Source organism: Ambystoma mexicanum, chromosome 5p (genome assembly GCF_040938575.1).
Source record: "Ambystoma mexicanum isolate Mex_15411 chromosome 5p, UKY_AmexF1_1, whole genome shotgun sequence".
NCBI classification, from domain to species: Eukaryota; Metazoa; Chordata; class Amphibia; order Caudata; family Ambystomatidae; genus Ambystoma; species Ambystoma mexicanum.
Genome location: NC_090930.1, coordinates 626,014,231 through 626,158,409, shown reverse-complemented (window position 1 = coordinate 626,158,409; position 144,179 = coordinate 626,014,231).

Below are 144,179 nucleotides of genomic sequence, written 5' to 3'. Positions count from 1 at the left end.
AGCAAGGGTTAAAGGTCGGTGTGGAGAAGTGCCAGTTTTATAGGATGAGTGTCATGCACATCGCACACATCATTTCCACAGAAGGCATCACTATGAATCCAGCAAAGATGAATGCTCTCCTCACCTAACAAGACCTCAGACCCTCAAGGAGACACAGAGCTTCTGTATCTACTACCAGATGCTCGTCACAGGAAAACCCAACTTTGCCTGACCACTTGTGGACCACCACAAAGCATACCCACCTACCCAAAGTGGCCGGAGGAATATCCTCAACTCAGCAGACAATGTATATCATCCACGGGAACCCTTTGTTGAGCAGTGGACTGACCAATGCCAGTAGACCATCGAGGAGCTCAAGTGCACCCTTACCACAACACCAGTCTTGGTATATGCAGATCCTCAGTTGCCTGAGATGAGGCTGGTTGCTTTGCCAGCCAAGGCCTGCATGCACCAGAGAAGAACCACCCATTCCATGAGTTGGAATTTGTAACATTTAAAGTGAGCCGTTACAGAAGAGTTTCAGGATTATCTCTCTGATACCACTTTCACACTGAGGACAGCCAACATCGATGCCAATGCTGTCTTTTGAAGACCTCATGGTCAGCTGGATGATGCAGCTGTGTCCACCTAGTGGAAGGAGTTGTCTTCAGTAGGCATCAGAGCTATCTGGCAGGTTGCAAGTTAGCTGGAGCCAAACAGAGCCATAGATGTGGATTGCTTGGGAGCCTCAGCTGAGGCAGTACTAACCATCTACTGTAATATCACCAGTCTGGAGGTATGTGATCAGCATATAAGAAACTAAATGAAATCTGCATGTCGCAGCTAGCAGATCCTTGCATCACTCTGTTCCTGAACGCCAAGATCACAGGAGCATATGTGTCCAGAGATGTCTCTCACGACCCTAAGAAATCTGCAATGCTGACGGAGTGGAAGGCAATTGCAGAAGGGTAGTATCCTGTACAAGGAAAGCAGAATTGGAGCCTGGCTACTGCATTCCCTGGTGTTGCCACAGAGATTCCGCATAGCTCTTTTGTATGCAGGCCATGGCCAGCATGAACATCTTGGCATCAAAAGAACCGTTCAGTTTGTCCATGCAGAGTATTATTGCCAACAATGTGCCAAGTAGGTCTCCAGGAAGACCACAGCTCATCCTGCATCCTATCATCATAACCTGCACAGTTCAAGGCCAAAGGAACACATCTGCAGTGATTTCCTAACGTTGGAGATGACCAGGTGAGGTGTGCAGAACATCTGAGGGTTGACATACCACTTCACTCAATATGCACAGGCATTCCTCACTAAAGATGAACATGCCACCAACACTGCTTGTGTATTGTGTGAACAACATGTTGTGCTGACCAGTTTGTATTACAATAATGGAATCGATTTTAAATCAAAGCTCATTAGGCAGATGCCTAAGTTTGTTGGCATCAAGAAGACATGAACAATTCCATACCTCCCTAAGGAGGAAGCCCAAGTGGAGAGGTCAATCACACCATCTTGGTGATGCTGGCCACCCAGAGGCTGGAGGAGAAGAGCAGATGTAGTCAGCATGTTGCCACTCTTGCCAATGTTTAAGACTGTACAAAGAACAATGTCACCGGGTTTACTCAGTGCTTTTGCATGTTCAGAAGGGATGTCCGGATGCCTGTAGACCTATGCTTTGGAGTTTCTGCAGATTGAGCAGGCAGCAGGTACTATGCCAGCTATGTGAAACAGCTCAGGCATCAACCAGAGTAAGCACATCGTTTTGCTCAGGCTGCCGCATAGAAGACAGCAAAGGAAACAAATGCTGCTATGATGCCAAGGTAATGTTTCATTGCACAACATGTCGAGAGAGAAGAAGCACACCTTAATCTTTGGGTTGTGTGTAGAAAAACACTCACTCTAGTATTTAGTTATTTAGAGCTGCTAAGGCTCATGAAATCTTATTAAATGTCAAGGGTGCGGGGGAGAAAAGAATTGACTCTGGTATCACAAGTCAGCATATTAATAGACAAAATAGAGTACCTATCGGTAATAGGAAATCCCGTCCCCTGCACACCATATAATAATGGAAACAATAATATTCTGAGAGAAGAAGAAAGTCAGTCTTCAACTGATTCTTGCACTACTCTAGTATATTTATAGTTTGTAGAAAGAAGCAGCCGGTTTTGGGTCTATTACCCTCAGACTGTAGAGGGAAGACTGTACAGAAAATCAATGAATTAGACCTACTGTTAACTTGCGCTTACTCACACTGTCACCGGCAATTGCACCATCCATTTGGATACAGACGGGTTCAGGCTGAGCAAAGATTAAAATTTGAATGTCAAAATACAAGTAATAATTGAATGAATTGAATTCAATAAAGGGAAATACTTGTTTGTGGAAAGCCAAGCATTACGACAAATGAACTCTAATGTTATTGAATGATTATAATTCAATGAAATCAATCACATAAATACACTGGATTGAGCTAAAATAAACCAGACAAATCATACTCTGAAGTGGAATTTCTTTATTGATAATACAATAATATTCCAATCAAAGGTAATATGTTTCTTAAATGATTAAGTAGTATTTTCAATATTGGAAATTCAAAAATGGATGTGAGATAAATACATTGAATATAATCGTATCCTCAAGATAACTCAATTTCAATAGTTCATTCACTTAGTGGATTTAAAATTCATTATATTTCAAAAGAAAAGAAAATCAATCAGCCTTCTTTACCAGTGAGTTAAATTTACTCAAAAAATAAAGACAAAAAGTAATAATACTGGTTTCAGTTCGGAAAACAAATCATATCATAGGGCCTCATTACGAGGCTGGTGCTGACGGAATGAAGGGGGCCGGTACGGGACCGGCCTTCTTCATTCCATCAGGGGCGATTACAAGCTTCCCATTGCGGGACCCGGATTGCACGCCTGGTAAAACCAGGTGTGCTTTCTGGGTCCCGCGAGGGGAAGAAGGAGGTAACAACGGGCCAGTTGTAATCTACCCGTTGTTACCTCCATCCCCATTCCCATTGAGCCCCATAGGGGCTCATATGGGATTGGGAATGGTTCCTGCAAGGAGGAATTACTGGGTCCTCCAATGTTGAAATGACCCGGTTATTCCTCATGGCAGGAATCTGGTAAATGAGCCCGGTTTGGTGGCAGCCATGGAGCTAATAGCTCCATGGCTACCGCCAAACTCGTAATGAGGGCCATAGTGTACAGAGCTCTACGTGTTTCCAAAGTTAGCGCCTCTCTTCTTCAGTAGCAGAATTAGTTCAAAGATAGTTACAAAATAATTTTTTCAAGTACAAAACAATTTTTTCTTGGTCTATGGTGCAATTTCGTTGTGAGATCATGGAAACGTCATCTATTGGCGTCAGTGTTCAATTTGTAGTGGTGATCTGAAAATTATATAATGTAAATATTAGTATTGGCTACTGTGGTATATGTAGTGATTAGTAAAAAGAACATGAGTGTAGTAAATACCTGTGCTCAGGTGCTGAGGTGGGTATTCTATATTTTTCAGTACTTGCAAGATCAATTTGTCACCCAAGAGCCCTTGTTTTATGAAACCTGTGTATGTGGGCCTCATTACATGGATGGCGGAGAACCATGGCGCTATTAGCGCCATGGTTCATGCCAGTAAAATACCAGCACCACCTTGGCGGAAAGGGGAATTACCGCCCCATTCCATGGTTGGCGGGGCGGTAATTCCCCCTTCCACCATTGCCTTCCCCATTCCTATTTTTGGCCCATAGGGCTCAATGGGAATGGGGAAGGTGCTAATTACGGTACCGCAAATTGCCCTGTGTCTCCTAAAACAATGAATATATACATTGTAGGTATCCATGTTTTAAGTTTTCAGTACATTACACTAACAAACATGGCGAGAACACTCATGTAATCAGAGGTCTGCAGTGTTCAGAACAAGTATGTTTACAGTCTCAGTGTCCGGCTCAGAGTCACATCTGTGGAGATTAGTCTAGCATTAAAGTAAATAAATGTAGTGTGGTGTCTGTAATGTGCAGTCATATTCGCTTGTACTTATATATAACGTAGAGCATGAGAAATCTGCCGTCTTCCTCGTGCTATTGTCGGGTAAACCTGTTGCTTAGCAATGGTTTCCAAATATAGTCACATGACCCCGCGTTCGCAGTCATGTGATCATTCAGAATTATGGGAACCGTAGTTCCAAGTCGTTCAATCACTATTTGCGTTCAATCTAGGTAAGCTACACTTTCATCATTGTAATTAGAATAAGTGCATATTAATCATGTCTCATGTCTCATTAGAGGTGGTAATATGTGATTGTGGAAATAGTCATTCCAATCAATACACCTTACTCGGCACTCGCGGTCATGTGATGATTCAGGATAATGGGAACCGTAGTCCCAAGTCAATGAATCATTGTGTCTAGTCGATGGAATTGAATTCCGAAAATGACTGTAAGTTCATCATTGTGCTACTGGTATAACAATTGATAATTTGGACCACGTGTCCAATTACAGATGGTAATCTAGACTTATGGAAGCCGTAGTTCCAATCTATTTCATCAGAGTTCAATTGTTCGGGTCATAAGAACAGAATTAGGTAATCAAAAGTAAAATAAAGATTTTTAATGACCTAATGTGTTCTTTTTTTATGTATTTTTTTTTAATTTGATTAAACTGTTTTTTCACAGTTTTTACAAAAGATGTGAGACCTGTTCATGTGTTTGTCCGTTTCATTGTTATTGATTTGATTAATTTTTCTAAGTTAATTTCAGATTGTTTCTTCTCTCGTCAAGTTTATGTTCTGAAAGAACTGTGTTCTGTAACATCTCTATAGGTATTAAATGTGTCATTCTGTGCATAAGCACAGAAGTCAAGATGCTGGTATGGACAGCGTACTTTTGATAGTGATAGATTTCATCAACAGGACGGCCTGGAATCGAATACACTGTTATCGAATTGCCAATATAGTAGTGATTTTACATTATGTTATTGATAATTCAGATGGTCATTCCATTATGTCATAACGTCATTTGGAGATGTTAAAATATTCTCAAGATAATGAGAATCTCACCTTGGTCATTGTCCCTTAGTATTGTTCTCAGACTAATTAGATAGTAGCAACTAGATTATGGGACAAACAATAGTGCTGCCTTATCCTTACGTATTACAATCTATATTTGTGTTCAGATCTTATTGACCGAAATATTGTATATTCAATCCACATATTCATCAATGCATATTGGAAAATAGTAGATACATATGTTCTGATGTAATTCACAGTAAATATTGTTCTTTGATCATTACACATATTCATTAGTCCATATTGGACCGTTGTTAATACAGCAACATTTTTTCGAACAGCACAAAATTAGAATGTGTATATACTATTCTTGTCATCATTGCTTTGTAACCTGTGCAATGGTTTTAATGTACACTTCAACAGTGTTCGTTACCACATTAACATTAGATGTATGTTAAAAACCCCCTTTTTTTGGCAAACTTATAAAAATACATTCAATGAAAACTCCTTATTCATCCCTCTGGGTTCCTGAGATTCTAGATTGTGAATTCAGAACATCTCACTTCGTGATAGTACCTGCTGTAAATTTCCTCTTCTTGCTGGTGTCCAATATTGAAAATACTCCTTAATCATTTAAGAAACATATTACCTTTGATTAGAAAATTATTGTTTCCCTTATTATATGGTGTGCAGGGGACGTAAGGTAACATTTCATGCCATTCAAGTTAACAATCGTGTGTTGTTCCGTAGCCTGGGAAAAAGAGGACAGAACAAGCTAAGCATCAAGTGGAAGTTTCAGCTGTTCCTCATCAAGCAGCAGCTAGCTGAGCTCCCTGTCTACTGACCGCAGGAAGAGGGATGGCCAAGGAACATCTGACCCTGCACTAGATCCACCTGCACCCAGTCAGGGATGGAGTTGAGCTGACACCAGAAGTGATTAAGGGACGGAAAACAAGACAGCAGCAACTCTGTGCTGAAATTCCGAAAGGAGACCCTTTAAAGGGTCAATCCCTTGTAGCTTGTCAAGCTACCGAGTCGATGAGACCAGCAGAAGGCCAACAGGAATCCAGTGATGATGCTGACGGTCAATCAGCTTGGTGTCTATGAGACAATGTGTTTCATCAGACACTAGTGTGGGTCCCTCTACTTATAGATCCAGATTTCACTCTTAGGGTGCTTTAACCCGAAACCTAGAGTTTTCTTTCCAATCGCCCCTGTTACACTCCATGTGGCAGAGGAAACTTTACCCATTTCTCCACTCGAAGATAGGGACCCTGGCCCGGTACAGTACACAATACTGGGTCAGAAGGAAACCCTAGATAAGGCCCTAGCTACTCTCCATCATTTCAACAGGAAGACCAGGCTGGTGATGAACTTACAATTCACTGTGGGTCCAGTGTGAGGTTCCTTGGCTTCTCTGGTCCAGGCAGCATCCCTAGATCACTCTGCTTTTGTGGAAAAAAATGGTCTGGGATGGAGATGGGTTCCCCTGCTGGACTCAACCACACAGCCCCCCTTCTGCTCTCCCAACTGCTGTTTTCTGTGCTCTCTCAATTGGTCTCCTTGTATTCACCTGTGTTGTATCAACGGGCTGGAGGTGTGTGGTCAGGGCTGGGGTTGGCTGACCTCCAATATTCCAGTTAACAAGAAATGTCTGTCCTTCAGTCCTGAGTAAGTGTGTTCTCAAGGGTGCAGTGGACTTTTTATTCCTTGCTCTTTCTTTCCAATAATATGAAGGGGTGAGTCAAGTAAAGTCAGGTATTCACAGGTGTATTCAAGTGCCTGACCTTGCCTGATTCTATTAATGGTTCAGCCTAATGGTGCTATGTAGTAGGCCTCTTTTTGCATCTCCATTTGGCTCCTATGGGTTATCTTCATTGCTCTCATCCAAGTATGTGTTGGAAATGGGGAGGGGAGAATTTGATAGGACTGGTAAAATCCCATAAAGGCTGAAGAAGAGTATGATGATGTCTAACTGGAAAGGGGTATACTGTGTCTCTCTATCAGTAGATCTTTTAACAGACAAACAAAGTTCTTCTGGTCAGGATGTACCTTTCTTTTCTTACACAATTCTTCTTAGGCCTCTCAGGGTTCCCTTCCCGAAGCTCAGGCCCCTTCCATATTTTAACAAAGTTCTCCTAGTCACGATGTACCTTTCACTGTACAGTACTTACATGGGGCAGTATCAGACACGTTCAAGAACTCTGGGCTCTTTGCTCCTCCCAAGTGCAACCGCTCTGACCTGTAACCCCTCTCTTTCCTCCCTGCACCTTTCTTCTGGTACCTTTTCTCTTCTGTGCCTTGTCTTTCTGTTCTTTTCCACTTCACAGTGTTTCCTGCCCGCCATCTTTTTTATTGTGCACTTGCACCCTCTTTGTATCTTGTCATGCATCTTTCACAGGTCTCTTTCCCTTATCTCATGCCCCTGGCACCCTCTGTTCCTGTGGTTGGTACTCTGCACCTTCTTGTCACTTTCTCATGCTGCTCACACTTTCTTGTGTTCACCTTCGGGGCACTCGTATCCTACTTTCACTTCCTCTCACTTTTATTTTCCCTTTTAAATCTGTCTGGTCACTCACACCTTTTTTTCTGCTTTGGGTCACTTGCACCCTTTTGCTCTTATATTTCTTACCGTACCGTTGCATCTTTTTTCAGCACCCCTTACACTTTTCCCTTCACGCTTTCTGTCTGACTTTCTGCCTGTTTTCTCTCTGTCTCTTGCTCCCAAATTAATTTCTTTCATGCAGCTTTACATTCTTTCTGCTTTCTAGTGTTATGCCTTTTCACAATATGTTACTTGCTTTTCGTGCCATTCTGATTTACCTTGGTGCCTACTTCTCGCACTGTTGCAGTTACACGCAAGCTCCAACGTTTCTAGCTCATTGACTTTCAGGAAACTCACTGCGCAGTGTTGCATCGACAGGCAGTCCCTCTAGGATATGCAGGGTTAAGGTCAAGGTCTCACCACCTGCCCCTCAGACACTCTGGGGGCTGGCACAGGTCCCAAGGGAAGGAGAAATCCACTGTACGTTGCCAACAAGATGCAGGCAGCGCCACGTCGGCTACTTTGAGACAAGGCTCCCTCATCACGCTGCAGCCCCTCATAGACACCGGGCGAGCATATCAGCATGCCATTCTCCTCCAGCCTTCAGCTCTAGCCCCTCTCTGCTCCTTGGCTACTCAGGTCCAGATGGCATCCCCATCTCCCTCTGCTTTTCTGGCAAAAATTGGTTTGCGACTGAGACGGGATCCCCTACTGGACTCGGCTCTCTCAGCAGTCTACTTGTTGTCACCTTTGTTGTATAAATGGGCTGCAGGTATGTGGTCAGGGCTGGTTTTGCCTGACCTCCATTATTCCAATTAACAGGACATACCTCTCCTTCTGTCCTGAGTGAGTTTTTAAAGGTGCAGTGTACCTTTTCCTTCCATGCTCTTTCGTTCTGATAACCTGTCGGAGAGAGTCAAGGAGAGTCAGGTGTGCACAGTTGTATTCAAATGCCTGACCTTGCCTGACTCTATTAATGGGACAGCCGAAAGGTGGTATGTAGTAGGCTTTTTTATGCATATCCATGTTGTTCCTATGAGTAATCTTCATTGCTCTTGGTCACCTCTTTCTCTTCCCAGAATGTGTTGGAAATGGGAGGGACGGGATAGGACTCGTAAAATCCCATAAAGGCTGTGGGAGAGTGTGATGATGTACAACTGAAAAGGGGGGATACTGTGTCTCTATACCAGTAGATGTTACATGTGGGAAAATGAAGGAAGATGTTTTACCGCAACCTAAAGAGGTCATGGGATGGGTATGGGCAGATTTACCGTCCGTCAGAAAAGGGGGATACTGCATCCCACCCATGGGCACCCCACTACTAATCCCTGACGACCCTCCATTGAGGTGTTCCTTCCTTTCCTGTCCACCCCCATGTTCATTATCTAACAGCAATGACTGTCCCCTTGTCACCTGAGCAGAGGATCCAGGGAGAGAAGTATTGAGAATACCCTCAGATTTCTCACACATTGTAACTTATTTTTTAGCTATAAATAACTCTTACTAATAGTGCCATTGCATTTAGAAAAATACCACCACAATAATAGTAGTAAATATAGCAGGACAGAAAATATTGTGTCTGATAATCTCATCGGGTGATTTAGGGCATTTGTCCCATTGGAATCAATAGGCTTTTGTCAGATATGCTACGAACTAATTATGAAACATGAATAATAAATAGCATTGTGCATTTTACTACGCCATTTTTTTTTTTAAATAAACAGTGATGAAAGTTAAATATGTAATTGAAGTTATTAGAAGTAATTACATACTTTAGTGTAGCTTAGGTTAAATCCACATGTGTTTATTTGTGTTCCATGCAAAAGAAAAAAAAAGACACCAACATGATATGAATGACAACACTTACTATATACACTTACTGTGTTAAAATGTACTTCTTAAATGTACTTTAAAGTCAATTATATCTTCAATTGTTTAAAAACATTTAAACATTTTTGAAAAGATGAAGAAGTGATTCAAGTATCTAGAAGGATTAAGCACAAGCGACCTGAGGATTTCAAATACAATCCTGGACATTTTAAAAGAAATGAAAGACAACTTAATCTTCAAAATGAAATGGAAACACTGAACACGGAAAATCTTGAAACGAAAAATAGATAGTAAAAATGCAGGCAATTGGGCTGAAGAAAATCTATCATCTGTAAATGCTAAATGAAAAATAAATCGCATACACACTTACCCCAAAGACATATTTTTCCAAAAATCTTTAGGTGCAACTTCTTTAACTTTTAAAACATTGTTACTGTTATATATGTTGTTGACAAAGAGAAGGTCATTAAAGTGTTACCGTAACTTTGCACAAATACCACACTCAATATACCTCAAAATAGAGCTTGTCAGGACTACCTACCAAACAAATATATACAAATGTTTTTTTCCCAACATTTTTTTCTTAACCAGAGCTATGAGATACTCTATGGAATAGTCTCTCAGGACCCACAGACATTCATTGTTGCCGTGGCTACTGTCGTTACTGTCATAATACCCGCGGCTACAATAAGGGATGCCTGCACCCATAATAATAACATACAAAATGTGTTTTTTAAAAAGAACAAATTAGGGATTATTGATCGATTTATGCATGGTGTGTTTTTATTGTTTATTTGTAGACTTAAAGTGTGGCTTTTAAAAGGGCCTTTATTGGGGTATGGAAAGAGGAGGGAAGAACTGGCAAGGAAAGAACATTAAGGATGGAGCATAATTAAAAATGGTACTAAAAAATGTTTTACGCTGACAATGTGTCTACTTCGGTAATCTCCTTACTAACTGCTTTAGAAGTATTCAAATGAACTTCCAATATATCTGTGATATACCTTCAGATGTCCTATTCATTTTCTTTTACCAAACATAAAATAACTCAAACTCCCAACCAAAAATATCTGTCCACAACTCTTACAGCTTCTCTTTGAAAAACTCCTTCCAGTGTTCTGTGGTGATACTAGAAAAAATGTACTTAGCCAATGCCCCTCCCATGCATTCCCAATTTCCTCAACATCACTGTTTGTCCAATTTCACAATATATTATTTCCTCTTAATTATATGAAAAAGGAGATTCATCACCTAACAAATCAGGATATGAATTGTCAGATATTGACTCGCAACTTCGCTTGCTTTCTTTACTTTCTCCCAAAAAATGATATACAGCAAATATCCTCCAATAACAGTATGTATTAACTATTCAAACCTTACAACTGCTAATGTCACAGTTCTTTTGCAGTAGAATGCAAAATAAATACCACCACCCAATACCATAACAACTTTCAACATGTAGCTTGGAACAACCAATGAAATATTCACTTCACACTACTATTGTTAATGGAGCAACACTTCTAACGTACCTGTATAGCCGCGGCTGTACCTGCGGCTGCCATGACAGTTATAGCCTTCCCACCAAAATACACAATGTCGCATTCGCTTGCCTGTAGCCGAGAGTATTAGGCTAGCACATGTATAGCCACAGCCACCACAAAGAAACATGCCCACGGCTACAAGCACAGGGAATAGGCGCATTGCTACTTTGTCACAGAAAAACAGACTTTGCTTGAGAAGGAAGGGTAGTGAACATCATGTGGAGGGGGCAGCTTATTTTGGGGAGTGTAGTGCTAGTGGAAGGGTAAAGAGTATATTCAATGTTTATGTAATAAGAAAAGACCAATGTATTTACTTTCTGCTGATAACTACACCGCAGGGTGCTCATCATAACCACGACTATGAAAGAAAATATTTTAGAAAGGCTTTTCTGAGACATACTGCATAAAAGGTATCATATAAGGGTTATTGATCCATTCATAGCCTGTGGTCTTTATTGTCTATTTTTATAACTGAAAAGTTGGCCCTTAAAAGGGCCGCTTTGTGGGGAGAGGGAAGGAGGAGGGTGGAACTGGGAGGGGATGAATATTAGCTTTCACACATTTAACAATGAGTTAAAAAAAATGTAACATTTATTATTGTTTGTTTTTGTTTTTTGAGTCTTTTTTGCATTTTTTTAAAGCAGGTAAAAAAATGTGGCACTTAAAAAAATAGATATTTCTAGTGGCATCAGTTGGACTAGTGTTCTAAAATGGCCCATGCCTAACCATATAGGGTGGCATCTCCCACCCCAATCCAGTGGTGGCATGTGCACTCCTTTAGCTTTGGTGTAGGCATAATGGGATCAGGTTGGGTGGTGGCGGATGGAGCAAAGGCAGTTGCACAGAGGTGCTTTTGGCCCACAGATATCAGCTTGCATATTGTTGTCCATGGGCTTACACCTTATGATAAAAATTAGCCTTCTGTAGGCTTCTTCCACATGTCCCAATGGACATGGATGAGGTGCTGAATCAAAGTGGAGGTGCCCACGCTTTTCAATGGTTTATGGAAGGTCCTATGTCCAACAGAAAATACATTGAATTTCCTGAACCTCCTTCTTATTTTGATGCTCCTTTACATGAAAATACTGGAAGCCGTCAGTGGCAGTTTTCTGGGCATACTGCTTATTCTGCAGAGGTGAGGAAGTACACACCCACAACACCTCTTCATCACTGCTGGTCCAAGACATACTTTAATGTGGGGCTGGGGAGGAAAAAAAACAAAACTGTAAAAATACACAACACAAAAAGTTAAAAAAAAGAAAAAAATAACAAGCTAAAATAAAAATTAAACTACAAATGACAGAACAAAGGACAAAGGTATGGTCAGAAAGGAATGGAAAAATGTGAATACTGCTCTTTAAAAGTTCCTGGAGGCTCACAAGCAGGTTCACACATCGAAAGACAAACAGCAATGAGAACAACAAGAGAGGTGTCTTTAAGAGCGATGATGTATTCACGCATACAACAATGGCCAATCAGTTTGTGTGCAGTGCTTATATGCCTATTCATGACATATAGCCTTAGCAACATGATACCCAATCAGGTGGCATGGTACGTTAACAAGGCTACATACTTTCAAACCCTCCAATTGGCCAATCGGATTGTGTGCAGTGGTGATGCGAACACACATGAATTGTATATGCATCAACAGGAATATCCAACAGGGTGATTCTCAGTGTTAATGCAGCTACACTCAGGTCCTCGCAGCCGCATCAACAATAACAGCCAATCGGGAGGTACAATGCGTTAATGCAGCTATGCCCAGGGGAAATGATCTATATCTGGGCAGACCGCACTGACCAATCGGACTGTGCAGTCCATTGGCGAGGAAACACATGACTCATACCCACGTATAGCCATGCCAACAACACAAAACAATCAGATTGTGCAGTGCGTTAAAGTGCGGTTATGTATTCACGCGTACGCCATTACCCAATCAGATTGCATGCTGCAGTAACACAGAGACACATAACGTATAGCCCCGTCTACACATCCTGATTTCTATTGGCCTATGTCATCAGCGTGGTTACAGGTGGCATACTTTCACATTGACCTAAATACAAATTGCACCGCCTGATTGTTTGGTGGGCGTAGCTGCGGTTATTCACCACATTATTGCTTTTTATTCTGACTACTGAGCACTGAGTAGTTTTTCAGTAAAGTAGAACTTTGAGCAACCTTCCCATTTTTCCCAACCTTTTGTTGCCCTTATGTTGCCCTTCTCTGTCCATTTACGTCCTGTCATTTGTTCTTTTTTTAGTTTCATTATTTTAGTTAGTTATTTTCTCTTTTTTTATATGTTTATTTTTAGTGGCATAGTCCTTTTTGTCATGTCTTTTATAATTTTATTACATTTTCCTCCCAGCTCAGACATTGTCTGACCACAGCAACAGCAGCAACAATGTCCTGTTGGTCCCGACACCACCCTCCCTCCCATGAAATTGTGTGGGATGTTGAAAACCATGGCCAACTGGAGGTACTTCATGGTGGAGAAGAACCATTCACAAAAAGAAATTGAACAAGGGCAGTGAACTATTTGCATGAAGGTATTACGTTGTGGACTTTCTAACATGCCATTGCAGAGCTTGGCGACATCTGTCCTCATTGAACACTTAGAGTCCAATTCATGGAATAATCTGCGTGGAAAAAAACACGACTTGCATACAAAATTGCACGCAAGTCCCCGTTCATCGGTTTATGGAACACAATGCACAGGGCTTACCAGGGACTTTTCAAGGAATCTGCGATGGTCCACCATGTCACTGCAAGCCGACCACTGTCTTGTGCAAGACTCCAAGAGAAGGGCCGGCCAGGCCTGTGTAGCCAGCTAAAAAAGGGGCAGAAACGTGGAATGAGGAAGAACAAGTGGAAATATGGGCATTACGAGGGACGTTCCAACATCAAACCACCGCACCACCTGTATGCGAGCAAAACAAATGTATTCATGGACTTGAACAGGGAACGCTGGTGCATGAAAAACCACGCACAAATCCTGGAACACCTACGCCACGCGATAGCAGGCATACAATACATGTCAATGCGCACATTAACAAATGCATAAAAAAGCATTAAAAGCATGCACGATCAACACACACACGGATACCTCCATGATGAAAGCACCATTTGTTGCAGCAGTCATCTTGGGACACCACGGGATGAGAAGGATGGCCAGGGCCCATATATTCCACCCATTGACCAGCCTTTTTGGGATGCATGATGCCCAGGTCTATGGCAGGTATAGGTTCCCCCCATATCATCCTCGACCTGGTATGGAGTGAAAAGATGTCCTCACATCACCCACCTTATGCTCCCAGGCACTGAGCCCCTTACAAAAGGTGCTCACTGCATGCATTTTTTGTCCACTGGCTCATTCTAGCATACTACCGCCATAGTATGTGGCATCTCTCAGGCCACGCAGTCACGCTGTTTACACAAGGTGTTGGCAATCATAACTGCACATCCTTCTGCGTGCCGGCATCTCTATATGCTCAAAAGGCCTGAAGAAATGCAGGATTTGTATGGGTTGGCACACTTCCAAAAAGTGCTAGGTGCCATTGATTGCCATTGATTGCACACATGTTGCTCTACATCCACCTAGAGCACCATAGCACATCTACCGCAACCGGAAACATTGGTACTCCATCAATGTGCAAGTTGTGGATGATACCAAGGGCATCATTACTGAAGTGTATGCCAACTATCCTGGCAGCACACATGATAGTTACATCTTCAGGATGTCCGCGCTAAACAGGACCCTGGAAGCTGGGAAACATGGCAACACATGGCTCATTGGTGAGTATGAATGGCCATGCACATGCATGCATGTTGTGCACAGACCAACAGACATTGTCAAGAAATGACAACAACAACCATTCTCACCTCTACAGGGGACAGTGTCTACCCTCTGAGCATGTACATGATGATGCCCATATGCAACCCAAACACACCTGCTGGGGTAATCTACAACACTGCCTATATTGCATCTCGGGGCACAGTGGAGCGCACATTCAGAGTGTTCAAGTCACTTTTTCGCTCCCTTGACCACTCTGGTGGTGTGTTGCTATGTGCATCACCAGTAGTCTGCAGGATCATTGTGGCAGCATATGTCCTGCACAATGTTGCAACACAGCGTGGCATCCTGGTGGACATGGTGGTGTCACCCCATCCACACCCACAGGCACACTGCTGTGTATGGCTGGGCAAATGGCACGTGGAGAGGTTGCACATACTTAACATGTGCAATCATATTTAACCTAAAATCTCTGCCCCCTGGCAACATGACCACAATAAAACCCAACCCCAAACCAACTATTAACAAGAGCAAATAGACAATTTTGACAAAGAGGGCAACCCACCAGAATTAACACATCCGGGTATGCAGCAACTAAAGTAGCCATTCCATAACGATCAAGATAAATGCACATCTTACCTGTCCCCTTGGCATGCAGTTGACAGTCAAATTTCATCCCATGAAATAACCATCATTCCCTGACGGAAGGATCTTCAAACAATGAACAAAATGAAAAAAGGTGCAGCTAACACATCCATCCACCCAAAAACTCAAGACACAAGACAGGACAACCATAAAAATGTGTCCCAGCACACATCCAACAACACCTGCACACTGCATGCAAATCAAACACACAAAACACACAGGGCCTCATTACAACTGAGGCGGAACGGGTTAACAGGGTCTGCTAAAGGAGGCGGACCTGTTAAACCCATTCCGCCTCATTACAAGCTCCCCTTGCGGGGCCCTGTAAGGAACGCCTGGTCAAACCAAGCGTCCTTACCGGGTCCCGCGAGGGGAAGAGGGAGCAAAAAACAGGCCACTCGTAATTGGCCAGTTGTTTGCTCCCTCTACCATTCCCATTGAGCCCTATGGGGGCTCAAATGGGAATGGGGAAGGTCCGGGTTCCTGGAGGGAGGAATTACCGGGCCCTCCGAACTCGGAATGGCCCGCTAATTCCCCATTCAGGGAAACTAGACCCGGACCCGATTTTGGCGGCAGCCAATAGCGGCATGGCTACCACCAAAGTCGTAATGAGGCCCACACATTGACAAACAACAACATGCCCCACACTGCCTGTCCCCCTTAATGAAATGCAACAAATATCATGTCACACATCCTATTCAGTGGACGACGTCACATACACAATGCAGGCATCAGTAAACATGCTGCATGAAAATGAGAAGACATCACATATGTCGATAATTGAGTCCACAGAAAAGCCAGGACACCACTAGAAGACTACCAATGACATGACAAGGCATGCCATGGCCTGCATAATATTGGCCCAGTGCACTGAACACAGTCATGAGAACACATGTATTTATTAATTTATTTATTGGCCACTTGTTAGGTGCTTATACAATTAGCAAAACCGTTTCAAAGCACACACAGGGCTTCAAGGTGGGGACAGGGGAAGGTATCCTATGAATTACTACAGAGATAAATAATTGAATTAATAGTACTAACAAATCATTAGAATAACTGGGAGGGGAGAGAAACCTACTATTACTTGTGAGTGTTCAGAGCGTGCAAGTGCAGAGGGGAGGGGGTAAGGGAAAAGGTGTTGATGTGTCCATGGAGTAGTGCTTGGGGTGAAGTGCTAAGGAAATAAAAGAAAAACCTAAGTGCAACCTCCTGTGGTGAGGCTGAGCCTGAGCAAGTGAAATATATAGACAGCGGCTTGGATGAGAGATGTGGGGGGGTCAGGTCCCTGAGGACACATAATGGCCCTGCACATCGGTCATGCTACTGTATGATTAGCAGGGAAGAGAGGAGGAGAAGGAAGAGGTGAAGAGAAAGGTCTTGAGGCTTTTTTAGAACATAAGGAGGTCCTGCCCAAGGTGCAGAGGAAGAGGGAGGCTATTACACAGAAGGCAGCTCGCAGATGAAGCTGATGGACCACCAGCCCTCTGTTTACAAAACTGCTTCACATGCAGAGAGTTGGTTCCAGAGGAACACAGGAGTCTAGAAGGGGAGTAATTGGCCAGGAAGCATTGAACACAGAGATGCTCCCTGGCCCCAGATAGCCTTGTGGATGATACAGACGGATTTGAATGTACTCTGTGCAGAGACCATGAGTCAGTGAAGGCTTCGTAGGGCAGGAGAGAAGCAGTCCCTGGGCTTGAGCCAAGGATATGTCTTGCTGCCCTATTCTGGGTAACCTGGAGGGGTCACAGGGTAGATGAAGGAAGATTAAGGCAGAGGTTGTTGCAGTGGTCTAGCCTGGAGAGAACCAGAGCACAGGTAACATTGAGTCTCTGGGGGAAGGTGAGGAAGGGTCCAGTTACATTGAAAGGGAGAGCTGAAAGTGAGACTTCTTGACAATGTCCTAAATATGAGGGATGAAGGAAAGGGAGGAGGCAAAGTTGACTCCAAGATTCATGGGTCCAAAGCAGGGGGAAAGGGAGAATCCCATGGAGGGAGGCCAGAGTGAAGGGAAGAATTATGGTGCAGGGGAATCAAACGGGAGACTCACTGTTTTGCTGTTGTCAAGGTAGAGGTCATTAGCAGTGCACCAAGCATTGATGGCAGAGGGGCAGTCGGGAATGAAGGAAGGTGCAAGGGTGTCAGATGAATGTTTGAAGAAGAGTTGCGCTCCACTGTGCCCCGAGATGCAATATAGGCAGTGTTGTAGATTACCCCAGCAGGTGTGTTTGGGTTGCATATGGGCATCATCATGTACATGTCATAAGCATAGCACTGGAAGTTGGGTGAGAAGGAGGAAATGATAGATTCCAGCAGGAAAAGTTATATGTAAAATAGGCAGGGTGAAAAAATATAGCCCTGGGGGATGTCACAGGCGGAGGAGGAAGTAGGAGAGGAGAAAGGGCCCAGAATGGTTTTGAGAACTGGTTGGTTAGGAATGAGCTAAGCCAGTCTAGTGTTCACTTCATGATACCAATGGTATCATGGAGGCTTTTTATTAGGATGGAATGGTTCACTGTGTCAAATATAGATCAAGGAGGATGGGGACAGCAGGGGATTTGGAAGTGAGGGATGCAAGCAGTTCTTCATGGGTGTTCAGGAGAGCAATGTCCATGGCTCAGGAAGCTTGGAATCCAGACTGATGGTCATGTAGACCGACAACAAGTTTGGTATGGGCGTTGAGTTGAGGGAGGGTCAACTTCCCGAGCAGTTTTCATAGGAAGGGGATGATGGAAATGGGGCTGTATTTGGCTGGGCAGGAAGTGTCTGAAGATGGTATTGTAAGGATGGGGCACACAAGGCAGTGCCTGAGGGAGGATGGAAAAGAACCAGTAGTAAACGAGTGGTTGCAGAGTTCAGCAAGAGCAGGTGTGAGATAAGAGTTGTTGTCCTTGATGGTACTGGAGGAGCAGGGGGCCCACATGTTTGGAAGAGACCTTCATGGAGTTGGCAACTCTGCTGACGTCTTCAGGGGAGACAGGAACAAAGGAGGAGAAGGAGGAAGGAGGAGGATGAGTGGTATGGTCCTGTCCAGTGTACACAAGAGCGGATACAACCCATGTGTTGTACATCAGTTGAACATGGCCTTGTGACAGTACTCAACCCCCACAAGCATACCACCACAACATCTGCATCATGATACCACAAAATGCACTCATGTTAGCTGCATCGTTGATGTCAGTGAATAAGCCCTGCTAGACATGTGCTTGTGTCTGAAATATGAGTTACACTTCATGTCTGCTGGGTAAAGAATCTCTTTTCTTACATATTTACGTAGGTGCTTCCATGCTGCATAGAACATACTAGATGTCAACCGACATGCCTTTCCGCACGCCATGAATGAGTGTGCATATGTCTGGACTGGGCTCATCCCTGCTGCCCCTATGGCAGTGAACCTGGGACAAATCATTGTGAGGCCTGATCCCTGTTACCTTCCCACTCTCAGCCCACACATCATGGGTCCATGCTCTTCTCCCTCTTATGGGTCACTGTACCTTGTTCCTATCTACAACTCCATTTACTTACTCTCTCCACTTCACAGACCTTGGCTAGGTGGTACTCCTACAGCTATACATCAACTGGGACTGTTTCCTTTTTCACACACTTACACATGTTCTCATTGTGTACAGTGCCTGGGGTGGCATGGGATTGATGCAGACTCGGATGTGGATATGTGTGTCTTCCCATTGCCATGTGATGTAATTGCATGTCACTGAGCCACATGGCCATGCCCATTTCACTGGTATTAGTCAATAGTTAGCTGTGCCCTCGGCCATAATGTGCCTTTAACAACCCTGTTTGTTGGCAATGTGTCCACTGGCAGCATGACCCTGTTTTAGGGGGAATTCTCATAAATGTGCTAATTCCCTTCACCTTAGAGACCCTCATCAACTTTGCTGGATATCGAGGACTTGATTTTTTTTTTACCTAGAAAGAGTGTGAGCCTTTTTTGCCCAATCTTTCATGTATTTTGATATGTGTTTTACTCTTGTGTTCTTTGATTATGGAGTTTTGGACAACTCCATAGGCATCATCTTTTCATGTGTATCACACAGCACCCCACGGTTTAGATACCTTCTCTGGGATAAACTACTGTTTCCCAGAGAAAGTAAAGTAACAACATTGACTTTACTAGTATTTCTAAATTCCTACTCCCAGCACATACTATCTTACAATAGAGTGCTGGAGGGGTTACCTAGTAGCTCCTATGGCTAGAAACTCAGGTAGCAGTCAAATGCTACCCTTTCCTCTTCAAATTGCTGGTGGCAGTGGTTTTACAACAAACTACCATGATTTTTCCCAACCGCGAACACCGCTAGCGTTAAATCGCGGGATCCATATTTTTCAAGATGGTGTCTGAGCCTCCTTTGTTTAAACCGGTCCCGGTCTTCTTTTTTCGCCATTTCTTTTTTGAAACGTCCTTCTAGTGTTTGTCTCTGCGCACCAAACTAGGTTTGGTCCCTTGGTTCTTATGCCTTTGGCGGGCTTCAGGACTGAAGACCGCCTCTGGTGCCCGAGTGTCTGGGGTGGGCATGAAGTGAGGAAAGTTCCAGAAACTCCCTGTGCTTAGCCTCCTAGTAGACCCAAATGCACTCTGGCATGATTGGCTGGCTGACTGTCCGGCAAGGACAGCCACCCTGCTATGTGAGTGACAGCTAGGCTGGAATGAATAGGAGAGAACTGTTTAAAGGGCAAAACTATTGGCTTGGAAGGCCGAGTCAACCACCGTAACAAATGAACCAAAGACGAGCTCGAAGCGGACAGCTGCTGCAACTCCTGGACCGTTGGTTTGCCCGGTGAAGCACTGCTGCAGGTCTGAATTGCCAAGTTCATCTCGACAGAGAAGCCCTTCAAGGATGAATCCTCCCTTTGAGTTGGTGGGACCAATCAACTCGTAATCCACCTGAATACCATTCTCGAAGTTGTATTTTCCTCAGCATGCTGCAGGAAACTGGATAGCCAGGGAGAAGGACACCAGTTTGTGTGCTTGACAACAGCTACTGGAATCGAAGATGTGCCAGTTTGCGCCTGATATCCTCCTTCTTGTCCCCATGACTGAAGCTCAGGAACAGCGAGATCTACAGGAACTGCCAGGAACAGAAGTCCTCAGCTGCATCTTTTTCTTCAATATAAGGTACTGTGAAAACCAGACCGAGAGAACTTACCTCGCACTGCGAAAGTGTGTGAAACTTTGGAAACTTGCAGGCCTAGTCAGCTTGTGACCTGGCATATAACGTTTTCTTCTATGAACTACTTCTGAGAACCATGGCAAACTATAAGAACCGTTTTTACTGATACAAGACTCTAGCCCATTGACTTTGGCCTACCTATTGCATTGGATCAACCCCTCTGGTGAACTCAAACTATTTGCACTGTTTAAGAATAACTCTACTATTTGTTTTATTAACTTATACCTTTTTACTCCTACTTTAAATGCTCTGAATGCCATTTTGCTCCTCCTTCAAAGTAGTTTAAAGGTCTCAGAACCGGATAGTGTCAAGTACTGTAAAATATTTTTGTGTGATATTGATTGCCTCCTTTTAGTGAATGTTTTCTAACTGACTGTGTAATAAATTAATACGTTTTTTACCAAGAAACCTTGAGTATAAGAGTCTATTTGGATATGTGTGATTGTAGACCTCTGTATAACATCATTACAGCTCACATTCCCTCTTGAGATAAGCCTGGCTGCTCAGCTCGTGACCAAAAACTATGTGGTACAGATTTATACCAAAGGTTGGTTTTGATTACACCTGTAGGCATAGTTGTGTGTAGTGGTCTCAGAGGGTACTGCATGCACACTTTGCCTAACAGCCTGAGCAGGGAATGTTGTTGCCTGCTCAGATAGCTTTTTGTACATAGTTTGTGGATGCTGTATTTATTATGGTGACATGCCCTGCATTTAGTTGCATGACAGCATTTTGATACACATGTTTACTGTAGACACGTTGCACATGACTCCACATGTCTTTTCCTGCCCATGTGTAGGTAATGGGGTACCAGATGCAGAGGAGGAGGAAGAGGAGGAAGAAGAGTCTGTGGCACTTCAGACCACCAGTGGTAGGCCGTGTGAATCCTTTGGTGTTACAGACCATCCTGAGCCGTGCTGCAGACAATTCTGACTCTTTGGCCTCAAGTTACCCCAGGTTATACCCGAGGGTATGTGACAAATGTTTGAGCTTCTTGTTGTAAACTTGGTTCCTAGCTCCCCTCCAAATCACACATTCCACTTGGTGTACTCATGCCTCCCCGCCCACTTCCAGAATGTTGGCATCTGCATATTTTTTCACCTGGAAATGACTATGTTCTTCATTTTTTTCCCATAACCTGGGCTGTAACCTGAGTTATAACCGCAGCTATCGATTGCACCATAAATCAAATACATTGGCAGCAGTTTCATTTATAAACACCCTGTTTCTTGCAATTTTTCCCCTAGACATAGCTATCTATTTTGGAAACAAAGCACCCCCTTTTCTGCCAAATATTTAAAGAAGTACTAGATGGAATAACCCAAAACCACAAAAGAAATGCTTCGTGCCCACGTTTTTTCAAACCTGGTCCAAATCTGTCCAGGGTTTTGGCTTTGTAATTTTTTGTCTATGGGAAATAGAATGGGGGGTAGACCGAAACTATGTTCTTTTGTTTTCTTAACAACTTTATTTTTTATTTTTCAAAGAATCTTTCTAAAACATTTCAGTCAGGGGGTAAGGAGGGGGTTTGGGGGTGTAACAAACATTTGCTTTGCATACTTTCAGCCAAATCTCTCGCACAGGTCAAAAGTTATTAGAAAATAATGTTTGTGATTTCCTATGTAACTCTTTTACCCACCCTATAGTTAAGGCGAGTCGGAGTACCATAGGAACATTGAAAAATTCTATTATCAATCACTTGTGAATTCTGTGACATATTTGGCTGACATTCTTAAGTGAATTAGCTATGCATAGGCCCCTCCAGACTACAAATGTTTGTAAAGATTAGTTAAAAAAAGTTATAAAGAAGAGTAAGAAAGAAAATCAAAGTGGTGGCCTACTTCCTATTCATTTTGCCATGGACAAAAAAGGTACATTTTTTGCCGACCGCACAGCCCAAATTACTGAATGGATTTGGATCAGGTCCAAAACAGCTTGGGCACAAAGCGTTTACTGGAAGTCTTTTGTGGCTTGTGGTATTCCGTGCAGTTGTTTTGAGTACGGGGTGACCCCTTCCCCAAAATAAATAGCTATATCTCAGTTAAATTGCCAAATCCGCTGGGTTTTAGAATTGAAATGGCTGCCATCTTTTTTTTTCATGCGAGAGATAGCCAGAGCTTTAGCCGAGGATATCAGAAAATGAAAAGCAGGAAAATAGCCGTTTGTATGTCAACATACTTGTACATGTCATTAGTCTAGAGGTGGGGGGCCTGGCTAGAGGACACTGAGTGATATGTGGGAGTTGGAGGGGATCTAGGGAGTGAGTTTGAAACACAAAGCATTCTGTAGCCATGGCAGTTTCCATGAATATCCAACATTTGAAATGAAGTTGCATCATGGAAAAAGCGTGTGTTGTTGGGGTAATGGGATAAGGTAGGGTAGGTGAGGAGACGATCAAAGATGTGTGGGGAGCCAGCTGTGAGTGTGGGGGGACACTTGCAGTGTGCTTGGGGGGCACGGAGGGATTTTGTTAGCACAACATGCCGGCATGAAAATCCATGTTGGCACAGATGCTGCAGTATTTGTATCGGGTAGCGGAAGGAGGTGGTAGAGACGCAAGTTGCATTCGGCCTATCCTCTCCACCTTACAGATTATTGAAAATGACTTGTGGCATGAATGGAAGATGTGAAAGCCTTACTCAAGGCTTTTACGCCATCCATTTATTTTACAGTTTTATGGAACATGAGCCCCAATGTGTTCACATGCAGCATCTCTTCATTCCAAGAATCACAGCCATTGAAGGGAGCATTTCCCAGGCTACACAATCTCATTGCATGCGTCAGGTTTTGCAATGCATTATTGAAGGGCTGCATAACCATAGACATGCCCCACAACCTGCTGGCAAAGCAAAAATGGCCAAGGAATTATATGCCTCAGAGTCATTGACTGCATGTATGTATCAATGTGACCTCCCAGATCCATGGAACACATATGGTTGAAAAGAAATAATTTACATTCCTTTAATGTGCAGGTGATTTGTGATGCAACTGGCAACATAGTGGTGTGAAACCATTTTTACCAGATGAAATAATGACAGCTACACCCTGCACCATTTACGTATCCATCAAGCTCAGGCACCTGGAAAATAGGCAACATTTGGCTCCTTGGTGAGTGTGACACACATCGAAGCACACACAATGGGACAGAATATAAATGTTATGACAGTAAACACATGGAGATCAGAAATAGGAGTAAGAAGTCACAAGATGAACAGTGAGGTGAGGTCATTTGTTTCTAAGCATAGATAAAAGAAAGTTGAAGAGAGGAGGCAGAACAATTGTAAAGAGGAAGAGAGTCCCAATCTTTTGGAGCCAGCAGGGAGAAGCAAAGGATTCAAGAAGAACCATGAGGATGTGATTGGGAGCGAAGAGGATGATAAGTGGAGTAGAAGATGACCAAAGAAGACAGTTAGGTAGGGACAAGACCATGTAAGACAGCGGACAGGAATCAAACGTAAGTAAAGAAGCCAAGATAAGGGATGGGGTGATGGATGAGCAAGGATGGAGACAATAGAGATAGCAGCGTTATAGACAGAGTGAAGAGGGATAAAATGAGAAGAAGGGAGACCAAATAAGAGAGCAGAGCAACAGTTGAAGCCAGAGATGTTGAGGAGTTTCCTAGACAATGAAGGAGAGGAACATATAAAAACACACACAGGAAACCCATAACAGATGCCGCACAACATCGCTACCCAGAAACAATATGTGGACCACATGCAGTGCCATCATCACATAATGCAAAATCTCCAGCAATACCACCACCTTTCAGAAACCTGAGAAACCCACACACATTATGATATGGCACACTGCAACCAGCACTTAAATGACTCACCCACTGAAATCCCAAAGCACAGCCTGTGAACATTAAAAATAACCATCACAAAATATCACACTAGCTCTCACAATCATTAATAAAGATTAATGATTGTGAGAGCCCATATCTCATACTTATTTAGCAGAATGACACCATCAATACCTCTATGAGATACAAAGCAGTGCACTCTCTATGACAGAATGTCAACACTAACACCTGCAGGTGAAAGACCACAGCAACGCCTATGCAATGGAACATCACTTGTACTAAGAGTAACATAACTGCATAACAAAATAATGTGGCCACTACAACATCAGACCACATCACATATAGACTTCTTAAAAAAGAACTCCATTGTCAACAAAACACATTACATTATCAGATAGCCCAAACTCCACTTTCAATGTCAACATAACAACAGGGCAGGCCCAAAGAAATAGCATTCATACCGCATGTATGCCAATTTAGGGCATGCACAGTGTCCACAATTTCTGGGACACACCATCCTCTGCTGCATGCTGAACTGTGAGACTGCTCAAACCATGAGGTGCGAAAGTATGATCCTCTGTTGCCACAGAAATTCCTGAGAGAGAGGCATGCAGCAACCCACAGTTGCCAGCCATGTCTTGGTACATGCTTTCCCTCAATGCTACCAAGTCCGGGAGCATGTGTTCCCTAATGTCACCATGTTCTGGTGCATGTCCCCCCTGAATACATAACACCCGTGTAGAAGATCCACAATGCCAGCTAGCGCTGCATTGTCCATCTGAGTCAAATTGTGAGACAACCCCTGTAAGGCTTGCCCCTGTCTACTGCTCACATTAAGAAACTTCTCCTCTCACTCAAATTGGTTGGCAGCAAAGTGGCCACCATTTGTCCATGGCTAGGGAAGGCATGATGAACATGGTCTACCCTGTCATAATGACCCAACAATCTGTGGAAGATGTCCTGATCCAGATCGACCAGGCCACCCAGCACTGCAGACTTCAAGGTTTTTTTGGCAATGGTGCAGACCCAGATGAAGGCCCTGAAGCTATAGACACACCAGAGAAAGCTGCGTTTTAATCTTGTCCTACAGGTGGCCCAGTGTCTCGAGCACTACTAGGCGATGTGGGTTGCTGTGCCGTGGTCACACTGATGAGAGAGAGATGGCCTTGGTTTGTCCCTCTGACCCAGCCTTTGACACTAACAGGAGAAGCTCTTCCTCATTCTGAGCTTGGGCCCATGCATGCTTTCATCAAATGTATCATCCACATCAGAAGCCACATTCTCTGAGGAGGAACAGTCATCATAACTTCTCACTATTGCCTGCACGTACTAAGGATGTTTACCAGAGACGGCTAGCCTGCTAGCTGTCCTGTACTGGTAGATAGTGCAGCATAATCTTCCTCTAGGGAATCCTCACCTGGAAAGGAACAGACAACTACTATCATACATCTCAATATCGATGCACATAGGCTACCATTTTCATAAAATGTCCCACATTAATCCAGCATCACATGCATTGTAACAGACTCCTGGCCCCATACACCAATCCCATATGACCTCCACACAGATGACATCACATGCTGGGAAAGGAACTAAACATTCAACATGCATTGTTTCCCCAATGACAATGTCATGTACACTATCACATCTGTTTTTCCCCATTGTTATATGCATGCAATGCACATTGCTCTTTTATCACACCAAACACATGTGATGCATTTGAACATTTAAAACGTCCTCTCACTGTGTACATCATTGAAAGCCCTTGTCATGGATCCAAACTAGCAACAATCATTGGACATGTGGTGTGTGCAGGAAGTTCCTGCAATGACACATCTAAAGCACACACTCCAAGGACACTGGCCACCATACCACTTAGAAACCATGTATGGAACCTCATTTTCACTTTCTCACGTGACACACATTTCCCTATGTTGCAGTCCAGTAAGTTCCCCCTTCCACATGCCTCACTGTGCCAATCACCCACAATCAGAGATTTGAAGAGTCACTGACCATATTATGCAGCATCACGTCAGCTCCCTGTATGTCTCTTTGGAAACTAGTATCATGTGGATTAGTAAATGTTGATCACCCTGCAAAGCCCTGTATCTCTAATTCACACCTGTGTGCACATGTGCTCAACACACCCATGCTGCATTCAAACCTACTCAGTGTCTATTTTGGACTGTGGTTCCCTGTACCCTGTCCATTGTGTGTGCCAATAGCAGAAAGAACACATGCTAAACTGAGTATAGGTGAACAGTAACAATTGGTTGACCTTTTCCAATATGATTGGGGTGACATCTACAATGGCAGGCACGTTGGTGGGGCTGTGGTTTCATGTACTGGCCATCATGTAATATACTCCCAAATGAGTGCAACAACTGTTCTACACAACCGCACATTGAACAGTGCACAGGACAGCTTCATGTGCACACGGTAGGTGGCCTGAATACAAGCGCATAAAGGATGTGACTTTCACCATATCTACATAAATGTCTATGTCAGTGTGGCTAATGGCCCTGGCAAAATCACATTAGACATTTGTGCCATATGTACAAATTACACCTCTCAATATACTATCCCTTTGAGTCATCCAACATGCCTTACAACCAAAATATTAATGATATAACTTACATCCTCATGACCACCTACTGATGTCCACGCCCATGTCCTGCTCAAACGCTATGTGTCTGTCAATAGTCACATTTCGACATGGCCACAATGGCTACCGCTTGGCAGTCCATGAATGCCACTCATTATCAGGCAGGGGAATGATTACTGACATTCCATCACTGCCATATGAGACCTGAAGGTTACCACCGGACACAAGATGGCATGTGAAACATTTAGTGTACCCACTACTCGCTCAGTGGCTCCTATGGGCGCTCAAAACATGACTCCTAAATGGACAGCAGTAAAGTGTAACCAAGGCACATGCAACTGTAGTGGGGCCACATGTCCATCCTTTGACCTGACTCTGAGATTGTTCACTGTAACCTGCGTGTTGCTTTGAAAGAGCACATTACCAGGTTGTTTTCTTATCTTGTGTCATATGAGACATGGGTGCAAGTACAGCTATGTCACACATTCCCTGAGACTATGTTTTATTGAGTGTGCAACACCCATAATTTAGGACAGGGCGAGTTCACCTGACATGAAGAATGAAGGGTTAAAGAGAAGGACGCTGACTAATGTCACTGGTAGAAATGGTCACATTTAATGCATGCCCAATAACAAATACATAGCACACATGTCGCTCACCAGATGGTGCCATATATATGTCCATGTTCCCAATGCCACAACTTTCTCATTTAATATGGGGCCACTGACCACCTCTTCAATTTTAGTCTGCTCCTCTATATAGGGCATGGTCCACCTGTTGCTGAGCTGAGCTGACTTTCCTCCAAAACGTTTACTTTGTTCTCCTTGTCAGATCTCCCGGGTACTTGTATACCTCCTTGGCAGTGCAATGTTCCACATCACAGGCATTCATTTTATTTGTCACATCTTGCCACAGGTGCACACATTCCGGAAAATGAGTATAAAGGCCCCCTGATGCTGAGCCACTGTCTCTGAGGATAACCACCTCCTTATCTGTGAACCTGTGTTTCCTTGGTGGCTCATTCTCTTTTGTTGGCCCATTTGTTTTCTTGGCCCCTTCTTTTTAGTTGGGGCCCTTCTTTTTATGTATGTGGCTGTTCCTTCTGACTCGTAGTGCTGCAAAGGGAACTAGTAGCACATGTGATGAAGTCACAGAGACATAATTTGTTTATACGCCCTCTGCTTTGGTGCACTGGAATCCAAGCAAATTCATGATAGAAATGCAATCCATGTATCCAACCAATGTAACTGTGTGATGAAATCACAACCTGCGCACTCACCCTCTTTCCATCTCTGAATGTGATTCCACTGTGCATGAGCAACATGTATAGAATCCCTTGTAAAGACCCTCAGTGTGTAAGTTGCACATCACTTTGTAGATGTGGGTGCCAAACGTTCCTCAGCACAAAGGCAGAGAAACAACAGATGTGCCTCACTTCTAGTCTCATCACCACAAACGTAGATGTATCACAGGTGTGAGAAACCGTATTCAATCAGACAACAGTTGAGACCATACTCAATCGATGACTTTGGACGATATGGAAATTACATCGATGGAGCAAGTCGATTGACTGCAAAGCCATAAATGAATGGCGTCATCAACGACATCACGACGTAGCTGCATTGCACATGAAGTACATGTTCATCCATTCATGAAGTTACACGAGCAAGCACTAGTTTATTGCATATAGGCACAACACACATGCTTATGACCGATGTAGATAAGAGGACAGATATATGTACATATTATGTACAGATCTTTCGCTAAAGCTGAAACCGCAAGATGCCAAGAGTTCATATATTTAGCTTGCACATGCTGGACCGCTATTAACATGGAGAAGCCATAGGGAATGACATAGAAGCTATTGGTGTCTGAAATAGATGGCAAAGGAGAGACAGGCTTCGAGCACATATAAAGGCTGACATGATACTGCAACCAGAGGTGAACAGAAAAAAGGTACTCAGGCAAGGACAAGTGGAGAATGAAAAGTTCCAGTTACTAAGACAATAAGCCACCCGCAGGAAGTCAGGTTAAAATCCTCATAATTACAAGTGAGAGGGCTTAATTGTGTGGGTCTCAGCACACGTGGCCCCACTGAGCAGGACAATGCCCATTCAAACAAGGTAGAAAGGTAGAAGAGGAGAGCCATTGCCATTGAATCAAGGGAGAAGAAGCTAAAAGTGTTGCATCTGGATGTTCGACTGAATGCACTCTGACAGGCTTAGGTGATCAGAGAATGACAACATTAGGCAACACTTCGCAAATGCATTAACTTTCCCATTGCCTTGAAAAGGTACACTCAGCCTGGTAACTGTCCAGGGTCCCAGGGATGGGAGGACACACTCTGACCAATGCCGATTCGCCTTTCACAAGGCCGAATGGTCTCTCTGCGACCCTGCAGCATTGTAGATTGATACAAGTAGAGGCGGTTTTAGGAGGGGCTCTTCAGAAATGAACATCCAATTGTAGCACTAATCAATATATTCTCTATATGTAACCTGCTGAAACTGACCAATGTAATCGGCTGATAGGTTTTTTGGGTCAGAACCTTAATTTGTGATGTCCAACTGGGATACAACTGGGTGAAATATGCTTAGAAAATGAGAGCTTTGGAGACTAGTTGTTTTTTTTCTGGTCTGATCCCTGTCATTTCTGTTTTGCTAATACAAGACAGTAAAATGTTGCCCCATGGCTGAGTCTCCTATTCTTGTGGCTGGGAGTTGTTAATGGGCCTGAGTGCTCTCTGTTAATAATTGGGGTGACTGCTAGTGGGTCCCTGGCACACTATACACCTTGTCTCTGCCTGATGTCTTGTAGTACACCTGATGCCACCTGTACCTTGACTTTCCCCCTGCCTTACCTGATCTGCTTTCTATTACTACCTTGTCTGCCCTCTCTGCATGCCAACTGGTGTCTGGTAGTCTTCCATTAGTGGCTGACCACTTGCACTGTCCTAGAGTGACTCTTTGAACATCACAGCCTGTCACGTCCGTATGGGGCACTGTGCACCATTACACCATCTACTCCCCCTGGCTACCCCATATGCCTCATCTTGACACCAAGAGCCGTTTTGTACCATTGCAGTTCCTCTGTTCAGGTACTCTCAGGACCTACTGTCAATCCAACTGGTGTCACCTCTGCAATGGCTGCTCCATCTGACACCACCAAGGTGGTGAGGCTCGAGGCTGTCATTCTTGAACAATGAAGTTGACATTGCAGATGACCAACTCCTGAGCCATTACCAGTCCCTCTTGAGTGCTGACAAGCAGGTTATCAATCTGCCTGTCAACAGAGCTGGGATGCACTGCAGAGAACATAATGAAGTGCTGGATGGATATGAAGATCCATACCCAGGAAAGGGTAGACATTGAGGCAGGGCAGTGCTAAGGTACATTCTCATGGGTGCAATCATGCAACACTGCTACAATTCCAGATACTGTAGAGATGATCCCAGTGCTTCATGTCCAGGACCGTCACATGCAGGGTGTGATCCAAGTTGCTGGTAGGTTCTGTGACGAATCCTGCAGATTCAACATGGGACCCCTGCCTAAGATCTCTTCCCATGTGGCATGGGGAAGGCAGCCGCTACCTGATCCTAAACCTGGGGGTGGTATTACGAGGATGGATCTCATGGATGGGGATTGCTGTCAAGGGGAAGTGGTGACTCATTTGGCAGGGATGTGGTATTCATCCTCTTATGAGGGGGAGGATCCTATATTTCCCAAATAACTAATGGCATGCTGTCCCTGCACCAAACTTCCATGTAACAACCGAAATAACATTCTATGAAAAGTTATCCAGACAGAATGAGGTTTGTGTCCATGAGAATGCAGTTCATGAATTGAATGTGTCATCCTATAATTATCATGATTCTGTCTTGGGTAGAAGTGCTAACCTGAATGTTGAATCACAAACCATGTATACAACATCACCAAACTATGATGACTCAGTTCACAAAACAATAAGAACTAAATTAATGTGAAAGGATAAAGACCACTATGGACTTCAGGATCCATAATTCCTGTGGCACTGGGACAAGGAAGTGGGGCCAAAAGTTAATAAAGATCAAAGGTGCTAATTGAAGCAATGTGTGTTCTAGTCGTTGCAAGACACCTACGTGGGTCATTTAAATGCCAGAATGAGCCACAGATGGAGGAAGGAGTAGCAGAGGGAGCAGGAGTTAGGTGAGAGGCAGTGGAAGTATAAGGAAGAACACCAGCAGAAGCCAATACCGGAAGAGAAGGTGTGCAGTTTGTCACAGTAGGTGCAGCAGGAAGCAGAGTCGTGGAAGGCAACAGGGAGAGTAGCCCAGCCATGTGGGAGACATGCTCCTGCCCCGATGTGAGCTGTGCAGGTGTGCAGAAGGATTCATAGACCCAACAGAGCTGGTGGAGCTCCAGAGAAGAGCAGTGCAGACAGCTGAATCTACGCAGGATCTGTCAGCTGTACAGTCTGACAGCAGAAGGTCCGCCACAGCAGCCAGAAGTGAACTTCTGTAGGAGACTGGTGAGTTGGCCTGATGGAAAAGGTAACCCCAGGGTGCTCCAAGCAGAACATTTTGCAGTAGCAGTTACATTTGAATACTGTAAAAGTAGAGTAACAATGCAAATTGGGCACAATGCGCCTTTTATGAGATATCAACTTGGAGAAACCTGTAATGCACATTGCCAACAGTCAAGAGACAGACAGCCATTGTCCAACTATCCTCACATGGGATACTAGTGTGGAGGACCCTTAAACAAACAGTGCCACTAAAAGAATAGAACAATTGCAGTTGTAGGAGTTGTGTTCCTGGCAGGTGAGTAAACCAGGAAAGGGATCAGTTGTAGTTAGTCCTAACAGGCGAGTATACCAGGAAAGAAACTGTTGTTTTGCAGAAGTGTGCTTGTAGCAAAAAGGTGTTGTGGAAAAGAAACTGTCAACTTTATCATCCTGACAACCTGTTGCATAACAAAATACATTTTGCTGTGCTATCCTGACAAAGGTATTCCATTGGAAGAATATTGTGGTAATGTTAGTGAAAGAGACATTTTTTTTGCCAAGTGGAAGGACATACTGAATGGAAAATACATTTTGTGTTGAATTGAATAGGTCTTGTTTGAATCTAACTCTTTGCAAAAGACTCCCCGACTTGATCCAGGGGAAGGGAACCAAACCCTGGTCACAAGCAGTACTTTGGTGGAATTATAAGCTTGAAATTGTGCACTGTATTGTTAAACTAAAATTATATATATTTACCTTGTACACTTTGGTTATATTGCTTATTGTGAGGGTCAGATACATTTGGACACTAGGTCACCTTTCTTATTTTTTGTAACAACTTTATTTATATACGGTTGCACATGAAGAGGATAAAGGTGACACAAACAACACATGCATACACAGAGAGCTCTTTGGATTTTCATGATATTCTTGCCCTTCCCCCATCCCTGATTCATTCTCCCCCACCCTGCTTGGCCCCCTTCTATCCAGTCATTACTACTTTTCCCGGATCGGCTTGTAGAAACCATGACACCTGGATGGTTTTTTGCGTTTGTATGGGGAAGTCTGGCCTGTATTCCAAGACGGATGACCAGTCGCTGGTAAATCAGTGTCGCAACTTGTCCTTGGCTGCCATGAACTTTTCCACCACCAGGATGTCCCATATTTTCGCCCACAATTAGGGACGTGGGGACCCTCCTGTGTATGCGAGAACTGGGCTAGGCTAATCTTCGCTGCCAATAGGATTTGGGTGATTAGCTTGGATTTACTCTCGATTGTGGGTATGAACGTGGGATGGGTAACCCCAGTAGAATCACTTCTGGCTCTAGGGGACGCCATACCTGCATTATCACTTCCATCAAACCCACCACCCTTCCCTAGAAGGCTTGTGCATGTGGGGACTTTCACCAGATGTGGAAGAATGTCACCCTTGCCCAGCACTCCCGCCAACATGCTGGATCTACCGTGCTCTGAATCTTGTTCAGTTTAGCTGGGGGCTAATACCACTGGTATGGTAGCTTGAAAGCCCCCCACTCCTTATTGGTTACACGCTTCGAGGAGGAATTATTGTGCAACAAAATATCCACTCATGTCTGGTCGTCTACAGAGCTGCACAAGTCCCTTTCCCATTGTATCATGTACCAAGATCATAACGTCCACGTATCTGGTTGCAAGAGCTTATAGATTCTCAATATATTCCCTCCACTGTTCCCTCCATCAGGGTCTGCTCAATAGCCCCCAGTTCTCGGTTTGCCCCCTGTCTGATCAAAGGATGGACTACCCAATGTCAAAGCTGAGTGTTTCTGAACCTCTCGCCTTCCATCAATGCAAACTTTCTCTAGCAGTCAATAAAGGTCAGAAGTGTTCCCCATTCAAAGAGCTATGAGATGTGTTGCAGGCCCCCTTTCGTCCAGTTTTTAAGACTCTGGATTGTGGCAGATTGGCTTAAATGGGCCCACCCCTCCCGGATGCCTGATTGTTTTAACACCCAATCCCACATTGTTATGGTGGTTGTTGTGGACAACATGAGCTCCGGCCAGTGGGTCAGCGCTGCTACCGATTTGTAGAGTAGGGAGCCCAGGGGAAGGGCGAGTCTGGCCTGTTCTAGCTCTGCCCATTTAGGGGGACCATCTGACTCTGCCCAAGCAGATACGTGTGATAATTGTGCTGCAGCCTGGTAGCTCCATAATATGGGGACTCCTAACCCACCCAGCCGAGTGTTGCCCACCATTACCTGTTTGGGGATTTTAGGCTTCTTCCTGACTCAAATACAGTGGAAGACCTTTTGTTGCAGCTTCATATGGATTTTTCCTGTGGGAGCTCCACCAGGAGCACTGCACAGTGATAAAGGAATGCATGAGGCAGGTTAATTTTGCGTGCTGTGATGTGCCCCATCAGGGAGCTTTCCTGTGTTTTTCATCTTTCTAGGTCGACTTCTAGGTCTTTAAAAAGTTGTGTAACGTTTGTCTGATACATTTTCTTTGACTGAGGGGGGATCCGGATGCCTAGGTATTTTATCACCTTCTTATCCCATTTAATTGGACAGCAAGGGCAACCAGAGGTTATGTCCTCCTCCAATTGACCCAGCCCTAGCACACCTGACTTGTGGCAATTGATTGCGAAGCATACTGTATGTTTAAAGACTTCCAATTCCCTGCAGAGAGTGTCTAAGGGATGTCAGAACTTCCATCATTGGTGTAACGTCACCTTGTATTTCTTCCGCCCCACTTTTACACCTTTGATTGCCAGATTGTCCCTGACCTGCTTAGCGAAGATTTCCATTATTAGAGTGAAGATTACCTGGGACAAAGTACAGCCCTGCCTTAAGCCACAGGTGAGGCAGATGGGGATCGATTGTCACTTATTCACTCTAAGTGGGGTTCTAGGGGAGGTGTAATTAGCCAGCACTATGGTTCGGAAGGCTGACCCAAAGTGGAACACATCTAGTGTGAGCTTCATGAATGACTAGTCAACTTTGTCATAGGCCTAAGTGGCATCCAAGGCTAGGAGCGCCATCTTGCTTTGGTCCATCGTCACTATGTCCACCAGGTCTATGGCCCAGCATACATTGTCCCCTGTGGTTCTGACCCAAATGAATCCGTTCTGATCTGCACCAGTCACCCCGGGCAGCACCCCCACCAATCTCTTGGACAACACTTTCAAATAGATATTTGCTTCAATGTTCAACAAGGAGAATGGTCAGTGAGAGATACAATCTCTATGATTTTTACCCAGCTTTAGCAATCAGATGGTCAAAGAGTTTTGCATGGATTCTATCATCTTGCCGGTCTACCCGGAAGGAATTGAATAGGGAAGTCGTGGGTTCCACCAATTGTGCCCTAAAAATCTTATATAATTGTGGCGTGAAGCCATCAAGGCCCAGTGCCCACGCCTTAAGGGACCCAATCACTGCTGACTGATTGGGAGATCTAAAGACTCTCGATCCTCATCCATCAGGCGAGGGAGGGCACCCCGGTCCATATATGATTCTTGTTCCAGTAAGCTGCCATCATGTGACAAACATTTTTCACTGCCAGCTGTTGTTTAATGTTTTTACTGCATATTTTGTATTCCCATGAGAATCCCTCAGTCAAATGATCATGATATGATATGAGATGATATGATATGATATGATATGATATGATAAGGCATTTGTAACGCGCCTATACACAAGTGTTTCAAGGCGCGACGAGGCAGGGGGGGGAACAAGGGGAGACAGACAACGATCTTACTAGGCCAGGTGTCATTCAGATCGCGCAAGTGCAAGGGTAGAGGGGAAGGGAAAAGTGCATGGGGGAAAGGGAGAGGGGAAATGCAAGTACAGGGTTATTAGCATACAGCATACAGGATAAATAACAAGGGCCAGCTGGTGGCAAGTGCGAGGTAAGTGCAGAAAAGTGCTGGGAAGGGGGGCTGTATGGATACAGACACAGTCCCGTAGTACAGGGGTTGCCGTGGAGGCAGTGCAGGGGAGAGTGGCTGGGCCGAGAACGGTGAATGGCCCAGTTGCAGATTCAGTGCAGTTTCAGTAGTATTAGCAGGGAAGAGGGGGAGAGAAAGCAGAGGCAAAGAGGAAGGTTTTGAGGGAGTTGGAAGTGGATGAGCGAAGAGCTCGAGAAGGAAGATATTTAGGAGGAGAGAGTTAAAGGTATTTTTGCCCAAGGCCCCAGACAGCCTTGTGGACAATGCAGAGGGTTTTGAACTTGATCCTCGCAGTCACTGGGAGCCAGTGTAGTGATTTCAGTCCTGGAGAGATACGGTCCCTGGGCTTGAGGCCAAGGACAAGTCTTGCAGTCCTGTTCTGGATGAGTTGCAAAGGGCAGAGAGTAGAGGCGGGCAGATTTAGATAGAGGCTGTTACAGTAGTCCAGCTTAGAGAGAACCAGGGCTCTAGAGACAGTGAGCTTCTGGGGGGAGGAGAGGAAAGGAAGGGTACCTCTGAGGAGGTGTAGCTGGTAGTGTGACTTCTTAGATACGTCGGATATGTGAGGAGAGAAGGAGAGTGTGGAGTCGAAGATGACCCCAAGGTTTTTTGCCTTGCAGGTAGGAGCAGGAAGAGGGCCCAGAGAGGCCGGCCAGAGAGCAGCAGGGAAGGAGGGAGTGGGAGTGCTGATGAGTAGAATCTCAGTCTTACCGGCATTAAGGCAGAGGTCGTTGGCGGCACACCATTCCTGGATAGCAGAAAGACAGTCAGAGATGAGGGAAGGAGAAGAGGAGGCCGAGGGTAGCCTGAAAATGAGCTGGGTATCATCCGCATAGCACTGAAAGTAGGGCCAGAGAGCGGCGATGTGGTGGGTGAGAAGTGCCAGATACTGGTTGTACATCCAGGGAGAGAGGTTAGATCCCTGGGGGACACCACAGGTAGAGAAGAAGATGTCAGAGAGGAAAGACCCCAGTTGGACCTGGGAGGGTCGATTTGAGAGGAAAGAGATCACCCACGCCAGAGCCTGACCAGTGATACCGAGGTTATCACGGAGACGATTGAGCAGGATGGTATGGTTGACAGTATCAAAGGCAGAAGAGAGATCAAGCAAAATGAGAACACATGGAATGTTAGAGTCAAGGTTCGAGAGCAGGTCCTCACGGATGTTCAGGAGAGCAGTTTCTGTGCTTCTGGCAGCTCTGAAGCCAGACTGATGGTCATGAAGACTACCAACACATTCAGCATGGAGATTAAGCTGGGAGATGGCCAGTTTCTCCAGGAGCTTTCCCAGGAAGGGAGTGATAGAGATTGGGCGATAGTTAGCTTGGAAGGAAGGGTCGGAAGAGGGTTTCTTAAGAAGGGGGTGGACAAGGGAGTGCTTGAGAGGGGATGGGAAGACTCCAGAGGCGAAGGAGTGATTGCAGAAGTCAGCAACGGCAGGAGCCAAGGAGTCAATGTGGTCCTTGATAGTTTTGGAGGAACAGGGGTGGACCTGTTTTGACGAGACGTTCATAGATCAGACTTGTCTTGAAACCTCATCAGCAGAAAAAAGGGGAAAGGAAGAGAAGGAGAGAGGAGGGGTGGCTGCAGAAGAGCCAGAGGAAGGGCAGGGAATAGAGGGGGGGAGGTTATAGGAGGAGAGTGAGGACAGGATGTCCTGAGTTTTTTAAATGAAGTGAGAGGCCAGTGCCGTGCAGAGGGCCTGGGAGGGGACAGAAGAGGTAGAGACTGCAGCAGGGTTGGCCAGCTCCTTGCAGATTTTAAAGAGTTTGGCTGAATTGTTAGATGCCGCAGAGATGCGGGCTTGGATAAGGGCTCTCTTCTTGGTGAGAACGGAGAGCCGGTATTGCCTTTGGAGCAGGCGACAGGCCACTTTGTCAGAGGATGAACATGAAGCACGCCATTTCCTCTCTGCCACCCTGCACTTGCGTTTAAGGGTGACGAGATCTGAGTCATACCAGGAGTTACATTTGGCTTTGGGCTTCAGGCGGATTCTCATGACAGGGGCAAGGATATCAAGAGTATCAGATATAGCAGAGTGGAGAGTGCAGAGGGCTGTGTCAGGGTGGGAGTCAGCCGAAGGGCGAGGAAGGGGCAAGAAGGTGGCAGCGAAAGCCTCAACTGACACGCGCTTCATGGGTCGGATGACCGAGAAGGAAGGTGGCAGTGATGGGGGTGGCTTTGCCTGTTGGGTAGGGAGGGTGAGGTGGGAGAAGAGGAGAAAGTGATCACTCCAGGAGAGAGGAGTGGAGAGAGGGACAGAGAGGGGAAGGTCAGAGGAGATCAGGGCATCAAGAGTGTGCCCTGCAGAATGAGTCGGCCCAGACGGGAGAATAGAGAGTGAGAGAGAGTCGCAGAGGTTGCGAAAGAGTCCAGAGGGGGGACAGGAGGCATACAGGTCGATGTTGAAGTCTCCAAGAAAGAGGAGTTGAGTGGTTGAGGACAGGAGTGAGGAGGAGAGGTCCGCCCATTCGGAGAGGAAGGAGGAAATTTGACCAGGTGGCCGATAGATAGTAGCCACGGTAAGGGAATGGCTAGGAGAGAGAGAGAGAGTCGGCAGACAAGACATGCAAAAGAGGAGTAGATCTGACATCATGTTACATTTTGTCATTTTTGCCAACTTCCTAACCAGGAATTTATTTGTCCTGTTACCCTTGGCATAGTAAACCTTTTCATTTGTGATGAGGGCCTGGGCCATCTCCTCTGCTAAGTGTGTCTCCAGCTAATTGCGGGGCAGTTGTAGCTTACTGTGAGTTGGGGGGAGTACTATTTTCTATTCGCCCGCTCTGCCTCTATGACCTTACCTTCCAATTAGCCTTTTTCCACAGCCAATCACCTATGATAAGCCTCTCTGTGGGCTATCAATTCCCCTCTAATAACCAGCTTCATTGCATCTCTCAAAGTTGTTAATGGTACAGCCCCCCTGGCCCCTCATTTTTCTGGAAATAATTTGTAAGGCCTGAGCTATAGTATCACGCAGGGCCATATCATGCAAGATCGTGGACATATAGCTTCTAGGGGGGAACATTGGAGAGGGGATGGGTCATGCACTCGCAAAGTTAGCAGAAAGGACACATGGGGCCTCATTACGAGCATGAAGGTAATGAAAAAAAGGAAGGCGGAATGGTATTACCGGCATAGTTAATGGGCCCGGGCCATTGCAAGCCGACAACCCGGCATTTCCGCCACCTCCCGTACCGTGCCCCTTCTTACCGGCATGCGCACATACACGCGCTCTTTTGCGGTGGAAATACCGGGATGTCGCTAACAGGAGGACATCACATGTTACGCAGGCATGCGCTTACCGGCATCCTGAAGGCGGTAATTAGGGCCTGCACAATGGCGGCAATACAGGCATCGCGGACCACCCATAAATAGCAACCTGCAGTGTAGGCAACTGCCACAGGTACACACATTCACCAGAGGTGGAGTCAATGGAGTCTGTCCCAGTATAAAAGGAGCACACCCACAGACCACACCCCTTCCTACACCAAAATTATCCCACTATCTGTTGAAATCCTGGGGCAGGAGGACATTCCTGTACATCTACACCAGCAACAACAAATACAAATACAACAACAACAACAGGCAGCACAGAGGAGATGCAGGAGGAGAAGGAGGGTGGGACAGGCCCAGCAAGTCCCACCAGTGCAGCCAGTGGTACCACATAGGCAACCACCAATCCCTTGCATCAGACCCAGTCCATTCAAACTAACCTGTGAGCAGATCCACACCCAGTACCAGTTGGACCGGGACACCATCACCACCATAGTGGACATGAAACATGACGACATCGTCAGCCTGATAGAAATCCGCACTGCCATCCCCCCTCCACTAAAGGTGCTGTCTGTGCTGCACTTCCTGGCCACAAGCACCTACCAGCACACAGTGGTCCAGCTGCATGGCAAATTACACCACTCTTTTCTTGCATGCTGACCCAAGTGCTTGATGCCCTCCTGAAGCATGCAAGCATCCATATTTCCCTACCACAGATTGGCCAGGAGCTCGCTGACACTAAAGTAGGCTTCCATGCACTGGAAGGCATGCCCAATTGCATTGGTGCCCCCGACTGCACCCATGTAGAATTGGTGGCCCCTCATGCCAATGAGGCAGAGTACCGCAATCGCAAGCAATTCAACTCCATCAATGTGCAGATGGTATATGACTCCAGCAAGATCATCACACATTGTTGTGCCCGATATCCCTGATCTACACATGATGCCATGGTGCTGCGTAACTCCACGCTACCCCACTACATGGAGTGACATGCTGTCGATGTTCCTGGCTGTTTGGGAAGTTGCCTGACTGGCCCATGGCAAGTGCAGTGGGGTTGTGAGGTGGGGGTATGCATACTCTACCTGGGTGGGATTGGGGGTAATGCATACTCCACCTGGGTGGGATTGTGTGGTGAGTGGACAATGCACTTACAGCTAAACATTGTTGCCCTGAACATCCCAACCTGAACATGACAAATCAATGGCATACATAAGACGAATGCTGCACATCAATGACAACATGCCAGATGCACAAGCAGGCCACCATCGGTATGTCAAGCAATGAATGACTAAACATGATTACACCTGTGGCAATGTCGCTAGTGTGAATAGGTACAGAGTACCACACACCACAATTATGGGTCGCAAGACATTGTTCGAAATCCACAGTACATCCGCATCAGCATGCACGTGAACACCCTGCACATCTGTACAACACAATCCACACCAGCAGACCATAGTACAGTACAATGCATCAAATGAACCTGTGTGCATACAAACAGGGACATGTGCATGTCAACACCAAATAGCTGCAGCCATGGACGTGAATCCTAAAGGTGTCAGGTTACATATTGACCCACACATACCTATGTGTGCTCCCATGAAGGTGATGGTTGCTATCCCTTGAAGCCATGGCTACTTAACCCTGTACGGAACCCGCATAACAGGCACGAAGAGGAGTACAATCGGGTTCATACCTGTAGCCGTGTTGTGATTGAGCAGACCTTTGGCCTGTTGAAGGCATGGTTCTGCTTCTTAAGCAGGTCTGGTGGGGCATTCCTTTATGGGCCTGAGAAGGTGGCAAAGATCACCATGGTCTGTGTCATGCTGCACAACATGTGCATCCGGAGAAACGTACCACTGCCACCTGACATTGACATGCATGCACTGGGTGAGGATAATGAGGACGAAGATGGAGGAGAAGCAGCATCCCTGGCAGTTTGTGATGCACAAGATGGCCGTGCTGTACGCCAATCACTGATTGACGATTACTTCTGAACCACATGAACGTTGATGGTTATGTGTTAGTACTACACTCAGCACTGGGAACATGTGGAAATGGACACAGGGTGTGTGGGGAGTTGGGCACTGTGCGCTGTCATGAATGGAATAAACACACACAAAATGTACAATGTCCAGTCATGAAATGATTTTGAACACAACGGTTGCATTATGAAAAATAACAATATAGTGCTTCCTCCCTCCACCACTCACACGCCCTCGACCCTCCCCCAAAACACCCAAACACCCCATACCCACCCCCAAACACCCCATACCCAACCCCAAACACCCTATTCCCACCCAAACACCCCATACCCCCAATGAACACCCCAAACCCCCCCAACACCACCAACACCACCCCCCCCTCACCCATTGTCATCCCACACACAATGTGTTTGGACTGGCAATTTCCAGCCCCTTTTTGGGTCGGGGGCAGCATTTCCGTGTGCCTTGCACTGCACCTCATCATCCGCACAGGGCTTGAGGGAGTCGAGCTTGCAGGTGTGGTTGATTGGGTGGAGGTGGATGGATTTGGCACAGACGGTGCAGGTTGTTGCTGCTGCATGTGTTCCAGCATCCTGCTAAGGACCTTAAACTGTCACAAATGAGTATGGCACTTGAATTGATCGCTGTAACAGTTGCGGCACTCGCCTCCTGTATTTCACGGCTTGTCTGTTCACCCTCGGCCACATACTGGTGCACCAATTCTATCATTGAGTCCTGGTGGGCCTCTACCCTCGACGGGCATACCTCCATGTCAGTGGGGGCTCTGGAGGTGGACGGTGCTGTGGCTGGGTGAACCATTGCAGGTCTGTCCTCTGACATGCTGAACCGATGTGGAATCCCCAGTAGAACCGCTGGAACCTGCATGGGGCTTGCTGGTGTGCCCTGTGTGGAATGGTGGGGGGTGGACTGGGGGCTTGGGGTATGGGGACATTCAACATGGATGGTGTCGTCAATGTCCTGGTATTCCTCCGCGTGCACATCCACATCGCTGAGGGGGGCGGACTGCATACCATCAGCATCTCCCTTTGCAATTGTTGACAACTCTGTATCGTCGGCTGCTGTATTCTGTACTGGTGCCCTGGGTTGCACTCTGGCCCGCAATGCTGCCCCGGAGGTGGAAGGCCCAGTGCCTTCTGGTCTGGCCCTGGATGACTTGGAGTGTTTTGATGCCCTTGGGGCAGGGTCCTGCCCTTCACTTTCTGCATCAGAGCCTGTGGGAGAACAAGAGATGCAGGGCATCAGTGATGGTGTTACATGCAAGATGCATGAGTTGGTGCTGTACAGTATTTCATTTTGCATGCATTGCATTCTTCTAGGTGTGTCACACATGGTACTTTCAAGGGGGGTGGCATAGTGGCATAAGCTGCGGCCTCTCCACTCTGTACTGATGTGTACCAGGTGGCATACCGTTGTATTGCGGTTTGCGTGATGTGTGACATGTGAATGATCCCTTTGTGTTGGGTGTCTGTTGGTAATGGGATTGGCACGCAGCATGCATTTCATTGTGCCAGGGTGTGGGCCTCCATTTCGGCATTGATCTGTATATGTGTGTATGATGGGCCATGCATTGGCTTGGTTCACTTTCACATCTGTTGTACTAGGTCATGTTTTGGTCTACTGGGGTTTGCGGGGTCACTCACCTCCATCTCCCGATGTCGCCACACCCGTCTCCATTTCACCAAAGCCCTCAATCGACTCCATAAATTTATATTTATAGTGCTGCAGGTCTCTTCCCATCGCATCAATTTTACGGGTGATTGGGCACCACTGCCTGAAGCCATGGCCTCCCTGCGATTTGATGCTACGATGTTACACACCCGGAGACGTAGGTCATCCCATCTCTTCTTACAGTCGTTGACTGTGTGGGGGGTGGTGCCAACTGCTGTCACCTTACGCGCAACCTCCTCCCATATTTCTTTTTTTCTGAGTTGCACTTCCCTTTTGAGGTTGTTGGCGAACACCTCATCTGCATGTGCTGTAGCATATCAGCAAGCATGTTGAACTCCTCGTCGGAGAAGCGGTTCTTGCGCAAGCGCGGGGTGGTCTTGCGGGTTGCCTTAGACATGATGGATGGTATGGCCCTGCTCTCATCTCCGTAGCACTGATGGATTGAGAGGATTGCAATGCATTGTGTTTTTAAAGATGGCCGCCAGCGCATTTCCCATTCCGATGCAATGACTTTACTTCTGGGCCCGGTATTTGCATGATGGTATTACCGGGTTGTTATTAAGGGGTTGCTCCTTGGCGGAGGCAGTATTGCGGGTCCCGTGATGATGCTGTCGGGCGGTTGGAGGGCCTTTAGCGTCATGGCGGTGCAGCCATTACCGGCATGGGGGGTCGCGCGTGCTGGCGCATACGTAATTAGCCGCTATTAGCAGCGTCAAGGGTGCACGGACGCGCTATTACCACCATGCCGGTAATGACTCCGTTTTTACTTACATCATCATAATGAGACCCATGGTCTGAGAGGACTCTTGGACCAATATCTATGCTATCCACATATGACAACAATAGCTGGGGAGAAGAGAGCAGCAGGTCTATGTGAGAGGAGGTGTGATGCACACACTTGAAGTACGAGTAATCCCGCTGCCGGGATGCAATACCCTCCAAACATCTACCACCCCCAGCATTTTGAATAAGGTAAGTATCCCCATTGCCACGTTAAAGTCCCTTACCATGGGTGGATGAGATCTGTCTACATTGGGATCCAGAATACTGTTAAAGTCCCCTCCGATCACCACCTAGACCTCCACAAGGGCACCAATTACACTTACAGCTCTTGTAAGAAGGACTCCTTCCTGTTATTCAGGGATTAACTGATACAAATGTGTAGAGCTTTCCAAATAGTGGCCCCTTCAGCCCCACATACATGCCCCCCAGGCCCTGTTGGGTCTCTAGTTTAACAAATGGGACGCCCTTTCAAAAAGTTTGGATGTGCCCTCTTTTTTTGAGTCATCTGGTGTGAGGACCTGTAGGGGGAACTGTCTGCTCTGTAGTCATGCATAGTCCCGGGAATCTGGTGAGTATTCTAAAAGAAGGCGATGAAGCAGATGAGGTCCTCGAGGCATTTCAGGATGGATTTGCACTTGGCTGCAGAGTTCAGGTCTTTCACTTTAAAAATCAAGAATCATTGCTTTTGGTGGGGGGTTGTCACTGGAACGTCTGAGTCTTTTCTCAGGGTGGGGGAGGGGTTGCAGGTCTCATAGAAAACCCAAGTAACATTATGGTTGCTGTGCAATATTTAAAAACCAAAGAAATTTGCCAGTTATGGTAAACTATGCAACCATGTCATCTTTGATGTCCTGGACGTTAGTCTCAGCAGTGCATGGCCGGGGCGCTTGTTATGGTTGCATAGTTTAGCATGACTGGTCAATTTCTTTAGTTTTTAGATTTTACCCTGCAACCATAGCGTCCCTTTGACAATGTTTTTCATTGAATTAAAAAGGTTTTTATTAGAGAAACTTCACCACAGCGTCCCATTGACAATGTTTTTTCATTGAATTTGAAAGGTTTTTATTGGAGCAAATTAATCATAAAGTCTCTTTAGAAAAGTTTATTCATTACATTTCAATGGTTTTTCTAACTGAAAATGTGTTTTGATGTTCCAGAACTGTATACTAATAATTCTTTTTTTAATGTATATGAAAGAACTATTATGCTCCTTGAACAAATATATTTTTTGCAGTACATACTTATTTTTGTCATTTTCAGCTGTGTATGCTGAAGATGCAAGTCATGGTTGAATCGCCAGGGCATGAGCCTCGACCATGACCCCCAGACCAACGAAACAGCCCTAATTGGCAACTGCATCTAGCTTGCATCTTGTTTCAGTGCCCTCTATTCAGCCATAATGTTACAAATGACTAGTATTCATGGCTTGCAGCCATGCCCAGTGTCCACAATCGATGGGGAATGGGCTTCGGCTATGTTGAAGGCCCCACTAAGCAAATCTGAGTAGAAATTGGTCGTGACTGGAGCCAGGCCCACTCCCCAGTTATATCACTATTTTGTGTGCCCATGTTTTGACACTTTTTAAAAAATAGAGCTCAGGCCAGATTTGCAACAGCATGCTTTTGAATCAGGCTGTACCTCAGTCACCAAAGTAATGTCACTATTTTTTGTGCCTGTCTTTGCCGGGGGCCAGGCCCACTTCATATAGCAGGCCTGTGGTGGCAATGCCCACTTTAACCCCATAGCCAGTTAGTGGTGGCCGTGGCCAGTGACCAGATTGTCTGGGGTGCTTTCAGCCATGCTCCAGTCAATCTGGACACTGGCCATGGCCACAGGCTATGTCTCAGGTACTAAAGTTAAATAATTATTTTTTTTTCCTACATTGTGACACTTTATAACAAATAAAACACAGGACAGAGTTCCAAAAGCATGCTTTTGGGTACTTGCCGATGCTCCTAGCACACGTTTGAATTAAATCCATCCAGCACGGGCGTTAGCCGTGAGCAGAATCCTTTTCAAACCTATACTGATTTTAAAAATGTTGGGACCCCCATACAATTTTGCCCACTCGACAAAATTCCCACAAACTTCATAAAAACATTCAAAGTTGGGTTTAAAATCCTTTTGCAAACATTTGTGTTGATTTGTCAACTGGCGCCAACATGATAAGCCACACAATATTTTAGGATCCTTCCTCCAATTTTGGCCCCTCTTAGTCAGAACCATTCAAAGTCTGATCTATATTTGGACTGAAAAATATCTTTACATTTTCTTCAACTGGGCCAAAGTTAGAAGCCATCCAAAAACTGCTCTTCGCCTGCCGTGCATGGATTCCCTTTATCATTTGTCATGTTTATCAAAATCACTGCAATGAGTAGAAAATCAGTCAATTTGGGGATTTTTCTAGACGTATCCCATCCCATCGTCATCAGCGCCCACCTACCCAGAGACTATTTCATTTATTTGACAATTGTAATTTGTTTTTGAATAAGTTTTTACCGTGCTTTTCAGACTAAGGGGCCTGTTTGCGAACCCAGCATGGCATCTGTTTCAAAAAATGCTGACGCATCTCACATTTCCCAAATGATCAATGATGTCTGCGCATGATACAAAGCTCCCTGATTGGCTCCGATATCACTAATTTTTGTGCCTGCTTTTTGGGAATTTTAAATCTACTGGATGGATTACCAGCAAATTTGCAAAAGCATTGTTTCCGGACCAGGTCGCTGATCCTTGTACAAATTTGTTGATTATCAGTCCATCATTTCAGGCTGAAGCCATGAGCAGATTTTTTGTTCCCATTCAAACATTTTGGGACTCTGCACACTTTTGCCCCCTCTTGACAAAATCCCACCAAACTTTGCCACCACATTCAAAGTTGGGTGTACAATCCTTTTGTAAACTTGCAGATTCGTCAAACCCCACCAACGTTATCAACTGTCCAAAAATGTTGGGACCTGTCCTTTCCAATTTTGCTGCCGCTTGGCGAAACAGCACCTTGTATTGCAGAAACATTAAAAGTTGGATCTATACTTATGTTGCAAATTTCATGCAGTTTCATTGTACAGTGCCAAACTCTAGACCGTCCAAAAACTGCTCTTCACCATCTCTGTAATGTACACATATGCATGAATTTCCTCAAACATTTGTTAAGTTTGCGAACATCACAGAGATATGTGTGGACATTGGAGAAGAAAAAACACATGATTTTTGGCTTTTTCTAGACATGTCCCAGCCCATACTCATCATCATCCTTCACTTCCTCATGGATTGTTTCATGTGTTGTACTCGTGCAATGTGTTTTTGAATTTGTTTTTACCATGATGTTCACGGACTATAGCCCAGTTTGTGAATCCAACCTGGCATCTGTTTCAAAGGTTTGCACCTCACTTTTCTCAATTGACCAAAAAGAGGCCGCATATGATGTCCATGAACACTACACGACTCTGATTGTTTTGAGTGGCTTGCACTGTCACAGCGGACCTGAGGGTAATATCACAAATTTGCTTTACATACTTTTTGGCAATTTTTAAGAAATCTACTGGACAGATTAAAACCACATTTGCAAAAGCCCATATTCGGGACCAGGCCACCGCTCCTTGCGTAGGTTTGGTGCAAATCCGGCCAGCGGTTTGCACTGCAGCCACAGGCAATTTATTTTTCATTTATGTCTATCTGGATTTTGAAGGTTTTGGGAGCCCCCTCTATAAGCACCCCCCCTTCACGAAACCACACAAAACATTAGAAAATAATTCAGAGTTGGCTCTATACTTTTTGGGAAAGTGTTGTGAGGACTTGTCTAACGGCGGCAAAGTTACAAGCCACCCCAGAACTGCTCTTCACTTAACCATAGCTACAGGGTCGCTATTGCTGACCATGAAATGTATGTATATATCATTTGGATGCAGCTTGAATGTGCCTTGTTTAATGTCCTGTTTTGTATATTCAGATAATAAGGATTCTGTAAAGTTGCTGGTACACGTGCTTCACTCAGCAAAATGTTCTTTAAGAGTGTGTTTCTGTAATCAGGGCTATCTGATGCATTGCTAAAATATGACATCAGACAATGTTCCTGTCTGTCGAGGACCATGAGGCAAACATTATTTCGATTCTTCTTATGTTATTTATACGGTCGCCTGCAAGACCGTATGTGGGAACTGGAGGAAGATGCTAGACTAATTTAAAACGATGAGCAAAATCTTCAAAAGATTCTGAAATAAATTGTTGTCTTTGTTAAAATGAATTGCATAGCTTTGAAATCATTCGCCCACTTAGGCAGCAATTGTTATGAAGCAATAAAACAGCAGAATAAACAATATCCTTTCCACAAAGGCATATTAAAAAGCACTCTACTTGACATTATGAAAAACTTGTAGAAACAGTTTAGTTCGCCCTTTATAGAGAGAGGTTGTATTCATGTATTCTCCCCACCCTGCTTCGTTCAACTCAATACACTATGTACTTTATGCATTTAAACATGAAAAACCGCTGGCTACGAATGACTGATCTCTGGATGAATAAAAGGCCATTGGCCATTTATGTATGGGCAATACCAATTCTCTTACGAACCCAAAATGAGGAAAATCACGTTTTAGCATTAGAATGTGACAAGTATGCACAACAAGGCATACACTTTCTTTTTACATTCTAACAATATTTTACTGAAGTATTGTTTGAACCATTTAAATATTAAAGAGATAAAAGCTCGGGTGCAGTGCGATACTTATGCACCAATTTTCTATATTTTTCTGAAGTTCCCTCTAGATACCGAATTATAAGTGACACTTCAATGGCTAGTGATTTCGAAAAGCCCCAGGGATCCAAAACAAGAGATCAAATATCTGTAAAATAATAGGAGACAATAGACATATTTATTTTATACAATGAGCGGCACAAACTAAAATAATCAGTTATATTTGCTGCTATATATCTAGATGCCTCTGAAGTGATCTACTGGTGTGGGATTATATTTAAATATGTTGTGAAGCACAGCTATTTCATTACTGTGTGACAGTGCCTTGCAGGATTGTTAACACAATACAGATATTATATATATTACATGGCCTGCGGTAGCGGCCATGTAGCTATGGTTAAGTTGCTAGACCCCTAGGAAGAGCACTTTTGGGCAGCTTATAACTTTGCTCCCACTGGACGAATCCTCACCAAAGTTTGCAAATAAAGTATATGGCCCACTCTGAACTTTTTTTTGCAAAGTTTGGTGAGGTTTGCTAAAGGTGGGAGCAAAGTTATAGGGGGGGCTCCCAAACTTAATTTTTTCCCCATAGACATAATCAGAAAATATTTCTGTTGTGCCTACAGCGCAAACTGCTGGACGGATTTTCACCAAATCTGTGGCAGGAGCTGGGTTTGGTCCCGAAAATGTGTTTTTGTTAATTTGGTGTAAATCCGTTCAGTAGTTTTTATTTAAACTACCAAAACATAAGGCAAAAAAATTAGTGACATCTAAGTCGCTCCACGGACAGGACACCGATTGGATAATCAGCTTATGTCGTGTCCGCGGACACTCAACGTTTTCTCTAATTGGCTGGGATGAGGCGTGAGGTGCGTCAAATTGTTTCAGTCCGCTCGCCATATTGGATGCACGGACATGCGCTGGAAGTGAGCATAAAACCAATTTTGGGAAGTATGTTGGTGTGTATGAGTGCTTGGAGAGTGTGCGGGAGTAAGAGATGGGTAAAATGCTGTATTTGTTTAGGTGAGAGAAGGCCGTGATGTGTTTGCGGTGTCCGCAGACATAATGAACACTGGGCGGACTACTGGCTATTTTAGTTTACTATGATGTTGGTTTTGGGTCGTTAGACGAGCACTGGATGAAGAGGGTATGCATTGAAGAGTTTCTAAGTTGGTTGTAATTATTTTTTAGGATGTTAAGTGAAGTGGGTAGGTGTTGAGGTGGATGTATTATGTTTTTGGGTTGTGGTCATTTGGTAGGTGTTTGTTTCTATGGGTGTATTATGCAGCGGTGGTTGGGCAGGGCCTAGAGTCTTGGGTGCATGGCTTAAGTGCCGTAGGCCTTCGGCCATGCACCCAAGACTCTTGGCCCTTGCGACAACCACCGTAGCATAACACATCCATGTTACCAAAGATTTTGACTGTGGTATGTGGGCTGCTTAGGGGATATGTTTTTAAAAATGTGTGTACTGATTGGTACTAGTGTAATACTGTTTATAGGGCAGTGAGATGATGTATCTTAGTTTGTTTGTTGCATTGTGTTCAGAATGTTGGTATTGAAGACTCTGCATTTTGGGTTTTATTTCTTGGTGAAGTGTTTGTTTGCATGGCTATGTTATGTTGTTGTGGTGGTGAGTTTAATTATTATATACTCAGTGTTTCTTTTGGTGAGGGTGTATGAAGAGTTTTGGCTAGGCCATGCAGTCAGGATTGTAGTGTTTGGCAACAAGTGCTGCAGCATAGGTTTACTATGATGTTGGTTTTGTGTCATTAGATGAGCATTGGGTGGAGAGGGTATGTAATGAAGAGTTTCTATGATGGTTGTAATTATTTTTTAGAATGTTAATTGAAGTGGGTAGGTTTTGAGGTGGATGTATTATGTTTTTGGTTTGTGGTCATTTGGTAAGTGTTTGTTTCTATGGGTGTGTGAAGATGTGGTGGTTGTGGCCAGGGCCTAGAGTCTTGTTACGCTCACCTGGATTCCACATGGGCGTTGAACGAAGCTGGACTGCTCCGGTCTCCACCAGTGTGACTCGTAGCGAAGTGATGATCGACTGCACTTGCCCACTCAGTTTCGTCTGCCTGGCCCGCAAGAATATTTTCCTAAAAGCAGTAAAGAGGATTAGCCACCCGTGGTAGAGAGGTTACACTTACACTATTTTCCCTGAAAACTTCCAGTTGTAAGTATCTTGCGGTAAGTAAAAGAATGTCTTTGGCGGAACCCCGCTCACCTTTTGTTTGTTCTTGTCTTTTCAGATGCTGATGTTTTGGGCGGCGATTCAACGGGTGCTGTGCGGGTCGTGCAGATGCTCCGAAGACAGGTGAGTATGGCGCGACACTGCAGCTGGCAATGCGGCGTGGTTTATTTTAATGTCTTTTTCCTTTATCCATAGGTGTGGCTGCTCCAGGAAAAGATGAGGACCAAATGGAAATCTTCTTGTTCTAACCTTCTCTTCCTCTTTCCTTTTCATTAGGATTGGCTCCAGACAAAAAGACGGGTGTGGCTGTAGACTGGATGCTGGACTGCAGACACGGTGAGCGTTATGCTGCTAAGATGCAGAATAACGCAAAGTGTGTGCTGCTCTTCGGGCATGGTTTAAATAGCATCAAAAAAGTAGTTCCCAGGTCAAAGTTCCAGTACCACACCCAAGCAGCAGAATAGTTCCTAAAGGAAAGTGGTCCCGTCATGGCCTCATGATGGCCTGTACATGAGTTCTTTACAGGATGACCTGCATAGTTTAAAGTTGGCAATATGAGCCTGGTGTCTACGGCGCCAGGACTGAACCCATATAGCCCCTAGGCGGGGTTTTGGGAATTCCTGTGTCTTCTTGGGTGCCTGTTCTCTGGACAGATGGAACTGTTCCGGATGTCTGGGGTCAGGCATTGTGACAGCACTCCCCCCCAAGGCCTCTCCCAAGGCTGTTCTCCTCACTGGACCCGATTTGTCTGGGAAATTCTGGTGGAACCTTTTCACCACTTGAGGTGCATGAATATTGTCACTTGGTTCCCATGATCTTTCTTGTGGACCATAACCTTTCCAGTTAACCAGATAAAATGTCTTGATTTGAGTATTTTTGAGTCCAAAATATTATTTACTTCAAATTCTGGTTCTCCGTCTATTAGGATGGGGTTAGGTGGTTTAGTTAGCCTTGTCCCTGGTTGTACTGGATTTAGAAGTGAAACATGAAAGACTGGGTGAATTCGCATATTTGACGGTAACTCCAATTTGACGGCCACGGGATTAATAATGGCTTTAATAGTGTAAGGTCCCAAATACTTGGGGTTAAAGGTTCGAGTTCCCTTTAAAGGTATGTGTCTTAAAGCCAGCCAAACTTGGTCTCCTATCTGATATTTGGGAGCTTTGCGCCTATGTTGATCTGCGGTTTTCTTGTATCTCTCCTTAGCCTGTTTCAAATGTTCAGTTGCCTTTTTAAAAGCTTGTGTAATAGTGGCGTGTAGATTGTTCACGGCGGGCATCTCTAAGTGTAGGGGCAAATCGAGTTCAGAGGTTCGAGGATGTCGCCCATATATAGTATAAAATGGGCTTTGTCCTGTTCCTGAGTGCAATGGGCCTCATTCCGAGTACGGCGCTAACCAATGGCGCTATTAACGCCTTGGTTGACGCCGTACCCGGACCGGCAGCGCCTTGGTGGTTTGCGGAATTACCGCCCCATTCCAAGGTTGGCGGGGCGGTAATTCCCCAATCCCCATTTACCCTTCCCCATTCCCATTCTTGCCCCATAGGGCATAATGGGAGTGGGGAAGGCGTCAATTACGCCACCGTAAATTACGGTGGCGTAATTAACATCAAGGTCCCTTAGCGCCATGGTATTTAACGCCTGCTAAAAGCAGGTGTTAAAAGCACCATGGCGCTAAGGGAACTCGGAGTATGGCGGTAAGGGATTACCGCCACCGCTCTCGTTAGCGGTGGCCGCTATCCCTTACCGCCATACTCGGAATGAGGCCCAATGAGTTGTTGTATCCATATTCGGATATCCAAAAAATGTATTTCCAATTGCCTTCGGTTTGGTGTAACATCCACTGTAGATATTGCTCTAGTGTCTGATTGGTCCTCTCAGTTTGACCATCGGTTTGAGGATGGTGGCTGGTTGATAACCTAACGTCGATTTGGGCCAATTGACAGCATTTCCTCCAAAACTGAGAAATGAACTGACTTCCCTGGTTGGAAACCAATACGGAGGGGAATCCATGTATTCAGACGATATGTTCTAGAAATTCCTTGGCCAAGGTCGAGGCTGAAAGTAGACCCTTTAATGGAATGAAATGAGCCATTTTGGAAAAAAGATCCACTATAACTAGGATGCTGTTATACCCATTACATGGGGGAAGGTCAGTAATAAAGTCAAGGGATAAGGTATGCCAAGGCGTAGGCGGAATGTCCAAAGGTTGTAATAGGCCTGCGGTTTTCCTTTTCTGGTTCTTATTTTGGCCGCAAATACCGCAAGACAGTACAAATGACCTAATGTCTTTCCGCCAAGTAGGCCACCAGAATTGTCTTTTAATCTTGGCCTCGGTTTTAGCGATCCCAGGATGCCCTTCTATCAAAGACTCATGGTTATTGGAGATAACATGTTCTTGTAATTCTTTATTTGGTAGGTAAAGACGTCGTTAATAGTATGGTAGGTGATTGGTGACTGAATAATCTTTGCCTTTATTCAACCAGCTTTGTAAGGTTGCAGGATCGAAAAGCTGTTGAATCTTTTTATGGATGTCGTCCACAGTCTGTAGAGTGGTTATACCAAGAATTCTTCTCTCTGAAATTATTGGTACTGGTTCTGGATTTGAATATGCTTCTCCCATTTCAATACGAGATAAGGCATCTGTTTTGCCATTTCAACAACCTGGTCGGTAAGTAATCACAAAATCATATTCCGCAAAGAATAAGGCCCATCTAAGATGCCGTGATGATTGAGCCTTGGCTGTCTTTAAATATTGTAAGTTCCTGTGATCCGTGATTACGGTGATGGTGTGTCGAGCTCCGAGAATATAATGCCGCCAGGCTTTGAATGCCGACTTGATGGCCAGTAGTTCCTTGTCGGTAACTGCATAGTTTAACTCTGTGCTGAAAATTTCCGTTACCAGAACACCACCGGGTGAAGTTGACCAGTTTCAGGATCCTTTTGGGAAAGGACAGCTCCCATGGCTAAGCTGGATGCATCAGTTTCAACCACCTACGGAAGTTATGGACGTGGGTCTTTAAAACAGGAGCTGAAGTAAATTTCTGTTTTAGGTCTTGGAAGGCCTTTTCAGCTTCTTCTGTCCACTGGAAGCGTTTAATTTTCCACAAAAGAGCCGTAATGGGGTGTACAAGATGTGAAAAATCAGGAATTAATCTGTGGTAAAAGTTTGCAAATCCAAGCATACTCTGTACCCCTTTAATCGAGGTAGGTAAGGGCCACTTGAAGATTGCATCCACCTTTCGTGAATCCATTCGAACTCCATTTGGGGTCAGGATAAATCCAAGGAATTCAACTTCCTAAGTATGAAAAACACACTTTTCCAATTTCGCATATAATTTATGCTGGCGTAGTTTTTTTTAGTACAGCACGGATGTGGTTCACATGGTCTGATTCAGATGAAGAGTATACTAAGATGTCATCTATGCATACAACAACACAGATGTCTATGAGTTCGCAAAGGACATTGTTCATAAAATACTGGAAGGCTGTCAGTGCGTTGCAAAGCCCGAAAAGCATCACCTGGTATTCGAACAATCCATATTTGGTACCGAAGGCAATCTTCCATTCGTCGCCTTTTTTCACTTGTACTAGATGATACGCCCCTCGGAGGTCCAATTTAGTGTAGATACGAGCATCCTTTACTTGGTTTAGTAGTTCTGGGATCAGGGGCAATGGGTATCGTTTTTTTACCGTTATTTGGTTTAATGCGCAAAAGTCAATACAAGTCCGAAGGTCACCTTCCTTTTTTGGGACGAAGAATAAAGACAATGCTGCTGGAGACTTGGACAGACGAATGAATCCATTAGCGAGGTATTGATCCAAATATTGCCATAAATGAAGATTTTCGGGTTCAGTGAGGGCGTAGATTCTGCTGCATGGAATTTGAGCACCGGGTAGGAGGTCGATCTGGCAATCATATGATCTGTGGGGTGGTAATGTGTTTGCTTGGTCTTTCTGGAAAACATCCTGAAATTCCTGGTATTCCTGCGGTTACTGAGTTATCGGATTCGTGACCGTAGCCAGTCTTTTCATAAAAGTTCTTTCAGGGTAACAAGTGTGTGCACAATCCGAGAAGGTCACTCTCTTTTCTCGCCAGTCAATACAAGGATTATGAGTTTCCAACCATGGCATTCCCAGAATTATTTGGAACTGTGGGGCCTTGATTAAGTCAAACACAATGCTTTCTCGATGCCCATCTTGACCCAACAGTGTTATCTACATAGTTGAATGAGTTACTGGACCGGAAGCTATTTCGGTCCCATCGACGGTGATGATTAAATCAGTTGTGGGTTTTTTGCAAAGAGGCAGGTTCATCCTTGTAGCCAATCCATGTAGTTTCCTATGGCTCCGCTATCTATGTATGCTCTCACTGCGTGCATACGAGATGGTTGCCTTTGATCTATGAGGACCATTGGTATAATTAGGTGCGAGGTCTGAGTGTCCTTCTTCATGCTCGGCAAGCGAACGTCTGCGCTTGTCGGGCGTGGTCGTTTCCCGGCTCTGATTCCATATTGACTTTGTCGGCGACTCCTACCACCTTCTTAGGTGGTTTCACTGGGCAATCCCGTAAAAAATGCCCCGAGGTTCCACAATACAAACACAATTGTAACTGCCGCCTCTTGTCCCTTTCTTTTTGAGTCAAAGGTCCTTTAACCCCCCCCAATTTGCATGGGTTCAGATACATCAGTTCCTTTGGGGGTGACGTTGTCCTTAGGTCTTACCAATACTCGATTCTCAAATCTAGCCCGAACAGCCTTCCGATTCTGAAGTCTGTGATCCAACTGGACAACCAGGTCTATGTATTCAGCACAATCTTGAGGTGTGTTCACTACTTGTGCCAAAACATCTTTTAGTTCACCTCATAGCCCACGATGAAATAGCATAATCCGTTTGACCTCTGGCCATCCGGTTTCTACCACTAACCTATTGAAGGTTGCGATATAGGTCAGCAGATCCTGGTTACCCTGACGCAAGGACAAAAGTTCGTTATCCAAAGCTTGGCCTTGGGAATGTCGGGCAAATATTCTTTCCATGCTTAGTTGAAAACCCTGAAAATCCCGAAAAAGAGGGTCATCCTGGTTGACTAGTGGAATAGACCATGCACTGCCGCTGAGATACGATAGTACAAAGGCTAACTTTGCTTGATCATTCGGAAAGGCTCCTGGTCTACATAAAAAATGCAGGCGGCACTGGTTCATAAACACGGCAAACCTTTTGGGGTCCCCCGCAAAGCATTCTGGCGGTGCTAAAGGAACTGTCCCTCGTAAAATTACTTGCACTGGATTACTTGATTGAGCTTGGGCAGAAGTTCCCCCGAGTCCAGGTAAAGGTGTGTGCCCAGTTTAACCTTGAAGTAATTGCCTGGCGAGATCATCCATACGTTCTTTTGCCACAATCAGTTCTCTCCTGAGAGCATTAGTCTCTTGATGGGTGGAATGCACTTCAGCACTTAGTTCTCCCAGTAGTTGGGCTTTGTAGTAAGGCTTTGCATTCTGTTACGCTCACCTGGATTCCACAGGGGCATTGAATGAAGCTGGACTGCTGCGGTCTCCACCAGTGTGACTCGTAGCGAAGTGATGATCAACTGCACTTGCCCACTCAGTTTTGTCTGCCTGGCCCACAAGAATATTTTCCTAAAAGCAGTAAAGGGGATTAGCCACCCGTGATAGAGAGGTTACACTAACACTATTTTCCCTGAAAACTTCCAGTATTCCCCTTCATAAAGTCTCACCTTATTGTTTGGAAGGATGAACTCTCCATCCTGTGTGCAGTGCAGGGGCACGTAGAAGTTCAGTTACTTCACTGATCCGAAGGTATTTGGCAGAGTTCCAGACAACAATGACTCCGAGGTAAGTAGTGTGTAAACCGAATGTATAGTTCTTTTAGAGTTCAAATGTCTGTTAATTCACTCTTTTCATACCTTTTCCCTTGCAGCGTGATCCAAGGAGTGAGTTTGCCTCTATGGATGAAGGTAGCGCTTAGGTAAGAGTCATTTTGTACCAAGCACTGTCTAGCAAGTAATATTGTTCCAAATGTAATTAACCAATAGTTCTCTATCTTCTTTGCAGGTGCGGCGCCTTGCCGAAAATGTCTAACGTAGGATGGTGACCAGCGCTGCCTCGAGCGGTAGAATTCCAGTTGTAAGTATCTTGCGGTAAGTAAAAGAATGTCTTTGGCGGAACCCCGCTCACCTTTTGTTTGTTCTTGTCTTTTCAGATGCTGATGTTTCCGGCGGCGATTCAATGGGTGCAGCGCCGGGTCGTGGAGATGCTCCGAAGACAGGTGAGTATGGCGCGGCGCTGCAGCTGGCAATGCGACGTGGTTTATTTTAATATCTTTTTTCCTTAATCCACAGGTGCGGCTGCTCCAGGAAAGGAAATCTCCTTGTTCTAACCTACTCTTCTTCTTTCCTTTTCTCTAGGATTGGCTCTGGACACAAGACGGGTGTGGTTGTAGACTGGATGCTGGACTGCAGACATGGTGAGCGTTACGCTGCTAAAATACAGAATAACGCAAAGCGTGTGCTGCTCTTCGGGCGTGGTTTAAATAGCATCAAAAAAGTAGTTCCCAGGTATGAAGTTCCAGTACCACACCCAAGCAGCAAAATAGTTCCTAAAAGAAAGTAGTCCCTTCATGGATGATGGCCTGTACATGAGTTCTTTACAGGATGACCTGCATAGTTTAAACTTGGCAATATGAGCCTGGCGCCTATGGCGCCAGGACTGAACCCATATAGCCCCTAGGCGAGGTTTTGGGAATTCCTGTGTCTTCTTGGGTGCCTGTTCCCCGGACAGATGGACGTGTTCCGGATGTCTGGGGCAGGCATCGTGACAGTCTTGAGTAGGCCTTTGGCCATGCAGCCAAGACTCTAGGCCCTGGCTACAACCACCGCAGTATAACACATCCATGTTGCCAAAGATATTGACTGTGGTATGTGGGCTGCTAAGGGGATATGCTTATAAAAATGTGTGTACTGATTGGTAGTAGTGTAATACTGTTTATAGGACAGTGAGATGATGTGTCTTTGTTTGTTGCATTGTGTTCTGAATGTTGGTATTGAAGACTCTTGGCATTGTGGGTTGTATTTATTGGTGAGGTGTTTGTTTGCATGGCTGTGTTATGTTGTGCTGGTGGTGAGTTTAATTATTATATACTTAGTGTTTCTTTTGGTGAGGCTGTATGAAGAGTTTTGGGCAGGCCATGCAGTCAAGATCATAGTGTTTGTTGTAACATGCACCGTAGATCAGCATAAGATACCCATGGAAGCAAACATTTTGGATTGCGTTGTATGGTCAGGTGTTTTCTTGAATGGGTGTGTTATGTTGTGGTGTTTGTGAGTCAATTTTCCTCTGAAGAAGAGTACCAATAGCAATCCCAGGACATCCCTTGTTGTTTGCATACTTAAGTAACTTTGGGTCTCAGCGTAAGTTACTAGGGCAATCCAGACATTGACCCCTTGGTCACTATTATTATAGAGGCACAACTCCACCCTACTGATGAGGTGCAACCAGACTGAAACACTTGTGTGGGGTTGCTGTGGTACTCTTGTTCAGAGTACAATTGCCTAGCTTTACGGTGTTGGACTGCCCCTGGGTAGGGCAAAGAGTGATATGATTGGGATATTTCTCCTCTGTGAAAGAGAGTGAGCTAAAGAATCTGGGTAAGGCTCTCGCACCCAGGACTACTGTCTGGCAGAGAGACTCCCAGGATCCCCATTGTTTTTTGCATATTTACGTAACTTTGGGTCCTACCCTAAGTTACTAAGGGAATGCAGACATTACTATTACGTATTTACTATGTGTCTCTCTTTGTTAGGTGGCAAGACCCCCCATCGTTCACCTTGCTAGTGACACAATATGGGATAGCACAAACACATGTGTGCACATTATAGGACATTGTTGTACAAGCACATTTTGTAGGGGCTCCGGATTTTCTGCTTGCGAAAAAGGTTGATGTGATTTGGCGTGTGAAGAGCAGATGGGCTGAGGTGACAGGTGGTCTGGCTTGCCTTTGGGAGTCTCTGGGAGAGTACGAAGTTCTCCATAGGTATAAAGTAAATCAGTAGAAATGTGGGGCACATTGGTGAATGGTAGTAAAAAAAATCATATCTTGTTAAAAAATATTTTGAATGCACTACGTTGCAAAGGGATATTTGCTGCCATTGTGAGTGAAGGTCAGCAGCATTGAATTTTTCTTTTTGAGCTGAGGAAACCTGCGGATCGTACACAGTATAAGATTCAATTGTTTTTTTACCTTGAACCAAAGCTAACATTCGAAAAGTGATGCATGAAGGGATGTATGTAACACTGTCAAGTATGACAAGGTTCACCATTCCAAAACTAGACAAAGGAACATGTATTTTCACTTTATAAAAATGTGTTGCCATGAACGGAGTGTCAGCTTACGTCGATAGAATGGAAATGCCAAATATTATATAAGTGTTACTTTCGACGATTTTGTAGGCCAACAAGTCAATTTATCATTCGCTGACCATTATTGCTGCCTTACATTTTACTTGGTTGTTGTTTGTGTCACATTTTAATGAAATGCAAATACAGTGTGTGTGTGTGTGTGTAGTGGCCTTTGTCTCGCCCACATGGGCAGTTCAGTATTGAGATGCGTGTAGTCCAATAGTTTTTCCCCCCACATTCCACAAATGCGTAATTTAATGCTAATATTTAATTAAAATTCCGTCTGTGTTCTTCTTGCACTTAGCTTGCTCCCTGATTGTTGGCGTTAGCCTTCTCATCCCATTTCGCGCTACACATATTTCATAGCACTAACCTCTGAAGCAAATTGTTTCACGTGTGTGTTCATCCTTGGTTATAACACGGGCCGAATTAATGGGTAAATGATAAATTGTAATAAAAATTGGCTACTGAGACACATTTCTGTTATGTTTTCCAAATAGCTACAGCCTGCCTTTCTGCGATTGTCATCGATTTCAGATACCAACTGATGGGTTCTTTAATCAGCAGCTGAAGATACACGTGAATGGCTGCATCACAATGACAATCTTTTGGGACGATCGCCATGGGCCGATATGCCCTTACGCGGTACCAGTGATAAGGAGCAACCTGACATCGTTTACTGTGGCCTAGCTCCAAGCGGATGCCCAAGCCTTGCGATTCACGGTGTGCCCAATGCGCTTCTTATACTCAAAAGGAACACTGCGTGACTCACGATAAACATTTTTGGTTCGTGAACAAAGAAAAAAATTACCCATTTGCTTGAATATGGAAATCGGCGGATGTTCTTGGATCATTTGTTGTGAAATAAAAGTACTTTAGAAATTGTACAGTTTTGCTAATTCTTTTAAAAGTATAGTTTTATATTCATAACAGGGGCGCACTGCGTTGTGAGATGATGTGTGTTGATATTCCGGGTTCTGCGTCAACTAACTGTAACACGTAGGTGATGACTGGGCGTGTTTGGCTACGCTGCAGAGTAACGCCCTAGCGAATATCACTAGGTTTGGTGATGTCAGCCTCAGGGGCGGGGCATATGAAGTAGTGCCGCCAGGGCAGTCAACCTTCGGGATGCGGAAATAGATACAATTATCACAAGACGCCGCACCCTGCTGCCTGATTTTGCATGTGTAGAAAAGAGGAAAAGTATGGTAAGGTGCATAGGAAATATTTGTACGATCGATCAACGTATGCTTAAAAACTCATGCCCAAACTGTTGGGACAATAATATTTCTGAGCGTACTATTCTTTTAATAGATCTATTTTTGCTCCATTCGTTGAAGATGATTTTCTAAGGTCTTTGTTTCTGTATTATTTTTAATGTATGTGTGGTCTGTTAAAAAATAGGTGTTAAGTATACATAAAGTAATCGTTATTAATTGGTTTATATAGAGAAGTGTATTGTCTACCATTAGTATTACTGTTTTCACTCCTTTCATCCCGAGGAACATTTTCTTCCACTTATTCCAAATTACTAGACATTTCTGTGTAAAAAAAACATTAATTTTAGTGTATCTAATACAGAAAGTTTATAAATATATAAAATAAATGTAGTGTACTCAGTAGTTTATTGTTAAGTTTTTCTGTTACTTCTGCATAGGTGTGCTGTTATGGTTAAGTTGCGCTACTAAAAACGTATGAAATTCAGTGAAAAAAATGCTGTTAAGGGGACGTTATGGTTAGGGTGCGCTACTAAAAACCTATGAAATTCAGTGAATAAAACTTTGTTACAGGGAAGTTATGGTTCCAAGTAAAACCGAAAAAAACCCTTGAGTTCATTATGTCATTAGATATGGTGGAAGGTGCTTTTGCAAATAGGTCCAGAAATGCAGGCTAATGAATGTCCTTGTAGTCCTGTCTAGTCGCGCACTGGACAGGAGTCTATATTTTGTAGTTATTTAATTTTGTATTTGTCTTTGCCTTTCACATACTGATTGAGGAACTGGCGTAAAGATTTGAAAGATTTTTTGGCAATGTTACCCATTGATGTGCACATCTTTTTGTAGACTGGACATATTGGTTCAGTGGAATGGACAGTGGTTGTGAGTTTTCTGGGATATTTGTGTGAGCAGCGTTTCTTGTTCCATAATGGTATTATTACGTTTTTCATACTCTCGTCCACTGCTATGTATGGCAATTGTGTTTATTTGCTATGTTTGTATGCTTCTTCATTCAAATATGGTTCTGTGCTCGTGGTGTGACTCCATTCACCTCCACAGATGTTTGTGAAGTTGTCTTTGTTGAAAGTCCGTTTATTGAGAAGTCTTTTTTGTAGTTTAGTGCTTAGTTTTGTTAGTGGTTTAATTCTGTTTAAAACTACAATAAATAATTTCCGTTTGAGAAGGATTGCAAGGATCAGACCTTCTAGGATTCATTTTCTACGATATGTTTTAAGGGTTGTGTGTGATTTCTCTCCTGTTTTTATAAGGTTCTGAAGGACTCTGTGGCAGAACATTTTTTGTAAAAGAATTTTTGTTGGTATGTAAAACTTACTTGCCGCTACATCAAGATTTATAGGTGCCGTGTTAGCAATAGTGGTAGCTGCAGTCTTGTTAATCACTTTCTGTTTTCTTTTACATTTTGAAAGAGGAGCAAAAGTTTATATACTGGAAGCTTTTTTTGATTCGCTTCATGACTCTATTAGCTGTTTCTTTTGAACTTTTTGTACAAATTCTTCTAGAGGTGGTTGCTTATTTTGGAGAGATTTAGTTTCATTTCATTTACTTTTGCGTTGCTTTCTACAGAGTTGCTTTTTGGTAGGCATTCTTTGGGGTCTGTTGGAGAAAAAAAGAAAGTGTGGGTTAGGATTTCGTGTAGTGTATGTGTGCTTTGTGCATGAGTGTCAGAGTATGATGGTAAGGATGTATGTAGATGTGTGTGATTGTGCAATGGGCTGTTACATCAGGTTGGGAAGGCTATTCTTGTACTTATTTGTTACTTTACTGGTGTTCAGATTGCAATATAACATATTGAGCTGGTGAGGAGAAGCACTTACTGAATCTAATGTTGAATCTAATGTTGTTTGTTCTAGACTACTAGAATTCTACAGTGTTTGAGTAACAGTTAGAACATTATGAAAGTATACACTTACTTTTTTGGATGGAAAGAGTAGGTTTCTTCTGAGTTCTTGTTCGTACTTCAGACGCTGCTACTTTTCAGGAAAGTGGTCTTCACTGCAATTGTGAACGACAGAAGTTAGTAAATATGTGTGTTAATAGCACTGTTGTTAATGTAGACATGGATTTCTTTGTTTTTTGCAGTAATAGTGCTTTCTGATAACTGTGCATAGCATGTACATGCACTTTTCTTTGCCTATGTGCATTCTGTTCAGTGAAATAACTTTGCTACAGGAATGTTATGGTTAAGTTGTGCTACTAAAAACCTATGAAATTTAGTAAAAAAAACTTTGTTAAAGGGACGTTATGCCTATGTTTCTACATGAGTAGCTTCGTATACTGGAAATAAATGTTTAGTTCCTGACTGTTACTGAAGAAAACCATGTGCCTAGATATGTCAGTAAAGGAAAAAAGAGGGAGCCAGACATGTGATGTCATCAGTGATGTCATCAATGACATTTGTGATGTCATCTTTGAAGTCCTGGGTGTTAGCCTTAGCAGTGCACGGTGGTGGCACAAGTTATGGTTCCTTAGCTAACCATAACTTGCGAATTTCAGAGGTTTTTCGGTTTTGCTTCGAACCATAACGTCCCTTTAACAAAGTTTTTTTTTACTGATTTTCATAGGATTTTATTGGCACAACTTAACCATAACGTGCCTTTAATAAAGTTCTTTTTCACTTAATTTCATAGGTTTTTAGTAGCACAACTTAACCATAAAGTCCCTTTAACAATTTTTTTTTTCACTGAATATAAATATAGATAATGGAAATGTGACAAATGTGTACTAAGACTCCCTTACCTTACATTTATATAACACAGAAAATACTAAACCCCCTGCCCCGCTAGTGATTTTGATGTCCGCGGACTGTGCGCATGTCTGCAGGCGCACACGGTCACCATCAGCACTATCCAAAACCTTTGAGGGTATCTTCCATTATTGTTTCATACAATAAAAACACACAAACATATTAAAAAAACACCACATAAATACATTACATTTAATAATAAATAAGAAGTGGAAATTGTATATGTAAGACACCAACCATACACTGAAGTCGCATTTCCAATATAATGGAATATACCAAAACAAAATAAATATGCCTCCAACTGAATTACCTCACATAAACTGCACAGTAAGAAGCAAGAGCATACTTAAACATCAGTAACAGCACACGTTTGTAAAAAAGTAGTAAGTACACTACATTTATTTCATATACTTATACATTTTCTGTATTATGTACACTAAAAGTAATATATATTTTTTTTTTAACACAGAAATGTGCAGTACTTTGGAATGGCTCGAAGAGAATTTCCCTCAAGATGAAATGAGTGAAGAGAGTGATAATAATGATAGACACAACATTTCTCTATATAAACCAATTAATAACCATAATGTATGTAGTTAACACACTTTTTCTTTAACAGACCAGACAAACAATAAAACTAATATACCAAAAGAGGTAATAGACGATCCTCTCAAATAAATGTAACTGAAAATGGATGTATTACTACAACACTTCAGTCAACTAAAATAGTGTATTGTGGACCACATTAAAGAAAACATTAAATACCACTGTCCCACATGTACCTGTTCCCCCCTCCGAGTCCCAGCCAACTATCCCCAAACACTCCCCACCACCTGTATTTGTTTCAGTTTCTGCTTCCCCCTCTCTTTCCTAATTTTTCTACTATTAAACAATAACAATATTTTAAATGTGTTCTTAGTATATGCCTGTGTCTTATTTTTTTTAAAAGGCAGTCAAGGTGTCTGCGGACAGCGTGGCTGTCTGGGGTTTTCTTAATTAACCAACATAGGGGTGTCCTAAGAACATAGTACCTGTTCATACTGTTTGTAATTAAAATGGAGGTGTGCTTAGAACACACAAGATGTCCGCAATTAACCAAAATGGGGGTTTCCTATGGACAATATACCTGTTCATAAAGTTTCTTTTTGAAATGCAGATGTCCTCAGAACACACAAGGTGTCCGCTTGTCCACAATTAACCCAAATGAGGGTGTCCTAAGGACAACATACCTGTCCGTACAGTTCTTAATTAAAATGGAAATGTCCTTAGAACACAAAAGATGTCTGCCTGTCTGCAATCACCCAAAATAGGGGTGTCCTAATAACACCCCTGCTGTTTGTAATGTCTGCAAAGAGAATGATTATATCTGCAGAACACATATCCCGTCTGCCTGTTCGCAAAGTTTTGACATACATTTATTTTATTCGGGGAGTTCAACATTGTTTGTAGAACACCCACGCACATGCGCATCACACACTTGGGTCCTACAAACATCACACCTCTCTGCAACTGTCCGCCGCATGTGTGTCACACTTTCAATTAGTTTGCGGTCCCAAACACTGTCCGTAGAACACCCATGCGCATGCGCACAACTGTACTGTGCATTTGGTGTCCTGCGGACAGCCGTCCCATTTGAGAACGTGTCCGCAATGTCATCATGTGACCGCACCCACGCTGAGCGTGCGTCCTTATATGCGGACACTCTCCGGGCCCCCGAACATTTAAAAACTGCCTTTTTGTGCAATCCAAGGTATTTTACAGTAAAACTTCACCATTGCACATGTCCCAGACAATGTCCCTGCCGATCTACATACCTTTTGGAACTTTTTGAGCCCGTTCTTGGGGTTCGAAGTGTCCGCGAAGCACGCCCCAGCACCCCTATAAAAGGCCACACCCCAGAGCTGATCCTCATTCTGATTTTGGATTTCCAAGATTTACAACAGGAAAATTGTGCAGGTTGCTGTTCTTGGTTCCTCGTTCCTAGTTCCTGGTTATTAACCTTCCAGATAGCATCCCAAATTGCTTCTGCTGCTACTGCCTCGGCATCAGCACCCCCTCCGCCACCACCACGTCCCCAAGGAACTGCAGAGAGGAACAGGTGTGAGTATGCAGAGGAGACGGATGAAGAGGATGAAGAGGATGAGGTAGTGGAAGTCTCTACTACTAGCACTCATCGTGAGTCTTGGGTGTGGCGGTTATTTACCACCGTTGATGGAAAGTCAAAAGCTCAAGTGAACAAGGTGATCTGCACTCAGTGCCACATGGTGCTGAGTCGTGGCAAGGCTGGTTCGTATAGCTTTGGAACTACATCAATGAAGCCACACCTAAAGTCATTCCACAATGGGGCTATTCGTAAGATTGTACATTGCAATACATGCAGTAGGTTGAGTTCCTCTGCAGCATACTCTGTTTCCACTCCTGTTACCACAAAAGACACTCATGTGGGACAGTGCATCCCTCCAGCTGCCTCACAGGCCATTCATGATGCTGTTGACCCTTACCTTGCGAGGGTCACAATATTGTGCATGTACTGCGACGCAGTGCTCTGCAGGGGCGAGAACCTTCGGACTGCCTTCGAGACTACGGTCAAGGAGCATCAGAAGGTCTGTGACCTACCTGAATAAGGCCCACTGTACATATTTCTCTCTCCACCTGCCCTTTCTTATCCCCGTGGTTGGTGTCACTTCTTTACCTTCCTTGCCCCTCCTTTCCTTGTGTGTCATGTTTAAAAAAAACAAAAAATATAAAACAACAAAAAAACAAAGGCTCTTTTCAGAGCCTCCCTTCACAGTTTAAAAACAGAAGTGACAAATAAATAGTGCAGGGCCATGTGAATTTTTTAGAAGTCTGCGCACAACTAAATACTTTGGAGTGCTGCCCTGTCACAACCATTTCACTTTTCTCTGGGAGGAAGTGGTGGCTCTGAAAAGAGCCTTTTTATGGTGTTTTTGTTGTGTTTCGGAAACTTCAAATGGTCAACACCTACTGCAAAATGTATTGCTCTAATTCCAAAAAAGGTTGAAATGCATTTTGTATATTTCACAGAAAAATCTGATTGCCAGCATAAGTAAAATGTACTCCATCTGTGTGAAAAATGTGTGTACTACAAAACATAATGTTTTCATTCTAAAAAGTGGACATACCAACATCTCTCAAAAAGGTACAACCACCCTTGATAACATTGCACCTTGCTTTTTCCATTTGTTGACCAAAAGGAAAAGAACACAGACACATTTGTCTCTGCGCAATACGGGAAAAAATTAGTCTGGAGTTTGGATATATGTCCATGACTTTCCCAAGTCCTTCTTTCATTGCAAATTGCAAAGAGATTCCAGACACATGTCCTAAACTGTTCCCTCCACAATGAATGATAATAATGTCTGGATGACGCTGTGTCAACAAAGAAACACAGACAGGTACCAAATCCACCCACTTCATTCAGCGCACTCAATGCCAGTGCACTTCCACATGAGAGAATCCAAGATGTGCAGCTACTCCACAGAGATCTGCATGCACCTCCAACCAATGTATCCACAAATCTCCCAAAATTCAAACAATCTGCTTTCTGAAACACACAGCCATAGTTATCTGCTCTTCTATCAGGAAAAAGACTTACTGACAAACTCTCTCCTTAAACAACACATCCAGTAAACCTTATTGACCAATCCCTTGCTCTGCTCATTTTCATTTGCATGCCACTCAACCCAAAAATCCACATATGTAATACGCACTGTCCACGGACAACCGTGATGTCCGGGGACAAATCAAAAAATCTGAGAGTGGGGGATGAAAAATTAAATAGTGTGCCCCATTCCCACTTTGAAGTTGGCTCTGAAAGGGCCTTTTTTGGGGGTTTTTTTGCATATGCTTCAGAAACTCCTTTTATTTTTCTATTTTTATGGGTATTTATTTCTTATTTTCCTCCAAAAAAATTCACATTAGCTTCTCCAAAGCAACCCTTACATTCCAAAACAGCATGGCATTTCCCATAAAAGAAATGCCATCTTCCTTAAAGTAATCAACATTACCGGAGTCAATGTTGTCATAGTTGCAAAACAACATGCCCGATCTAGTTATACAACCAAACATGCCTCGGTTGACTAAGCACCTAGCAACATTTTGCTGAGGACAAAAAACAGAACTATTGTCCCATATTGCCCTAGGTGTCAACCTAGAAAAAATAACCTTAGCATTCGGAAGGATTTTCATGATTGCCTGAACCAAATTTTACAGATCTTGCAACAATGTAGGGCCACTAACATGGCCCAAATGCACAGCACCACAATGTAGGACAACTACATGTGGACTCTGAAACCTAGGCACTTCCTGACACACTACTAGAATTGCCTGCAAATTCAAATCAGGCACAGTGCTCCACATCACATCCACTCCTTTTGTGTCAAAATGGTTAGCACATTCCTAGATTTTGCATACTGCTCCAAGCCATTCACAAACATATCTCCAACCACCAACACCCTGACTTTCGGCACCTCCACCATCTTCACTACACACAGCCTCTCTTAATACAAAGCTTAACCTCAACACCTGATTAGCTAATCCTGAAAATACACTCCCACTTCATCCTCGGAAACCCCAGTTGTAGCATGTCCTGTCTGTGAACAGCCGCGCTGTCCACAGAGCGTGTAAGTAACACTGAGGGCAGCCCTTCTACCCTTTCCACTGCACTCTCTGCACCATTTCCTCATTGGCTATTGTTGAGCAGGGTTGAACAACAAGAGGCTGCCCTTGAGCGGGAAGGACTGGAGGGCTGGAGAAGCTGTAACAAGGGGGTTGTTCTCCCCTCTATAAATCTAGGAGGTGTACAGGGAAAATTCAGTGTACACTGGTTATTTAGACCCTAATGGGAACACACATCATTCTGGACAACCATTAAGAAAAACAACATACTTGCTGATGATAAAAACAGACCGAATATAAGGTCAGACTTTAGCCGGGCACAGGAGACATAGATTCAACCGTCTCCCCATCTTACATTCTCACAGTGTGTTCTCCATTCTCAATGACATAGGACATTTTGATGTTCAAGTTGTTGGTCAGATGCAAAAATGATGAACCTATTTCTCATGTCACTGAGTACAGTTTCCTTTATATAGTGAATTTTTAACTATGTATGTTTTTTCATGAATGGACATCATGGATTGTTTTGAAATGAAACAACTGGAATTTTTTGCAATATAACGTTTATTTAAAAAAAGCTCATAATAGAAAGTTAAATGATAAATTAAAATTCATTTTACATATATTTTTGAGTCATGTGTTTAGCATCAGCAAGTATGTTGTTTTTCTTAATGGTTGCCCAGAATGATATGTGTTCCCATTAGGGTCTAAATAACCAGTGTACACTGAATTTTCCCTGTACACCTCCTAGATTTATAGAGGGGAGGACAACCCCCTTGCTATAGCTACGGTTAAGCAGGCACACAATCATCCATGAATGATATCCTAGAACTGTACATCTAACTCTGTCATAACAAATCAGTACTTTAGATGTACTATTGATCACTCTCAGTACAATTCAGCTGTCACTGCAAAGGACCTACAGCAACAACTACTATAAAACTTCCCAAGATTTCCACTTGCAGATTCAAGCACATCCACATGCATGAACACAGACTACAGGTATAAATATTTTCTACACAGTACATGTACACCTCTTCTAGAAATACAATACATCCCAGGAGCATAGCTCAGCAGCAACGTGCACACCTTGAAAGCAAGACACGAAGCAACACAGATTCGATCCCCAGGTCCCCGCTTCAAAATCTCTGGGTGTTTAAGCGTGTTATAAATACAAAACTAAGAAAAAATAATTACGCAACTAAAAAACAGACAGTTCCTCTATCAGCGCCTCGATGCCCGTGGGCTCTGTAAGCACTTTAAAAATGTAAAACAAAATAAATAAAAATATGAACAGAGTAAATGCCACTGACTCTGTATAAACTGAAAAATGAACTTACTGTCATTTGTCCCATCTGCTATGATGAAGTGTTGCTTGCAAAGCTTTCTGCTCTCCATATTTTTGTTTACACACACACCTATCTAAAAAATATTGGTTCATACTATAAGATGTGAAAAATAACAGCATAATTATGAAAAGACTGTCCAGAGTGTTTTAAATTTACACACAGCCAGGATGAGTACATACATCTTTATTCAATCATACAAACAGACAGTATCATTAGAAAGTGTCCCAGATCAATCACATACATTTAATGCTTGTATGTAAAATCTCTGTCATTTACCCTGTAAAAATAGCACAACATTCATATGATTATTTCTTCTATCTCTTAACATCCATTAACATAACATCAAAAAGTGTGTTCTATACATTTACTATTATACTCATTCGAAAAACATATTCAACTAACAGATTCTAAATAAAATATACAGGATGCACATAGGCAAAGAAAAGTGCAAAACAATGTCTACATTAACAAAAGTGATATAAACACACCAATGCACTAGCTTCTTTCTTTTACACTTTCAGTGAACACCACTCTCCTGAAAAGCAGCAGCGTCTAAAGTGCGAACAAGACTTAGAAGAAACCTACTCTTTCCATACAAAAAAGTAAGTACAAAACTAACATAATGTTCTAACTGTTACTCAAAAACACTAGCATTTTAGTGTTGTCGAAGAAACAAATATATTAACCGTTTAGCATTAGATGTAATATTAGTGCTTCCCCTTGCCAGCTACCTACTTTATATTGTCATCTGAAGCCCAGTGTAGTAACACACACATACAAGCATAACCTTCCCAACTTGATGTACCTGCCGATTGCACAATCACACACCTCCACAATCATACTTACCATCATACTCAGACACCCATGCACAAAGCACGCATACACTGAACAACAGCCCAACCCACACTTTCTTTTTTTTCTCCAACAGACGCCAAAGAATGCCTATCAAAAAGCAACTCTGTAGAAAGCAACGCAGAAGTAGAGCAAATCAAAATAAAAGTGTCCAAAATAAGCATCCATCTCTAGCAGATTTTTAACAAAAAGTTCAAACAAAACAGCTAATACAGTCATTAAGCAAAACAAAACAAGCTTTCACTACAGAATCTTTCCCTCCTCTATCAAAATATAAAACCAAACATAAAGTGATTAACAAGACTTCAACTACCACTACTGCTAACACTGGGCCTATAAATCTTGATGTAGTGGCAAGTAAGCATACCAAACATTTTTTTTTACAAAAAATGTTCTGCCACAGAGTCCTTCAGAACTTTTTAAAAACAGAAGAGAAATCATGCACAACCTTTAAAACCTACCATAGAAAATGAATCCTAGAAGCTCCCGTAAACAGTGCAATCCTTCACAAAAGGAAGTTATTTAGTATAGTTTTAAACAGGATGAAACCACTAACAAAACTAACTACTAAACTACAAAAAAGACTTATCAATAAACAGAATATCACCAAAAATAGCTTCTTAAACACCTGTGGAGGTGAATGGAGTCACACCACGACCACAGACCATATTTTAATGAAGAAGCATATAAACAAAAGCAAACAAACCCAACTGTCATACATAGCAGTGGATGAGGGTATGAACAACGTAATAACACCATTATGGAACAAGAAACTCTGCTCACAAAAATATCCCCAGAAAACGCAGTATCACCTCCCCAATCTACTGAACCAAAACGTCCAGTCTGCAAATGGCCATGCACATCAATGTGTAAAATTGCCAAAATAACTTTCAAATCTTTACGCCAATTCCTCAAACAGTTTGTAAAAAGCAAAGACAAATTCAAAATGAAACTACTACAAAATATGGATGCCTGTCCAGTGCACAAATACACAGGACTACAAGGACATTCATTAGCCTGCATTTCAGGACTTATTTGAAAAAGCACCTTCCATCAGATCAAAATGATATCAACACATCATTCAACTATCAGAAATCTAGTCCAAAAACGTTACTATGCTAAAAGTCCTGCTTTAGCACCAGCCAACTTAAATAAAAATCTTCTACATGGTACAGTCAAACAACTACTCGAAGAAATAGACCATATTCATAGAACATATTTTGGAATTGAAAGCCACTTAAAAAATGAAATAGATGTACAACAAACTCGCAACTACTTTACAAATAGCAACCTTTTATTAGACATATACAAAAAAGAAATACTAAAGTTTAAAAGTTCCTCTGCTGAAGTACCAAACCATGTGTGCGTGTGTTGCCGCTGGACTTCTTATAAAAGTACCACAAAAACTATAGAGATAACATACAAAATAGAAAACAATGAAGATTTGAAATTGTTCCAATTAGCTCTCTACCTTAGAGCAGAGAACAAATATGACCTTACTGACCCCTTAATACTTTGCAATTACTGCACCGCAAAACTTGACAACAACCAAACGCCTTCACGTGCTATCGCAAATAACTTGGAATTATTCCCACTACCAAAACCCCTGCAACACCTACATCTATATGAGAGCATCATAATTCAAACAGTGCACCCATGCCAAGCAATAATACGCCTCCAACCAAAAACAGCTAAATTACCTCCCTCTGAATTAGTCAAAAGCATTTGTGGAAAAGTAGTTTATTTACCATTAGATCTCACAGAAAATGTACACGCTCTAGGAGTGCAACGGCCAATAGGTCAATCTTTAATTGTCTTAGTAAATGGCGTACCTACAAAAGACTAAAAAACATTTGGCAACATCTCGTGGACTTACAAAAAAGTTAGACAAGCCTTGCAATATCTAAAAAACAACAATGAATACTACAAAGAAATTAATATTGAAGAAAACCTGAGAGAAACCATTGAAATATTTCAAGAGTCACCAGAAACTGGTCAATTTGAACTTCTAAATCATACTACAGAATCCAATATTTTAGACCATTATACAATTCATCCTTTACACTCTAAAGACACTGTAAATGATGTACTTGAAACGTACCAAATGCGACAAGCTAAAGGATCTCCAATCAGCATATGGGAAAAAAAGTATAGAAGCACGGGTCTTCCCGCTACTCTTTCCTACTGGAAAAGGAGGAAGGTATGATGATAGACCCACACAGGTAACAGCATTAGAATATCACTTTATACAAATGTATTCTGAAGACCCCAGATTCAGACAAAACGTGGAATACATATTCCACCTTCTCTTTAAACGTGAACTAGCAACCATATGCTACAGAGTTGCACACACATTAAAATCAGGTACCCATTTTCAAAATATGTCAGCCACGCAATTATTACAAAAAGTGCAAGAAAAAGATGAGGTTTTACAGTCAAGTATTACAAATCTTTTAGCAAACATGTGTGGTAAAAAAGAATACAGGTTCTGACGTCACAGAGATGTACGCTGTATGATAAGAAACCAGCCCATCTACTTGATTTGTAACATTAAGTTGTGCAGAATATGCATGTGAATATTTACACAATTTCATACGCATAGCAAACAAAAATAAATCAAACATAGATATAAAAACACCAGGAGAACTCTGCTCTCTAGATCCTGTAAATGTATCAAGATATCTCCATCATTGTTTCGTTGCTTTTCTACACTTTATTTTTAATAAGACTGTTCCTCCCCTCGGAGAAGTTTAACACATCTTTTGGAGAAAAGATTACAAGCCAGAGGAGCACCACAGATCCACATGCTATTATGAATTAAAGATGCTCCTAAATTTGGTCGGGACAGTGATGCCAATCGCTTAACAAGCAACACACAGTGACCTTCATGCACAAATTTTACATTTTCTAAGACACAAATGTGGGACATTTTGTCATCACAAATATTATAAAACAGGGAACTACTACACCAAATGCTACTTTGGTTTCCCTAGACCAGTTTTAACAACAGATCAAGTAAACAACTTCATGTCTTCAGTCAGACATAGTGTCAAAGGTAACTCACCTAAGCACACATATTAAATAAAAAGAACAGAAGAATCAAAATACATCAATGATTACAATGCAATCATTGCCCTCCTATGGAATGCAAACATAGATGTGCAGTACTTTGCAGAAAATTCCACTGAAGTTGCACAAAATGTCACAGCCTACTTAACCAACGCAGAGAAAACAGAGCTTCAGGACCTCGGAATTACATATCATCTGACAAAACACTATCACAGAAAATGTACAGCTTAGCCATAAAAATGCTCTCTCATAGAGAATGTGGCTGCTATGAAGCTGCAGACCGTTTAACCTGTTCTGCCTTGTGTGGACAATTTGACAATATAGTATGGCTAAGTCTTGGTCCTGCTAAATCTAGAAAAAGAGTTCTCAAATCATATGAGGACATAGAAACAATAGCCAAAAATGATCCCAATAGCCAAGACATTTTCAAAAACAATTTACTAGACACATACTACCCAAACAGGAGTACCACTTTGGAAACCACGAGTCTCTACCACGTAGCCCAAAACTTCACATACAAAAATCATGTTAAACAGATGAAAAGAAAGGTAGATACAGAGTGGTAAATTGTGAAGGCAGCTTAGTGAAACTTATCAAATGCAGCTTAATTAATCATATCAAACTGTCATTAAAATTCCTCAAGATAAAGAACTGTATTACATGTCCCTGCTACAACTTTTCAAACCATGGAGAGAAGAAAAAGAGTTACTGGATACATATGACTCCTATGAAGATGCTTTCAACGCAAATCAAAACACTATAACAGATATAAACTTTACACAGTACCAAACAATGTTGCACAATGAATAGCAACACGAAGAAGAACTCTAGGCTCAACTACAAGTAGACACTCCCGACAGCAGTCAACATTCAGTAACAGGAAGCCAAGAACACTTGGATAGCCACTAATAGCAAATGAGGCAGAATTAGCATTGCCAGAAGTAAAACACACCACGTGTCAGTATGAGCAAGCTACAGAAGACTTTGCTGTACTAAAATCACAACTGAATAATGAGCAGTGTAGCCTTTTTTCTAGAAATAACAAAACAAATTGAACATGGTGTGCAACATGAAAATAAAAACTGTACCTGCCAAGACTACAAACCTATACTGCTATATGTGAGTGGTGAAGCTGGTTCAGGCAAAACATTCTTAATCAAAATCATCAGCAAGTTCTTTCAACAATTGACAAACAACAAACTGTCAGCTGCTGTAACTGCCTCGACAGGCTTAGCTGCCTACAACATAGGTGGTGTCACCTTACACCGATAACTACTCCTTCCAGTACAAAACCAAAGCAAATTGGACTATTACAAACTTTCCACAGAAGCTGCAATGGAACTATGCAGAGTTTTCAAACAAATGAAAATGCTGCAAATAGATGAGGTGAGCATGTTCTCCAACTGAATCTTGGCTTTGATTCACCTCAGATTACAAGAGGTTCTCAAAACCGACTAAAACAAGCTCTTTGGAGGAAAACACGTTATTGTTTTTGTAGATCTTCTTCAGTTGACACCTTTGAATGCTGAACCTATTTTTAAAACCTTAGGGCACAAACTGTGCCATAAAACTGTTGGCAGCATAGGAAATGTCAACCTTTGGCAACATTTCCAATACAGAGAATGAACTGAAAACATGCGCCAGTTTGCAGACCTCACATATGCCAACATTTTTAAAAGTATTAGAGTTAGTGTACTATCTCAAGAAGCACAATCAATATTTAAAACCAGGCCCATTCATACACTGTATAGCCATAACTCATGTGCTACTGATGTCATGCAACAAATAGCACACACAAATGTCAATTGTATGTCCTTGATGACAACTCTTGCAAGCTGTTCCAAATTCAATGAAACAATGTTGAAAAAAGAAATGCAACCAGTAATTGAAATTTGCTCCACAGATAAACTGGTCGTACATGGTTTGACACTACCAGTGTGTCAACAAGCCACAGCAAGACTAAATACCCTAGAAAACTCTATCTCCAACAAAGATGGTTTGGAGAAAATATTAAAATTTTCTTTAAACTGTAGAGTAATCCTTAAACGTAAACTTGACGTGGAGCAAGGAGTAGTTAATGGAGCACTTAGTACAGTTGTTGGCTTTCAAACATACCCACGTGACAAACAACATTCAATTTGTCAATATTCTCTTTGACAAACTATCAGAAGTTAAAAGGATAGGGTGCTCAACAGCCCGCTTCCTTCGTTTCAAAGACATGTATGTACGCATAGAACAATTTTCACTAACTGTAGCATACGCAGTGACCATTCACAAACTTGACAGGCTATTTCTAATCAACTTTGATGCAAGTAAAGTAAATGCTGATATTCCTTGCATTCTAGAATACAATAGGCTGCGTTCACTCCACACCCTCATCTGAAAACCTATCCTGTTCCACAACAAGCAAAACATTGTAAAAGAAATCTACTTCAAACTGAAACAATATTGGATAACACTAAAATTCCTCCAAAGGGAAAACAAATAAACAAATACTTCATCAAGTACCACAATCAAACAAGAATCTAGTGGTCTAATTAACTCAACTACTTCTTCAAAGAAGCAACACACACTCAAAACAAATGACTTCCACACAGAACTATCAGGTCCATTCAAATTTTCAAATATAACTGCTGTAAATTGCTACGCAAATGCAGCAATAAATATTCTATCCCAATTGCTACCAATTATTGAGAACATTTACTTACACAGTACAGACCAATTGTGTTTGCAAATTTTAGACCTTCATAGAAATGCAACCAACAATCCTGACAACACTTACAGTGTTCATGGAATAAGACAAGAATTGGACTACTGTGCTGGAATTGTCAAATTCACTATAAACTCACAAGAAGAATTTCTAATGTCCTTACTACAAGTACTGGAAATCAAAATCATACCTATAAATACAATCTTTCAGATGTCATACATATGGAAACATACATGCACTCTCTGAAACCATGTGGCACAGGAAGATGTCCCTAATGAACGCTTTGTGTATGTATCCATACCTAACTGTGAATCTGTTCCATTTCAGCAACTTGTACAAAATGCAAACCAAGGCAGATTATGTACTAGCTGCAAGTCAGATAATCGCTCTACCTTACAAATACAGACACATAGTAAATATGTAATAGTAATGCTTTTCTGTTACAATGCAGATGGTACCAAAAACAACTGTAAGCTAACTGGATTCACACATGGCCATGGATCACTTGGTAAGAAAACCTTCACGACAATAGGTATAACCTACCACAAAGGAGCCACAACCAATGCAGGTCACTACACTGCATATATAAAAAATAAAATTGTGGATGGTTCGAATGTAATGATAATACCGTTACTCTAAAGCAGAGATTCCCAGCAAATATTGTAAACCCTTACTTAATATTCTTAAAACCATACTTTTATACGTAATCTGGGTATGAACATAAGCAAAACTTCAACTTCAGAACTGTGCCCAATTAGAGTACACCAACATGTATCTAACTGCCCCAAGATTTTGCAACAAGCAAACAGATAAATAAATACCACTAAAATGTAACAAGAAATACACAGTTATAATATGCCAACAGGTATCTGAATGCCCCAAGATTCTGCAACAAGCAAACACATAAATGAATAACACTAAAATCAAACAAGTAATATACAGTTAGAATATGCCAACAGGTATCTAACTGCCCTACAAATCTGCAACAAACAAACAGATAAACAAATACTACTAAAACCAAACAAGAAATATACAGTTAGAATGCACCAACAGGTACCTAAGTGCCCCAAAAAATCTGCAACAACCCAACAGATAGATGAATAGCATAAAATTAAAAAATAAACAATTAGAATACGCCAACAGGTATCTGACTGCCCCACAAATCTACAACAATCCAACAGATAGAAGATTAGCAAGAAACAAGAAATAAACAGTAAAACAATGAAAGAAATGTATTGTACCACACCTTAGAAGGTTTTTTTTTTAAAATATAGGATGGATTTCTTTTCACACAGACCCAATGATTTAGAAAACAAACACAGAAACTGAGCAAATTGCGCAGTATACTGGTTTGAACTATAGTACTTGTAAAGTACTAAGTATGAGGGTAAAAAAAATACAGAAATGTCTATTATGCAATGCAATAACTCATTATGAACTACCTGCTCTAACATATGATCTTTTATTTTATCACAGAGATTGAAAAAGTATGTGTAGTCCAGTTACCCATGTCATCAAAAAACTACATACAACCACAAAAAACTCAACCAGTATGTATCCAATAAATAAACTCAGAAACACTACACTCCTTGTTACAAACTCTACAATCTTAACTGCATTACCTAGCCAGAACTTCACATACAAACTCTACAAATGAAACATGTGTGGATATTTGATGGATGTTTGATTCTATGGGCCTCATTACGACCCTGGCGTTAACCATGTGCTATTAGCGCCATGGTTGACACCAGTATTTTACCAACTCCGCCATGGTGAATGGTGGAATTACCGCCCCATTCCAAGGTTGGTGGGGCGGTAATTCCCCATTCACCATTGGCCCTTCCCCATTCCCATTTTTGCCCCCAAGGGGCTCAATGGGAATGGGGAAGGCGGTAATTACGGTACCGCAAATTGCAGTGTCTGACTGACACATTTCTTTCATAGTCCCTGTGGGTCAGGAGTATTTGTGATTCTGTGCTTGGCATACAGCATGGCCATCCCATGCACCATGTACTAGCAGGGGGGCTACTTCACCTCCGTCTCCATCCTCATCATCCTCACCCGGGGCATGCATGTCAATGTCAGGTGGCAGTGGTACATTTCTCTGGACGCACACGTTGTGCAGCATGACACAGGCCATGGTGATCTTCGCCACCGTCTCAGGCCTATATAGGAGTGCCCACCAGACCTGCTTAGGCAGCGGAACTGCGCCTTCAACAGGCCAAAGTTCTGCTCAATCACAACACATGTACGGGTGTGCACACGATTGTACTCCTCTTCATCGCTGTTCTGCGGGTTCCGCAGAGGGGTAAGTAGCCACGGTCTCAAGGGATATCCTCCATCACCTGCAAGCAGATACAAATAGGTGTGTGTTACTCTGAACTGCCACCTTCAGGGAGCACAGTCATGGTGGCAGCTAATTGGTGTGGGCATGCACATGACCCTGTACGCATGCAAATGTGTCACCTAGATGCAATCTATACTGTCATGAGGTGTGGTAGTCTGGATGGCGTTCAATAGATGATGCAGGGTGTAATCATGCATGCTGAGGCAGATGTGCTGTGGCAGTGCAACAATGTTTAGCCTCCAATTAATGCTGTTCATTCTTCACTGTGCATGGTCACACTGACCACATTGCCACAGTTGCCATCCTGTTCATTCATGCATTGCTTTCCATCAGCATGGTGGCCTGGTTGTGCCTCTTACTTGTTGTCATTGATATGCATAATTTGTGAAATGTGGCCCAGTGATGTGTCATGTTCCATTTGGCCAGTCCAGGTCAGGAATGTTTAGCTCTGCAAGCATTCTCCAATCACCAGCAATTGCCACCCAGGTGATGTGTGCCCCCCTTTCCCACCTAGGTGGAGTATGCCCCCCCCTTATTCATCCCTACACATCAGTACCCCAAAGCACTGCCATGGGACAGTTGTGCAACTTACCAAGCAGCCAGGCACGTGGTCCAGCATGTCGCTCCATGTGACGGGGTAGCGTGGAGTTGCGCAGAACCATGGCATCATGTGTTGATCCGGGAAGTCGGGCGCAGCAATGTGTGATGATCTTGCTGGAGTCACATACCATTTGCACATTGATGGAGTGGCATTGCTTGCGATTGCGGTACACAGCCTCTATGGCATGGGGGACTACCAATTCCACAGGGGTGCAGTCGAGGGCACCAACACAATTGGGCATGCCTGCCAGTGCATGGAAGCCTACTTTGGTGTCGGCTATCTCCTGGGCAGTCCGTGTTAGGCATATGTGGGTGCTTGTGTGCTTCAGGAGGGCATCCAGCACTTGGTTCAATATGCATGAAAATAGTGGCTGTGAAATGCCATGTAGCTGCCCCACTGTGTTTTGGTAGGTGCCTGTGGCCAGGAAGTGGAGAACAGATACCACCTTTAGTAGCGGGGGGATGGCAGTGCATATTTCAATGAGGCTGGCAATGTCGTTCTGTATCATGTCCACTATGGTGGTGATGGTGTCACGGTCCAACCGGTACAGGGTGTGTATCTGCTCAGGGGTTAGGTTAAAAGGGCTGGGTCTGGAGCGAGGGATTGGTGGTTGCCTAAGAGGCACTGCTGCCTGCTCTGGGGTAATTGCTGGGCCTGTCTCACCCTCCTTCTCCTCCTGCGTCTCTTCTGTGCTGCCTGTTGTTGCTGCTGTAGTTGTTGTTGCTGCTGTAATTGATGTTGTTGCTGCTGTAGTTGTTGTTTTTGTTGCTGTTGTTGCTGTAGTTGTAGCAGTATGGGCATGTCCTCCAGCGCCATGATTGCAACAGCTAGTGGAAGCATTTTGGTGTTGGAAGGGGTGTGGTGTGTGGGTGTGCTCATTTTATACTGGGCCAGCCTCCATTGACTCCACCCGTGGGGATTGTGTGTACCTGTGGCAGTTGCCTTGTATCCTGATTACTGTTTGCGGGTGGTCTGCGATGCCTGTATTGCCGGCATCGCGGAGCCCGTGATTACCGGCTTTGCGATGCCGGTATTTGCATGTCCACGTGGGTTGGGATGTCCTCCTATTACCGGCATGCCGGTATTTGCTCCCCGAAGGGGCGCGTGTATGCGCCTATGCCGCTATTAGAGGCACCGTTATTTAGGGTGGCGCTAATACCAGGTTTGTGGGTCGGTATACACCGGAGCGGGAAACGATGCTGGGAATTTCCATACCGGCATCTTTTTTGCCTTACCGTCAACCTTGTAATGAGGCCCAGGGTATCATATAGATGGCTTATGTGTGTGGGTGGTGTCTAGTGTACAAATCTTTGGGTGCATGGCTGTGTTATGATGTTCTGAATGTGATGAGCTACTATGGTCTTGGGTGCATGGCTGGAGGTGATGCAGTCAACAGTCCAGGTGTTTGCCCACTGGGTGATGTATTTGAATACTATGTGTATAGAAGTGGACAGGGTCTCAAGTGGGTGGTTTATGTGTTTGGCTTGTGCCTACTGAGCAGATTCTTGGGTAGCTTACTGTATCATGATGTATTGTTTCTGGCCAGTTAATAGAGTGTTGGTTGTAGAGGCCATACATCCAAGAGTTTGTCCATTGCTTGGAAGCACTATAATAGTAAGTGCGCTGTAGTGGGTAGGGCCTCAGGTGGCTGTGTTATGTTTGTGGGTTGTGGTAAGTAGGCAGATGTTTGCATGCATGGCTGTATTATGTTGCAGTGGTTGTGGCCATGGCCTAGACTCTTGGGTGCCTGGCCGGAAGCCACAACCACCGCAATATAATACAGCAATGCATTCAACATTGTGATATTGGCATATGGATTGCAATGTGCAGATTACAAAGAAGTATGACACCAGTAATGGTATACTTCCTGGTTGTATTGGTGAGGGTATATGCAGTTTTGATGTAGTATATCTAGAAATGAGTACATGGCCTTAGGTGGCTGGCTTATTGGATTGAAGAGTGTGCTGACTGGTTGTACATACTTAAATACTATGTTGCAGAAGTAGACAGGGCCTCAGGTTGTTGGCTTATGTGTGTGGGCTATGGCAGTGTATAGATTGTTGGTTGCATGGGTGTATTATGCTGTGGTGATTGTGACCAGCTTCTAGACTCTTGGGTGTATGGCTCGAGTACATGTACCCAAGGGTTTGTGCATTGCTCTAAGTAGTGTAATAGTATGTGTACAAGAGTGGACAGTGTGTGAGTCAGGTGGTTTGTCAGACTACCTCGAGATTTCTGGGTGTACAATAATGTATGCAGTGGGATATAATTGTGGCCAGCTACTATAGTTTTGGGTGCATGGCCTGAGGCAATGCACTCAAGAGTCTAAGGGCCTCATTCCGAGTTGGGGGGTAAGGGATACTGGGCACTGGTAAGGAGACCGGTGCCGGTAATCCCTTACTGCCCAATTCCGAGGTCCCTTTGTGGTAACAGGCAAAGGATGTGTGGTCGGACCACACGTTCTTTACGGGTCCCGCTAAGGGACCAGGGCACTAATTACGGGCCTGTATTACCGCCTTCCCTATAGGGGCTCAATGGGAATGGGGAATGGCTGTTTGAATGGGGACTTACCGGGTCCTCCAGGGTCGGAATGACCCAGTAAGTCCCCATCCAACCAAACCGGACCCGGACCCGGTATTGGAGGCAGCCATGGCGCTAATAGCGCCATGGCTACATCCAATCTTGGAATGAGGCCCTAAGACTGTGGCCACTGGTTGAAGTACTGTAATGTTACGTGACTCTTGGGTGTATGGCTGGGGGCCATGTACCCAAGAGTGTGTGCACTGGCCGGAAGTAGTGTACTACTATGTGTACAAAGGTGGACAGGGTGTGTGTCAGGTGGCTTATTGTATTGTCTTGAGATTCTTGGGTTTATGATACTGTATGCAGTGGGAGGTAATTGTGGCTAGCTATTATAGGTTTGGGTGTATGGCTGGAGGCAATGCACATAATAGTTCAAGAGTGTGTCTACTGGTTGAAGTACTGTAATGGTATGTGTAGAAAAGTGGAAAGAGTCTCAGGTGGCTGGCTTATTTGTGTGGGTTGTGGCGAGTGTAGCGATTGTTGGGTGCATGGCTATGTTATGCTGTGGTGATTGTGACCAGGTACTAGAGTGTTGGGTGAATGGCCGGAGGTAATGTATTGAAGAGTCCACAAGTGTGCACACTGGTTTAAGTGTTGTAATGGTATGTGAAGAAAATTGGACAGGGCCTCAGCCGGCTGGCTTATTGGTCTCAAGAGTGTGATGACTGGTTTAAAGTACTGCAATACTATGTGTACAGAAATGGACAGGCTCTGAAGTGGATGCCTTCTTTGTATGGGTTGTGGACAGTTAGTACAGTCTTGGGTGCAGATGTGATGCATCAAATAGTTTGTCCATTGGCTGGAAGTACTGCAATACTATGTGAACTGAAGTGGATGGGGGGCTCTGGTGGTTGTGTTATGTTTGTGGGTTGTGGTAAGTGGGCAGATGTCTGCATGCATGGCTGTATTATGCTGTAGTGGTTGTGGCCAGGGTCTAGAGTATTGGGTGCATGGCTGGAGGCTGTAGACTGTAGGCTATGCACTCAAGAATCTAGGCCCTGGGTATAAGCACTACAGTATAATATAGCTATGCATTCAACATTGTGAAACTGGTATATGGATTGCACAAATATGTGTACAGATTGCAATTTGAAGATTATAAACAAGTATGACACCACCAATTGTATACTTATTGTTTGTATTGTTGAGGGTCTATGCAGTTTCTTCGCATGGTATGTGGAAATGTAGGAGCAATTGTTGTTTCATTCTCTGTGATAAAACACAACATAACATGTTAGGGTAGGTACTTTGTAATGTTGTATTGCATTGCATTGCAGACATTTTTATACTTTGTGGACCCTCATAATTAGTACTTCATAAGTAATATGCTTTAAACAAGTGTACTCTGCAATTTACTCAGTTCCTGTGTTTGTTCGCAAAAATCATTGGGTCTGTGGGAAATAATTCCATGCAGGATTTAAAAAAGAAACCATGTATGTGTATTTGTTGTTATGTTGTAAAGTCAGTTTTAATGAGGTGTGCACTAGTTATAGCAATGTTTAAGGTGCTCTTTTGCAGTAGGAGGAATTGAAATGGAAGTGCTGGTAGTATGGTTGCAGTAAGATACCATTTGGCATATTTTAAACTGTTTATCTGTTTCCTCTTTTTAGCAGTATTTCTTTATTGCTTTAGCTTGCTGTTGATGTTTTGTGTACTGTGGTATTGCAATGTAATATTGCAGAATTGTAGGGGGAGTTAGATATCCATTGCGTATTCTAACTGTTGATAGTTTGGAAGTTGTTGAGGGTATGTTTGTAGCACTGCGGTTGCTGTGGTTGCTGAAGGTTCAGTTTGGCAGTTTGACTGCTGCAAGTGATATTTAAATATTATGGTTGCAGTTAGATACCAGTTGAAATATTCTGTATATAGTTTCTCCTTTTCGGAGGGTATGTTTATAAACATGTTCATCCTTGTTGGTACATTTACATTTTTCACTATTGTGAAGTGCCTTTGCAGCACTATGGGTGTAGTTACTGATATTTGCGTATTTCTTGCATTGGTATGGGCATTGTTAGACAACTGTTGCTTTATTAAACTAGTTGGTGGTTTCAGAGCTTACTGAGGACAGTTTGTAGACCTTCATACTCAGAACTTTTTTTAAGTACTGTGTAGGAAACGATATTAGTGTGTCTTTTATACACTTGTTTTGGTAACTATAATCATTGGGTCATTGAGGAAAAAAATTGTATAGCAGGGCAACTGATGTCTTTGTTGCATAGTTGTTGTATGCGAAGTTGTTCCAGTTCCACAGAGTAGAAGGTTATTTTATTTTTGCAATTATGTATCTACTGTGGGTGTTGGGCAATAGGTTATTCTTATTTTGTAGATCAGTGAGTATATTTTGGTTTCAGGAATATTAAGTAGGCATTTGCAAGATATGCTGGTAATCTCTGCTTTAGAGTAATGCAACTATCATTGCATTCAAACCATCCACATTTCTTTTTAATGTATGCAGTATAGTGGCCTGCACTAGTTGTGGCGCATATCTGGTAGATTAAGCCTATTGTTGTGAAGGTTTTCTTGCCAAGTGATACTTGTCCATATGTGACGCTAGTAAGCTTGCAGTTGTTTTTGGTACCATCAGTATTACGTATTGGCTATGTGATTGTATTTGTGAGGTGGAACGATTATCGGAATTGCAAAGTGCCATGCTATGGTTTGCATTTTGTACAAGCTGCTGAAATGGAATGGATTCACAGTCAAGGAAAAGATACATAAACACAGCACCCATTAGGGACTTGTTGCTGCATCACATGGTTGCAGGGAGTGCATGTATGTTTCCACATGTATGAAATCTGGGAGATTCCATTTATAGGTATGTTTTTTTCCAGTACTTGCAGTAAGTACATTAGAAAATTCTTGTGGATCTTCTTGTGTGTTTATAGAGAATCTCAGCATTCCAGCACAGTAGTCACATTCTTGACTTATTCCTGAGACATTGTAAGTGTTCTCAGGATCGTTTGCTGCATTTCTGTGAAGGAGTAGCATTTGTAAACACAACTGGTCTGAGCCGTTTAAGTAAATATTTTCAACAATTGGTGGCAATTGGAATAGGACATTGATTGTTACTGTCATGATTCCTGCCCCTCATTTCCCCAGCCCTCCAAGATGTCGGGCTGGAGCCAGGCCACAATCACCCTCATGGACCTCAAGGGCCTCTCCATCCCTCCAAAGACCCACTTGGAGTCAGACTTGGCGCTTGTGGCACCAGACTCACTCATATAATATTGGGGTTTGGACTTGTAAGGCATTCATGGGGACAAGTTGGATGCCTCCACATATTTCTGTTCCTAGAACTGCATGTGCAGTCTAGTCTTTTGGGTGTGGTTCAGCCCAGAGACACCTGGGATACCCAGAGACTATTTAAGCCACGCCAAGGATGAGAAACATGCTTTGTGTTTTCTGTACCTGCAGCGTGACACTCACCGTGTTCGGATCGGTCTCCAGTAGGCCTGCATCTTTCTTCAGCGCTCAGCTCCTGCAAGAACAAGAACACCGTTAGGAACAGCCTTACCTTGTGGCGCTTCTGCCCATCATTCATCGCTTCTTCTGTTCTGCGGGCATCTTCGGCGGTGTCATTCCCATCCCGGCACGCCGCTTCCTAAGGAAAAGGGAAAAGAACAAATAAAAGGAATTAGTAAGCATTCACAAAATCTTCACTTATTTTTAAAGACTGTACAAGCTTCAAACGCTTACCTGAAACCCAGCCGCTCTGGGGGAACTCTGTCTCCAGAACTTCTCATCCGTCTGCAAGAGGGAAAAGACATTCCAGGTTAGCGTGGAAACATCTAGATGTGCCGCATACCACACTTACTCACTGCATTTCTTCTTCATAACCGGCATCCACGCTGAAAACGTTGAGGCACCTAAAAGACACAGAAAAAGAACTCAGTTCATTACAAATACGAAAGGGTCGCATCACGCATTGCGCTCTCACTCACCTTCAGCACTACTCATCTCAGCAGCATGTCGCCATCCCCAGACGCCGGCCATCATCTAAGTAAAGAAAGGAACAAAGTTAGAGAACTGTTCAAAAGCCTCATTATACTTACCTGTCACACTCTTGCCAGTGAAGTAACTAGGCAGCAACAAGCTTGCATCAATCAACGCGCCCCTGCGGTGAACAGGACGGAGAGCACACTTTCCAAGAAAACAAGGTGAACTGTGGATCAAAGGGAAGGGTTGGACCCCGGGGAAGAAGGGGTTCAAGCACACAGAGACAATAGGGATTTACACTCTACCAATCCTGTGTTTCAGGCCCAATCTCCAGTCGAGTAGACTCCAGGGAAGGGTTCGAGGTCGTAAGAGGTCAGAACAGGCTGAGTGACATCCCCGTGGATACCAGGTGAGCGTTACAGTTACATTTGCATAGCCATTTGCACCAGTTATATAGGAAAATTTGAATTGACAAGAAAGTTCTGTGTCATTTGATGGAAGTCCATGTAGTTTCCTTGAAGAGGTAGATATATTTGTGCAGTTGGGTATGCATGTTCCTTTTCAGTACATCCTTCTGTGTTTGTGGTAGTTGATGGAGTATGAGCTGATTTCAATTTCTTTGGTGGTATTTTTGGGAGATCATGTATTAGTACTGATTGCACTCGTTTTCTTTGATAAAGTTTGTACTTTTGCAGAACAGGGTACATTTTGAGATGGGGCATGTAGAGAGCATGTAGTCTATTGTAATCTACGATGCGAGGAATGTCAGCATTGACTTTATTTGCATCAAAATTGACTAGAAATAGTCCTACAAGTGTATGTAGGAGTGGTAGTGCTACATAACTCATGCCCTTTTTAAAGACGGTGCTGCCAATATCAATCAGTGCTTGATCTAAGGTTAGACCTTGGGATTTATGAATAGTGACTGCATATGCAAGAGACAGAGAAAACTGTTCTCTGCGTACATACATGTCTTTGAAGAGAAGGAATCAGGATGTTGAGCGTCCGATCCTTTTAACTTCTGAAAGTTTGTCAAAGTGAATATTGACAAACTGGATGCTGTTGTCACGTGGGTATGTCTGGAAGCCAAGAACCGCACTAAGTACTCCATTACCTAAACCTTGCTCCACGTCAAGGTTATGCTTTAGCATTATACTACAGATTAAACACCATGTTAACATTTTCACCAAACCAGCTATGTTAGAGATAGCATTTTCAAAGGTATTTAGTCATGCTGTGGCTTGTTCAGACATAGGTACAGTCATACCATGCAAGTCGAGTTTGTCAGTGGAGTAAATTTGCACTAGTGGTTGCATTTCCGTTTTCAGCATTGTTTCATTGAATTGTGCACAGCTTGCTAGAGTTGGCATTAAGGACATACAGTTGACATGATGTTTGTGTGCTAATTGTTCCATGACATCAGTAACATATGTGTTGTGCCCGTATAGCTCATGGGTGCATCTGGTATTTAGGATAGACTGTGCTTCCTTAGATAATACACCAATCCAAATGGTTTTCAAAATGTTGGCATAGGTGAGGTCTACAGACTGGCGCATATTTTCAGTTAGTTTTCTGCATTGGAATTGTTGCCAGAGATTTACATTTTCTATGCTGCCAAGAGTTTTACAGTACAGTTTGCATCCTAAGATTTTAAAAACCTGGTTCACCTTTCACTAGTCACTGGTTTTAATTGAAGGAGATCTCCGAAAACAATAACCTGTTTTCCTCCAGAGAGTTTTTCATAGTCTGTATTAAGAACCTCTTGCAATCTGAGGTTAATCAAAGCCAACATTATGTTGTAAACCATGCTCATCTCATCTATTAGGAGCATTTTCATTTGTTTCAAAACTCTGTGTAGCTCCATAGCAGCTTCTGTTGAAAGTTTGTAGTAGTCTAATTAATTTGTTTTGGTGTTGTACTCGAAGGAGTAGCAACCGGTGCAAAGTGACACCACTGATGTCATAGGCAGCTAAACCTGTGGGGACAGTTACAAAAGCTGAGCGATTGTTGTTTGTTAATTGTTGAAGGAACTTGCTGATTATTTCTATTAATAATGTTTTGCCTGAACCTGGTTGACCACTTACATACAGCAGTACAGGTTTATATTGTTGACAGGTACAAGTTTTAGTGTCATGCTGCATACCATGTTCAATTTCTTTAGTTACTTCTAGGAAAATGCAATACTGCTAATTGTTTAGTTGTGATTTCAGTAGAGCAAAGTCTTCTGCAGATTGCTCATACTGACACATGGTGTTTTCTACTTCAGTCATGGCTAATTCTTCTTCATTTGCCATGAGTGGCTGTCCAAGTGGTTCTTGACTTCCTGGCAGAGAAGGTTGACTGCTCTCAGGAGTGTCTATATTTAGTTGTGCCTTAAGTTCTTCTACTTGTTGGTGTTCATTGTCCAACATGGTTTTGCACTGCGTAAAGTGTATATCTGTTATTGTGTTTTCACTTGCTTTGAAAGCATCTTCATAGGAGGCATAGGTGTATAATAAATCTTCTTTTCTCCATGGTTTAAAAAGTTGTAGTACAGACATTTAGTACAGTTCTTTGTGTTGAGGAGTTTTTAATGACAGTTTCATAAGATTAATCAGGCTGTGTTTGGTAAGTTTAACCAGGCTGTCCTCACAACCTTTGACTATGCATTTACCCTTTTTCTCATTTGGTTTTATATTATTTTTGTATGAGAAGTGTTGGGCTATGTGGTATATGAACATGGTTTACAAAGCAGTACTCCTGCTTGGGTAGTATGTTTCCAATACGTTGTTTTTCAAAATGTCCTTGCTGTTGGGATTTTTTTTGGCTATTGTTTCTATGTTGTGTTACAATTTTAGAACTCTTTTTCTGGATGCAGCAGGACCCAGTCTTAGCCAGACTATGTTTTCAGATTTCCCATATAAGGCGTGCCGGTTAAACAGTCTGTAGCTTCATAGCAACCACATTCTCTATGGGAGAGCTTTTTCATGCTAAAGCTGTACACTTTCTGTGACAGTGTTTTGTCAGATGATATGTCATCCCAGAGGTATTTCAGATTTGTTTTCCTTGCTTTCGTTAAGTAGGTTATGACATATCATGCAACTGCAGTTGAATTGGCTGCAATGTACTGCACATCTATATTTGCATTTCATTGGAGGCCAATGATTGCATTGTAATCATTGATGTACGTTGATGTTTTGGTTCTTTTTATGCAGTATGTGTTCTTAGGCGATTTGCATTTTACAATGTGTCTAACCAGAGACATGAAGCTGTTTACTTGTCCTGTTGCTGAAACTTGTCTAGGTAAACCAAAGCGGCATTTGGTGTAGTATTTGCCTTTGTTTTTATATTTTGCCGACAATACTTGCCACACTTGTGTCTGTCTTTCACACTGCAAAATATGTGCATGTAGATCTCTATGTGTACTTTCTGATGGGATTTTGCAAGTGACATATTTGTGAATGAACTGTGAAACAGTTGCATCACTGTCCTGACCAAATTTAGGAGCATCTTTAATCCACAAAAGCATGTGGATGTGTGGTGCTCTTCTGACTTGATATTCTTTTCTTCAAAAGAAGTGTTCCACTTCTCCGAGGGGAGGAAGTGTTTTTATTAGGAATTAAGTGCAGCATTGCAATAAAGCAATGATGGAAGTACCTTCATACATGTACAGGATCAAGAGAACAGAGTTCTCCTGGTGTTTTCATGTCTATACCTGCATGGTTTTTGTTTGCTATGCATAGGAACACGTGCAAGTCTTCCCATGCACACGCTGCACAACTTAAAGTGACAAACAATGTGGGCTGGCCATGGTTGCAGAGCATACACTGTACATCTTCGTGCCATCAGAACCAGTATTCTTTCGTACCATGCATGTTTGCCAAGAGATTTGTAATACTTGACTGTAAAACTTCATCTTTCTCTTGCACCTTTTGAAGATGCTGCATAACAGACATGTTTTGAACATTTGAACCTGTTTTCCATGTGTGTGCAACTCCATAACATGGTAATAGTTCACTTTCAAAGAGGATGTGGAAAATGTATTCAAATTTTTTTCTGAATCTGGGATCTTCAGAATACATTCATAAAGAGTGGTATTCTAATGCTGTTATTTGTGTGCATCTTTCATCGTGCCTTCCACCTTTTTCCAGTAGGAAAGTGTAGAGGAAAGGCTTGTATTTCTGCATTTTTTTCCCATATGCTGATTGGAGATTCTTTGTCTTGCCGCTTTTGATATGTTTCCAATGCATCCTCTATGGTGTCTTTGGAGTGCAGTGGGTGAATTGTAAAGCAGTCTAAAATATTCGAGGCTGTAGTAGGATCTAGAAGTTCAAATTGGCCTCTTGCTAAGGAGTCCTGAATTATTTCAGTGGTTTCCCTCAGGTGTTTTTCAATGTTTACTTCTTTGTAGAATTCATTGTTGTCTTTGAAATAGTGCAGGGCTTCTCCAACTTTGTTTAAGTGTACTAGCTGCTGCCAATTGTTTTTGTCTTTTGTAGTTACACCATTCACCAGAATAATCAAAGATTGTTCTATTGGCCATTGCACTCCTAAAGTGTCTTCATTTTCTTTGAGCTCTAATGACAATTAAACTACTTTGCCACAAATGCCTTTCAGTAAATCAGAGGGATGCAACTTCACTGATTTTGGTTGAAGTCGTATTATTGCTTGAAATGGGTTTACTGTTTGGATTATAATGGTCTCATACAAATTAAGCTGCTGCAGTGTGTTTGGCAGTGGGAATATTTCCATGTTATTACTGATAGCCCATGAAGACATTTGGTATTGTCGAGATTTGCGGTGCAGTATGTGCACAGTATTGAGGGGTTAGCAATTTCATAATTTGTTTTCTACTATAAGGTAGAGAGTTAATTGGAACCATTGGATACCTCATTGTCTTCTATTTTGTACATTATATCTGCAGTTTTCGTGCTCTTTGTATAAAAATGTCTGCGACAACACACACAAGCTTGGTTTGGTACTTCAGCATATGTGGTTTAAAACGTTGCTATTTCTTTTTTGTATGTGTATAGTAGTAGGTTGACATCTACAACGTTGTTGCTACTCTTTTCTAAAGTTATCGGATTTTGTAAGTGCTCTGCAGTTCCAAAATATTTGCTTTTGCTGTGGTGTATTTCTTCGAGCAGTTCTTTGGCTGTACCACGTAGGAGAATGTTATTTAAATGCTCCAGTGCTAAAGCAAGACTTTTTGCATAGTACAGTTTGTGAATCAGATGTTTTACAGCAGAATGGTGTGGTGCTAACATTTTGATATGGTAGAAGGTGCTTTTGCAGGCAGGTCCAGAAATGCAGGCTAATGAATATACTCATAGTCCTGTGTGTTTGCGCACTGGACAGGAGTCCATCGTTTGTAGTATGTAAATTTGCACTTTGTCTTTGGCTTTGACATACTGATTGAGGAACTGCTGCAAAGATTTGAAAGATTTGTGGCGCATGTTACACATTCATGTGTGCAGCCATTTCTAGATGAGGTGTATTGATTCAGTGGAATGAAGAGTTGGTGCTAGGTTTGCTGGGGATATTCTTGAAAGCAGTGTTTTTTCTTCCATAATGGTATTGTCTACTTTTCCATACCCTCGCCCACTGCTATGTATGGAAATTTGGTTAGTTTGCTCTTGTTTGTATACTTCTTCATTGAAATATGACTCTGTGTTGGTGGTGTGACTCCATTAACCTGTACAGAAGTTTTCAAAGGTATCTATGCTGATATTGCATTTATTGTGAGGTACTGGTTTAGTTTACTAATTCATTTTGTTAGTGGACCATTTCCTTTAGAGGAGCATTCGAGTGCTTCCAGGATAATTTTTCTGCAGTAGGTTTTAATGGTTGAGTGTGATTCCTCCCCTGTTTTTATTTATTTTTTGTAAAATTATTTTTTGGACTGCTTCCTTTTGGCAACATTACCATTTGTAGGTGTACTGTTAGCACTAGTGGTAGATGCAATCTTCCTAGTTCATTTCTTTTTATTTTGACATTTTGAAAGAGGAGTTACAGTTTCTTTCCTATTATGTGGTTCAGTTTTCCTTAGTGACTGTATTAGCTGTTTTGTTTGAACTTTATGTTCAAATTCTGCTAGAGGCAGATGGCTATTTTGTACGCGTTTAGTTTGATCTGCTCTATTTCTGTGTTGCTTTCTACAGGGTTGCTTTTTGGTAGGCATTAGTGTTTGTTGGATGTTTAGAGTAGGTTTCCTCTGGGTTCCATTTTCCACTTGAGATGCCACTGGCTTTTAGGAGAATGGAATTCACTGCAATTGTGAAAGAAAGATGTTAGTAGTTAATGGCACAGTAATTGCACTTGGAGAAGGTATTATTTAAAATTGTAGGAGGATGTGTTGGCAGGAAGAGTTAGTGTGTGTGAGACATTGGGCAACTTTGTGTATGAATGGGGACTTTGGAGCAACAGCATCGTAGCGAAGGGGGTCCGTGGTTTATTTATATGTCTGCCCTATGAGGTGCAATTTTGCAAATATGTGTGTTGCTGTAGCACTATTTAGTTTGGAAATGGATTAGTGCAAGTTGTAGTAGGGTGAGAAAAAGGCTCAGAAAGATGTACAGATTAGAAAGGAGAATGTGTGCGTGTGTGGAATTCCATTAACTTTTCCACACATAGATGCATGCTATATGAGTGGAGAAATCATTTTATATGTGTGATTTATTTATCCACATTTGCAAATGGCACTGTTCTCATTGTACACATGCATGTCTTTGCTTTTTAAGTAATGGTGTATGCAGTCAACTGTGCAAGGTAAGTGGCAGGCACCCTGTTCTCATACATGCAATCAATGTACTTGCTATGCTTTGGTAAAATACATGCATATTTCCTTTTCTATGTGCATTCTAGGAATTTTATAGCAGGTGTGTTAGTGGGGGAAGTGGTTGTAAAAATGACAAAAGGAAAGAAAAGAATAACAGTTTGCACATTACAATGGGTGATAAGGGTAAATTAAAACTTTCAAAGCACATAGCATTGTAAGTGCCACTTGATGATAGGTGATGGGGCAAATGACAATAGGCTTTTTGAGTAGGTTATGTAGGGTAAGTAGCAGGTACCCTGTTCACAGGCATTTATAAAATAGTTGCAAATGTACTGTACACAAAATATTCATACCTGTACTTTGTGTTGATGGATGGAGATGTGGATGAATCTGGAAGCAGAAATCTTGGAAAGTTGTGCATTACTTTTTGCCATAGGTGCTTTTCAATAACGGGAGACGTGGACTCAAAGTGTTGAACAGTACATCTAATGTGCTGAACTGTGATCACATAGGTAGATGTAGAGTTCTTGTATGTGATTGGTGGGTGGTTGTGTGAGTGCTTAAAAGTGCCAAAGAGGGAGTGGGGCAAAGAGTGGAGTGGAAAGGGAAGAAGGGCTGCCCTTGTGTTACTAGATCCGCTGACAATGCGGTAGTCCACGGATCACACGTGCTGCACGGGGGCTTGTCATCATGCTTGCCATGGAAATGGAAGTGTACTATGGGGAATATCCAAATAGGTGTTAAGGGTGCGCTTTACACAAGGGGACGGTTATACTTTTTTCATTGCTGTGTTGGTTGTATGGTGAAGATGGCAGGATATTGTATCTGGGTATTTGGTGAAAGGTGTATTGCTGATCTGGAGAGGTATGCAAAATTCAGAGGTGTTTCTGCAGATTTTGGGTTTCCAGGCATGGAGGTTTTGTTGTGGAGTGTTCCTGGGTGCAATTTGGAGGAACTGCTTTCTCTTTGTAGAAACGTGTCTACTTTTGGTATTCCAGACATCTTGTTGGCGCACTGTGGAGGAGAATATTTTGGGTACATTAGTACCCCAAATTTTTTTCCTGTTGTGAAGTTCTTCATGGATAGACTATGAAAATGTTCCCATGTGTCCATTTTTTTGAGAAATATTACCGAGCAGTATGGGAGCAACCAAATGTGTTTAATCCCCAGCAAAATCTTGGAAGGCTGCTTGTGAATAAAGGCATGAGTATAGTTATGCGGTGTGCAAATATGTTGATTTTTTCCAATGACAACATTGACTGCCTTTATATGCATTTTTTTTAATGCTGATGGAGTTGTGTTGTCCATTTTGGGCAATGCATGTTTTTTCCGGAATCTGAGGGATGCTGTTAAGAGGCTGATATAAGGAGGAAAGGAAGATGAAAGGAAAAACTAAAAAAAACGATAAATAAAATAAAAGGTGTTTTTTTGCAACGAATCTAAAAAAAAATGCAACCACTAAAGAAGAAATACCTTACCCTGGTTGAACTGTGGAGTGTCTGCACATCTTGGATTCCATTATGTGGATGTGGATGTGCAATGGTATGGAGTGCTTGGAATGCAGTGGCTGAATTTGTTTCCTCTTTGTGCCACTTTGGTGATGCACCATCATGCAGACATTACTATTATTCATTGTGGAGGGAACAGTTTACACACTAGGACATGTAACCATGTTACCGGAATCTCTATGCAGTTTATGAGGAATGAGGCACTTGGGAAAGTCATGGACATTTTTCCAAAATCCCAAGTAATCTTTTCTCTCCTTGCCCAGAGACAGATGTGGCTGCATTCTTCTTTCATTTGGTCCACAAATGGAGATGTTGGCATGTACTCCTAAACATTTTTCACAGAGATGGAGTCCATCTTACTGATGCTGGCAATCAGCTTTTTCTGCAAAATATCCAAAATGCATTGCAGCCCTTTTCGCAAGCATAGCAAATCATTTTCTAGTAGGTGTTGGCCACTTCAACGCTTCCAATACCAAACAAACACTACAAAAAGCCTCTTTTCAAAGCCACCACTTTGTCCCAGAAAAGAGTGCAATGCTTTTGATGGTGCCACCACCTACATTTTATAGAAATCCACAGACTACCATGCTGTCCGCGGACTTTACAGCTATGCAGGGGCCTGCATCATTTCATTGGCAATTCTGTTTTTAAACTGTGAAAGGTGCTTCTGCCTTGTTCGAAGAGGACAACCCTCTGAACTGACGCCTTGTGGTTCGACCTTAGGTGTCGATGCATGGAGGTGGTGCCGTAGCTGTACAAGCCTGGTTTGCCGTGAATGAGCACTATCTGGCACTCAGTGCATTTAACCTGGTTTGCATGAGATTTGGGCACGTCTTCAAGACCGGTAAAGTACTTCGACTCCCAAGACTCACGCTGGCCGGCAGCAATGAGGTCTTCCTCTACCTCATCCTCGTCCTCTTCTTGATCCCTCTCTACATCTCCATGGCTGTTCCCCTCCCCAGTCCCTTGGAAAGGTAGTGGTGGTGGTCATGGTGAGGGTGGCGGTACTGCTATGGCAGAGGCAGTAGCAGCAGGAGCAGCCTTGGATTCCATCATAAAAGGTATTAGGAACCAGGACCAGCAGGAACACAGGAATGTGAAGTAGCTAAACAGCAACCTGTAGGAGTAGTCCTGGTGAGCTATTAGCAATAGCAATGCAAATAATGCAGCAATGATAGCAATGGCAGCCAATGACAGCAAGTGCCCAATCACAAGAAGTGCTCTGTCTTGGAAATCGAAAAGCAGAATGAGGAGCAACTCTGGGGTGTGGCCTTTTATAGGGGTGCTGGGGAGCGCTTTGCAGAAAGTCGAATGCTCCGCGGACTCTTTGCACCCATAAAAGGACCCATAAAGTGTCCAGATTGTCAGGGGCATAGTCTGCAATGGTGACATTTCACAGTAAAACACTGTGGATTGCTCAAAAAGGCACTTTTTTGCTGTCTGGGTACCCGGTCCCTGTCCGCAAATAAGGCCCGATGCTTAGTGTGGGTGTGATCACATGGTGATATTGCAGACGTGCGTGGATGGGACGGCTGTCCTCAAGACACTTATTGCATCAGATACGTTGTGCGCATGTGAATAGGTGTCCTGCGGATAGGGTTGGGCTCCCCAAACTAATTAAAAGTTTGACACACGTTCAGCTGACATTTTCGAACAGGTGCAGTGTTCATAGGAACCCAGGGGGTAGGATGCGCATGTGCCCAGGTGTCCACCAGACATGGGTGGGATCCCCGAACTAATAAAGGTACGTCATCACTTTGCGGACATGCTGAACAGGGCATATGTTTGCAGGACTCAGGAGATGAGACGCTGTGCGTCCAGGTGTCCGCCGGACATGGGTGTGCTCCCCGAAACTAATGAAAGTATGTCACCACTTTTTCCGGACATGCTGGACAGAGAAAGTGTTTGCAGGACCCAGGGGAAGAGATAGCCATGCGCCCAGGTGTCCGGCGGACAGGCGTGAGCTCCCCAAACTAACTAAAGGTGCATCAGAACTTTGCAGACTTGTGGACAGGGGCGGTGTCCTACGGACATCTCCATTTTGATTGCAGACAGCCCGGACAGACGCAGTGTCCAAAGGACACCTCCATTTTGATTAATTGTGGACTTCCCAGACAGTTGTGCACTCTGCAGACTTTTAACAGGCTTTTTAAAAAAGAAAAGATACACACACAGCAACAGTATAAATACATAATTTTATTTACACACATAAATACACAGAATTAGGAATGCGAAGGGGTAGCAGAAATGGAGACATACACAGGGGTTTTCCACACGTTGGGCATCAGGGGAGGAATAGATTGGGGTCTCATTATAACTCATCTGCTTACAGGGAATTCGTGTGGATGGTTGGCTGGGACAGGGACAAGGGGTGCAGGCACAGGTGGGGCTGTGGTATTTAATACTGTCCATGATATTGATCAATTCTTTCTTCTAAGCTCAGTAGGTGGTTTTGTATACTGTTACTTTGCTGTTCATTGTAGCCATTGACTTGTGGATGATCCACTGCTTCTGGGGCATTCCCTTTATTTTATGTATGTACTGTTAAAGAAACAAATATTTGTGAGGTACATGTGAAACAATCTGCATTAGTATCACTGTCTTCACTCATTTCATCCCGAGCTAAATTACCTTCAAGCCACTCCAGGGTGCTTGCCATTTCTGTGTAAAAAAAGAGAATTTTGTGTTTCAGTATTGCACATTGAAGAAACTGCGCACTTATAGGAAACAATGTTGTGCACTTACCAGTTTGTAGTTTAGTTGTGCTGTCAGTACTTTGTTATTGGTCTTCTGACAGTTGCTTTTTAGTTTCTGTGTAAAGCAGCACTGTGGTAGTACTGCTGGAAGCACAGTTCATTTTTGTTATTTGTGCATTCCATAATGTTGCATTCCCTATGCAAGTGTACTGTTGCTTTCTTAAGTATAGAGTTTGTACACCTACTTCTTTTTCCATTGTAATTTACTTATGTGCTGCTCTTTCAACATGTTCAGTGCCTTTGTTACATGGCATGATGCTGTAAGAGAACTCCTGAGCTTTTGGGCAGTGTGGATGCTACCCGAGGTCCATGGACAGTCTCATAGTCCACGGACACTGTGGTCATCAGCATGGGAACAGGGGGTTCCGTATGTTGTATGGTACATGTACAGAAACTAAGGGTATACTGGTAAAAATCTATGCAATTCAGTGAAAAAAACTTTGTTAAAGGGATGTTATGGTAAACTTGCACTACTAAAAACCTATCAAATTCAGTGAAAAAACTTTGTTAAAGGGATGTTATGATTAAGTTGTACTACAAAAAACCTATCAAATTCAGTGAATAACATTGTTAAAGGGACATTATGGTTCAGTTGCCCTAGTAAAAACCAACCAAATTCAGTGCAAAAGCTTTTTTAAAGGGACATTATAGCTATTTTGCACTAATAACAACCTATCCATAGAATGGTTATTAAAACCGAAAGCCCCCAGATTTGTCGCCAGTTATGGTAAGATAAGTAACCATAACTCATGCCACCACTGTGCACTGCTAAGGCTAACACCCATGACATCAAAGATGACATCACAAATGTCATTGATGCTGTCGGGGGGGATTCTGCCGGGGTCGGCCGGGCCGTCCGCAGACCTCCGGGCAGGGAGGCCCCAACTCCTCCCCTGTATATCTCGGATCGAGACAGAGTATGAGGCACACACAAGGAGCAAGGCAACTTCTGTCGTTTATTATGCAAACGGCAGGGATGGGTCAAGGAGCGTACGCGTTCGTCCTGACACACACACAATAGTGGGGCTCGCAGGCCCTTTTTACTACATTATGACGCGCTACTTGCGTCATTCCAAAAAGTTACCAAAAGAACCTATCGCCACTCTTGATTGGTTGCTCGAGTGGTGGGGTTAGTATAGTACGCATATAGAGAATGATATTAGTGGTTAAGATGTAGTCAGGTGGTATATCTGGGTTGTCCCTACAATTAGATACATAAGAATTGTTACATGAAGACCCCTGAGGATTGGCTAACGTTACTGACGTCTGAGATAAGAACCTCATGTTCTGATTGGTGCATCCGTGAGCTCCCCAGCCTGGGACCACCGTTGTTCCCAGCACACGGTGCACCTGTGGTTGCAACAGTGTTTCAATATGGGTACGTGCAGGCAATGTGAGGATTTATTCATAGGTGGGAGACTGACCGTTCCCACTGTAGCAGGTGTCCATTGAGCCTTTTAAGTGTGTCGGCCTGCGTCTCGTAGCGAGGTACCCAGACGCCTTTTCTCTCCTGGGTTTTGGCATCTCGTCAGGTTCGGCTTGGTCACGTGGGGAGGGACCGTGTTTGAGGCATAATTCTGCACAATTAATATTGTTTTTCCACTGTATGTCTGGTTTAATTTGCAGATATGATTTTAACATTGGTACGTGGAGTGCGAGGTTGCAACATCGTGCCTTTGAAGATTTGTTTCTTGACTGTGGGTTTGCAACATTACGACCTTGGCTGGTTGCTCCACTGGGTTCTTTCTGCAGGCTCAGCAACCTGACTTTTGCTTTGTTAATGTCCACGGGAACTCTTGCTTGAGGCCTACTTGGGCCTGGTGCACGAGTAATCCATTTAGTGCATGGATGCTTTAGGTTATAGTGGCATACAGTTTCATGGCCAGTATCGTGTTTCCATTATATCTCTCATGATGGTAACGGGTTTCAAGAGAAGCGTGAGCAAGCGTTATAAATGAGCTCATGGTGCGTCTTGCGTTTCTGCATTCTGAAAGCCTATGTAAAAATAATAAAGATGCACGTCCGTGAATAAGCCTGTCGCCTACGTCAGAGCACTGAGTATGTTCTTCGTGTAGATTGGTGTGGAAATGTTCAGCGTGTATAATAGTTCAGCGGTGCTTCCCGTTATCTAGGTCGTCATGGCATCTCTAACGATGTGTAGATTTCAGTCTAGTTGGTCCGTGCCGCAGGTGTCGGCATGGCCAGTGCGGGCTGTTGGGCAGGCAGATGGACACATCCGTATGTTTCTGTACCAGGGTATTTGGTCATCTGGTAAATGGGCAAACTCTTCTCGTGGCGGGTGTCTGGGCCGCGACCCTCTAGGCCAAGCGCGAGAGGTGAAGGACGGGAGTCTGGTTTTCCATTCTCCCACTTCAGTCCCCCCTCTGGTCGACTTGTCGACCACAAACATATCCTTCTCGTTATCTCCTCTTACTCTCCATATCTTGGTTATCCCTCCGAGATGTCCATAATGGTTTACGTGATCTTCAAATGACCAATACATGTATTCGCATGTTCCTCCAGGAGTACAGTACACCCATCTTCCTATGTAGCTCCTAGGGTTCCTTGGGTTCTCGATCTTCACTGATGGTGGGTCTAGATGATTGGCGATGATTTGGGTGCGCAACTTCTCCCTTTCGTGTATTATCACACCTGTGTGCTGGCCGTCATCCGCTGGCATCAAGGGGTGCATTCCCACCATTTCCAGCAACTCATCAGTTGAGCGCGCCTTCCGGGCTTTCCAAAATCTAATTATTATCAGTGCAGCTCCAGCCAAAATAGCACATCCCACTATTATTTTCAGTCCATCTGACAGCCAAGATGGCATCCATGACCATAATAGTGAAAACCAGCTTTTATCCTTGTTTACGCCGTTACTTTCGTCCATCATTTTGGAGTGCATCTGGGCCAATTGTGAAACTGCTTCTGTCAGTGTACCATTGTCGGCATCGTTGGCAGGTATGAACGTGCAGCATGATTGTCCTATCTTTGCACAAACTCCTCCTTCCATTGCTGTGAGAAGGTCCAATACATATCTGTTCTGTAGTGCTACCATCCTTACAGCTCGCAGCTCCTCTTTAATTGCGTTAAACCCATTTACTGTCGAATTTATGGTCATCATTAGTTCCCATCTGGTTATTTGCAGCCATTTTGCGTTTGCGTATGCCTGCAGTCCCGGATGTATTATTGAGGAGAAGAACATTGCTGCTCTGCTGAATAGTCTGTGTTCTGGCGGTATTGATGTTAGTTCCGTTTCCGACCTTCCCCACAGATAATTTCCTGTTAATGGCTCTCCTTGTCTTTTTCTCCTGTTTAGGACAGTATCATTGCTGTTGGTCCTGTTTTCTTGCTCCTTCTGGAGTGGTGCAGATCTCTTTCTTCTCCTGTCTCCTTCATCCATTTTCGGAAATTTCGCCACATCGACATGCTTCTTAGGTACCACTAGTGATGGTACATTGACGTGTACCATTGTGCACACACCACTCCACAGGGGAGGCAGTGTATGATATGCCTTTTCTCCGCAGGCCCAATAATGGTCCATTATTACTGCTGTTCCCGCTCCCCCCTCAGGTAACTCCATCACACTTGCACAATTGGTGTTATATCCCACGTCCACCTCTCCTTTATGCTGGTAACATACTTTGGGCGCAGTCAATGGTAATATAGTTATCGGGTCTTCATCTTCTTCTACCCACGTGAGCATTGGTACATACTTGATCCATGTCGTCCAACATCGATGATTGTGTGTCTCGATGGTTGAGATAGTTTCTTTTGTTACCATGTTGCTGCCAACCACTCCTATCTCCCAGCTGGTACCCAGGAACACCTTTCCTGTTATCGTCAGTAATGGCCTCTCCCAGCATCCTTGTTTACCCGGAACTTCCGTGGCGTACCAATCACATGGTAGATACTGCAGTGTTACCTTCTTTGTTTCTCCTTTTTCAGGGCCACTTGTTATGTATCTGAATGCTTCAGCATGTAAACTGGTCTTGTGATAACTCAGATAGGTCTTGAGGAAGTTGTTTTCATATGGGTATGAGTCTCGTGTTTTCCATGTCATGTGCACTACTGTTCCTTGGAATCTTCCTTTCGTTTGGAACAGGGCCAAATATATTATGCACTGTGCTGTTTTTTCATCTATTTCTGTGGCAACAAATGTTCGTGAAGCGCTCATGGCGTATGGTATTAATGAGCAAACGTAACAGCTATCCTCAGTTGTCTGCTTACCAATGCGGGTCATGTGCTGGTACCATATGTTGTTTGTGACGTGTGCTGAATCTTGTACATAATTATCAATACCTTTATTGTCTGAGTATGTGCTGCGTTTAACTTTATTTCGCTTTTGTTCATTGTTACTGTTACCACCTGACGTAACACCTGTTGCAGCAGGGAGGTGGGGTACATTAGGTTTGGGTGCAGCAAAAAAACTCATAGCATAGCTGTACTGCCATACAGAGGCAGCCAAAACTCCGGTGATCATAAAAATCCCTATTATTTTTATTACATATGCTAACCTCACCGACATTTTTGCTCTTACCTTGCTGCAGTCCTGGCAGCGTATTCTTGCGACGTTAAAGTTGCCCGCCTAAAAATTCTCAAAAAGTGCTTGTTATTAAATGTTAGTTTTGTTTCATTAAGCTCTCCCTATCAAATAGTCATTCAGTGCCCAGGTGAAGAGTTGCTCCCACGCTACTCTAAGTGATCGGTCTCTCAAGACCGGCAAGTATGGGCGGAGGTGGGGCATGTAATTTTCTATGGCCAGGAGGAAGGCCGTGTAGTATACACGTACCCTTTTCTTTTTTAAGTATGTTGGCCTTTTTATTTCGTATACAAATTGGTGTGACAATTCTTCTGGGTAACTATCGTCTGGCAGCACCATCTACGCCTGCACACTGAATTTGTTAGATAACTTTTCTTAACAATACAATATTACGCAGCTCCTGTATGTGCGAGAGAAAAAGAGAACATTCACGTGTTTACATGTGTATTGGTGCAAGCGAAGTCCTTAGTTTTTATTACAATTGTATTTAGTAGTCAATGGGGGGGGGTTTGTTCAGATGGCGGGAGCAGTTTTACTCTTTGAACGTGTGACCATGGGGTGGGCAGTGTGGGGATCACCCCCTTCTTCGTCCGTTATTCTCTCCGAGGGAACAATTGGGTCGTTGTCTGTGGTTGTGTTTTCTTCCGCTGCCGGGGATGTTGTTGGCGTTTTTCCAATGGACCTGTCGTTGGCGCTGGGGCGGGTCTGCAGTTTGTAGATTTTTACATCATGCAGGTGGTTCCACGCACGCTTATCCTTTAGTTTTACTGCTCTTGTTGATACGTCCTCTACTAAATGGGGGCCAGTGAACCTCTGCTGGTTCCACTTTCTATTAAAATTTCGAAGTAGTACGTGGTCACCTTTGGCAAGTTGGCACAAGTTCTCCTTTCCCAATTCTGTATTTTCGTCTATTTCTTGGTTGCTGGTGGACCCGCCCCGTGTGCGCTCGAGCTGTTGAGACACAAACACAACGCTAGTAATCAAAGAAGACACATATTGATACATTTCATCACCTAACACATTCGCAGAACTTTCTTGGTCGGTGAATGCCCTTGACGTTGGTGTTAGGGGAAGGCGCATTTGGCGTCCAGTAACCACCTCGTGTGGGGTGAGGTGGTGGTCGGACCCTGGCCTGTTTCTAAGTTCGAACAGTGCTAACGGAAGGCAATACAACCAACTTTTCTTTGTTGTTTGCTGTATTTTAGCAATTGCCTCCTTCAATAGGCCATTCAGGCGTTCACATACACCATTGGCCTGTGGGTGGTACGCACATGCAAATTTGTGTTTAATGTTCAGTAGGGATGTGATATGCTGGAACATTTCATTTGCGAAATGGGGTCCGTTGTCTGATCTTAACACCTCGCACACTCCCCACCTGGGGAATACCTCCCTTACTATAAATTTGGCTGCTCTAAACGCATCAGGGTGTGAACAGGGCCCTGCTTCGATCCACCTAGAAAATGGGCATACTACTACTATCATGTATCTATTGCCTTGACAAATGTTGATCATATCAACATAGTCAATGTGGAGGTGCCGAAAAGGTCCTTCTGGTCGGGGTATGGTACCTCTTATCACCTTTAAAGTATGACCGGCCGTAAACTGTTGACATGTAAGGCAATTGCTGATAAAATTTGACACATGGGATGTTAACTCGGGACAGAACCAATCTTCTCTAATTCGTGCTGCTATTATTTCTTTGCCTGTATGGGCAGGGTGATGTAATTGGTTCAAGGCGGTATTTAACAATGCCAATGGTATTACAACTTTCCCAGTGCCACCCTGGCGCCATAGTGCGTCGGTTGGTGACATTGTGCATCCTCTTTTCACCCATACTTCTTTTTCGGCCATTGGTGCAGCCGCTTGTAACTCCATAATCTGGGTGGCTGGGAGATGGGTGTACCCTTCTTTTATTAACATCTCCCTCGCTATTCCCCTCCCTCTCCCTCTCTGTGAGTCTGTGGGGTTCCATATCTCACCAAAATATGCAGCATATTTTGCATGTGCGTCTGCTGCTGCATTTCCTTTTGATATGTAGTCTTCTCCATTGGTGTGTGCTGTGCATTTTACTAGGGCTAGTTCTTGGGGATCGTTTATTACTTCAATTAGTTCAGCCAACAAGAGGGCATGTTGTACTGGAGTGCCGTCAGCTCTCCTAAACCCTCTTCTTCTCCACTTTGATAGCCCTGAGTGGACAGTGGATGTAACATATGCACTGTCGGAATATATAGTAACTTTTTTATCAAAACTTTCCTTTAGTGCCAATATGAGTGCAACCAGTTCCGCCGCTTGAGCAGAGTAATGCTGTGGTAATTGTACACACTTAATAGCCACACACACTGGCGCTTCCATCATTTGTACTACTGCTGCCCCAGTCCTCCTTATCCCGTCTCCTTGATCAATAGTTGATGACCCATCAATAAACAAAAGCTCACCTCCCTCTAGTGCGTTTTCTTCAACTTTCCTAGTACATGAGTACATCTCAGTTACTTGGGTGCAGTCGTGGGCGTAATCTCCCTCTTCAATTACTTCTGCTAGGAACCTTGCAGGGTTAACCGTGCTACATCTAACAATTGCCAGTTCAGCTTTGGACAAAATAATCTCATAACCTGTTGCCCTCTGTGTCGTCAGTGTGGACTTAGGTTTATTCAATATCGCAAATAGTGCATGTTCTACAAATAGTGTAGTTGGACACCCCATAGTTATTGATGATGCTTTTTCTACTGCAAATGCAGCTGCAGCAAGACCTTGTTCGCAAGAGAATTGTCCTAACATTATTGGATCTAAGTGACCGCTGTAAAATGCTACTGGTTTATAGCCCATGCTAGTCTTTTGGGCCAATACTGCTTTCATTACTGCTGAGTCGCAATGTGAAAATATAAAAAATCGTCGCTCATAGTCTGGGGATGCTAGTACTGGAGCAGTTGATATTGCTTCTTTTAATTCATCAAATGCCTCCTTCATTTCCATAGTCCATCCCAACTTTTTCTCCCCTTTATTTGCTTCCTTCAAACCCTCAAGCAGGGGTCCTATGTAAGAGCTGTAATCAAATACCCATGCTCTACAGTAGTTGCACAGTCCCAGAAATTGCTGCAGTTCTCTTACAGTCTGTGGCACGGGAGTGCCTGATATTGCCTGTGCTCTTTGTGGTGCAATCCTTCTTCCATATTGTGATATCAGTTGGCCAATGTAAAGTACCTGTTCCTGACAGTATTGTATCTTTTCCATGTCTACCTTGTACCCCTTTTCAGCCAATATCGTCAACATTTTTAATGAGTCCTCTCTACATTTATCTTCATTTGTACTGCAAATTATTATGTCATCCACATACTGTAACACTGTGCTTTCCAACTCAACGTTACCCAAATCCATCTGTATTACCCTATTGAAAATTGAAGGTGATTCACAATATCCCTGTGGTAATCTGGTATGTTTCCACTTCCTATTTCGGTAAGTGAAGCTTGTCAAGTCTTGTGAGTCTGGGTGTAATGGTATTGAGAAAAAAGCATTTTTAAGGTCAATCACTGTAAACCGTGATGCTTCTGCTGGAATGCCACACAAAATTGTGGCCGGGTTTGCTGTTACTGGATACTCTGCTTCTACTATGTTGTTCAACGGTCTGAGGTCCTGTATGAACCGCCAAGACCCTCCTTTAGCCTTGCGCACCGGGTACACAGCTGTGTTGCATGGGGATTCTGAGGGGACCAATATGCCATTGTTTATAAGGGCTGTTATGGTTTCGTATATGCCCTCATCTGCCTCTCTTGACAATGGGTATTGTTTCACTCTTGGTAGTATGGCACCCTTTTTTAATTTTATCCTTACACCCCCTATGCTTTTAATGCATCCTACATCATAAGGGCTAATAGTCCATAATGATTTTGGCACCTTTGACATATCTTCTTTAAAAAATGGGACTGGTGTGCCAGCGGGTGCCTCAAGTGCCATTGCAATTTTCTGTGCCACTTGTTTGTGAGCCACTGTTAGCCACATTTCTACACTCATCATGAACACCATTTCATTTTCCTCCTTTTCTTCTGAAAACAACTCTTCATCTGACACCTGGGTCAGCCTACATCCTTCTGCTAGTGCTATCACCGCCCTCCATGCTCTCCCTTCTTTATCTTGGGCGTGCACAGCAACATAATCAGCTGTTGCAATAATGCTCTCAATGTCCACTGCAATGACCTTCCCTTCCAGTTCATTAGCTGGTGTTTCTGGTCGGAATAGATAGGCTGCTGGTCTCCTCCATATTTTCCCTCCTATCCCTGGCATCCATGCAAATGCCATGTCTGTTCCGTACTGGAATAGCTCGCCGTCTACCGGCTCCGCCCTGATCGCTATCTGTCCACAGTATGCTTGCAAAATCTGTCGTGCTGCAAGCATGTTAATCCCTGGAGTAGAGCAAATTATGCCATCCTCTGTAAAGGAGATCGTCATATTTAATCTGTTCATTATGTCCCTCCCCAGTATGTTTACTGGTGAGGCACTATAATACAAAAGTGGTACTGACAGATCGTAATCTCCAATAGATAGCGGAACGTTATCAGTAAATGGAACCAACCCTTTAGCCCCAGAAAACCCTTGTGTGTTCATGGCTTCGCCTGACATCTTAAACTTACCTTCCCTTATGCAAGACCGGGTTGCCCCGGTGTCAACAAGGAATGATAATTTTTTGTCACCTATCGTTACCTCTATGCGTGGCTCCTCCGCACTATTAGGTGTTACTGACAGGATGGGACACACCAAGGCCGTCTGTGGGCTGTCCTATTGGGGGTACAATGACTGGCCATTCCCTGTGTAAGGGTTGTGCCCCAACACCGTCACCCCACCCAATTGCGTTCGTTCAGGTTGTGGTGGTGGTCGTATTAACGCTGCACCAGTTACTTGTGGCAGGTATTGTTTTATTTGTTGTTGTGGTAGGGAATAGTGTTGGTCACTCCCTTGTGGTGACATCTGCTGTGGTTGTATGCCCTGCTGTTCTTGTGATGTCCTATGTTGTGCTTGTTCGTTCCATGCTGGTGTTCCTGGCCTGACCCTGCATGTACGTGACATGTGTCCTAATAGTCCGCAGCTCCAACACACGGGTGGTTCCCTGTTTTGCCATGGGAAGTTCCCTGTGTTGTCCTGGTATACTGGTTGCCCTGTCTGGTAGTTATTTCTGAGTCCCTCAGCCTGTTGTTGGGTATTATATCCGTATCCTCTTCCCCTCATAAACCCTCCTCTCCCTCTATTATAATTATAATACCCAGCTCCTTGCATTGGGTACCCTCCTCCCACGTTCTGTGCGTGTGATTGCAGAGGCAGCACTTGCTCTATTACCTCTTGTGGGGGCGCTATTTGAGCTGGATTTTGTGCAGCCACTACTTGCGTTGGGCTTTGGGCCATTGGTGTTGGCGCAGTTATTAGTGCCCCTTCCATGGTATATTTAGTAAGTTTTTTCTGTACTAATTTGGCCTCTTCTGTTTTCCTGTCCTCTTCCTTTTGTTTCATTTTTCCTTGCCATGTTCTACAGTGATGTACTATAGTCAGTTGTATTTCCGGCCATGGTTTTGCTTCCATCCCCACTACTTTCTTTAATTGTCTCTGAACTCCTTCTGGGAGCCCTTGTACTAGTATATGATAAAATATGGCTGGTGTTTTGTCCCATTGTTCTCTAGTTTCCATGCGCCACTTCTCTTGAATATCCTGGATATAATCAACAGGATCCTCGTTCTCACCCATCTTACGGGAAGTAATGGCTCCTATGTCTGATGTGTCTGGGTACTGCACTCTTAGTGCCTGCCATAGCGCATGTCTGCAGTTTGCAAATGGTGCCCCGTCATGCGATGTGTTTGTTATTGTTACCCCATGGAATCCCGCTCTTTTCCAAATGTCATCCGCTCTATCCCCTAATATTGATATTAACAGGCCCTTAACATCTCCCACTGCTAGTTTCTGTCCTGCGGTGTGTTTTTCCATTTCATATATCCATTTACCCGCACCTCCACTTAATGATGGGAGCCTACATTTTATGTTTTCCTTATCCGTATGTTTCCAAGGTACATATTGTGGTCTAACCCCTCCTCTCTCCAGCAGTGGCATTACATTCTGTCTTGTGTCATCCTTTATGCTCCATGATGTTAACTCTTCACACCCCTCCTCTTCCCCCATTCCTTTTACTACTTCAAATCCTTCCTTACTACCTCTTCTCCTACCTCCCTCTTCTTCCTTTCCCCTTTTTTCATCCTTTCCTGTGTTCAATATTGGCACGTCTGTTTGCCTGTCTTGCCTGCGACTAGGGAGGTCCCTAAGCCGACATGCATAAGGTGTAACTTCGTCCATGAAGGGTGCGAGCTTTATTCTGTGCAGAGAGCGTGCAGTTGTTGAACATGTGGGGTGTGGCGTTAGAGAGCGTGATGGTGATGTGGGTGGCGTGTGTTGGTTGGTGAGCGTCGGTGGCGTGTGTTCGTTAGTTTGTGTTTCTCCCATTCTTTTCACTTCCTCCTTACTTCTCTCCAGCTCCTCCCATCTTCTACTCACCCATGGCCAATCTATGTTTGTTCTAGTGAGGTATAGCTTATCTAAGCTTTCCCTTTCACTCTTCCTTCCATCCTCACTACAAAAATCATTCATAAATTGCGCCCCCCACTCTGCCTTTTTTCCTTTTATTGTTACAGTTTTTAAGTCTATTAGGTCTCCCTCTTCCTTTCCGTTGTTACCACCTGTTCCCCTTAGTGCTGACGTTGTTGCTACCTCTCTATTTTTATATACTTCTCCCCATCTTTCACTCTCCCTCTTACTCTCTTCTATCTCCCCTTCACTCCTCTCCTCCATCTCCCTACTATTTTCCTCTCTTTTCCTTTTTAATTCCTCCATTACTTCGTTGCTCATCTGTTCCAATATCCTTTCATCCTCTCTCCTCCTTTCCCATTTCACCCTTTCTCTTTCTACTATACTCTCTATTACCTTCCCCTCTTCATATTTTTTAGCTGTCTCTGATATTATCCTCCTCCTCCATATTTCCATTTCTTTTTCATTTTCTTCTTCTTCCTTCTTCTTCTCCCTCATCACTACTCTTGATACCCTTTCTGCTGCTGCTTTTACCCTTACAGCTTCCCTCTTTCTCTCCTCACTTTGCTCCCTTAATTTTTCCAATTCGTCCTTACCTTCTTTCCTTTTCCTCACTCTCTCTCTTTCCTCCCCCTCAAGTTGTTTTATCAGTTCATTCTGCTCATCCCTTAGTTTAGCTAATCTTTCCTCCAAAATCTCTTCCTTCTGCCGTAGCAGCTCCTCTCCCCTCATTTCACTCTCTCTTTCACTATCCTCGTTTGTTCTCTTTACCGCCTCCCTTTCCTCTCCAGTTAGTGATCCTCGTAATTTCAACAATATCTGTGCAGCTACCCACTCATCGTTTCCTATCTCTACAGTCTGCTCTTCTCTCCTCCCGTCCCCCATTGGTATCTTTCCATGAGCCACATATGGTGGAGGGCTGTATGCCGGGTTTGAGTATCCTTCAGCCGCCCTTAACTGTCCTTTTATTTCTCCTAATTCTCTTAAAGGGTACAACCCTCCTCCCTCTGTTTTCACTCCCGGTGTTAAGGGTATCTCATTGCTCGGTTCCTGTTTTATGTCAGCTAATTTATCAACCTTTCCTCCACCCAGTTTTTCATTCCCCATATTCTTTGTTCCTTCACTCTCCTTTTCCCCATCCGTTCCTTCTTTCTTAATCTCCTTTTGTTCCGGTGTTTCCCCCATAGTGAACATTCCATTTGGTCCTGGTCTAGACCCCTGGAACATCCTCCATAAGTTAAACACCTCCACATGGTTTGCCAACTTCTTCCCCTTGTATGTATTGTGCAGATGGTTTAATAGTGAATGTTGGGCATATGGGTCAAAGCTACCATTAGGCGGCCATGGTGTCAACATTTTGTTGTCCGTCCCCTGGGTCCACTCTATGCTGTACTTAATTAACTTCTCCCTATGTGGTGGCAGTGTGGTGCATATATGTTGTAGTGGGGTAGTGAGGGTATTCCCCCACCCTCCCAACCCTCTCCCGTATGACATACTAGCGCACCCTTTCTTACCCTTCCCCTTGCTACCAGTTTGCAACATACAACCTTTTATTGCTTACCTTGCCCCGCAAGTGTGGGGACTTACGACAATCCTTTGACAAATTATGCAATGATAATAATCACAAAAAAAAAAAAAAAAAATTATAAAACAAATATATTTATGATGTTATATTATATTCCTTCCCCTACGGCCCCCTGCGGCCGAAGCGCACGCAGCCCCCTGCAGCTGCGTACCCCTTACGACGATCTTACACAGTCGTCCTTTTTCCCCGTTCTCCTCCCACCTTTACACTTGCCGTGGCCGGCGTTCTCCGTGCGCAGCCACGCCCCCTTCCCCTTCTCCTCTTTGATCCACTCGTTTATCGTTTATCTCCGTGTCCGCTCCTTTATCATGTTTCTCTTCCCCACCAATGTCAAACCCAAAGCTTCTTGTGTTCACGATATCTTACTAAATCCCTACTGGTGACGTCACCTATTTCTTCGAACTACTGGTATATTCGTGTTATGTTCTTTAAATTCAAAATACACTTGCAATCTACCCCGCTAACCCTACAGCTGTCTTCCTGTCTCTCCTGGAACAAGGTAATCTCATCAATACTATAACCGGACTGCGCACGCTGCGTCGCCTCGCGTGTGATACGCCCCTCAACAGGAGGGCTTAACCAGCCAATTATCTTCCGTTTTGGGCAACTACGTAACTAGCCACCGCCCACAGGGAAACGTCATCTACCTATCGAGTTTCTTGCTCGAACAATAGGGAACCTCATCTACCTATCGAGTTTCTTGCTCGAACAATAGGGAACCTCATCTACTCATTGAATGATAAATGTCAAATCGTAGGAAACCACACACACCCACCCTCACACGTAGTCGCGATTTAGGCCAATCAGTGTCTTTCGAGCGGCTGCACGTGATGTTTTCGTGCCCCGCCCCCCTCTTTCGCGTAACGTTAGCTTTTTGTTGCGAGCGTCTGCACGTGTTGTTCTCGTGCCCTGCCCCCCTCTTTCGCGTAACGTTAGCCGCCTTCTCTCGCACTCAATTCACTACCATTCATTCCATTATCATCACTCAATTAAACCTTCACCCCACCTTTTTACAATACCTCCCTCCTCCCTTATTTACTTCCGCCCCCTCCCTCACAATTTCGCATTGCTTGTTGTGCGTGTCATGCTCACCAAGTTCCCTCGATGCAGGGCCGCTCGACTGCGTGCACCCCTCCAAGCGGCTCGCCACCTCCCCTCGTCTGGACCACGTCTGGACACTCGCCGACCGCGGGCGGGATACTTCTCAACCGGCTCCCGAGGGCCAATATCCGGATTGCGCTGTCCGGTCCTCTCGCAGCTCCGCGATGGTCCTGTAGTCCTCAGAAGGGGGCAACGGCAGAGGGGGCCGCGCCGCCGGGCCTCCCCGCAACGGGAGTGCCTGGAAAAATAAAAAATAAAAGTCGATCTTAAACAGATCTCAGCAGTGCCTCCAACTTGTCGGGGGGGATTCTGCCGGGGTCGGCCGGGCCGTCCGCAGACCTCCGGGCAGGGAGGCCCCAACTCCTCCCCTGTATATCTCGGATCGAGACAGAGTATGAGGCACACACAAGGAGCAAGGCAACTTCTGTCGTTTATTATGCAAACGGCAGGGATGGGTCAAGGAGCGTACGCGTTCGTCCTGACACACACACAATAGTGGGGCTCGCAGGCCCTTTTTACTACATTATGACGCGCTACTTGCGTCATTCCAAAAAGTTACCAAAAGAACCTATCGCCACTCTTGATTGGTTGCTCGAGTGGTGGGGTTAGTATAGTACGCATATAGAGAATGATATTAGTGGTTAAGATGTAGTCAGGTGGTATATCTGGGTTGTCCCTACAATTAGATACATAAGAATTGTTACATGAAGACCCCTGAGGATTGGCTAACGTTACTGACGTCTGAGATAAGAACCTCATGTTCTGATTGGTGCATCCGTGAGCTCCCCAGCCTGGGACCACCGTTGTTCCCAGCACACGGTGCACCTGTGGTTGCAACAGTGTTTCAATATGGGTACGTGCAGGCAATGTGAGGATTTATTCATAGGTGGGAGACTGACCGTTCCCACTGTAGCAGGTGTCCATTGAGCCTTTTAAGTGTGTCGGCCTGCGTCTCGTAGCGAGGTACCCAGACGCCTTTTCTCTCCTGGGTTTTGGCATCTCGTCAGGTTCGGCTTGGTCACGTGGGGAGGGACCGTGTTTGAGGCATAATTCTGCACAATTAATATTGTTTTTCCACTGTATGTCTGGTTTAATTTGCAGATATGATTTTAACATTGGTACGTGGAGTGCGAGGTTGCAACATCGTGCCTTTGAAGATTTGTTTCTTGACTGTGGGTTTGCAACATTACGACCTTGGCTGGTTGCTCCACTGGGTTCTTTCTGCAGGCTCAGCAACCTGACTTTTGCTTTGTTAATGTCCACGGGAACTCTTGCTTGAGGCCTACTTGGGCCTGGTGCACGAGTAATCCATTTAGTGCATGGATGCTTTAGGTTATAGTGGCATACAGTTTCATGGCCAGTATCGTGTTTCCATTATATCTCTCATGATGGTAACGGGTTTCAAGAGAAGCGTGAGCAAGCGTTATAAATGAGCTCATGGTGCGTCTTGCGTTTCTGCATTCTGAAAGCCTATGTAAAAATAATAAAGATGCACGTCCGTGAATAAGCCTGTCGCCTACGTCAGAGCACTGAGTATGTTCTTCGTGTAGATTGGTGTGGAAATGTTCAGCGTGTATAATAGTTCAGCGGTGCTTCCCGTTATCTAGGTCGTCATGGCATCTCTAACGATGTGTAGATTTCAGTCTAGTTGGTCCGTGCCGCAGGTGTCGGCATGGCCAGTGCGGGCTGTTGGGCAGGCAGATGGACACATCCGTATGTTTCTGTACCAGGGTATTTGGTCATCTGGTAAATGGGCAAACTCTTCTCGTGGCGGGTGTCTGGGCCGCGACCCTCTAGGCCAAGCGCGAGAGGTGAAGGACGGGAGTCTGGTTTTCCATTCTCCCACTTCAATGCCATCACTGATAACATCACATGTGAATTTACTTTTCATGAAAAGTCTCTACAAGGGATTCTTATTATAATGTTGACAAAAAAGTGTCAAGGATCATTGGAATGATGTCATCAATGACATTTGTGATGTCATCTGTGAAGCCATGGGTGTTAGTCTCATCAGTGCATGGTGGTGGCGCGGGTTATGGTTGCTTATCTTGACACAACTGGCGAATTTCTGGGGTTTTTCGGTTTTACTTGTAATTTACATTCTATGTATAGGTTGTTATTAGTGCAAAATAACTATAATGTTCATTTAACTATGTTTTTTCACTTTCAGTAGTGCAACTTAACCATAACGTCCCTTTAAGTATATCCAGTGAAAAAACTTTGTTAAAGGGACTTTATAGTTAAGTTGCACTACTAAAAACCTATCAAATTCAGTGGAATTTTTTTTAAAGGGATATTATGGTTACAAAATAAAATTGAAAAAAAAAAAAACAGAAATTCACCAGTTATGGTAAGCTAAGCAACCATAACTCATGTCACCACAGTGCACTGCTAAGAATAACACCCAGGACACCAAAGATTACATCACAAATATAATTGATGATATCACTGATGAAATCACATGTGAAATACATTTTTACGAAAAGTCGCTAGTAGGGGTTGTGATTATAATGTTGGTAAACATATGTCGGGTGATTGGGAGATATATCATGAACTACTTAATCTAGTAAAGAATGTACTTATTTAAACACCTTTGGATTGGAGTTTTGCTGTTAATACAGGAACCTAATCATGGCTGCAACATGCACCATAGAAGTACAATATGTATAATCGGGTAATTTTGGATAATAAAATAATGAATGCTACGTTATCAGAGTTTTGAGTAATGTTAAACATGTAATAACTAGCTAACAACTCGAGACTTACTACACACTTGTGCTAGTACAAACAATATATATGAAGACCCACAATGCATACAAATCAGAGGCACAAACAGGGAAACAAAAGTAAGGAAGAAAGAAACAGCATCACCAGAAAATATTAATAACATTAAGGTTTATCTGTATGTATACATATGATTTGTGTTTTTCTGGCCTGCTTATTGCCCCATGTATGTGCACCAAAAGTTCAGACCAAACCCTAAGGAAAGTACTTTAAGAACATACAACAAGGTTCACATCTAGATATATAGAACCTTTTGAATGTTAACATTCTGACTGGTAGTGAACAAAACTACCTGGCTTAGATATGTCGGTGAACAATAACAAGTGACCCAGATACGTGATGTCATCATTGATGTAATCACTGACATTTGTGATGTCATCTTTGATGTCCTGGGTGTTAGTCTTAGCAGTGCATGGTTTTGCATGAGGTATGGTTGTATATCTTACCTGGAAATTTCTGCGGGTTTTCAATGTTACTTGTAACCATAATATCCCTTTAACAAAGTTCTTCGACTGAATTTGATAGGTTTTTATTAGTGCAACTTAAGCATAATGTCCCTTCAACAACGTTTTTTCACTGAATTTGATAGGTTTTTATTAGTGCAACATAACCATAACATCTCTTTAACAAATTTCTTTCACTGAATTTCAAGGAATATAACAGGATACCCTTAATTTTTCTACATGTCCCTTACATCATACTGACCTCCCCTCTCCCACCCCCACCATGATAGCCGCAGAGTACACAGACTGCGCGACTGTCCCGAGACTTCGGGCAGCATTCACACTGCCCAAAAAAACAGGGGTTACCTAACATTATTATATCCTGCAACAAACAAAGATATGCACTTTAAACTACAACAGATATATGTCCTACATTCAGAAATTAAATATGTATACACATTCTGTACTTATGAAACCAGAAGTACAATTTCAAAGGTTGCACAACATAATGGAATGCACCAAGCACAAAAGTGAACTGTACATCTAACAGTATTCCCTGAGTGCAACTTTGCGTACACACTCAGAAGCAACTCCAACCTACTCAAAAGAAACCCTTACAGAAAGTAGTAAGTACACTACATTTCTTCCAGTAACATTAGAGTCTGTTGTATGTACATGACTTGTTAGAGATAGCAGTATTGTTTCCTTTAAACAGAAATGGCAAGCACCCTGAGTGGTTAGAAGAACATTTCCCCCAATATGAATTGAGTGAAGGAAATAACTCTAATGGTACAGAATACACATTTTAAAGTAAAAAAACTTTGATTGTTTCACATATCACTAAAACATGGTTACCTTTTAGCAGTACATAGTGCGAATGAAGAAATGGCCCTGAATTACTGTTCAATAACCAAGAAGATCGGCACAGACAGCCCCAAAGTCCAATTGCAGCAAATTAACTATTAAATCTGGCTGCACAAATAGATGAACTGAACAATAATTTTGTACAGTTAATGACATTTGTTAAAAGTCATATTAAAAACAATATTCAATACCACTGCCCCCTTTTACCTGTTCCCCTTCCCCCTATCCCAGCCAATCATCCCGACCAAATTCCTTCAATCAAAGATGCTACAATGAAACCTCAATCCCTTCCTCCCCACATGAGCAGTCGGTAGAAACCCCTCATTTCCCCATATTCATTTCCCATTCTGCTTCCCCTTCCCTTTCCTAATTGAGTGTAGTTCAGTGTCCTAATAAATCTCGATGTGTGTACTATTGGTGTGTATGTTTAGTAATTTTTTTAAAACCCTGTTAGGAGTCTGCAGACAGCACAACTGTCCCGGCTGTCTATAACCAAAATGGAGATGCCCCCGAACAGCGCTTCTGTCTGTAGATATCTGTAAAGCATGACACACTTTTACATAGTTCGGGAGCCCTGCCCCTGTCTTGCGGACACCTGGGTGCATGCACATCCATTTGTGTTGTGCCCTCAAACAGCGCACCTGCCTCAAGATGTCTGAAAAGTCATGACGTACTTTTCTATAGTTCGGGGGTCCCACCCCTGTCCTGCGGACACCTGGGAGCATGTGCATCTGTCCCCACTGTCCCCTGAACACTGCACCTGTCCAGAGCTGTCCGCTTGCACGTGTTGCACTTTTTGTTAGTGTGGGGGCCCCACCCCTGTCCTCTGGATACCTGGGCAAATGCACATCTGAACCTGCTGTCCCCAAAACACTGCGCGTGTCTGGAGCTGTCCGCTCGCACGTGTCAGACTTTTAATTAGTTCAGGAGCCCCAACCCTGTCCTGTGGACACCTGGGCACATGTGCACACCATATCCTGTGCAATAGGTTTCTGCAGGACAGCCGTCCTACCCGTCGTTGTCCGGGGACATCATCATGTGATCGCACTCACGCTGCACATTGGGAGCATACACGGACACTGTTCATACCCCATGACAGTTAAAAAGTGAATTTGTGGCCAATCTGGGGTGTTTTAAGCTGAAACTTCACCCTTGCAGAGGTCCTAGACCATGCCCTGTTTGATATAGTGGCTTTTTGAGATCTGCCTGTTGATCAAACTGTCTGCGGACAGTCGCACGGTGCATGGACAGCACCCCTAAAAGGGACACACCCACTGCTGCTCCTCATTGTGTTTCTTGCTGTCCAGGAGTGAGCACTTGCTGAAGATTTGGGGATATCTTTGATCTCTACTTTGTACTTGCTCTACTTTGTACTTAGAGACAAATGCATCCATGGCCTCTACTGCTGTCCCACCACCAGCACCACCTGGAGGGCCAGGAGAGGGGAATAGCCATGACGATATAGAGGTGGATCAAGAGGACGAAGAGGATGAGATAGTGGAAATCACTGTCACCAGCTCCCAGTGGGAATCTTTGGTGTGGAGGCATTTTACCACCATTCGGGGGGTAACAAAGGCATGTGCGTACAAGGTTCAATGTACTGAGTGCAAAGTCGTACTCAGTTGCAGAAAACCAGGTCTGTCTAGCTATGGGACCACCGTCATGTGGCAATACCAAACGTCGAATCACAAGGGAGCAGTTCAAAGGGTCATGCCTTTTGAAGGGACAAGCAGGTTGACATCCACTGTCACATCCTTATCATCCGCTCCTGTCACCACAAGAGAGACTACTGTGGGGCAGATGATCCCTGCAGAAACCTCACAGCCCCATACATGACGCAGTCAACACTTACCTTTTGAGTGCGACAGTGCTCTTTATGCACTTTGACACACAATGCTCTGTAGGCGATAGCAGTTTTGAAGTGCCGCTGAGGCTGCAGTCAGGAAGCATGAGAAATACTGACCCTACCTAATTAAGGCCTACCCAACATCTTCTCTCCACCTGCCCCTTCGTCCCTGTGTTTGGTGCCCCTTCACTACCCTTCCTTCCCTTCCCTCCCCTCCCTTGTGTCTCCTGTGAAAAAAATCCAAACAAATTATAAAACACAAACTATCAAAAAGGTTGTTTTCAGAACCACCTTTCACAGTTCAAGAATAGACATACCAAAAAAAGGTGCAGGCCCCTAAGCATTCTGAGAAGTCCGTGGACAGTGCGATAATCTTCAGACATTTAAAAAAAAATGTGGCTGGCGGTGCCATCAAAAACATTTCACTCTTTTGTGTGGAAAGTTGGTGGCTCTGAAAAGAGCTTTTTTTGTATTTTTTGTTTTCAGAAAGTTTTTTCAAGTTTTTAAGTAAAGTAAACAACATTCTGCTGAACTACACTTATCCATGCTCCTTTTCTTCAATGTTTCGGTCTCCTGTGCCGTCCCTTGGGTTGGAGCCTGTCACCCTACTGTCCCCCTACTGCATGATTTGCCTTCTTGCAAGATGGTGCAGACCCTGAGTGGCTGGGACCACTTGGGTCAGTAGGGGCTGCAGCACTGGTGTAGTGGGCCATGGCATCACACACAATGTCTGGACAGGAGGTTGCCTTGCAGGTATCCATACCTGTGTGCTGGTGGCCACCACTTTACCAACATCTCCCTTCCCCTTGGAGGCAGGGACTACTGCACCTGGGTCCGTTTGAGCAAGTGCCTGGACCACAACAGGGCAGGCTGTGTGACCCTGAACCTGGGCAGTGGGTGCTGAAGCTGCCCCTGCAGCTTCCTTACCCTGGCTGAAAGGGACAGCAGATGAAATTGCTGCTCTGGTGCTGATGGCTGCCACTTTCCCAACACATTCCTTCCCCTTGGAGACAGGGATTACTGCACCTGGGTCTGTGTGGACCTGTGCCTGGACCACTACAGGGCTGGTTGTGTGACCCTGAGCCTGGGTGGCAGGTGCTGCTACTGCCCCTGCAGCTTCCTGACCCTGGCTGGTAGGGACAGTAGATGACACTGCTGCCCCGGGACCCAGGGTGCTTGGGACGCCAGCATCAGCTGCATCTTCCTTACCCTATTGGGTGGGGGGCACAACTCTCCCTGCATGTTCATGGCCACGTAAACCATGTCAACAACGTTGGCCACATCCACCTTGGCCACCCTTCCCACGCGTTGCCCTACAATGCATGGCACTGATGGAATTTGTGCAATGGGAGGCGCATATATCAATTGTCCTGGGCAATTTCAGTGAGGGGGCAGTACACGTTATGTTAAACATACCAGTGTGCTCCTGCAAGGCTCAATGTAACCCCAGGGGAAAAATAAACCTGCTGTGTAAAGCACAGGCACCCCGAAAACAAAAAATATGTGTATGTGACCCTCATTAACCCACGTGTAAAGTAAAAACCTAACACAGTATGCTCTGGCACCCACCAACACAAAAAAGGACACATAGGTTAGTATGACCTTGAAAACGGGGGTATGCGAGACACGGGGGAACCCACAGTATGCAAAATGCGTACGAGACTCACCGTCAGCCTCAAAAACAAAAATCAAAATCCACGCGAGTGTGCAAAGAAGCAAATCCCCCACCAAAAGAAAAAGCTTGCATTCTCACTGTAGGGTTGAGATTGCGTGGAAATGCTAGATTCTCTCACACTCTGGCTCTAGGGTAGAGTTTGCGTGGAAATGCTAGAATTGTAGAAGTCCACACGTCTGTCTACTATCGCTAGCACAAGTGTGTGATGGTCTCCTACGCAGTGATTTATCCTAATACTGTACGCTAACGCCCAAATCCAACGTGTGTGACGAAACTTACGCGCATAGGCCCTTTCCTCTAAATGAATGCTAACGCGCTGGTTCCACACATGCAGAGTCACTCTGTTTCCGGCTGGCCACGCGAGTAACATGGAAGACCCACAATCCTGTCTATCAGCCAATTTACCTGCCTCCAAGTGCCCCGAGCTGCCTCCTATGAGCCATCTGCTGCTGTGTGCCCACAGTGTGTGCCTGCTACCCACGTGCCCTGCAATTTTGGTCCCTGCTGTACAGCTATTGCCAGAGCTCCTGTCGTTGGACCTGTGACCACACCTGCTTAGCCAGAAGACTCCCGACGTGCCAGACCACCGCTCCACAGCCCACCACCAGGACCACCTTGCCCACCCACACCTGCATCAGGGGTTGCCATGTCTGAAGCAACATCATCAGAGGCAAGTGGCAACCCCCCGGCAGCGACACAGAGGGCTATCAGCTTCTCAGCCAGGGAAGTTGACACTCTGGTAGAGCAAGTCCTGGTGCATTATGATGCCCTCTTCCACTGACCATCGCAAGTCGGCAATGAAGGAGGAAGAGGATCTAGGCGGACATCATGGGTGCCACCAACATGGAGGGGGTGGCACCCTCAACCAGATCCATATCAGCAAGCACTGGGAGGACTTCAAAGCCAGCACTTCCTCAAGCCTGGCATGGACCAAGAGGGGCGCCGGGTCTGGTTGACCACCGATAACAAGCGGGTCCTGGAGCGGTTCAGGTGGTTTTGGAACTCCATCTGGAGTCGACTGGTATGTTTCCATGTGTACTTGTCCACCATGGTGCATTTGCATGTTGATGCATGGTTGGAGTGCACGTTGGCCTTATGTCTGGTATGTCTCTTGTACAGATGTCTGTGTGCATCTCCCAGACAGTGCTGCATGTGAGTCCTTTCAAGCATGTGTGACAACAACAGTGTTTGTGTAGCAATGTATGATGCATGACAGCATGTAACGATGTGCACATGGTTGGTTTCATGTGTCTGGACGTGGCCATGTGAGAGGTGTCACACATGTGTGCTTTTGGCAAAATCATGGACATGCATGGTGCATATGTGCATTTGTCTGAAGAGTGAGTGACTGGCCAACACTCCGGGATGGATGTCACTTGAGCATTAGATTTTGTGATTGACTCATGCTGCAAAATTGACCTCTAGTGCACTCGGACATGATAGCTCCCTGGCCTGCTTCATGACTGTCAGATGATGTGTGTGAGTGAGTTGTGTATGTCCCATGATGCATGTGAGTCAAATACACAATTTTGAGGTGCTGACAGTGCTTTGTCCAAGGATGTGATTGTCTGTTGAGAATGCCAGACATCATTTTGCATATGTGTTGATTGCACTAACCTGTGTGTTGTGGACGGTGATGACGGTTGTGACCTTTGACAGTGCCACTCATGCGCATTTGCTTTGTGCAAAAAAGACATATGTTCATTACCCTGATGTTTGTGTTCTATGTCTCCCTATCCACAGCGACGATGGAAGAAGAGGGTGGAGAAGGTGCTGTGGAGCAAGGCAGCAGGGATGCCTCCACCAGGTGCAGACGCAAGGTTCAGTCACGCTCCCAAGAAATGTCATCTTTGGGGAGAGAGGCGACGGGTGCCGTTCCAAAGCAACGTCCGCAGCTGCTGACGGGAGGCCCAAGAGGGTGAAGTTGGTTGTGGGCTGTCAGCAGTGGGAGGGACAGGTGAGGTAGCACAGGGGCAATCCGATGTGGAGGACGATGGGGAGGCATCTAGGTTGGCGGAGGGGGAGGAGGAGGAGGAGGCCGCATCAGCCCACCCCACTAGGGTTCGGCGAGGGTGATGACATGGGTGTGAGTGTTCCAGTCCAGACTCAGGGGCAGGAGCCAGTACAGGTCACCGTGGAGGGGCCTGTGACTGATCCTGCCTCTGGGACTGCGACTGCATCAGTAGGCACCTGCGTGCCTGCCTCAGGCCACATCAATCCGCATGTGGTGGATGTTTCCACGCAAATGGAAACACCAATACCTGCCAATGTTACCATTCAAGACAGTGTGGAACCTGTGCTAGCCGGTGTCGTGAGGCGTACAGGCACCATTTGTGACAGGCTTCCAATCAGGGGCTTGCACGTCATCACGATGAGGTCTGTCGTCTCTTGAACAGGCTAGCACATTTCCTGTCTCGGAATGGGTCCATGGGCTTGCTACTTATGTGACCCCCTTCTCGTCTTTCTCCTTTGTGTGGCAGTCATCCTCCCTGCTGTCTTCCAGCCCAGATACCACCAGGGTCCCCTGTGAACCTGTCCCAACCCCGCGGCCAATCTGGTGGAGATCACATCTAATTGCGTGTAAACTCAGCGCATACCCCGGACATACCACCGCAAAATCATGTGCAAACTCAGCGCATACCCCGGATTCACCAGAGCCAAATCACATGGGAATCCCTGCGCATACCCCCCGAGACACACACAAATCAACTGGAAGCTGACCCCTCCTCACGGACAGCCACACCCTTTCCCCACCACCCATGACCACATCCTTCAGGCAGCCCACACCACATGGGGCCCCCCGGCCCCCATCACCTGTGACCACACCCCACAGGCAGCCCACACCACATGGGACCCCCCCATCACCTGTGACCACACCCTGCATGCATCCCACAACACCTGTCGCACCACAGCCCCCAAGCCCACAGCCATCCCCCACAACATGGGACACTCCCAGACCCTGTGACCACACCCCACAGGCAGCCGACAACACCTATGATACCCAGCACCCATCACCGAAGCCTGCAGGCCCACGCCACATGGGACACCCCCAGACCCCATCACCCATCAGCCGAGCCCACAGGCAGCCCACAACACCTGTAACACCACAGCTCCCGAGCCCACAGCCATCCCCTGCCACATGCAACACCCCCAGACTCCATCAGTCGAGCCTGCAGGCAGCACCCAAGACCTGTGACACTGCATCCCCCAAGCCTGCAGCTGTCCCGTACCACATAGGACACCCACAGGCCCCATCAGCTGAGCCCACAGGCAACCCACAACTGTGACACCGCAGCCCCCAAGCCTGCAGCCATCCCCCGGCACATGGTACACCCGCCGTGACCCCGTCAGCTGAGCCCACAGGCAGCCCACAACACATGTAACACCCCAGCCCCCATCACCTGTGCTGCCCCCTGCAGGCAGCCCTCTACAGACAGGACATCACCTGCATGCTGACCACTGACATAGTGACACATCAGCAGTCCATCGACGGTGTGTCATGCACCTTGACTGCCGTGTTCTGATACCACCTGAATGTATACTGGTACATGCATCCTGCAAACCAAAAGCAATACATACACCACGGCCACATACATGAGTGTGTCAGCTGCCAAAACAGAATTGATGTCTGCAGCCATCTCACAACATACACATTCAACAAGTCAATGACAAAGAAAGGCCCTGCTGCCTACTTGACAATGTCATGGTAAGAATCACCCGGGAAAATATTCCTACAATGAAATGATAAAAACCAGCCTGAAGGTGTGCCACATGAACATACAATAGCCAAATGTCTCACAGCCTGAGCGTGAATGATGTGCTATTACCAGAATAGATAACCTAAGAAACACATCAGTGTTTCTCCCATGTGTGAAGGACATGTCAATCAGACTGTGTGCCATGCACCGAGCCAGCTGCATAGGTCAGCCAATGTGTAAATACAAAGAAATGGCAATAGTGCATGCAAGTGCAAGCGGTCGACCAACACCAGAGCCAATTTTAACAGCAGAAACGCATGCTGGAGAAGGGGAAAGCAGTATATGTGTGTAACACAGCATCAATGATACCAAGTGGCAATATTGTGAAAATGCAACACTCCCTCATTCCCCCCCACCCACCACACTCACAAACACACTCAGGGCCAATACACAGTGATGCTGCACATATCAAACAAAATGCCATTTGACCGTGCACAACCCAAAATCACACTACATACATCACCATGGTCGGCCACATGTGTATACTCACCCCGCAAAACCACAACAAACATCACAAATGCATGTAATGAACATCACACATGACTAACAATGGTCAGAATCCGGACTACTAAAAGGATGACAAAACCGGCACACAGCTAAAATAACTGTGACAAACAATGAATATGAGCGTAAAACAAAAATATATTGAACAGTAGCATTAGCTGCATACATACTGAAAATGAAATGTCAAAACCTGTACATGTAAACAAAAATGTAACGTCCATGTGTAGAAAACAATCCAAAGAGAAAAATAAAAATGATCACATGTACACATGGAAAACGGGATCTGCAACACACACCAAAAAACTATGTACAAGGAAATGTAGTGATGTCCATAGACTCCAAATACTAAAAAAAATATGAACAGGAATGAAGAAAAACAAATATGTACCGTGTAGAAAAGCAGCATGTGTGTCCCTTAGGATATCCTGGAATACCTCACAATCCTCCTCTTCCTCTTGCAGGCAGGACATTGCCTGGTCCTGGATGGCTTGCAGGCTATCCCTCATCCTCCTCTCCAGCACCCCAACATCCCTGCAAGCCTCTTCCAGGACCTGGACTCGCATTAATGCCCTCCTCTCCACTGCCTCAGCCCTGGCCCTTGCAACCTTTGCCTCCCTAGCACGCTCCATCTCCGCAACCAGCATCATGGACATTTCCACCTGAATACACACCATGTCCCTTGAGCGGCAGTTCTCCTCCTGCCTGGTCACTGTTGCCCTGCGGCAAGGTATCTCATCAATGGAGAATGTCGTGTGGAAGAGTGGGCCAGACCGCTTCCATACTGCATAAGCCTGTCCAAGCGTTCCCTGCGCATGCACAAGTGCCATCTCAACATTGGAAGATTCTAGAAAAGAAGAAAGCAAGGGTGACACCAGTGATTCAAGAAGCTTATGTAAGAAAAGGAAGGAGGGAGATTGGGCAGACATTGGACAGAACAGTAGGGTCCAGGGTAAGCTTCTTAAGAAGGGGGACAACTCTGGCAGATTTCAGTTCCTGGGGGATCATCCCAGGTTGAAAAGAATTATTAATAGCTAGAGTAATCTCGGAAAGGATATCTGGGGCAATGTTCTTCATGACCTGTAAGGGGATAGCATATGAAGGAGAGCAAGAGTTGATTTTTTGAATAGCTCCGAGAACAGACCCTTCAGAAAATTTAGGGATGGTCAATCATTTCTTAATAGTGAGATGAGTAGAAGTAGCATGGACAGCAGTATTATATGTGATGGTGGGGGCTGCAGTGGCTGATGTGGAGATATTGGGCCTCATCACGAGTTTGGTGGTAACCCTTAAATGTGCCAGTAGCGCTATTACCGCCGCATTTAAGGGTCCGCCAAATCACGGGTTTGGCAGATTTCCCCCTAGCTCTGAGCTGGGGGAAATCTGCCAAAAGTTCACACTCATACTGCCGGCGGGAAATCTGCCAGCGGTAAGAGCGCGAAAATTCCCCATTGAGCCCAATGGGGAATTCCAGAATGGGCTCAGTGGGGAATGGGCATTACCCGTTCCGCCAAACCCGTGATCCAGCGCTATTAGTGCCGGAGGGTTTGGAAGTAGGGCTATTAACGCCGGCATGTCTTAAAATGTCCACATTCAAAGGATTCCCCTTCATGAAAAATAATTGCACACATTTTAAAAGTTTTCATACGAACAGAAACCTGGCTATTTACAAAATGCATTATGACGTGTTCATTTTCCTCCCATCTACATTGCATCTTCGAAACATAATGAATAGATACTTATTAAAAACTAGATTTTGCAGTGTACCTGCCACCACCGTTGTTTCCAGACCGGCAGATTACGAGTTCTGCAGGCGGGTGGTGCCACTCCCGCCAGGTCTGACCTAGTGGGATTAACGCCACCAGCCTGCAGACGGAAATGGAAACACCGGCTCCATCATAGACTGAACCAGTGTTTCCATTGTGCCCATCCCCATGGAGTCCTATTGGACTCCATGGGAATGGGGATTTTTGGAATTCCGCCTCTGGCATTACTGGGTCACTGGGGTTGTAATGCCCTGGTGATTCCAGCAATCACGGAGGCGGTAATTCATTCCAAGTCTGGCAACAACATGCCAAAATTTCCGGCTCGGATACCGCCGGACTTGGAATGAGGCCCAATGTCTACAAACATAAAGTGCCTCACTTGTGTCAAATCATACTTCTACAAACAAATACAGACAAAGTTACTTCCAAATATCTTCTACAGTGTGTTTAATTTTGTTCTCAACATACACTAGTTGCATTTGATAATTATAAAAAGTGTGTCATCACGATACACAAGCAATCTCAGATCTTTCAGTAGAAGACAACTCAAACATAGCAATACTTTTTTATACTGTTGACAAATTTGATCCTTTGAAAGCATTGGATCATCATTTCCACTTCCTGTAAGTCTTTCATCTAAGTACACATACTCTTTTAAATGCATCACATTTATCATTTACCTTGTAGAAACAAAACTTTCTACAGTTCCATGCAAAAGTATTTGATTTAAAACTGCAAGAGACATACTTGGGGCCTATTCACGAGTCTGGCGTTAACCCTTAAATGCGGCGGTAGTGCTATTACCGCCGCATTTAAGGGTCCGCCAGATCATGGCTTTGGCGGATTTCCCCCCAGCTATGAGCTGGGGGGAAATCTGTGTCAAAATTGCTGATTTTCAGCACGATTACCGCCGGCGGGAAATCCGGCGGTGGTAATAGCGCGAATGTTCCCCATTGGGCCCAATGGGGAATGAGGAATTCCCAAATGGGCCCAATGGGGAATGGGCAATAACCCTTCCGCCAAACCCATGATCCGGTAGGGCTATTAGCACCGGCGCTAATAGTGTCATCGTTACCGCCCAACTGGTGATGAGGCGCTTGGTGTTTTGCACTCATACAGTTTAACTAGAAGATAACTCAGTTTTGTATGGTGTGCAGCCAGCATCTGTATATGATTAAACTGACTCTTACATCTAATTTTATCAAGACACACTAGAGAGTGACCCAAAATTCCTGATTTTCACAAACTTCAGTCATCTATTCTGTGTAGTATCTTGATCTATCTTTGAACATTATAATTTTTGTGCAATACATTCAAAAATCTCTTTAAAACTTTACAAGAAAACATATCAATAGTGCACAAAACAAATTGTCCATACCTCACAATCCTTTAGTTGTTTCATTTTTTAGTGCTCTACAAGTTTCCATTTCCGTATTATTACACTGTATGATTTATTTTATTTTTTTTAGAAATCACACCATTTTGGACTTCAATAGCTAGTGGAACATTATTTCCTTAAATGTAACTCTCTGAATTAAAAAAAAATATTTCAGTATGAGAAGTGTGTTTCCACTTTCCACCAAAGAGGTTCCAAAGGTTGTCACGTGTAAGCACATGAACTGTTTGTATATTTGTATAGAATGCTGTATTTAATACAAAAATGAACAATTGCCTTTTCATATCAAAACCTTTCTTTTTGATTACTTCTACTTTTTTTTCTTTTGCAAAACATTTTTTACCACATATCTGGATTTTGGTTTCATGCTCCTCCAAAGATTGCTAAACACTTCGGAGTGATACATTTTCTTATGTATATATCCTCATTCCGCTGTTTGAAATTGATTTCTAAATATCTTTCTATTTTTACTAGCTGGTAAAACATTTGAAACATGTTTTCTTGTTTTACTTTCCATAAAAGCATTATCGGTCCCAGCAAAGCTTTGTGTTGGCATATCTCTTATTTCAACTTCAACATTTTTAAAACTATCCCCAACACTCAAAATTGTTGCATTATCTATAGGATTTGTGCCTACATATTTAAAAACATTACTTTAAAAAAAATATACTGTTTACTTCCTTGCAGATGACCCTTTCTTATAGCTCGGTGTTGTTGTTTTCTTGGTGGCATCTTAAGGAAAAAAACAATATACATTTTTTTAAAAAATTATTAGTTCACAACTTGTGTTTATTTGTGTTTTCAATATAAAATATTAGTTTCAACCCCAGGTTAACAGGTGGAGATGGACTTTAAGGGCCCGCCTACCCAGGATTTGTAAAGTTAACTGAAACAAGACACTCACTCAAAGCTGCAGAATAGAAAAGCTGGTGTCTATACTTCAGCGCAAGGGTAATAGTTACTCGCACCCTGAGAATGTTCCTGCATGCAGATATTTTTCTTTTTTTTAATTCCTGACAAGATATACACTAAAGTGAGTACACCTCCGACCACAAAAAAAAAGAAACACCATGATTTAAATGAAAAAGACACCTGTTCCCTTTTCAGATGACAGCAAACATAAACAAACTCTTTCAAATTGGCCACCATAATTAAAAAAAGGAACCTTTAAAATAAAATGACTACTACTACTCTACAAAACATATCCCCATATCCACCCTCCCTCCACTACCCATCCCCACTAACACTACAGTTTGAATGTCTAAGACCCCTAGTAATGTCATACAACACCTCACAAACCTCTACTTAAAGTACACAGCGTGAAGTATATTAGTGTTCACATAACTAATCCCTACCACACCCTTGCTTCTCCCAGCACCCATTTAATTACTCCTCCTTAGACATCATCAACAATAAAGTATACAAAAACACACTATCACTCACCTTCACCTGCTCCAAATAATGAATAGATCTTCACCAGAGCCAAACACAGAATGTGTGCACAATCTGAGTTCTCAAATCATGCTATCAAAAAGTTCACACAAATGTCATTTTCATAACGTTCACAATTCAATTGCACAAAAAGAGGACTGTAGAAAGCAAACAAGTAAAATGACAAAACACATTTTTACTACAGGTTGTATCAATCAATAAACCCCAACACAATCCTTCAAATAATAGTTTTACAACATTTACAAACTACATAAAAAACAACTTTTATTGTCTTCGCAATTTTTCCCAATAACATACCTGTGGCTATATCCCTTGTTACACAATGAAAACCCACCTATAGTTGCGGCTACACAAACAAACTCAAAAATACATATCACAATAATTTAAAAAAAACAATTCACATTAGTCTTCAGGTGACAATATCCAAATAAGAACAGATGTAAAAATCTGAGCTAAAAACATCCATAACATAATATGATCACTGCACCAAAATAGAAACAGCTGTAGTCTTGGGTATATCAGCGCAATAGCGATAGACACAGCTGCAACCACCAAAAATACACAATGTGGCTTTTGTCTGCCGTACACACGGCAATCCTGTGGTTGGTACCTATGGCTATCAAAGACTGCAACATGCTATTGGTGCGTTCACACCCGCGGCTAAGGCATGACAGTTATAGCCTTGGCTGCACCAGCCAGAAAGAGACGACATGTCATTTGGTGCGTTCATTCCCGCGGCTAAGGCGCGACAGTTATAGCCTCGGTTGCATCCACCAAAAATACACAACGTGCCATTTGTCTGGCCATACCTATGGCTACCCTGTGGTTGTTACCCTTGACTATCAAATACCACAACATGCAATTGGTGCGTTCATACCCACGGCTAAGGCACAACAGTTACTGCCTCGGCTGCACCTACCAAAAATACATGACATGCCATTTTCCTGGCCCTACCCATGGCTATCCTGTGGTTGGTAGCCACGGCTATCAAAGACTGCAACATGCGATTGGTAGGTTCATACCCACGGCTAAGGCATAGCAGTTATAACCTCAGCTGCATCCAGCAAAAATGCCATTTGTCTGTCCATACCTACGGCTATCCTGTGGTTGTTACCCACGATTATCAAAGACTGGAACATGCAATTGGTGCGTTCATACCCACGGCTAAGGTGCGACAGTTATAGCCTCGGCGGCACTTGCCAAAAATACACAATGTGCCACTTGGTATGTTCATACCCGTAGCTAAAGTGAGACAGTTATAGCCTCGGCTGCACCTGCCAAAAATACACAGCGTGATATTTCCCTGGCCATACCCATGACTATCCTGTGGTTGGTACCCATGGCTATCAATGAACGGTTTATTGCCTCTTACAGTTTATTGCTTCTTACATTTCAATTACAATTACAATTGCCTCGTACAATTAACGGTGTATTGCCTCTTACAGTTTACTGCCTCTGGGCACAATAAATTGCGCCCAGAGGCAATAAACTGCTGACACTGCCAGAACAAGCAGGGAAGAACTGCTGCATGTGGACAGTGACAACATTCAAACTCTGCAAACATTCTTTGCCGAAGCAGTGCTGCATTTCTGGGAGACACGGTCAGTGTAGGTAAATTCTGAGGAACCACCTTGAGACCCCCGGAGCCAAATCAACAAAAGGAAACAAGCGAGCGCAGCAGCCCAGAAAAGTGCAGAGAATGCAGGGAAGGCAAGAGAAAGGACAGGAAAGAGGGGTGAGTGTATTGGAGTGTACACTGAGTAGTTGGATAAAGGAGCAGCACGATGGCCGGAGTTCGTACTGATGCACCCGGAGAGGGAAGCTCACTAAGGCGCGCCAACCCTTGGCCCTCTCTCAGGCCAAATCCTGACCTCAAGCATACCATAGCATTTGGCTCACCTGACCTCAATATTGCCAAGAACCAGCACGCAACCCTAGCCCGTAACCCTATAACAAAGAGCCCGTCAACAGGGCTGCACGGCTTTGCCTTACTGCCCCCTCATGGCTCTCCCACTGTCCTCTCTTATAAGGACGCTCTGCTGCTCACTGCCCTGGATGCTCTTCTGCCCTGCTGATCTCTCCAGCTGCCCTTGATCACACCCTGCTGCAACCCTTACTCTAGGCCCCTGCTGTTGCCGTTCTGGCCCCTACCCCTTGGGACTCCTCCTAGCCTCCGCTACCCACCCCTTTGCCCTGGACGCTCTGCCTCCCTCTGCTCTGGACGCTCTGCCGCTCTGCTGACCTCTCCAATTCCCCCTTGATCACTCTCTGCTGCATCCCCTATTCCTGGCCCCTGCTGTCCTCACTTCTCCCACATCCACCAGCACTTACTTCTTCCCCTCCCTGCCCTGCACCCCATCTGTCTCTCCCTTTGTCATCTTCCATCCTTCTCCCTCCCCCTCTCCCTTTTCCTCCTCCTCTAACTTCCCCTCAACCGAATGTCAACCCCCTCCTCACACCTCCCCCCCTGCCCACCCCTCCCTCCCCGCACTATCCCTTCTCACCCCAATCGTATCCATCTTCCCACTGCTACCCCCTCAAGCATCATCAACATTGCCCTCTGGAATGCCCGTTCCATCTGCAATAAAGCCACGGCAACCCTTGACCTGTTCTTCCGACTCAATCTTCACTTCCTCTGCATCACCGAGACTTGGATGCCCCTCTTCAATTCCACAGTCCCTGCATCTCTCTCCACCTCCTCCTCCTCCTTCTCCCATGTCTCATGCCCCTCTGGTCGTGGAGGCAGTGTTGGCCTCATTTTTCACCCTAAATGTCTTTCCTCATCCCCTTCCCTCACCCTCCCCACCTTCTCTTCCTTTGAATTTCTTTACAAATCCTTCACCTTTCCTCACGCAATCTCCTTCTTAATTATTTACAGACCTCCTGGCCCCCTCTCTTCCTTCTACAAAGACCTTGACCATCTTCGCTCTCTCATCTTTCCTTCTCCTACTCCCTCTCTGTCCTTGGCAACTTCAACCTCCCTCTCTCATCCACATCTCTTCTTCTCTCATTACTTGACTCCTACCTCATCTCTCCCCTTCCTAACCCCCCTACCCACTCCTCTGGCTCCACACTTGATCTCATCTTTCTCTCTTCTTACTCTTCCTCCCCTGTATCATCTCTTCCCAACTATCTCTCTGACCACGTCTTGCTCTCTTTCTCCCTCACTCCTCCCCTTCTCTTCCCCCACCTCTCCCTCCCCTGCCTCCTTCTCTCGTTGTGACCTCTGCAACTTTAACCCTACTCTCTTCCATGACTCATGTTCTTCCTCCCTTCCCCCCTCTCTGATTTTGCTTCCCTCTCAGCAGATGACGCCCTCTCCACACTGTTCTCCTCTTTAACCTCCAGTCTTAACCAACTATATCCTCTTACTCCTTTCTCCCCTTCTCACAAACCTCCCAACCCTGGCTCTCTTCACACCTTCTGTCCATGCAGCGCCACCTCCAACGCCTCGAACGACGCTGGATCAAATCCCCTTCTCTGACTAATCAATCCTCTTATTTCCCATATCATTCTCTCTACGATTCTTGCCTCTCAGCTGCCAAACATTCCTACTGCTCTAGCCTCCTCCACTCACAAGCCTCTCATCCTCGCTGTATCTTCCAGACCCTCTCTCGGCTTCTCTCCCCTCCCACTTCTGACCCTTCCACAAACTCTCCCCTCTCTCCCTCTGACTTCGCCAACTTCTTCTCATCCAAAATCCTCTCTCTTTGCCAGAACATTCTCTCCTCTTCTTCCTTCTCCCTCCTACCCTCTCCCGCTCTTCCAGCTCTGCCAACTTATCCACCTTCTCTCCAATTAACCCTGCATGTGTCTCCCACCTACTGTCCAAAACTCACCCTACTGCTGCCCCCTCTCACCCCATCCCCACGTCCCTCATCCCCAAAATTGACCCCCTCCTTATTCCCTACCTAACCACCTTCTTCAACATCTGTCTCTCCTCCGCCACCTTTCCTTCAGCTTTCAAACATGCCACCATAATCCCTATCCTGATTAAACCTTCTGCTAACCCTCTTGTTGCCTCTAACTTCTCGCCAATCTCCCTTCTCCCCTTTATCTCTAAGCTCCTCGAGCGCCTTGCTTACTCTCAACTCTCTGCTTGCGTCTCATCCCACTCCCTCCTCCCCGCCTCTCAAACTGATTTCCGCCCTAAACACTCCACTGAGACAGCCCTCACCTATGTCCTCAACTCTCTCCTCACTGCTCGCTACGCTAAGCAATCTTCAATTCTCATCCTCCTTGATATTTCTGCATCTTTTGATACCGTAGATCACCCTCTCCTGGCTCACCTCTTACCTCACCAATCGATCCTTCACTGTCTCCTGGGGTGGCCGCACCTCCTCCAGCCTCCCCCTGAACTATGGCGTCCCTCAGGGTTCCCTTTCTTTTCTCTCTCTATACCTCCCTTCTCTCCCCAGTCATTTCTTCTTTCGGCATTTCCCACCACTTCTATGCTGATGACACCCAACTTTTTCTTTCCTTCTCTTCCTTCACATCTGACCTCCACCTCACTCTTTCTTCCTGCCTCACGGCCATAAAAGATTGGATGTTATCCCACTTTCTTTCCCTCAACACTAACAAGACTGAGGTGCTTTTCTTCCCTCCTAATACTCTCTCCCCTTCTCCCCCTCCCTTCATCCACTTTCCACCTTCCAACCTCCCAATATCTTCCCATGCCCGCAATCTCTGCCTTCACCTCGACTCCTCTCTCTCCTTCTCCAACCACATCTCTCTAACCTCTCGAGCCTGTCCGTACCACCTCTATAACATCTGCAAGATCCACACCTCTCTCACATTCCATGCTTCCAAACTCCTAATCTCCTCCCTCATTTTCTCCCACCTCTTCACTGCTCCTCTCTCCTCTTAGGACTCCGTGTCTCTCACCTATCTCCCCTAAAATCCATCTACCACTCCTCTATCCGTAATCTATGCCTCCTCGGCCCTCGAGACTCTATTTCTTCCTCTCTCACTCAATTTGGCTGGCTTCCCTTCCTCTCACAACTGAAATTTCAATTCCTCTGTCGTGTTTACAAATCTCTCCATGACCTAGCGCCCCCTACCTTTCCCCCTCCTCTCATTTTACTCCCCCTCCCGATCTCTCCGCTCAGCAAACCTCTACCTCCTCACTGTACCCCCAGCCCCATGTGCCTCCTCACGCTTCCGCTCCTTCCAACTCTTGGCCCTCCTACAATGGAATTCCCGTCCACTCTCCATCCGCTCCACCCCTACCTACTCATCCTTCCGCCACTCCCTGAAAGCTCATCTTCTACACCCCCTGACTTCCCTTCCCTACCCCTCCTCCCCTTCCCTTGCCCCCCTCCTTTCCTCCATCCTCTCTCCTTCCCCTCTAACCTTAAATTAGTAACACATACTACTTAAAGGCAATGAGGACACCAGATCGCTCTCCCTTCCCTTCCCCACCCCCGTCCATCCCCCCTACCTCAAATCCTACACCGTAACTCCCTTCTCCTACCCCCTCCTCTACCCTATCCCCACCCCCCCCTGTAAATAGTTCTATTTATTGTTCTAATGACCTGTTCATGCTTGTATATATGGTTTCCCTTACCCTCCCCCTCCCTCCCCCACCTCAAATCCTACACTGTTACTCACTTCTCCTACCCCCTCCTCTACCCTATCCGCACCCCTCTTGTAAATAGTTCTACTTATAGTTCTAATTACCTGTTCATGCTTGTATATGGGTTTCTCTCACTTTTGTACCTGTTGTTATATTGTAAAGCACTTTGGCTTAAAGCGCTATATAAATTCAATAAACATAAACATAAACATAAACGGAACATGCGATTGGTACGTTCATACCTGCGGCTAAGGTGCAACAGTTATAGCCTTGGCTGCACCAGCCAAAAATACACAATGTTCCATTTGCATGGCCATGCCCACAGCTCTAGCATGCACCGGGGTCAGTACCTGCATCTGCAATTCGCCTGACAGGGCACAACAGGCCGATTCATGGAATTAATGTGCGCTGAAATTTTCGGCGCAAGCGTGCAAAAGCGTGCGAATCGCAGTGCAAGTGCCAAAATCACAGCGAAACCCACGCACAGCAATTCATGGAAGTCCGTGCGCGTGTAAATCCCTGGATGTGCGCTAAAATTCTGCATGGCGCATGCTGGCGCACATGTCTCCAAACAGCGTGCGCTAAGTGCACAGCGAAAGCACACATAGCGCAGCGCACACAACAAAAATAGGCGGAACAGGGGGCGTAACACGCAGAATGGGGGAAGTACGGGAGGCAAATGCGCGTAACGCCCACACGCGCGTCTACAACACGTATTCATGGAATCGAACGGGGCTAATACGTGCGCCAAAAAAGACACACTAATCCGGAAACATGTACACCAGCAGGAAGCAGGCGTACGTGGACCCGCGCAGCATAAAAGTGCGCGCAAACAAACAATAAACACGCTCAGATGCCAAGATGAATATACCGTTCCTAGCAGCAGTGGTCGTGGGATACCGCAGGAGTAGGATGAGGAGTAGGATGAGGATAGTCAGGCCCAGAATTTTTACACCCAGAACCAGCCTTTTTGGGATACCTGATGACCAGGTGTATGGGAGGTACAGGTTTCCACATCACATAATACTCGACCTGGTGAGTGAGTGGGAGGATGACCTCACATCACCCACCCTGTGCTCCCAAGCACTCAGCCCCCTGGAGAAGGTCCTCAATGTACTGCACTTCTTGGCCACTGGATCATTTCAGCGGACAAGTGCTATAGTGGGGGGGTGTCACAGGCCACGCAGTCACGCTGCCTACACCAGGTGTTGGCCATCATGACTGCACGCCCATCAGTCCGCAGGCATATATACCTGCCCAGAATACCTGCAGAAAGGCAGGCTGCCGTCCAGGATTTCTACGGGGTGGCACAATTCCCCAAAGTGCTAGGTGCCATTGATTGCACCCATGAGGCTCTACGTCCTCCCAGGGCAACTGAGCACATCTATAGAAACCGCAAGTACTGGCATTCCAGCAACGTGCAGGTAGTCCACTCACGACTGTTTCATTTACAGAATATCAACCCTAAACCGGGACCTAGAAGCTGGGCGGCATGGCGATACATGGCTGCTTGGTGAGTATAAATGTCAATACACATGCATGCATGTCAGATACTGAGTAATGTCACAACCCCACTAATGATACCCATCACCACCTCCCCAGGAGACAGTGCCTACCCTCTGAGCACCCACATGATGACGCCAATTCGGAACCCCACCACGCCACCCGAGGTAAGATACAACAAAGCGCATATTGCAACCCGGGGCATAGTGGAGTGAACATTTGGAGTGCTCAAGTCACGCTTTCGCTCCCTTGACCGTTCTGGTGGGCAGCTGTTATACGCTCCCCCAGTAGTGTGCAGGATCATAGTGGCAGCATGTTGCAACACGCCGGGGCCTGCCGGTGGACATGGTGGTGCCCCCACACGCACATGGGAGGGGAAAGGGCACGTGGTGAGGCAGCCTGTACACAGCTGGTGGCTAATTACTTCACATAAAATCACACCCCTCTGGAGTGCACACAGCCCTGGCACATACCAGCTGACAATCAATGATGATGACATAAGGGACAGTCAACTGTCACAACCATACCAGCCTGAGATTGGTCACCTGGAAGTGTTACATTGTGTGCATCCCTGCCTACCCAAACACCACCAATGCTGTCTCATCAAAAGATATACATATATGCTGCTAAATTCATTACCCCCTTGTTAAATACAACATGAGAACAGCGCCATGTCACCCAACCCCCCCCGCTCCACCACCAAACACACCATGGCATGCCATGCAATGTGAAAGCAAACAAAGCAATGCACAAGACCTGACACAAGTGTCACAAAGTACACTGTCCCTAATGGAAACTGCCCACACACAATATGCTCCCAGTAATGTATAACTAACAGCAAACATTAACAAATACTTACCACCAACACAATGCTACAACACAACATGGCAAAATGCAAAAACATGACAGTACTATGTTCAAGTAGTGGTAGTCTTACAACCTGAATACGCCAGCACATTGACGCCTTCCAACTGTAGAGTGTTGCTGCCACGCAAATGTCTCAGTGTACTGCATACAACATGAACTGCATCTGCAAAGCAGACGGCCTTGTGAAGACATGAGGAAGGAACCTGCAAATTAGGAGGAAGACATGGATGCACAAGCACATATCAATACACCATGCAGTGTACAATACAACAACAATATCCACTAAGGATGTCTACACAGTATTGACTACAGAGTGCCCACACAGCTCATGGGAGCACAACGTCACTGTGTAATTCACTGTCACTTGATCACACCCTTTGTAAGCCCATGGAAACGGGAAGCAGGAGGGGTGTGTGTCTCACGAACCCACGCATCTAACCCAAACTCAGGACAAGCCTGCAGGTGCCCAGCCCGAATACAGTGGATGCCCACGGGAGCCACACAAGGCAACGCACTGTAAAAAAAAAATTTAAAAAATTGCCATGTGGGGGCCAGGGGGAGTGGGGGAGGCCACCCAGGAGGTTCGAGGACAGGGTGCTGCATGGATGTTGCAAAAAACAAATATACCTCCTTGAGCTCATGGCCTGCACGGCTATGCCATTGTGGGAGAACTGCTGTCGCTCTGCTCACCCTCTGCTGCTGCATCAGGAGGTGGTGGCACTATGGGAGGCAGCCCATGCAAAGCCCTGGTATGGTCCTCCATGGCAGCAAGCATGCAGGTCTGGAAGTTCTGATTCTGGAGATTAAAGTGCGGAGATCTTCATGCAGCATGTCACGGGTTGCTTGCATTTCTGCACGCATGGCCTCGCGTGATGCCCGGATCTCCTCACGTGTTGCATGCAGCTCAGCTGAGAGTGAACGTGTGAGCTGCTCCAGCTGCTGTTCTGCCCTTAAATTACTGGAAGCCTCAAGTTCAACCAGAGTCTGCCTGAGGTTATGTAGTTCTACCCTCAGGGCTTCCCTTTGGCCCTGGGACTCTATTGATATGGATTTGCGCAGAGTCTCCAGTGCCGCCCGTCGGTCCCTGTTGGACGCCAACATGTCTTTCCTGTGTGATTGGCAAATGGAGTCTGTTGCCTGCTGCTGTTGCTCCATCTGCCTTTCAGGGGGGATAATGGAAGTGGCCACCCTCTCCATTGCCTGAGCCATCATTTCTACTGATGCTGCCTGTTGGGTTGCCATACCGTACATGGAGTTTTCCCATACAGTATTGCCTGGTGGCGCACGGCCACCGCGTCGACGGGCACAACACATGTTTGGGGCAAGGCGATCTGCACCTTGCTGTGCTGGCCCTGCTGAGGCTGCAGGACTGCATTCCCCCTCTGATCTGCTAGCCCAGGAACAGGATCAGATGCTGTGGAGTGTGACCCTGCATCCGTAACCGCCAAAGGCGGACCTACCAACACATCGACATCCCCATAGACGGTTCTACCCCTGGTGCAGGTGGGTTGGACAGAACAGAATCCCTGCCAGAAACGCTTACCTGCGAAGGTACATAAGTCGCATCATCCGATTGAGCACCTGAATAGAGGTCTGGGGAGGTGCACCCAGAGACACCCCTGGACAGTATGGTCTGCAGTAACATTTGGTTTTCACCCACCACCACACCACATCCCCCACTGGTGCCCGGTCGTGCCTGAGATTCCTCCCCCACATGACTATAACCCTGCCATTCATTCATTGTCAAAGAGTTGGTAGTGGAGTCAAAAAGGCAGACACTGGGGAGAGCAAGATGGAAAAGCAACACATTTGCAGCATGTTGGGTAGCACTGGCATCACACATCAGGCTGTGAGTGGCATGTCCAATACACATACATGACACATGCCACCACACAGATGTCATGTAGCATAGCCACAGTAAATTACAAAACTACAGCAATATGTCAGTGAATGAGTACTGTCACACATCCATGTCACATCGACATGATGCGAAGATTAATGCTGAATAGTGTTGCTAAATATGCATGTGCCACACACTGAAACACATCCAGTGTCCAATAATACAGTCATTGTGGGCTGATCAATGGTTGGTCACTTTAACATTACAGGAAACATCTGTCATGTTCCACATGCAAACAGGCCCCCAATCAGCCTGAATGAACACTTACAAAATCTGAACAATGTAGTTGCAAGATGACAGTTCAAGATAAAGTGCACTAATGTGGGCCTAATTGGCAACTGTGGGCAGAAGGGATAAAGTGATACCCAAATCCAAGGCACGTCAATGTATGGGAGGAAGCAAATGGGTGACCCATAACACTCAGGAGTACACACCCTCACCTGGCACTCAATCAGAACCCGTCACCCAAACAACATACACATGGATTACACACACACGCATGGGCACTCACCAGACAATTCATCGTAATCAGGTAGATCTCCCACACCTTGGATCTGTTCCTCTGTGATGAAGGTACCAGTAACTGACTCATGTTCCTCTTGTGGAGACCCACCGCCAGTCACCAGAGTAGCGGCATGATTTGAGGCCAACTTGTTCTTTGCTCTGCGTTTCAGGTCATTCCACCGCTTTTAGCAATCATCAGCTGTGCGCCTCACAAATCCAAGGGCACTTATGCTTTCCGCGATGGTCTGCCAGTCTGCCCTACGTTGACCAGGTGTGGTCTTGCACCCTGCAGTCACCAACATTTTGCAGCTATGTGACGACACATAGGTCACAAGCGTATCAAGTTCGGGGTCATTAAAGCTAGGCTTCCTTGACGTGCCGACTGTGTAGCCGTGTCTGGGGTCTCAACCTGTAGTGCCAGAGCATCCTTCTTCCTCTTCTTCAAAAGTGGAGCAGAGCCTGACTGGCATGTGCCGCTCTGGTCAGTAGGGGCAGAAGCGCAGGTGGACTGGGACTGGGAGTGTGTGAATGCACAATGACCATAGGTCTTGGTGCAGGCATTGGCTGAAGTGTAATGTTGGCAGGGGCAACGTCAGTTTGATGGACCAGGACCGACACTGTCCCAGCTGGGAGACTCAGAGGTGGGGTGGATAGAGCTGCAGCTGCCCCTGCAGCCTCCCCACCCTGCCTGCTTGTGCAGCAGATGACATTGCTGCCCCCGATCCACGTGGCCTGGTGACACCAACATGCACCGGCACACATGGCTTAGACTTGCTGACCTGGAAGTCAGCCTGGGAGTCATCCTGTGCTGGGTCAGGTGCCACAATGGGCTGGTCCAACAAGGGCTGAGCTGGGATGGTGTCAGACACGTTTCCCTCAACCATGGGGGGGGGCATGGGTGTCCCTGATTGGTCCTCCACACATGGGGGTCTAGGGGCACCCTGCAAATCATGGCCACGTCCCCTACCGCACCCACCAAGCCCACATTTTGGAGGTCGGCCACCTTTGCCTCCCTTACCGCTTGTTCGCCTACCAACCATGGCACTGATGTTGTTGTGCGTTTGGGAGTTGCAGTAAACAATTATCCTGGGCAATTGGGGGTGAAAGGGGTAGGGTACTAGATGGAATTCGTACCCTAGTGCTCTAGTAAGGCTGTCTGTGACCCCTGGGGGAAGAGGACGGGTCACACAACGCACAGGCACCCCAAAAATAAAAAGTAACATGCACGCAACCACTCATAGACAAATGACTGGAAAAATGAACCTGCACTATGCTGTGGCACCCAGAAACACAAAAACAAGCGTACGTGTGTTACACGCAGCCTATAATGACCTCTGAAGGGGTACGCGACACACGGGGCAAGCACAGTTGGTAAATGCGTGCGCGACTCACCGTCTGCCTGGAAAAATAACGTGAAAAAAATGTGTGTGTGCACGTAGACAACACCCCCGCCAAAAGAAGAACTGTACGCTGTCTGAGGAGACAGGACAAAAGAAGAAGTGAACGCTGTTTGAGGAAACAGGCCCAAAAAAAATAAAGAACGCTGTCAGAGGTAAATGGGAGTACGAACTTGAAACGGTGTGAAGTAATTGCGTGTGAACCGACAAGAAGTACAGAATTCACTCACTCACTCTCCACGAAAAGCACGTACACGGGAATGGGGTCCTACACGTACCTTTTAAAGCAGCCCACACGTACAGCATCACTTACGTGTGTACGTGCTAAGGCCCTTTTCTCGGAATACACGCATTCACATGTGGACGTGCAGTTTTTCCACGCGTGCTGAACCACTATGCCCACGTCACGAGGGAAACGCCTGCGCGAGTCACGTCACAGAAGGGCTTACGCGCTAACGCCCTTTGGTCCAATGAAACCACGTAGGTGTGCTGACGCGCTTACGCGCAAAGGGCCTTTCCTCGAATTACACACTGACGTGCAAGATTTTCACGTGCCAAATCAAACCGTATCAAGCTGGCCACGCAACAACACACTGAAGACCACGCTCCTGCCCATAAGGCTGAATTACTGCCCCCCAGAGCCCCAAGCACACTCCCACCTGCCATCTGCTGCTGCCTGACTGCCTGCTGCCCACATGCCCTGCTATTTTCTGCCTGCACGTCAGCCAGGGGTGCAGTTGCTGTGACCACCCCTGCTGGAACCGAAGACTCCCGAATGGGATACCATCGCTCCACAGCCCAGCCCAGGACCCAGTTGCCCACCCACTCCTGCCTCTGGGGTTGCCATGTCGGGCACAACACCATCTGGCACCACTGGCAACCCCCAGCCAGAGAGGCAGAGGGCCATCAGCTTCAGTGCCAGGGAAGTTGGTGTTCTGGTGGAGCAAGTCCTGGGGCAGTATGATGCCCTCTTTGGAAGTTTGCACGCCGACAATGAAGGACGGACCAGGATCTGGATGGACATTGTGACTGCCATCAACGCGGAGGGGGTGCCAGTCCGCGACTTACAACATGTCAAGAAGCGCTGGGAGGACTTCAGGTCAAGGACCCTCAACAAGGCCCAGCGCCTCTTGAAGGAAGCTGATGCCCAGGGACGCTGGTGCCACCTGTCCGACCACCAAATGAGGGTCCTGGAACACATATGCCCAGCGCTCCACATCTAGGTCCTTGAGAGGCAGACCCGTCTTCAGTCGAGCGGTAAGTGTACATGCATACTTATTGGATGCTGTGCGTGTGGTGGTGTGCCACTAGTGTGCAGGTTGCACATGTGTTTGCATAGGGCCATGTAGGGATGTGTATGAACAGGGGCATGAGGCTGCCACATGTGAGTCCTCTTAGGTGTGACACATCGATGGTGTATGTGTTGGTAAGCATGCTGTGCAAATGCAGGTGTGGGAGCACACATGTTTGAATTTCTGTGTATGTATGTTGGCATGGTTGTGGTGTCACACATGGATGGTGGTTCCTGCTGCATGTATCTGCACTGCGTACATGTGCATGTGTGTGTATTTGAAAAGTGTGCAACTGTGATGCAACATGGATGCACGTGAGACTGATATGTAGAAGGCTGAATGTCAGATGTGACATGTATGGCGATCGCATCACTGCGACAATTGGAGGAGATGTAGACATGCATGTAAGTATGGTGGTGTGTGTGCATGTCTAGTGCACTCCGTGTTTCATGTGATGTCAGGCTCACCTTCGGCTGTTCATAATGTTGTATGTGTATGGATGTTGCTGCCTGGTGCAATAATGCTGTGGAAATGCTCATGTGTGTGAGTTGAAATGACATGTGTGTCGTGGAGTGTGATGCCATGTCTGAAGTTTGACACTGCCACTCATGTGCAACTGTCATGTGTGTATCAGTCCATTGTACAGTGCCCTGATGTATGTGTTTTATCTCTCCCTGTCTGCAGCATCAACTGATGAAGAGGGCAGAGAGGATTCTGTGGACCACAGCGGCAGGGATCGCACCACCAGCCGGAGACGCAGGATCCGGCTCCCCTCCCAGATTGTCATCTCGTCGGGGAGTGAGGAGTCTGGTGCCTCGGAAGCAGAAGGGGCAGCTGAGACCCCACAGGGTCCCACAGAGGAAGATGGCACAGAGTCATCCAGGTTGGTGGGGGGTTTGGTGGAGGAGGAGGCCGCGGAAGGGACACACACGGGGACTGGAGGTGTGGATTCCACTGGTGCTAGTGGTGCAGTGCAGGGGCAGGGACAAGAGGCAGCACAGGCCGCCGCGGAGGGCCTGTGTGCAATCCTGTCCCTGATCCTGTCACTGCATCATCTGGCACACATCCATACCCGTTTTCAGGGAGGGGATGAGCACACAACAACTGGCCTTCCTCTCCCTACAGACGTGGCTATCCGGGACCGTGTTGAGCCTGTCCTGGCCGGGATAGCGTTGGGTCAAAGGGGCATGCGAGGTGACCTGCGGTCTTTTCGTGAAGAGACTGCACGTCATCTCGGATGCCTCTTTGACCACATTGACCTGCTGGGATGCGTCAACAGTACTGGATTCCTCCGTTTGCTGGACCTTCTTGCTACCCCCTCCTCACCTGAACCCCCTACGCGCCAGTCGTCCTCCATGCCATCTTCCCACCCATGTATCACCTGGGTAACCTGTGGAGCTGCCTCTGACCCAGCGGCCAGGCTGGTGGAGGACACATCCCTGCCACAGTCGGGAGTTGGACGTCCAGCAGGGGTGGCCACCACGACAACTGCACCCCAGCCGGAGGAGGACGTGCAGGCAGCAAGAGCCAGGGCGCAGGCACAGGCACATCAGCAGCAGCAACATGGTGGGAGCAATGATGGCTCGGGGCCTTCAACATCGGAGGGGCAGGCATCGGCCAGAGGGCAGGAGGACCCAGGATTCCAAGTGTCTTCCGTGTGGCAGTGGTTGGGCCACGCCATAGATGCAGAGCGGCCGCTGGCGGAAGAGGCACGGCTCACAATGGTCAGGGCGGAGAACTCCATGCGGAGGGCACTGAGGTGGGCCGAGTGCCTCGAGGCAATTCGCAGGGAGTTGGAGGTGAACATGTCGTAGTTCCTGTGAACCCTCGGGCCATGGAAGAGGACCGCCTCCAGGACATTGAGCGGGAGTTCGATGATGCCCTGGCCCGGGACATCAAAAAGTGAGCCGTCGGACTAGCCCGCTGCCATTGTAAATAGTTAGATAGCGTTAGGTTTCCTTTCTGTTTTCGTTTATTTTGGGCCGCTTGGACAATGCACCACATTTTTGTATAGAGTTCTTTATTAGGTACTGTTTTTTGTACGTTTCATTTCATTTGTTGGGCTCATGGACCCTGGATTGGTGATATGTATATAGTTGAACAGTGGATTTTTCTATTTTTTATTTTAATTTCACCATGGCGCAATGGATTTCAGATATTTTTTTCCCTTGGATTTGCTTTGTTGGACTGAGACTTTGGACACATTTTCATTTGGATTTCTTTGGATTCTGATTTCATATTTTTCATTCTTTTCCGGACATGCTGCATTTTATTTCTTATTCCCATTATTGAGTGTTTTTTTTTTCATTAAATTCATGTTGTGTTCAATACTTTTTTGTTTCATACTTCGATGTGTGGTATTCTCTCATTGGTTTCATGCATGTCATGATATGGGTTTTCACATTCACTTGCACCCCTTGTGTGTGTGTGACAGACATGTGTTCATGTACATACTTGCCATACGGGTTGTATCATGTAATGGCCATTTCTCTGTGGGTGGATGCAATACTTGGTCAGGTCTTTGGGCTGGGGTGGCGTGGGGTGTGATGTGGGTGGCCATGAGGCCCATGATTGAGGATCGTCATGACGTGGGTGCTGGAGGACATGCGTGGGGGCCTGCTGGCAGGTTCCTCTCACTGCTGGTGGGTGGGGGTGCTGGGGGACATGTGTAGGACATGAGTGGAGGCCTGCTGGCAGGTGCCCCTCACTGCTGGGGGGTGGGGGTGTTGGGGGACATGAGTGGAGGCCTGCTGGCAGGTGCCCCTCACTGCTCGGGGGTGGGGGTGCTGGGGGACATGAGTGGATGCCTGCTGGCAGGTGCCCCTCACTGCTGGGGGGTGGGGGTGCTGGGGGACATGTGTGGGACATGAGTGGGGGCCTGCTGGCAGGTGCCCCTCACTGCTGGGGGTGGGGGTGCTGGGGGACAAGTGTGGAAAAATGAGTGGAGGCCTGCTTGCAGGTGCCCCTCACTGCTGGGGGCTGGGGGTGCTGGGGAACATGAGTGGAGGCCTGCTGGCAGGTGTCCCTGACTGCTGGGGGTTGGTGGTGCTGGGGGACATGAGTGGAGGCCTTTTGTCAGGTGCCCCTCACTGCTGGGGGGTGGGGGTGCAGGGGGACATGAGTGGAGGCCTGCTGGCAGGTGCCCCTCACTGCTGGGGGGTGGGGGTGCTGGGGGATATGAGTGGAGGCCTGCTGGCAGGTGCCCCTCACTACTGGGGGGTGGGGGTGCTGGGGGACATGTGTGGGACATGAGTGGGGGCCTGCTGGCAGGTGCCCCTCACTGCTGGGGGGTGGGGATGCTGGGGGACATGTGTGGGACATGAGTGGAGGCCTGCTGGCAGGTGCCCCTCACTGCTGAGGGGTGGGGGTGCTGGGGGACATGAGTGGAGGCCTGCTGGCAGGTGCCCCTGACTGCTGGGGTTGTGGGGGTGCTGGGGGACATGAGTTGGTGATCACTAGTGCAAGGTGACATGTGGCTTGGCTGGGGGCATGCCCATGGTGTATGGGCTGCCTGCGGGACATGACCAGGGGTGCAGGGCAGTCCCCTGTGGTGTGGGCTGCCTGCAGGGGCCGTGGAGGGTGTAGAGGGAACACTTGGGAGGACCCACACTGCCAATTTACATGTAGGACTCCCCGCGCACCCCACGAAATTCACGTACCCCGCTCTGACAGCAAAATTGCGTGTGAAACTTCCCGAGAAGCCCAGTTATTCATGTACCCCACTTGCACAGGGCCAATCGCGTGTGAAACTTCCCGCATACCCCAGTTATACACGTACCTCACTCGCACAGGGCCAATCGCATGTGAAACTTCCTGCAAAGCACAGTTATTCAGGTACCCCACTCGCACAGGGCCTATCGTGTGTGAAACTTCCCGCGCACCCCAGGAATACACGTACCCCACTCGCACAGCGCATTTCGCGTGTGAAACTTCCCGCGAACCCCAGTTATACACGTACCCCACTCGCACAGGGCCAATCGCATGTGAAACTTCCCGCGCACCCCACTCGCACAGGACCTATCACATGTGAAACTTCCCGCGCACCCCAGGAATACACGTACCCCACTCGCACAGTGCATTTCGCATGTGAAACTTCCCACGCACCCCCGAAATACACTTTCCCCTCTCCAATCGCGTGTGAAACTTCCCGCGCACCCCAGGAATACACGTACCCCACTTGCACAGGGCCTATCGCATGTGAAACTTCCCGCGCACCCCAGGAATACACGTACCCCACTCGCACAGGGCATTTCGCGTGTGAAACTTCCCGCGCACCCCCGAAATACACTTTCCCCGCTCCAATCGCGTGTGAAACTTCCCGCACACCCCAGGAATACACGTACCCCACTCGCACAGGGCCTCTCGCGTGTGAAACTTCCCGCACACCCCAGGAATACACGTACCCCACTCGCACAGGGCATTACGTGTGTGAAACTTCCCACGAACCCCTGTTATACATGTACCCCGCTCCAATCGCGTGTGACACTCCCCGTGCAGCGGGGTATGTGTATTCGGAGGTGTGTGCGGGGAGTTTTACAGGCGTTTTCCTGGTTGGGGCCTGTGCGCCATGTACTGGATTTGTGCGCTGTGCATGGCACACGGGGAGTGGTTGGGGACGTAACTGGCACTGCTGCAGGGTCACTGCACCACTCTGCGCCACGGCTGGTTTTGGAAGCTAAAATCCATGCTTTCCGCTTTGCGCGGAAATGGATTTTAGCGCATGCGGCTGGCGTAGAAAGTGGCACACACACACTGAGCGCCAGCCGCGTACGCCACATGTGCGCTGAATTCTATGAATTACCCCCTGAATTGGCTACTACCATAGCCGTGGCTATTTAGGAAAGGGACAACAAAGGTATTTTACTTTTCCAATTTGATTAAAAAGTTATCTGTGTCACTCTTAAAAGAGCTTTTGAGTTCTTCTACCATCATATCAACAACATGTTCAATTAGCAAAATACTCTTCACCTCTGAGAGTTTCAAAATATTTTGAAAAACTTATCTGTGATCTTTCTTTAGACGATTAATTAATTTTATTTTTCCAAAGAGAAAAAAATGTGTGCTTCCTGTCAAAAATATTTCTATGCTATTATAAAACAAAAAAAACAACCTTTGTAATACAATGCTTTGAGAACTCATCACTTATGTCCTCAATATCACTATTAACTTCATTCTCCAAAACATGTCCACGATCTTCTGAACAAAGAGATTCCTCTCCTTCTGGAATTGGCTCCATGTTTCAAATATCAAATACAACAATAAATATACCTTAAAAACAGATGTTTCCTAAGGGTACCTCACCCACTATAATTTTATTGGCATATATAAAGATCACTCAAAAAATACCTTCACTCAAAGGCTCTATACAATCAACAGCATCTAAGGTACTTGAAATCCTATTGGCAGC